At 34.3% G+C, this 114,997-nt stretch overlaps 2 protein-coding genes and 1 non-coding gene across 4 annotated transcripts; 2 read left to right on the top strand and 1 right to left on the bottom strand.

The window, feature by feature from the left end:
• Positions 1-1,549: 1,549 nt before the first annotated feature.
• Positions 1,550-34,343, top strand: LOC149080672 (protein unc-1-like). Of its 2 annotated transcripts, XM_089239865.1 has the most exons (10): positions 1,550-1,921; positions 7,232-7,448; positions 10,170-10,282; positions 15,481-15,547; positions 18,952-19,034; positions 20,180-20,383; positions 20,529-20,584; positions 24,306-24,457; positions 27,031-27,225; positions 33,630-34,343. In XM_089239865.1, the coding sequence occupies exons 1-10, from the start codon at positions 1,919-1,921 to the stop codon at positions 33,779-33,781; spliced, it is 1,242 nt and encodes a 413-aa protein (XP_089095991.1). In that variant the 5' UTR covers positions 1,550-1,918; the 3' UTR covers positions 33,782-34,343. The 2 variants fall into 2 exon arrangements, with proteins under 2 accessions (XP_089095991.1, XP_089095992.1); XM_089239866.1 differs by lacking the exon at positions 7,232-7,448 and having other exon boundaries at positions 1,716-1,921.
• A 1,522-nt stretch (positions 34,344-35,865) lies between these two features.
• Positions 35,866-103,606, bottom strand: LOC149080671 (stress-activated protein kinase JNK-like). The gene is made up of 12 exons (XM_089239864.1): positions 103,286-103,606; positions 84,203-84,508; positions 61,436-61,565; positions 60,105-60,163; positions 55,629-55,767; positions 54,207-54,372; positions 52,667-52,738; positions 49,515-49,700; positions 46,619-46,743; positions 40,682-40,745; positions 38,895-38,984; positions 35,866-36,528 (listed from the first exon to the last, which is right to left on the bottom strand). The coding sequence occupies exons 2-12, from the start codon at positions 84,373-84,375 to the stop codon at positions 36,446-36,448; spliced, it is 1,287 nt and encodes a 428-aa protein (XP_089095990.1). The 5' UTR covers positions 84,376-84,508; positions 103,286-103,606; the 3' UTR covers positions 35,866-36,445.
• A 6,588-nt stretch (positions 103,607-110,194) lies between these two features.
• TRNAM-CAU (transfer RNA methionine (anticodon CAU)) lies at positions 110,195-110,284 on the top strand. The gene is given in 2 exon segments: positions 110,195-110,231; positions 110,249-110,284. It is a non-coding gene; the product is annotated as a tRNA-Met (tRNA).
• The last annotated feature ends 4,713 nt before the right edge of the window (positions 110,285-114,997 follow it).

The raw sequence follows: 114,997 nt of genomic DNA, 5'->3' as shown, positions 1-114,997 counted from the left end.
ATGAAAGCCCAAATATATCGGTACATCATTCTGGAACAACATGTACGTTTGTTTAGGGGTGCCATGGGCGCAGAATTTGGATGACAACGCCCGTCCTCACCGAGCAAACAGCGTAAACGAATGCCTTGAATCTGAAGATATAACCCGTATGGAATGGCCAGCATTCTCACCTGACTTGAATCCGATACAGCATGTGTGGGACTTGCTTGGCCGACGAGTTGCAGCCCGTCAACCACCTCCTACATGTGTACCGGAACTTCGGAGAGCATTGCTTGCTGAGTGGAGTGATCTTCCCCAAGATCACATCGATAATTTGATACTCAGCATGCCTAGGCGTTGTACGGACTGTATTTCATCGCATGGGAGACATACAATGTATTAACCATCATACCAACCATGTAATAGTAAGTTTTTGTAAAGGAGATATTTTTTACAATTGCTCCAGGGAGCAAAAATCGTAGTTTTTATGAATGGTATCATACATACACCATCGTTTTTGTTCTTTATCTTTTGTTTAATAAATAGGCTTAATGAATAAGTAACGTTTGTTTTGTTTCTGAACCTTTATTTGCCGGAGCTGGCATTATCCTTAATTTATGGACATGAGTGTAAACATCCGAATCATGTCAAATATAGAATTCATTTAAATCTACTGTGATTTTCAATGAGGCTTTTTGGATCACGTGATATTTCCCTTTTTTTAGGGACATACAAGGTAACCAATATGGTGACTTCCTGTGCGACTCATGAAAGAAACAAATCTAAATTAAAGAAACATAGAAATGAATCATTTTTTTTCTTTTTAATGGGAGCTAGATATTTCGAAATTTTTTTTTAACTTCAAGTTATCGATCTGCCTGTTTTTCCTTCAAAAAATGCTTGATTAAAGCTGCGGAATTTCTTCAATGTAATTTATATGGGCACATAATTAACTTCAAAACATCCTAAACTATATGGATTGATGCAATTAGATAATATAAGACAATACGGAGACATTAATTCTCATTTTCCCGCTTGAGAAGATATAAATAAAAATTTGAAATCAATGTTATTGCATGAATATCCACCTCAAAAGTGGGTCTGGCTCATTATTTTATATTTAATTTTCTAGGCTTCGTATCTCTAAGCGAGCTCAAAAAATTTCGAAAACAAAAGATTCAATTCAGTTTTTAAAATTATTGATATGGCAGAAAACCCCACCAAATTTCCGCATTTCTACGGTAAAATCGGCAATTTTAACATTGATCTCCTCCATAGAGATCAGTGTATGTCCCTCAGGAGTGATGCATGCTGATGATGATTATGATTTCTATTCGAAAAGCCTCATAGTGCTTCATTTCACGAAATTGGTATTTTTCTTTTTTGTTTTTTTCAGCAATTTTAGTAATGATAGGCAAATTTGTTTGTCTTTAGCATCATTTTTGATGACATCACTGAGCTAGTGGGAGATATAGCCGCTAGATATAGCTTATTCCAGTCACCTAGTGGGAGACAATTTGTGTTCCGTATTTTCTGAAAAAAAATATGGTCAGTTCATTGCAAATTTTTTGAATCAAAACTTCGGAAATTTCTGACTTTATACTGAAGTACAAAAATAGAGATTGATTTCGAAAAAAAAACGTCTCTATTCAATTATCACATAAATGTTATGCGAAAATAATATATATATATATGTATATATGTTACAGCATTTGTTTTGCGATTATTGACAAATTACTCAGAAAAGAGTTGAAGCCGTATATGATACTGATGAACCGTTATGTTTCGTTATCCTAGTACGTATATAAACTATATTGAAAAATTGAGTAGTTACGTTCGATGTGGATGAAAGTAAAGGAAAATGCCTTCGAAAACAAAATGCTCTTTTTGATGCGACTTCTTCGATAATCTCTCATTACTTTAAATCATTTTGTTAGGGATGGTAAGTTTCCATTTTTTTTAATGCTTCATCAATTAAAACATTGATATCAAAGTATTTCCTATGATTCACGTTTGACTAAAAAGGTTAGTTCCTTTCACATTTTCATACTAAATTGCTGTTTAATTTATATCTATTTAATACTTTTTGTGTCGATCCCGCATCCGGCGTTAGAAATCTTTATGTACAGTGTGTTACTATTTTTTGCTCCACCATCAATTTTTTTTAATTCAATATATATATATATTTCAAAGAAAAACCCTTTTAGCTCCAATACATGTAACTGCCATTCGAATTTGTTCCATTCAGCACCTTTTCCTTTTCACCCTCTTATCCTTTTTTCCCACTTGGCCTGCTTGCTACTACTGACAAGATATTGAATCCATCCCTGGTCCCAGAGTCAACCACTCCCCAACACGCTCTCAGAATAGATCAAATCTTTCGTCTGAAACTCCCACTCCTTCGGATAATTCATCCATTCTCCGTAATATTCAAGACACCCAAGTAGCCATTCTTGACAAACTTACCCTCCTCACCCGAAAACAAGCCTCATTCAGTCATCAGCTAAGTGATCTATCCTAGCGTCTTAATGCAGTTGAGGAGAAACTTTTTCCCGTAGAGGAACTTCAAAACCAAATCTATGACCTCTCCTCAAATCTCTCTGAAATCCAATCTTTCCTTACCAATAAAGGATAAATACAAAATTATCGATTTAGAGGACCATTCCCGCTGGGACAACTTGATTTTCCGAAACATCCCTGAAGAATCTGACTGAGTCCCCCTCTACCCTCATATCTAAAATCATTCAATGCAGTTCCGATCACCTAGACCAGGGGTCGGCAAACCACGGCTCGCGAGCCACATGCAGCTCTTTGGCCCCTTGAGTGTGGCTCTTCCACAAAATACCACACGCAAAAAAATTCCAGATTTTTGCAAAATCATGTTTAGACACACACATTTTGGCCATTTTGTTCTCTCTCCCTTCCCCTCCCCTCCCAAGTGAGTCATCTTTTTCACGGGTTTTTGCCGAAAAAAGAGTGAAAGCCTGACGGTTTTGTCACTTCTTGGTCTTCCGCTACCAATCATGTGGGTCAAAACTGGGAAGTTCGAAAAAAAGTTGTCGAAAACTAGGCTTTTTTCCTAAGGTACTTGGGGTAGATAAACGCAAAAGACGAGTCTCCTCTCAGAACGGGGGAGGGGGGGGGGGCATGCAATGTTTTCCATACTAAATAATGTCAACCTCTACCCAGCCAGATCATAGAAGACGATGCTCCTGGGCCACCACCCTCTCATGACGGCTCTCCCGAGGCCTCCTCTCTCCATCTAACATTGGTCAACACTGCTAGAAGCGATCCACCAGGGGCCACACATCTGAAGACGATGCTTCTGGACCACCACCTTACCACCTCTCATGACGACTCTCCCGTGGCCACCCAACACCACCTATAGAACAATCTCTATATAGCTATCTCTCTCCATCTGCATCCAACATCGATCATCGCTGCTGAAATAATCCACCAGGGGCGACCATCCGAAGACGATGCTCCTGGGGTCTCTGCCCCACAAGACGGCCCGCCTTGGGTTTTCATCGATGACTTCTTCCGGCTAACATCTTGTCGGACAAGCTTAGAGTGAACCCGTCTTCCGCATATTTCCCAGAGAAGGGAGCCAGATATCCGTTAGTTAATTTTAGGGAACGTTGTGGAGTGAAAGAAGATGTAGTGTCGAGGATTGAGAAAGGTATGTTGAGATAGTTTGGATAGATAGAGAGGATGAACGAAAGGAGATAGGCAAAACAAGTATACAAAACGAGTGTAGATGGGAGAGTTGGAAGGGGTTGACGTCAGCGAATGCCCCTTAATCAGATCGAGGACGTTTTTGGCAAAGGCCAGCTTAGGAGTACCTTAATTAAGTTAATACAAAGCCCCAACAGGCAAAATACCCAACGAGGTGGCTGAGAAAAAGATGCCCATAACAAATATGGATGTCATATATTTCAAAAATACAGCAACCCAATTAAAAACACAATCAAAAAATTATAAACAATATATGCACATGATACACACATGAACACAAAGTTCATAATAACAATTTACCTACCTATATAGTTTAAGTTTGAAAAATTTGGCTCTCAAAAGAAATTTCAATCTTTGTACTGTTGACATTTGGCTCTGTTGACTAATGAGTTTGCCGACCACTGACCTAGACATAAATATTTTATCTAGCGAGATTGACCGCTGTCATAGAATAGGTTCCAAAAGGACCCACGGATGCAGACTTCCAATAATAAAATTCAATAAATTTAAACTCAAAAGTGAGATTCTAAAAAATGCCTCCAAATTCAAAAACAGCAACATATCTATCTCAGAAGATTTCTCTTTTAATACACGCAAACTTCGTGGTCAAATTTAAAGGACCAGTCAAAAATTCCATGACAAAGGCATTAAAGTAAAACTTATTCACAATTTTGCACTCATCAATAATACTAAATATGTCTGGGATCCCAGTATGGGTGGAGATACGGGGGGGGGGGGGGGCAGCACCAAAGGTTAAGTCGACTGATCTAATGCATATATGTATAGATGAATTGACATCATCATCATCGTGCTCCCCCCACCCAGCAATAATGACCATGCCCCCCAGACTTCTAAGTCTATCTTCACCTGGGAACTATAAACACTCGTAGCCCAAACAATAAAACACATTTTCTTGAATCATTCCTACTCATCCATAATCTTCATTTTCTGGGAGTTACTCATGGCTAAATAATACAATCTCTAATTCTGAAATTTTACCACCTGAATACAATGCTTTTCAAAAAACAGAAACTCTCGGGGGCGGGGGTCTTACTTATTACCAAAAATTCTATCCCTTTAACTGAAATTCTATTAGATTCCGACCTCAAAATTTTTCGAGCCGAATGGCTTCAACCCAATTATTCCCCACTTGCCATCTTTTCTGTCTATTTCCCTCCCTCTCCAGACTTCCACCTTTTTGAACAACTGAAAATTAATCTTCAAAAGTTTTCCAATACACATTCTATTATTATCTCTGGAGACTGTAATCTTCCTGGTATTGACTGGAAAAATATGGAATCCCTGTCCGGGAATCACAGAATTAATAACAAAGTCTTAGATATTTTCCTTAAATTTAACTTGGTCCAATCCATCTTAGAACCCGCAAGAACCTTTTACTCCAGCTCTACCTTAGACCTTATCGCTACCTCCAATCGAATTTCAATCCTTTCTACTTCCATCTTCGAGGGTTGGTCCGACCATAAAATACCAGTCATTAACTTTTCCCACCTCCATTCCATCTATCCCATTTTACAAACTCACCCTTAAACGTAATTTTAACAAGGCAAATTATCCACTTATGCAAAATATTCTTTGCTCTTCCTTCAATGATTTCTTATCCATATCCTCTTCTAACAATATTCACACCCTCTAGACCTCTTTCAAATGTATTATTGATAAATGCTTAGCTACAGTTCCAATTAAAAAAAGTTTCTTCTAAGTATTTTTTAATCCGTGGATCGCCAGAGACATTATTCATCTAAAGAGGAAAATCTGCCATATCATTCTCAAATATAAATCCAACAAATCCAATTCACTCAAATCCGTAATTTCAGCCTCCACCTGAGACCTCATAAACCTCATTTCTGCCCAAAAGACCAAATACCTCTCTCGTTCTCTACCCCATTACTTAAAAACTAATCCAACAAAATTCTGGAGTTACCTAAGACATAAATCTGTTGGTCCCACTTCCCTCAGAAATTCAAATAAGCATACATCTTCTCCTCCAGAGATAGCTGCCAAATTCAATTTATCATTCTGCTTGGTTTTCTCTCAATTGACCTCTCCCCTCCCCAATACTCTTTTTTCTATTCTATCCACAACTCACTCCCAATATCTTTCTCCAAACAGGGTATCCTAAAACTATTGAAAAAACTGAAACAGTATTCTGTTGGCCCCAATGACATACCAAATTCCATTCTTAAATTCTGTGCTGATGACGTCTCCGACTATCTTTTAATCCTGTTCAATGTTTCTCGAAATATTGCTATCCTCCCCAATGACTGGAAAATCAATAAAATTATTCCTTTCCACAAATCGAATCCACTTTCCGATCCCCTTAACTTTAGGCCAATAGCAATCACCTCCTCCTGCTGTAAAATCTTCGAACATATTGTAGTAAAAGAAATCTGTATCCACTTAGTCTCCATCAACTTTTTTTCCCCAACCAACACGGCTTTAGACAATCAATATCTCAAAAACGGTTCACATGAAAGTTACTCATAAATTACTTCTTCTTGAATATTCGTACTCCATCAATAATTTAACGTTATCCTAAGTTTCTCAAATCAAATACCTCAGTGTCATAATCTCAGTCGACCTACGTTGGAACAAACATGTTGACTACATTTACCAGAAGTGTGTTAACAAAGTTTTCTTCCTCCACCGCAACCTTAAGCACTCCACTCTGGATATCAGACTACTCTGTTACTAAATTTATATCTTCCCCGTTCTTTCCTACGCTGCTGAAATCTGAGACCCTCACCTCCAATAATATAGACAAACTCAAATCGATCCAAAATAAATCCACCCGCTTTGCTCACGACTGCTGGTTATCTTTCGTTTCTGTATCCGAACTTAAAAACGAACTTCATCTCCTCCCTCTCAATACTCTTAGTCTCATTTCTTGATTAACATTGTTTTATAAAATTTTTCATGGTCAATTCAACATAGATACCTCTGGTATCTTAGCCAAACCATCCTACATCTCTAGATGACTCGACCATTCCCTTAAAATAAAACCTATTTTTGCTTCCACTGACTGCTTTAAATACAGCTTCTTTCCTCATACCATTGGTGAATGGAACAAACTCCCAAGCTCTATTGTCGAATCCCCCACTATCACTAGTTTCTTGTCCAATATTAAAGAATATCTTTGTCATTTTCAATCACATCCTCTTGTATAGGTCCCAGGGCCAACAATATTGTATAAATAAATAAACAAAATGCTAGGTGATTCTCTACTTGTTTTAACTTGTTTCTCATTCATTTTTTAAGGAATTTTGTATGTACAAAAAATATTGTTTGATATGTGTGAATATATTATTATTAATAGGCCTATAGTTTAATAAACCTAATCAGGTACTTGTAATTTATTTTATTTATCTTTTATCCAATGCAAATTGATTCATTATGATAAACCCTTTGTCTGTGTAGCAGGATTTTATACACCAGTGTTTGGCTGTGCCATTTACAGAACATGGAGTCTTATTTGTTTCATTCCTTTAATTTACTCTAGGCAGCAATAGGAGATAATGGCTTATCAATTTCTGGATCATCAGTGTGCGAGACACAATTTTTGTTTCCTTCAAACCAAGAGCTGAAGGATTACAAGAGTTCATTCAAGTCATTTTTCTCTTATTCAAATGACACTGTGCCTTACTCGTCGTTCAAGTCAGCATTTACCTATTCAAAATCGAATTTTTCAATTTCATTTCCAGAAGATTCTGAAATTGGTAATTCTTAGATTCCTTCTTGCTTTTTGTTTGTTGTTCAGTGTATTATTTACTTCCTTTCAGAAATTTCTTTAAACTTTTATGGCAAGTTTAATCTATGGCTGGACATATCCCAGGCCCCAGATCACCATGGTGACTAAAAAATTGGTATTGGTATCTTAAAATTTTCTTTGTATAGTTATTATATTACAGGCTGAAAGCAGAATAAAATTTTTGGAATTTATAGCAGCATATCTGAAAACATGAAAGAGTATCATGAAAAGTCAAAAGAAGCATTATTTTGGACCTTTTTCTTTGGGTAAAAAAATTTTTGGTGCCTAAAAAATTGTTCTAGCACCTAGATTTTTTTTACAATTTGTCCAGCCCTGGTTTAATCCTTAAATGGGGGTAGTAGATTTCCGTTATTGTACATAGACAAATACAGTAGTTGTGTAATGTTGTACTCTCAATGATGTATCATAGTGACTACCACTTTTGCTATCCATCCGAAGCTTTCAAATTCTGCATGTCTCCCTATGCTTCATTTCTATCAAAGTAGATGTTGAGAGTAAAACTTTTTAAATTCTGAATCTCTCAGAACTTATCCTATAGAACTTTGGTAGAGGATTTGATCAGATTGATCTTGTTTATTTAAGTGTTTCATGTATAGTGCAGGAATGCTTCTGAATTAAAGAATTCAAAAGTGTTTTCCTATTAGGTGATAATTTCTTTCAATAATTTGCCTGCTTATGTAGTTGAACACAAAGCATAAGTGGCATTCATAGACTTATTTCTTGAGTAATTGAATTATGTAGAAATATACAGTAAAATATATACTACTGGGAAAGTATGAAATGGTAATGGTAAAACAAAGTACAGTTGTGTGAACTCTGATTTACTTAATCAGAAGAAACATACAATTTTATTCATTAAATTGGGGTCAAATTGATCAAGATCATAAACACATACTCGAAACGGAAAATTTTAAAAGCTACTCACTTTGGGATTGCTTCTCCAATTTATTTCTGACAAAAATTAAAGAAAAATATGTTAACTTAAGAATAAAGTCAGGATGCATGAATAAATTGCTTGATAGAAATTTATTTGGTGTGTCCAACATTTTTATCAAATTCTGTCAAAATTGTCATTTTTGTGGCTAACCGAAAAACACTTTCACTTCAGATGAACCACCATTCTTTGCTTGTGAAGACAGAGCATAAACTTGAATTTAATTTCTTTATTGAAATCTAAACATGCTGACAACACAGCACAATGTTTTATGGTATTGTGTACACTAATTGGCTACCAAAACCTTCCCACGCACACTGTAAATGGATTTATTGCCTCATGTATTTGAAAAGAAACAGATTACTGCTCTCCATTTTTTGTTTGTCTCTAAAGAAAAGCTGAAGGTCAAATCCTGGGAAGTCAAATCTTTTAATTTTGTTTTTGGGTGACAAGAAATAAAAAAAATTAAGGATAGTTCTTGAAAAAAAATAGTTAAAATAAGAGTTTTTTTATTTGTTAGAGGTTTGACCTTTATTTTTGCCAGAATTTAAAAAAATTCATTAAATTGAGTTCATTGAATCAGTTCGTTATATCGGAGTCCAACTGCATACCTTAAGTATGGAATACAAGCTTTTGTGATTAGATAAAACAGAATGCAGTAAAAGTCTGTTATAACGAGTATATCACTATAATGAATGATTTATGAGTGATTGTGAAATAGCTAATGTTGAAGATATAAAAATTATTCACATATAGCAAGTTAAAAATTATGAAGCTTTTGCTATAATGTCAAAAAATTTCTCCAAAATGGTCGGTTTTTCTTTTCCCCCTTTGAAGAATTGAACTAAAAGCATATATTGCTATCATTTATCATTGCACATGCTCCTTGTAAACATTATTTCAGGTACTTATAACAAAGAATGGACTCAGAAAAGTAACATTTCCCCCATATTTTTAAGTTTTTCTGCTGTGCACACACAGGATATGTAACAATTCTCTATTTGACTTTTATCTCCCCCAGTGACTTATAGACCAAGGTCACTGTCAAAGCTTATTTGACTGAAAATTGCAGTTTGAACATGTTTCTGACCTACCGAACAAATCATCTAAATAATACATCCTGGTCCATTACACTAAACTGTTAATGAGTCCATAAAGCCATTGACTTGAGCAGTGAGAATTTTAATTGTTAAGTCAGTCCACTAAATCATTTTCAAAATACGAAATTCTGTTCAGAAAGGCCTGAGAGAATCAACTTCTGTGAGACTAAAAATCAATATAAAATCAATCTTTTTATGACTGGAGTTTTGTTCATATTCTTATATTTGAACAAAATGAGCTAAAAGACGATTATAATGTAGATTTCTAAACTAATTTTTTAAGTTTATAACCTTACAGAGCAAAAAATTGAAATCTGCTTATAACAAGAAGGATGTTATAATGACAATTTTCCCCGAGATTGTGAGCTCTCATTATAATGAACTTTTACTGTATATGATTTGCATATTATAATTGATACACATATCAACATATGAATATTAATATATATTGATATAATTAGTACAATAGATTATCTATATTTTTTGTATATTACATCTATAATAACAATGGAAACCAGTATTTTGAACTTTTCCTAAAACTCTGGCATTACATAAGATGCCAAAGGATTTCATACTTCACCTGTTATATTGCCATAACAATATTGATAAAGCATATGACTATTGATATTTCCAGGTAACCGTAAAGGAGAGTCTATAGGTGCAAAAACAATAAGATTTTTTACGACATATTTCAGTTACTTCGTTATGATTGTGTTCTTCCCAATATCTTTATTGGTTTGTGTGAAGGTATGGATAAATTTTTTTTAATTATTATATTATTATATTATATTTATATTATTAATTTTATTAATAAAAAAGTAATAAAGCATTGTTCTTTTGATTGAATGAAAATTGCAGAGGAGAAACCAAGGTCCCATACTGGTTGTTACAATGAAATAACATTTAATACATTTAATAACAGCAATAAAATTTGCCATACAATGTAAAATATAATTATTTCCAGTTTTAGAGAGCGAGAAAAAAATCAAAGAGTAACTTTTTTGTAAGAGTAACAGTAACCTCCTTTTTGAGTATTTATCCTCCTCACCAGGGCCACTCCTAGAAATTCTGCCGCCTGAGGTGAATAATATTTTGCCACCCTTAAGATATGACTATCTGAAAACAGTTTTCTTGTTTCACCTCTATTACCCAGATACAGTTGGTTCCCAAAGTGTTGGTCACGACCCCCTTGTGGGGGGAGGGGTAACATTAATGATTTAAGATGTTGCGAGAAATGACATGATGAGGGTAAATTAAAATATCCTGATGAGAGTTAATTTTTCAAATCTATATAATAGCTTTTCTTTGGGGGTCCCATAGCGTGGGCTCACCTGTTTACATTTTTTTCTACGAGTTTTGGAAAAATGTCTGCCTTTCAAAGGGTTAACTGAGCTATTTAGCACGTATACATACCATATAATTATATTAGAATTCTACATAAAATTTACAAAAAATTATTTGAAGAAAAATATTATTCAATCAAATATCCCAAATGCACTTTTATGAGAAAACATGAAAATTAATAAATGAATATTCTGAATTCAAAGATAAAATATATTTATTGAAAATCCAAGAATCGCTCTTCTCATTTTCTATTTTTTTTAATTAAATTGTGATTTTCCGCATTATATTTCCTGCACATGCATAAAGAAAAGTTTATATAGCATAAAATATATAGCATAAAGAAAAGTTTTTCCTACCCTTTTATTGATACGTTGCTTCAAAATTTTCTAGCGAAATAATAGGCCTGAGTTTATTCATTTGTGACCAGAGGCATGGTATGCAGGAGAGAACATAGGGGGCAGTGATCACCCCACAAGACAATAGAAAATTAAAAATATTTTCAGATTGTCGTTTTTTTTTAGAAAAAAATTAAAATATCAAAGAAAATTCCTTTATACTGTATGTTATCTTTATCCATTTCTGTTAATTTAAAATGCTTTTTGAAGGTTAGTTGTTCAAAATTTCTGTGGGAGAGATTCCTTGTTCTCCACAAACCAATGTGCCGTCCCAATGGCAGTTCTCCCAAACCCTCCCTCTAAAGGTGGATCGTGCGTACACCAATGTTCGTGACCAGGGTGCAGGGTATTGTAATGTGGTAGGCCTTCTCATGGTGCAACTTGAGTAACACAAATTCTACCACAAGTCATTATATTGCTTGGTCATTTTTTGTCGCATTGGTCCTTGCACCAATAAGTGCAACCGTCCATTATTTTCTGTGACTATAATTAAAAATATATATAACATTGCTTACCATGCACTTACCACACTTATACTAACATTTTTTTACCACACACAAATATAGACTGTTAAAATTTCAAGGAAAACTTGATAATTCAACTAATGGTATTGCTTTTAAAATATCAACTGATATCATATCAGATGTGGTAGTGCAGGTCGATAAAATACTCGTCTAAAGTACAAAAGGATGTTTAGAGGTGTCGCGAGTTTGATACCCAGTTCGTCCTTGTCCAAAAGTTTCCTGACATAAGGGTACAACAGAAAAAGTAACATGACCAGACCACCGAAAAAGATTGCTGCTGCAGGGAGTCCCACACAGAGGGGTTAGCGCACCAGCCTGTCTGTGCATCGCCTGAGTGGCGTGGTGGTAAGATACTCGTCTATCACCGTGAAGGTTGCTGTCACGGTCCCAGGTTCAAACCCGAGGGAGGATATAGATAAGATATTTTCCCTAACGAGCTTGAGTTTACCGTTAGACAGCGCCTTCATTTCCAACCCATCTCATTAATTGTAGTAAATTGCAATGTAGCGATATGGCCATAGTTGGTGTTTAGTGAAGAAGCCTCTTGGTGAATGTAAAAACAAAGGCTGCCATTCAGAATCGAAATAAATTGTAGGTCCTAGTCTACAATTAGCTCTCATGTGCTGAAAATGACCGTGGTGCAACAAAAATTGTCACTTTTTCATGCAGCACATTAATCAAAAACCAGTTGCTAATTCCAATCACAGGAATTGTAACAGTTTTATTTGATAGGTGGTGGAAGGAGTTCTACTTCATTGATGTTTCTCACATGCAATAAAATATTATACTGTATAATTGTTTTCAATATTTTCTAGAAGACATATTTTTTGTGACAAAATTTTATTCCTACTCATGAATGGTTATGGACAAAAGTAATTTAGAAAGGCACCATTTTTCTATGGTGAGTTATTTTACAAAATATGGACTAAAAAAGGTATTCTGAGAATGACTGGGAATCAGGGTCATCTTAAGAGCATTGTGGGCCCCCGGACCAAATGATTTTTCTCAGGCCCTACATGGTGAATTCTCGGAAATTTCAACCACATTTCATTTTTGTGAGGCCCCTTTTCTCTTGAGGCCCCCGGGCCATGCCCAGGTGGGACCATGCGTTAAGATGGCACTGCTGAGAATGCTTCCATGTACACAGAGTTTTTTGCTGCTCAGAAAAAATTCCCTATATTGTATAAGGTAGTGTTATTTTGTCATTCTGCACAGATATCGAAAGTCTGTGCGCAGAGGAAACAGGTCAGTGGAGCTGAAATAAAAGGCAATATGCCCCATCTCTGGGAAAAAAATTAGAGGGCACATTTCATGTTAGAACAAAAAATTTTCTTTCCTCGTGAGCATCTGGGTGCTCATCATACCCAACCCCTCCTGAAGCTTGGCCCTCCTAAAGCTGAGATCTTTGGAGGGGGGCCTCCTCTGTAGTGAATTTATAGTGTAAAAAACAATGAGATTTGTCCCCCCCCCCCCTGCTAAAGCTCTGCCAGCCCTACCCATATGGGGGTCATGGCACTCACTTAAACCATCCAGGATGAATGCTTGATTTTGTATTCGGGAGAAATTCACCAAAAACTTTGATGAACACTCACTCTATGATTCAATGATTGGCATCATGATCATTTTAGTTAAAACATACGGCAGAGTTCTTGTACGGGGGCTTTTCTCTTCTGGTGATGGTTATAATCAAAGCTCTTGATTTTTGAATATGCCTCCCAATAGGATGAAAGAGCTCCGACCTCGAGAGTCCCAATCATGAGTTCAACTTGGCACAGCATGGCTCCACATGGCGCAGTAGGGCCTTTAAGCTGAGATCTTTTGTAGGCCCCCAGGTCAGACTCTTCATGGGGCCCCTTTATTATGAATTTGTAGTGTGAGAAATAAAAAGAGAATCACGCATCTGAGATGAGAATCATCTCGGGATTCCGAACCGGAGCCCTACCAGACTCATTCTCTTGTGGAGAGCCATATTGGGCCTCAATTGAATAGAAACTTCCATGATAAGATCTCACACAATGATTAATAATAATAAATATGTAAGTTAAGAGATGGTGTGTAAGCCCTCTTTCATTTTGTCTTAGGGCTATGATATTGTTGAGACAGCAGTAGAGACTCACGTTTTTCTTTGGATAAATGTTCAAAAATTTATTTGAGTTCCGTGTTAAACAGCCTCATTATCATCAAGGGTTCCACGATATTCCTTACATTGTGTACCCTTGATATAGAGAACAGATATAGGTATACAGAAATGGGCAGTCAGAACATTCTAGAGCCAAAACAGCACTGCACTAGAGATACTTCTAGTATGGCCTTGGATGAAAGAGGCATTTGTCTGAAGATGAACAAGGAATTTAAATTTGTGCTGGGGGATTCGACTGAAGAAAGGGAAGGCAGTAATGGAAAAATGTTGGTAAAAAGTGTTTTTCACAAACCAACTTCTAAAGAGATAGGTGGCACTTTTTGGAAATTTAAGAAAGGAGATGTGTTGAGATGAATTATGCATTGTGTTGAGATGAATTATCAAAGCGTTGTCACGAGCACAAAGTTTCAATACTCTCCTGAAAATCACTAGATGCGCTTAACCAAAAACAGGCTTACAAGATTGTTCCTATCTCTACACATGTATTTCAAAGAGTCACAAGAGATGAAAGAAGCTACTTGACACACTCTGCTGAAATGTTTTCTCCCTCAATCCCTTTGGAAAGCCTGGAAAATTTTAAAGTGCATTGTAGGGTGTATGTGTCACAAAGTTGTACTCACTTTCACAAAGTTGTACTCACTTTCACAAAGTTGCCCCAGTTTATGCTATTGAAGAAATAACAGTTATTTGAGCTATTTGCGGGATTAAAGTACAACTCTCCATGATTCTGTCTTGAGATTTTGTGTCTTGCTTTTGTGAGAGGTGAATTTCTAAAATAACATGAAAAGGAATGTTGAAAATCATCGTGCTGTTTTCAACAACTTTCTTCTTTAAGAGATTTTCATTGCGACTGCAAATGAAAACAAAATACAGAAATTGACCTGGTGTGTAAGTCAATCTTCAACTAAATTTGACTGATATTGGAAAAATCTTCATTAACTCTGCAAGAACTGACAAACTCAACCATCCTTTTTATAGTAAATAATAATATAGTGTGCATTTGTTCAATAATCATCAAAAGCCAATTTTAGTCAATGTTATTTCATTTTTAATGCAGTATAACCTCTTAGTAACAGAAACCATATGGGACAAAAAGTTTTTCTCCATTGATAGGAAGCATCTGTTAATATATAGCGAAATGTACTAAGGCTCTGTTTCACACACTTTAAAAGTGTCTATTAATGGTAGGTGTTCACAGGTATCCACTAACAAGAAGTTCTGTTATGGAGATTCCTCTATAGTTTAACCAATTGTTTACTTCCAATTCAATTAGCTATATTTCCATAGGTATACAAAACATGCTCGAAGAAATATTAGATTATGAATGCAACTGAATGTCCCAAACCAAACTTATACCTGCATAAGTTGGGTCTAACTACAAAATTAGGCATAACTAAATGATCCTTGGAATTGTTTGAGACATTTTTAGGGCTCATGGGTTTAAAAATGTTGAGAAATGCTATTCTAGACAGGAAATAAAATAGTGCAGTATTTATGATTTTATTTAATACTATTAATACTGAATTTTTTTTATCTTAACAGCATGTTCATGCACTTGAGAGGTTGGTTGTTTTACGCCTTGGGAAGCTCCAACCACTGCGGGGACCAGGTCAGTAGATATTTTTCAATTCTTTATTTGACGTGTGAATGGCTTTTGGAACACCAGTTCCTAAACTGAAAAATTCTCATTAATATTTAAAAATTTCATGTGAATAAATTGCACTGTACCATTCATATTGTGATTGAATGTCAGTTTGTGAAGAAAAATTTTCTGAAGTGACATATTATTTTTAAAGTAAGGAATTTGTATCAAAGAATATTTTTATATTCAAGCTGAACAACGTAAATGTATTCCACTTTAAATTAGACCAATTATTATTCATTCAATCGGCCCCAGAAAATTCTAATCCTTCCCATATCCACCTTTTGCATGAATACATAAAGATATAGATGTCTTAAAATAAAGGATATTTACTTGCTGGCAGTCAACAAAATCATATGTTGAATACACAAGTGTTCATTCTCAGTCTTACTAGTAGAGTGATCAGCATCACAGGAATATAATACTAAAGTGGAACTTTGATAACTTGACACCCTAAAAGTATCCATGAACATGTCAACTTAAGTGGATATCAAATTAGAGAGGTTTCATTTGATCTCACCCACCAAATTTTTAAACATCATATATGTGTCATATACATGTACTTATATATGTAAATATGTAGTTGCACAATTCCATTCCATCATCTATAAATTAACAAAAAAAAATTATTTGTAACTTTCTAAGAAAAGTTTGCGAATAATCTCAAATTATGGTGAAAAAAGCATACGGGCATAGAAATATCTGTTATTTGCGAATAAGCATTGCAATTTGCCAAAGTTTGGAAAACTTTCATTTTTTCAACTTAAAAATTTTGATCTAAAAAAACCCTTTATTTTTATAGCTTATTCAACCATCTCTCACTCAAAAATTTCAGATATCACCCGTGTATATCTGTAACTTTTGTACTCCACAAGTCAAGTTTCCAGGCTCCAAAAATTGGAAACTACCCCTGAAGTGCGAGGAAGTATTTTCAGCCAACAAATGATGACAAAAAAAAAATTAAATGAAGAATTGTTGTAATATACGATAGAAATATCATGAAAATTTATTAACTGGCCAATCCATGGGCAATTTAAAAAAATTAGTTGTGATAACAATTAATTTTTTTCCATTGGATTTAGTATTATGCCAACCATGAGAATAATAAATGTCAAGTTATCTCTGGGTAGTCAAGTTATCTGCACTTTGAGTTGTCAAGGTTCTACTGTATTAATTCTGCATACCTGGTACATGTCCCCCCACATGGGGCTATGGATCTGCCAGGGCTCCATCCTGAGAGCCATAAAAGGTCTCACTACAGATTGCAACAGGCCATGGGCAGAGATAGATTTTGAAGTCTGGGGGAGGGGCACGATGATGTTGATGTTGATTTATATATACACATATACATTAGATCAATCGACTCCACCTTTGAAGCTGGGAGGGGGGTGGCCCCCCCCTATCTCTGCCCATGCAACAGGCAGACAACAGTACAAATATTCTATCATTACACTTGACTCATAATTCAAATATAGATGTAAACACTAAAATTTCCCATACAGCATTGCATATGTACACATGCACACATCTGGCACAATTCACTTATCTTTGAAAAGGAGTAAAACCAGAGTTGGGATTGGTTTAGAAAAGAATGGTCCAGGGAAGAAAGTAGGAACTATGGGTACAACATATTTTTCTATGGGTTGGCTTAAGTGGAAGTAGGGGGCAATGAGAACCCAAAAGCCTTTAAAGAAGGGGTCACGGTAGAACAAAAAAAGTTGGGAAACTTAAGAAGAAGCCTGGGGCCTGTGACAGTTGGTTTTTTTTTGTTTTTTTCATGTTAGAAATTTACCATAGAAAGGCCTATGAAAAATCGTGGTCTGGGAGCTCACCAAACATCCCAGCCTAGGAGCTGTGGTACTATCCTTTCTCTTTCTCAAAATTATGAACTGTGGTACCCTCGGTTAGTCACAAGTTTATTTCTTTCCTGAAAGTTACTTCTATTAAAAATAATTGAGATCTTTAATTAGTATTACATTCCTCTAACTCTATTACTTGTATAAAAATCAACTTGCAGGGTTATTTTGTGCAGCGCCATGGTTCATAATAATGAAACCTGGTTACAATTTTCTAGAATAAGTATATAAATTGGCAGGCAGGTATTTCTAGCCGGGTAGGGGGACTTCAGAAAAATCCCTTTACCTGGAGACCTATGATGTCCTTGAGACAGAGCCATCTAAAGAGTACATGGTCCCCTTGGGCTAAGTTATTTTTCTGAGGCCCTACCTGGAAAATTTTTGAAAAATTCAATTACTTCTCATTTTTCTGAGGCCCCCGAGCCCATGCATTAAGATGGCACTGCCTTGAGATGACCCTGATCCTGGGTAGAATAAAAATAGTTTTCCTTGCTCTACAAATACAGTATCTGTAGTGTAGCAATTGCTTCAGCTTCAACTTATTCAAGTGGTCAAAAAAGCAAATAGAATGCTCAAGAGTTTCATTCTTCGTGTCCTCCTAAAGTCATTCTTCCGCCTTTCTAAAGCTTAGTTCGTCCTGGATTGGAGTATGCCGCAAGGTTTTGGGGACCATATCTACAGAGAGACATAGACTTGGTTGAGGGGGTGCCGAAAAAAGCTAGGCATGCTCGAATTGGCACACAAGCCTTGAGTTATGAAGGAAGACTTGATTTCTTGAATGTGTTTACATTGGAAAGTGCTTGTGTCAGGGGATATGATGGAAGTGTTTAAGATATTCAATGGGATGGATAGGAGAGACCATGAGTTATTAATATATCATCAATTAACTTCTTCAACAAGGGGAGGGGGGCATCAATAAGGGACAATTCCAGGTTGTGGTGTTGCAAGGAGTTTTTCTCTAATAGGGTTGCCAATAAATGGAATAGCTTAGCTGAGAGTCATGAATTCTAACACAATTGGCATGTTTAAAAAGAGGTGCGATAAACATAATGGGATAAATTAAGAAGCTATCCATACTTAGATAAGACAACCATAATCTTTTATGGGTCGTGCGTTATATAGTATTGATTATTCGTTTTTTCTTTCATCATATATTCTTTTATATTGAGTTACTGTATTTTGGTTATATTTTATGGGTATCTTTTTTTCAGTCACCTCGTTTGGCAATTTGCCTGTTGTGGCCCTTGTGTTCGTATTTGTATATGAATTTTGTTGATTCAAATCGTATATGCATATATATAGGAGTGATTTTATTACCTGTAAGAGATGTTGATAAATTGGGGAAATAGTCTTCAATCAATAAAGTACTGTATTTTTCATTGCACTGGAGATTTGTATGAACTTGGTATATTCTTTCTGAAGAGAATTTATATATTCCTTGAGAATAATGAATTCCTTTAAATGTCGAAATATTTTTGATGTAAGCATCACTACAATTGATCATTTTGATTTTAGGTTATTGTATAGTGATACCCTGTATAGATAAATGGTCTCGTATTGATTTACAACCAAAGATTTATAATATCACTAATGAACAGGTAACATTTATAACTTTTCAAATTTTTCACATTTCGTCCAGCTGTTCTTTCATGCAAAGTAGAAATGACTGGATACCAAGTTGTTTATTTTTCTGTTCTTTTCTTTTTTATTATTATTCAGGAAAACTTTTGATATATATGTAAAATATTTAAACATTTTGTACATTATTTGGAGTCAAAAGTGAAATTTACCCACAGTTATGCTGTTATTCACTAATTTATGTTTTCTTATGGTCACTGTAAAAGTATCCTCACTATAATCAAATTTTGAATTTCATTATATAACTTTTTAAAAGATGTTGGTAATAGAGGATTTTTTAAATAAAACTTAGGGAGATTTTCTCTAATAATGTCGTTAACATAAACCATGTCTAGTTAAGAAAACTGTTTCGATGAACAAACCTTGTAAAATAAAAACAGCCTGTATGTTTATTTTTTTCATCATGGGGATTTTCAAAAAAGATTGGTTTTGTTAATAATGAAATCAGTGATCAAAAACAAAAGTTTTCTGCAAAATCCCAATACACATCTGTTAGAAACATATCTTGTTTATTGTATTTCCAGAGAATCAATTAAATAATATAAACCTTTTGCTTTTGCAATTCAAAATTTTCAAGAAACTAATTCTATTTTCATTGTCCCTTTCCTGCAAAGAAATTAAGTAAAAGGTTAAATACACAGAATGGTGTACATTCTCAACGTTACAAAAAATCAGTGAAGAAAGGATAATCAATGATGGAAAAAAAGGCTGCCATTCATTTTTTTAAATTATTTAGTTTGAAATGTTTAATATTTATGAGCGTTAGTTATTAGTACCATGTGTTCTAATTTCCACTGTGAAATGACATTCACTGACATTCAGAATTAGTAGTGCAGTAGTGTTTTAAATAGTATGTAGTCAGTACAGTCTTTTAAACAGTATGTAGTCAGTACAGTGTTTTACACAGTAGTGTGAATTTAGTCCTTAATTTCTGGTCCTGAACATGAAACTATTATTGTTCTGAAATGCTGAATGTACACATTCATTCATCAGCCAGTTTTTTTTCCAAAAAATGGCTGGTTATAAAATCTGATAGTTGTTGTTGAAAATTAAAAAAGTATTTGCCACATGACATTTTACTATTACACATTTTTACTATTTTCAGATATTGACTGCTGATCGTGCTATAATAGAAATATCTGTCTGTATAAAATATAGCATTGGTAAGGCTGTACAGTATGTCACACATCTGAGCAATGAAGATAAGCCTTTTGAAAATTTTATAAAACATTGTATTCTAAATATTTTATCAGAGTATGATCAATCAAGCTTGGAGAATGAAAGAGAAAGCATTTCTGTTTCTATAGAGGTATTTTTGCTTAATATTTTAAAAATGTGGTGAAAGCTTGACAATTTTGGAAGTCTTTTTTAATATTGTTTGAAAAATATTGACTTCAATTTTTTTAAATATGTGTATTGCTTTCCATCTTTTCTTAGTGGTATTGATTTTTCAGACTAAATTGAACAAGATTGCTGTTCAGTGGGGATTAGAGATAATAAGCGTGGAAATGTAAGTAACTTTATCATTTCTCATGAACCTACATCATTTTATCATTTTCAATATGTTTGGAAATGTGAATTGTGTATATATATCTCTAATTTATATTAGTATACAGGGTGAATCTGACTTATTCTGCCAAACAAAAGAGCGATAGACTAGCCCAAGTGAATCATAAAACAACCTATCAACCCTGTCCTATATTGAACCATTTTCGAGTTATAGTGGATAATCAATTATGAAAAAACAAGTATGAAAAACCCGGATTTATGAAGTTTGTGAGAGACCTACAGACAGGACCGCTGATTGCCCAGAGAGACCATCTTGGGATGGTTTGCGCTCTTTCCCAAAGAGATGGATGGTCTCGGAGAGGAGATAACTACACACTAGGAGGAGACCTACACACAAACTAAGCACATATCTGGAAAGCACAGAAAAATCCTATAAGGTGACATTGAACATTGAAGGACTGGACACACCCTGCTTCCCATCTCAAGAAGATATCGAAGCATTCCCGAAAGATGGATGCATTCAGAATTTTAACTATAAGGTGACACACCAATTTCATTGAAATATCTGAATTTAATGGTGAGCTGCAGGCGCTTAAAGATTGGCAAAATTCAAAATTGAATCGTGTCACCAAAATTTTAAGTTGCCAATTCTGCAAACACACTTTTTGCTACAATCGGCCAAATTTGCCAAAAACTTGACCATTCCACTAGCTTTCAAAAGAGCTTAGAATAAACCAAATTGGCCATCTAGTTCAGGAGAAATTTAGTCGTTTATAGATAGATAGATTTATTTGCACAACAACACAGATGAATACAAAAAGAAAAAAAACCAGGAATTAATATCCAGCATTCATTTTATACATGCAATATCGACAAAATCATTAATTAATTAGGCAAAAACAAAAAGTCAGATTCTTGGAGGCTGTATTCATTGTTTGAATACATCACTGAAATCTGTGTTCGTTGAAATAATTTTAGTAGGTTTTGGTGACAATTCGATTTTTCACTTCATCGATCTCTCAGTGCTTGTATCTGAGATCTCACCATTAGATACGGATATCCTTTAGATAGAGGTAATGTCATCTTATAGGATTTTTTGTGCAAAATCAAATTGACCCCAAAATCTGTAACTGCCAATTCTGAATTTTCGTAGAATATCTACTTCGACAAATGCTGATTTCAGTGATGTATTGCAAATATTTATTTGAGTAGAATAGATAGAAACTTAAAGAAAAAACATATACTTACTTTTCAAAATATTTTAATTCTGCATAAATTTAGTGACACATTTTATAAGTACAAAAAAAATAATAATAATAGCGACATTTCTTTTAGTCTACATTGGTTTGATATAATCACAAATTTCCTGTTTCTCAGATACTGAAAGAACAACTTCTTTTGACATAATTTGAATGGAACGAATCGTGGGAGGTGATACCACTCAAAATTTAATGTTCAGCGAGTAAAAGCATGCACTGTTGAAAATTTTTTCTTGGCAACCTTGAACAAACTGGTGCAGTATGCTCATTTTACACTTATCAATAAATCTGTTTCTTTGAATACGTTGGTTGTTTTGGTCCCTACACAGATTCAGATATTCAATGTGCTTTCTAAGATCCCCCTGGCCACACCATTCTTTATTCTTAAAGACATTTGCCCTATAAAGTATTGTTATGCTGACCAATAATAACAGTGAAATGAAAAGGATAAATCCTCAACTTCTTTTGAAAAAGAAAAAGCATGGGAGAAGAAATGTGAAATTCTCGGAAAATCATACATTGTTTACATCCAAGCTATAGTTGGTGTTATGTCAAGTTGACTCCAAAACGTAGTTTTTACATATAATCCCTGCATGGAAGATTTGCTCACTAAAAATTTGTGCCGCTATAACGTATTCATTATAGTTCAACTGTACGCAATTTAAATGTAATAAAATTTGTAATTATAAATTTATAACCATTATCCAACCAACTTTTGTGAATCAGTTAAACATGAGTAGTTCTAGATGTTAGTAATGTAGAGACGTGAAAATGGTTATCAGAATGGGAAAAAAATATTTTTTTATTATTTTTTATGGTAATTGTGAAACATTTTTTAATTTTTAACACTTTCATTTTTTTTCTCAAATGTATAAAAAAATTCATTATGAAAACTTTTCCCCCACACAATGTCCTTTCAAACTTCATAGACAGACTTTTAAGTGTATTACTTATATTGTCATCTGCAACTTGTTACATTTTTAATGTGGTAATATTCCATAAACAGGGTGAACAATAATTGACAACATTTCCAAAATCTGCTTCTAATTACATGTGCCAGACTGAAGATTTATGATATGGACTCATGATATGGATGTTACTATTGAGACTAACCGTATTTGATTTAATATGGCATAACTTTTCAATACTATAACAATGGTAACAGCAAAAGCAGTAAATCACATAATCAGAAAAGAAAACAGGATTGTGAAGTTGTGAAACCAAAATGTCTCAAATTTATCTATTGTAGAATTTTAGAAATGTCATTTATTTTTCATCTGTGATTTTTGAAATGTTGCCTGGTGGCATTCACCGTGATTATGGAATATTTCCCTTTTTAACTTAAAAGTAATTAAATTATGTTTAACAATGAATTCAAAATATGAATCATTCTGACAAGGTTACTGCTTAAATTGAGTTTTCCATGATCATTTGTATTCTGAAGGAGTTATTTCTTTTTTTTATGAGATTCACATCATTTGTGTTAAATAAAAAATGAAAAAAAAAAAAACATGTTTGGGCATGATGTATTTTTCTAGAAAAAAAATATTATGGGTGACATGACATTTCATGGTAATTACAGTATCTACAGATTGACCATTATTATTGTTCTCTAATAGCTAATTCATAAACTGCTATTCTTTAGTAGAATTCAGTTCCAGTTACAAAACTTTTGTCAAATATTATCATACATCCTCCTAGAAGTATTTTAACTCAAAAAAATACATCTTACAAAGCTACATTTTTTTAGCACATGTTAGTGCATGAAGAATTTGTTACTATATAAGACCATATTGTCAGGTGAGTACTGCAATTAGATAACTCTGTGGTGTTTTGAGAAAAATACCTGTGAAAACTAAATGGAGTGTATATTTAGCATTATCTACAATTTATATTGAAGCACACAATAAGGCTTTGCTTAGATTTGTGTTACAGATTGTCTAGTTGCAGTATATTGAAGCTTTTTGTACTCACCTAAACATCACAAACTTTTTAGTTATCTAGCTATGGTACTCACCAGATGATTATAAAAAAATTAAATTTTGCAACTTTGCAGGAAGTTATTTTTTTAAGTTTGTTGGTTGATTTGTGACAATATCTGAAACATTTTTTTGTTATTGGAAGTTACTTCTAGACTAACTATTCAAGAATTAGGTATCAGGTAATGTAGACACCCTGTATATATCTGAGAATTAGCTATTCTTATATAATTTCAAACTTTCAAAACATATGTAAATATACATATAAGTGGTGGTAGGGATGTAATTTTTTTTCATCCTATTAATATATATCATTCTTTATGTTTGTCAAAACTAACGTCAATTTTTGAAAATTTGCTTGAAATCGCATTAACTTTCTTCAATTCCAAGTTTCTTAATCTGTTTATTAATAAATGTAATTTGATTGTAATTTCTTTGGCAAATACTTATTTCTCTCTATGTATAACTATTTATATTCTTTTAGACCATTAATGCATGTGTTACAAGAAGGTCAGCCACTTCATGGACCAAATGTATTAATCAATGCTCTGAAAGCAATTTCATCTGAGTGGAACCCTTTTGTGGTGAAGCCTTCAGCAGTTGGTGGTCACCATTTCTTGAATAAAAATGAGAGCAGTAAGAGTTAATACAATTAGAATTTTTCAAATTTTTTTCAAATCTGACCTACATTAACTGGAAGTTCTGTCTATAGAAGCTTAATATTGTTTTATGTGCACCTTTTACATAAGAAATATCTTTATTACTATACATATCACTAGTACAGCAGTCATCTTTATTTGTATGTATGTGTATTGGGTGAGCTTTATCATATCTATGGATTTTAAGAGGGACAACTCATACTATATATATAATTACAGATACTATCATGGCATTTTGTGTGTTTCTCATTTTTTTCTCTTGATCTGTGATCAATACTTACATACCTTCTATATATGTGATCTTCAGATTGTAAATGTTTTTGTACTCATTTTTTAGACCAGTAGTCACAAGCTGGAAAATATTCCATGGTATAATGTATCAATTTCATTTATATTGATTATTTAGAGGTGAAAGGATGTAAACAGAAGTTTACTGCACCAGAGCTTAGTAAAAAGTTGAGAACCACCACAGTTCTAAACTGAAAAAAATTTCATGTTTTAAAATTTTGGAAAAATTCTCCTAAAGCACCAACCCCATAAACTTCACAAATTCTGTATTTGTAAAGGTTTGAACTGCATAACTTTTACTTTTAACACTAGAAGGGCCAGACTATATGTTATACCTAAAAGGGCTGTTGACTGTCATTTTGACTGCTGCTTGTTGTAATTACAATATATTTAATCACACTAACTTTTACAATAAAAAATAACAAGCATTATCCCACATGGTTAATTTGTTAATTTTGAAGAAATTTACGTTTTCTTAAGCATACAAGGTGCCCATAAAATGATTTTCCAACTATAAATATGAAAAATTAGAGGGCAACTGTGGACAAGATTTATCGTGAAAAAAGATAGATAAACATTGCATTTGCATCGCATCGCACATTGCTTCATTTTGATGATGTACACATTTTTACATGTATATCATGGTCTTTTTTATTCACTTTATTTAGTTTGTGCATGCTATGAATAACATATACTATTGTGCCCTTGTAAATTTGCACTTTCAAGGAAAAACTAGGGGCACTATTAAAATTTCATACTACAAATTAAGTTATGAAGAATATACAATTAAAAAAATATACATCTTTGTCTTTCTTTTTCGTCAGTATTATCTGATTCAGACTAATCACCTCTGGAATCACTACTTTCTCTTTCGTGTAAATATAGAAAAAAATCATTATTTTCGTTGTCAGAGTTTGCATCGTAAGTCTCCTCAGCCTTAGATTTATTGTCCAAAATATCATTCAGCACTGATAAAATTAGACTATTTTGTTCTAATACATCCTTTTTCTAAAAGCCATTTCTGCACATTGTGAATGAATCTCTGTTTCTTAGGAAGCTTTCAAAGCAGATGGTGGCATGAAGAGTTATGAAATGTCAAACTAAAACAAAAAACTTAACTTGCCAGGTAAACGATCAGAAAAAAAATCCTCAACTTTGATAAAAGAGGGTATAGCTAAATAATATATAGTGTTTTGATTGTGGATACATACTGTCCTTGCGAATAGACATTTTAGATTTCCCAGTAACAGGATGCCAAACAAATAGCATTATTTCATTTATTTTCTCTTATTGATATGTTACTCCTGAATATATGTTGTGTTGTGTGTGCCATCACGAAATGATAAAGAATAAACCTAAAAGCAAAAGTATACATCTATGCCCACCACAAGGACAAAACTTATGCAATTTACACATAGCAGTCAAAATGACTGCTCTCCAGAAATGAAACCTTCAATGTCTTCAATTTTTTGTACACAGAGATAAGTACAAAAATAATGAAGTCACCAAAAATGGAGTGTTTACGTCAAATACTGCAGAGATTATGCCGTTTTCAAAATAAAAAAACCGTCAAAATGACTGCTCTGGCCGTTTTAGTGTTAAAAAAATAAATAAATAAAAGCATGTACCTGTAATGAAACTTTGGCTTATTCATATTGAATATGCTATTTATAGCTGAAAAAGTATCCTTTCATATTTCTATGTATCATAGTATGCTGACGCATACATTTCAAATATTTTACATATACATATATTTTATATATACATTTCAAATATTTTAAACAACGTCAGTTGCAACCATCTTAATTTTTATGAATTCAGTAGGTTTGCTTAACCCTTAAATGTTTGTTTGTTTCTTTCTTTTTCAAGCTGATAATTTTTTTATAGTTACTGACACTATGCCATAGACAGACACTGACACTAAAGCTATGTATTTAAGCTATGTATGCAAAAAGCTATGTATTTAAGAGTTAAATAACTTTTTTTTCATTTCATCAAACATTACATTCTGAAACTTTGGTATAACAATACTCTGGGGACCTAGAAAAAATAATGTTGCAGAGGGATTTATTATCATATCAAGAGAGACAGCAGTTTGACATTAGAGTATAGACATTTCCGAACATCACTTGAAAAATATCATTGTAGAGAGATTTATCATTATATTGAGTATTGTTGTAGCAAGGTTTCACTGTAATTTGATTAGCACAAGCTATGTAAACTTTTATATAAATTTTATGAGGGGTTTTTATTTTTATGTAGATAATAAGAATATTTCATCTAACTCAGTGGAAAATTACAAGAGCTCTGAGGATAATTGCTTTTTAGACAGTGTAAAAAATTGGTTGGAGCAGGAGGATTATCAGAAAGAAATAAGTCTTCTTCCAAAATCATTTGAACTAAAGATATACAGGAACCAAGATCTGCTTCATGTTATTTACGTGCTTTTACAGAATGGTAAGTTTCAGATGAGTGTAACTTTGTAATACACTCATTGCCATAAAAATTTGCGCACCCAGAAGAAGTCGTCAAAATGAAACGAAATTTTACACATGTAAGTACTACGTTGATATAAGTAAGTGATTAGAAAATCCAAGAAAAAGGATCATTTATTGCAGAAAAAAGTACAGATGAACAGAAGTTTTAGTACTCTGTTGGACCCCCTCTAGCGCGAATGCACGATGCGATACGAGCGGGCATTGAGGCATACAAGTTCCGTATGATGTCCTGAGACATCTCATTCCACAGTTGCTGTAAATGCACCTCTAGTTCGACCAACCTCGTAGGGTGTCCAACTTGCCGTCCCAAATGATCCCGGATATGCTCGATTGGTGACAAATCTGGGGATAGAGCAGGTCAGGAAAGGGTGGTAATGTGGCGGAGGCAGTCTTGTGACATCCTTGCTGTGTGTGGCCTAGCATTGTCTTGTTGAAAAATGACTCCTGGGAGCCCTGCCATGAGTGGCAACACATGTGGCAGAAGGATGTTATGGACGTACCGCTGGGCTGTCATTGTGCCATGGATCAATATTAGGGGTGACCGTGTATCGTAAGCAATGGCACCCCATACCATGACACCAGCTGTGGGAGTGGTGTGTCGCTGTGAAGCGAAGGCAGGATTGAAGCGTTCACCACGGGGCCTCCACACACGAACACGATTGTCATCACTGCTCAAGTTGAATCTCGATTCGTCGCTGAAGACGACCTGGTTCCATTCCGTTGCAGTCCAATCCCGTCGTGCTCGACACCACTCCAAACGGAGGCGTTGGTGGGTGGGTGTCATTGGCAGCACACGTAATGGGCGCCGCGATACCAGATGTCCTTCAGCCAGGCGCCTTGCGATGGTTCGGGAAGACACAGGGGCCCTTAGTGAAGCTGCTGCCTGTGTCTGGATAGCGGCCAATGAGGCAGTTGGCTCTACGCGTGCATTTCGGATGATGTGAGGGTCTTCTCGACGACTGGTCTGTCAAGGGCGTCCTGAACCTGGTCGCCGTGTAAATGACGTCTCTTCTGTCCACTGGTCCCAACACCTCCTCACAGTAAAAACAGAATGGCCTAGTTGACGACCTACTCGCCGAGCTGACCACCCAGCTTCCATCATCCCGATGTTCTTCCCCTATCGAACTCTGACAACTGCTCATATGGTCTTCGACGACGGCGTAACGGCATGTCTAGCTCAGCATTTCCTTTGCAAACGATTAAATACACTCCAGCAAGCTCTGCTTACCTGTTTTATACTCCAAGGAGAACGAAGTTCAACGCCCTCTAGTGGCATTACGCAATGCGCAATCACGCTGCATTTCTAATCATTTGCATATCTGCCCGACATGTACCTTCAGGCCAACTTTTGTTTCGATCCCACAATTATTGGTGCGCAAATTTTTATGGCAATGAGTGTATGTAAATTATTCTATATCTATTTTTTTTTGTAAGGTTGTTACTAGGAGTGAAAATCAAAATTTTTTACTGGTTAACCCTTTGTTGCTCAGTGTTCCACTGCATGGACCACCCAACTTGAGTAGCTTCTCAAACTGTTAAATTCAATTATAAATGGATAAAAATAGGTTTACCATTTACTTTGAACTTTCCTTTTCAATCATAGATGGCACCACTACACAAGGCAATCCATGATCTTCAGCTGTGACGTGTTATTTTAAATCTCTGTATTTATAAGAAATTTTGTAAATTTTTTGTGATACAAAAAAGATTGCTTGAAAAAAAAATTCTACGTTATATCGTTGGCTGCACTCTAAACTATTCATTCTGTATTATTTTTAATTTTTTATGCAGGAAACATAGGAAGAATCATTGAATAAAATAAGCTGTTCCATCAACTGGAACACTGCAGCACTAGCTCGTATCATATTACACAACCAAATGCAATGACGAGAGGAAACATCTGTTTATGTTTTCTGTTTTTCTCTGTTTGGGGGAAATGAAGTCAAGCTGTCAGATGCTGCGAGGGAGGGTTGGTTGTCTGTAAAAAAACAAAAAATATATATTCCATTTGTAGGAAATGTGATACTATGGAATTTTGCAGGGAGGTTTCAGGCAGGGATGATTTTATCAATAGCTCGAGTCATCTTTACTTAGAGCTGCACGAACTGTTTTGCTCTCGCTGTTGTACATTTTATATAATTGTGTAGATATTTTTTTTTTGTATATATATACATAGCTTATTTTTTCTGTATTGTAAATATAATTGTAGTTAATTTTTTTCACTAATTATTAATCGTTCTGTAAATGGCGCAGAGAGGTCTGCTGTCTTCCCAAAGAACTGAAATTGCTTGAGGAATTGCCTTCGGGTAGTGAAGGGTTTGTGCTTTCACCAAAAAGGTCTATAATGTGCTTTGAAAAATTTCATGAAGCCAAAAAATAGACTGATTGTAACTATTTTTTCACATAGGACTTGTATGTATATAGGAACTGTAAATAGTTATCTCATTATTTCATAAAAAATCATATAAGAATTTTTTTTTGGGGGGGGGGATGGGGTGTGAAGTAGCAGGTCTCCCCATGGTGCACCCATGGTGCAGAACCAAAATGGTAAGTGCAATCTTTATAAAATCATACCTGCATACTCCTTTAAGCCTAAGTAGAAAGCCTATAACTTTTTTGTTGAAATTCCAACTTTAAAGGGTAGTGTTCCGTATAGGGTTAAACAAAAAAATTTGATCAGTTGATCAACTGATTAATTCAATTTTTATTATAAGAAATTTAAAATAATTACATATTTTTAATATATATTGCTAGTTAATACATATTTCTAACCATGTAGTATTAATAAAGGCAGTAAAAAAATTCTTTAATTTCGTACACTCATTCGCAAAATGTGAACCAATACGAGAATGGATTGAAAAATTAAGACTGCCCGCTGGAAGCAATGAAATACGCTAAAATGTCTGTCATGTGTCCTGGAATTTCTTTACTTGAATCTTGTTTTTTTTGAAAATCTGTATAGTATGGTCACTATATTTTTAGTCACTGATTTTAAAACCAAGTACTTCCCTCATCCCACTGCTTGCTTTTTCCTTGGAAATTATAGAAAATATCTCAACAATGCTGAATCTAGACTTGTCCAACAGAAGTCGTGCTCAATATTGATGTACTCTGCACCATGCTGAATGCACTCACTACTCACTTGTATGAGGAAGGAAATAAGGTGCAAACAGCAGCTCTTTGAACAAAAAGCCATCTGTGTAGCCTTCTAAGAACAGTGATTCTTCAAACTATTATTCTAGTGGCAGCAGATTGCTGTGTACCTGTAGTAGTCGTCTAGTACCTGGCTGAACTTCATTGTTGTTGCTTTTACATAATCTTACCTAATCTTTCTGCATATAGATTCAGCCTCCTGAAACTGTCTCTACAAATTGCAGATGACATTTGGCATCAAGCTCTCTTGCAACCTGACCTAGGGATTGCCCTGCCTTCATCTGCCAAGAATTTTCTGCCTCTCTCCATCATCTAAAATTTGGTGGCGGCTCATTCTACTGCACTGCTTATAAAGTTCAACATAACTTTACAATACATGATGCTATGATTATTGCTGATGTGTACAAACAAAGTAACAGCCTTGCAATAAACCAAGGGTTGGTAAAAAAAAAGTTATTTTTTAAACCAAAAACCAGGTTTTTTTTTGGTTTAAACCGGTTTTTGGTTTTAATAGCATTTATATTAAAAACAATAAAATTTCTGAAAAATCATTCAAACTTCTAATAATTAATTAAAATAAAATGTTCATAAATGTAATTACAATAATTAACATAATTCCCATATTAATTAATCTGTAAAATATTTCTTAACATTTTAATAAAAACGAACTTTTACAATTTAATTATTTTATTGCTTAACTCAAGGAATTATTTTGTGTTTGAGAATGCTTACTAACCCTATAATAAAGATGTGTTTTCTCTAGTTACTTTCAATACGCTTAATTAGGACATTATTTCGCAAAAACTATGATAAAAACTAGGCAAATACAATGAATTTAATGCAGCATAATTAATGCAGATTAATTAGCAATTATTTACGATATACAGGGTGATTTTATATAATTGAAGTTCTGATTTCAAAACACTAAAATAAAAACCACTGGTCAAAATGATTTGAAAATTTGCATGAATGTTCCTGAGGCAATGGAATTATGTATGGTGAAGGGGAAAAAGTACTTAAAAAGTGTAAAATAGATGATTCTGTATTCATCCAGCACATAGTAAATTTGCTTGCAGAATGGATGTGATAGCCAGTCAAGGCAAAATGATAATGCAATTAGCAAGACATGATTTTGTAATTCATGGAAACATCACAAAAATGAAGTCATTTAAATAAACAACTACAACTTACACAAGAGATGTTAAATATGTTATCCACTGTGTTCTGGCTGTGAGGTGGAAGAACAAAAGTGCTTGTTCAACAACAGATCAAAGTAGGCCTATGTCATGGTAATGATGTGAATGTGCTTTCAATTCACCAAAGTTTGCAATCCGACCACTGCACATAACACTTTGGGGTAGCTCCAAAGCCAAAAGTTGCAAGGGTTCACCTGACAGGTGAATGTCAGGTGAACATGGCAGCCAGGTGTCGTCATGTTGTTATTGTCAAAATGGTTCATCAGCAGCTACTTTGCTGGTGTCGCAATGTGCATCTTGATAAAAGTTATGCTGTCCATTAGGGCTGGACAAATCGAAAAAAATTTTAGGTGCCAACCAAATTCATTAAGAACGAAGCATGTTTTTTCCCAAGAAAAGTAGTCCTGAGTTTTTTGCTTTTTTTTTACTTTTCTAGGACTTTGGCTCATTTTCATGTTGGAGGACACATTATTACGAAATCAAAAAAAAATTCTCATGCTTACACTTCATTTTAGCAATGATACATATAAAAGTTTATGTGCCAAAATTGATTTACTAGTCACCTCAGCATCTGGGATTTGTCCAGCCCTGCTATTCACACACTAATGCTGCTGAAGAGCCAAAATGATATGGTTGCGCAAAATACATTATACCGCTGGCCAAGTACAGCATCATCTACTTATACATTTTAAAGTTTTTTTTTCTTTCGCTAAAGAAAATTCCATTGCTTCATTCATTGGACCCATGCAAATTTTCAATTCATTCTAATCAGCAGTTCTTTTTCATGTTTTGGAATCAGAACTTTAATTATAATCACCCTGTATATAGCTGATTATTTTTCATGAATCACATACTACTGTACATCCTAACCAAATGGTGACCCAGTCCATATTCCAAGGAATTTCTAACTGAAAATTATTTGGACAGGGATCACTGGCCACTTTATGAACTGGCCAATTTTGGACTTTTACTACTGTACAGTAGAACCTTGATTAACTGTTGGTATTGTTTAAAATATGTAAAAATAATAATTCAATATTAAGCCTGGTGGCGATATATAGTATGAGATGTGCTGCTTCTTATGGAAAAAAAAATTAAAATGTCTGTGAGGTAATGTAAGTACTAGTACACTGGTCTTTCTGCATAAGGAGCAGCTGGTTTCTTTTTGGATTATAAGACCACCTGCCATTAGCATGCCAGTGAAGGCACTACTGTTGCTGCTTCTTCGTAAAGGAAAAAAAAAAGCCTGCGAGATAATACACCACCACCACATATGTGTGATGCAATCCTCATTCATGAATTTGCTTAAGATAGAGCATGAGAATGTAGCGCAAAGTTAGAAAATACAGTAAGAATGAGCAATTTTGATACTGTATATAATTTTCAGCAACTAAGATACTTAATATGAAAGAAAATTTACATTCAGACCACTTTTATGATATTTTTTTGAAAAAAAACATTTATATCATCTTACACCATTTAAAGATATACCATCAGAATGTACTCCAAGAATGGAAAATGTGGCAAGAATAAAACATTTTGGATAATAATGAACCAATATGATATTTTTCAGGGAAAAAATTATATTTAGGCCACTTTTATGTGATTTTTTGAAAAGAAAAAAACTTGGTTAAAATCAACGTGGTTGAAACCAAACAGCCCTGCAACAAACTACTTTTTATATCTACCCCTGTTGCTGGGCTACTATGTACAATCATGATTGTGTATTTGAAACCAGTGGTATATTGCATCATTATTTGTCCACATATTTCTACTTTGTTTTAGTATTTTTTGAGAAAATTTGAAGAACTACTTCTCTTTGCTCATTCTTTTGATTTTGAACACTATTGTACCAATATGAAACTAAAGCAATAAATATTTGGATCTTCACAAAAGACAAATTACTTGGAAATTTTCCAATTTCTCTCTGTAAGATTGTCACAGTTTTATCTTTGAAGATTTTAACATTTTTTTTTAATGATTTGTTTATGTATTTATTTTGTTTTATTTTAAGGAAAAGCTTCCATTTTTAAAGACCACCAATCATCATTTTATGCCTCATGCACCATTATTATGAAGGAAGAGGACATCAATGATCTCATTAGCAACAAAATTTCTATCCAGCAAGCTTATTTCGCAGGAAAAATTCAGCTAAATAATAATTAGTATCTACAGCAGGTTGTTATATGGGCTTGTACACATATGACATTAAATCACAAACAATATTTTTATTGTAACAATATCATATAAAATAATCGATCCTATTATTGTATTTATATGTTGCTCATTGAAACATTAAAATATATATACATTAGAGCATCGATTGCCAGAAAGAATTGGGGACTGGGGTTGTTCAGATAACTTATTTTTTGGATAACCGATCATTCACCAAAAAAAATTGTACCAATGTCATAGGAGCAATATGAAATAAAGATACAGTGATATTAAACACAAAACAGTATATATTTTGTATCACATGTCCTACAAATAACAGAGAACTGACTAGCCTAGTTGGGCAAGTTCAAAATGGTCATTAAAGTAGGACTACAGTTTAGGAACAGAAGTCCAAAATTTTCTTTTGCTTCACTAAAAGCACTAGCGGCTGCTAACAGAACTTCTAAATGGTGCACAAATTTGAATTTGCTGACTGCAACGCTTTCAGTTAACCGATGTTTCAGTTTATCAGTATTCAGATAATCTATGCTCCACTGTATATGGATGAAACATTTTTATGTGGATGTCTTTTTATAATCTTCTTTTAATAAAATATTTCCCAAAATCATATTTACGTTAAAAACAAGACAGACATGACAGCTGAAAGTATCTAGAGATAATATAATCAGTTTGAATTCACTAGTATCTAGAGATAATATAATCAGTTTGAATTCACTAGTATCTAGAGATAATATAATCAGTTTGAATTCACTAGTATCTAGAGATAATATAATCAGTTTGAATTCACTAGTATCTAGAGATAATATAATCAGTTTGAATTCACTAGTATCTAGAGATAATATAATCAGTTTGAATTCACTAGTATCTAGAGATAATATAATCAGTTTGAATTCACTAGTATCTAGAGATAATATAATCAGTTTGAATTCACTAGTATCTAGAGATAATATAATCAGTTTGAATTCACTAGTATCTAGAGATAATATAATCAGTTTGAATTCACTAGATATCTAGTGAATTAAAACGTCCAATGCAACCAAGCATATCTGCACAGATTGTTAAAAAGCAATAGAGACTTTTCTGTGTGGTCTGAACTAATCTCACATTTTGCACAGTTGAAAGAAGATTGCTCCAGCTTAATTTTTTAAACAAGATGGGACACTGGTCCCGTTAACAGAGGTTCATCATTTTCTCAACATGGAGCTACCCTGCATTTGGATTGGGTGCATTGAACTAGGTTTACTTGGTGTTACACAGCTGGCTGGTTTCCTAGGTCACCAGATATGACCCATGCAACTTCCTTCTTTCAGGGTGTGTAAAAAATCATTTGTTTGTGCCACCTTTGCTCAACAGCCTATACAAATTGGAGCAACATAATTCTACTGCTTTAGAAGCAGTTAACAATAATTTATTATCAGGTGTTTGGTGAGAATTTTTATATACTTTGACTATTGTTGTGTCATATTGATTGAATATTATTGTTATATAAGTTTTATTAGACATTTGTTAAACAAACTTAGGAATTTTCCTTTTATATTTAAGTATTACTATTCTGTGTTGTTAATTTTAAAAAATATATATAATTTTGAAATCAGGTGATTCCTTCTGAATTACCTTGCATAATTGCTAAGAAAAGTAATGGTTTGCCTGTATTTAAGATTAAATTGTCTTGAAACAGAAATGTTGATTTTTTTTCTTCTTATAACTATATTCTTATTCAAAGAATACTTTAAATTTTTATTCTCTGTATAAGTTATCTGAATTTCCCAAGTTACTATGAAGCAGGGGTGTAGCCAAAAATTTATTTTTGAGGAAGGTGGACAACTGGTGGTCTGTAGGGACCATAGAGATAGAACAAAAAATTCTAACTATAATAACCATGTTATTCCATATGGCCAGTCATTTTCTCTGGTTCCCCCTCTCACTACAGCCTTGTGCTATGAGGTATAACACTTTTTCTAATGTTTCAGTAATGGTCTTATATCCAGAATTACTTTCAAATCAACTTCTAAATACAATAGAGTAAATTTGTGACAGAAAAATAAGTTCACACAATAATTGAAAACTAATAGAAGTCATAAAATTAAAGGAACATTTATTGTGGCATTTACATTGGATTTCTTTTTCACAAATTATAAAAACCTAAACATTGTTTTTTCATACAGTGTTAAAGAAATGTATTCTCCGAAGACCATACTAGTGGCTTTCATGATGTTATCTTGTTTTTAAACCATATTAACTTAAAAGTGCACTTTTTTATACAAGTCACCTCTATCCTACAGTTACACTTAGTTTTTCTTCTTTTTCTAGTCAATGGAAACCAAAATGATGATCTAAGTACCAATCTGGGAGCTAACTATAATCCCAATTTTCTATAATGAAAAAGAAGAAAAAACTAAATGCAAGCATTAAAGGATTTCTACCAGTCATGTCTTTCCCATACCTGTACAATGCAAATGCTGACTTACATTTGGACATTCTTGTGTAGCATGGCTGACTGTTTTAACCAAGGTATTATTTGTCCTACAAAGTAGATGTAAATAAATTTTTGTGAAGAAATCATTTGCCATGCTCTCCCAGTACCCCACATGGACAAATAGTAGAGTTGTATTTGTGCAGTTTCTGCTTCTCTCTTTGGAGATAGTATGATCTTGTTTACCTGCGGCAGTTGAATGGGTTGTTAGGACCATTGCTTGTCTCAACTAAGCCATCTTCACTATCCATTTCAATGACACCATCTGTAAAATAAATGTGATAAATAATTTGAATATTTTACATTACTTATTTGAGGAAAAAAACACACAATATAGTAAAACCTGTCTTCAGTGGAATCGCAAGGGACCAAGATTTTCCATTGAACACAGGTTTCTGCATAATAAAGGTTCAGTTGATATAATGTGTAAAATTATGTAACGATCCATGTGTGATTGAAATAAAATAAAAATAAATTAATTGCACACACACACACACAGGTAAAATAAACAATTTAAAAATAAAATGCATAAATAATTAGTCTATAATTTGAAAACAGATAAAATAAATAATCAGTCAATATATATATAATTACTAAATGCTGTATTTAGGTTTTGATAGTATCTGTATAAAATTCTGACTTGCACTGTTTATCTTCTAAAATAATGACATTTACGTTCTTTTTAAAGGAACTGCTTTACTACATATGACTTATCAAAACCACAGTATCAAGTACAGAAACAATTTTCACTAATCTAAGGATGGATGATGTAGAACTCACATTTATTAGCATAGATTGCATAAAAAATTTCAGTGGAACACTTTAACAGTTTGTATGGTCTATTGATCGCAGTGTTTGTGTGAAATTTTCCTTTAAAGGACACAATTTTCCTTTCCGTTTTCGTGTTAGACAGGTTCTGTTTAATCCAGGTTTTTTAATGTGTATTTTGGCATTGAAATCATGGGATAACAAATTTTTTAATCGACGACAGGTTTCCGCTTAGTGCAGGTTCCATTAAAGACAGGTTTTACTGTATATACAGCATGTCCAAAAAGTTTTTTTCCAGGTTGTTCTCTTTTCAATTATTGGTTGTGGACAAAAATGCTTCAAATGAAGTAAATGTTTATGTTATATGGTAAGTTTATATATAAATATATTCTTTTAAAATTGATAAAATCTGACTTATATAGGTTCCCCCCAGTCCCTATAGCCATATTTGAAAGAAGTTTGTCCTTGCAATAATAAGAAAATGAATAAATGCCAGAACTTTGCCACCAAACTTATCCCATTGCCAAGATCTCTTGATAATATGACAAAAAAAAAACAAGATTCATTCATTTATTCAATTAATTTATTACAGATATTCAAGATTTTATGGAGTAGTCTTCAACTGAAGCTCTCTAATTATTTTATTTTCTCTTCTGACTACTTCAAAAAAAAAATTATTCAATCTCTCAATTTTAATAATTTTCGTTCTAGGATTGATGTCAAACCTCATTAGGATGAAGTTGAAAAAGACATGAAAATATTTTATACCAACTTAATTTTATATTGACTAACAAAACTGCAATTTGATTATGACTTACAACAGACAATTAAAAATTTCAAATATAAGAAAAGGTCTAATTTTTATCTGACAAGTTTTACATTTCCAAGCAAGAGATTAAGCATCAATCGTTGTGCTGTTTTGTGTAAACACAGATGCTCTGCATCACATACCGCTCGTGAGTCAGAAATGTTAAGATTAATGCAGTATATACATGCACATCTTATTGAAATTCAACCTATGTTGAAAGCTGTTTTTTATTTTATATATAATAAACACTTTTTATAATAGCTGACTACTATACTTTCATTGACGTAAACCCTGTTGCATTACACCCCAATAAGAATTATTTGATATAAACTGAACTATCATTAAAACTGACAATCTTTAGCTCCAATTAGTGTTTTAATGAGGTCTACTGTAGTTCATAATTAAAAAAAAACCAGTTTTTATTTTGAGTTGATGGTTATGGAGCTAAATGCTTAACATTGCTCGGATTCTAATGCACTTGATAGCAACATAGTGAGACTCCTGTATAATGATAATCACATATATGCTCTCTACTGACCATTGGCGTACACAAATGGGGGTTTTGGGGTTCTAACCCCCTCCCCTTGAGCCAAGATTATAGTGTTATTTTGGAGGAAAAAAAGTAAACCCCCCCAGAAGGAAAAAAATCTGAAAACCCTCCCCTCAAGAAAATTCTGCGTATGCCTATGCTACTGACACACTTCCCATAATGTTAATATATCTATAACACTTAATCCTGTTTAATGTTACTTTTTTCCATTCTCTTGAAGATCGTTATATAGAAATGTCACTGTACTTATATATAATGGTATGAACTGGCTAGTTTGTGATTTTTAACATTATCAGTGCAGATCATGGGGAAAATGTCAAAACTTTTTGATTTTGGTTATGAATTATCCAATCGACTAGTAAAAAATTAAAACAAGCTATTAATGAAAAAACACAATCTGTTAGATAAAAAAATGATAAAAAAGTGTGGAATCAGTTTGATGACCTGCCATATCTTGGTTTGAATTTCACAATTATACTGTTATTTAATAAATTAATATAATTACCAGATTGGGAATTGAGATGAGATCCTAATGGTCTGATTCCTAGTGTATTGTGAGTTTGCTCATATTCCAATACTTCTCTGTAAATGAGCTCTAGAAAATAATTAATATATTGTAAGACATAGAGCATACGTTTGAACTTTCTGCTGATTACTATTACTAATAAACAAATGTAAAACAATAAAATCTGTCAAAGTAATATACATAGCTTATTATAGATTCATTAAAAAAATTTATTCAACATAAATTGCAAGGGGTGTTCAATAGATAACTATCAAAGTTCTGAAATAGTTAAATTAAAAAAAAATGTTTTAAAAGTTACATAAAATCATTTTGGTGTCCAAGTCACAGAAATGTTTAATGAATAGGCATACGTAAATTTTGCAAAAAAAAAAAAATTTCAAAATCAGAAATTTTGCATTTATTCACGAAAAAGAAAATTCAAATAAAAAATTTTGCATTGTTTCACGAAAAAGAAAATTCAAATAAAAAATTTTGCATTTATTCACGAAAAAGAAAATTCAAATAAAAAATTTTGCATAAAATATTTTCACACACCAATTTTCAAATCAAAAATTTCTCATTTGTTCACAAAAAAACAAAAAAAAAATAAAACATATTTCTAATTTAAAATTTCACATTTGTTCAGCAAATTGTATGTTTCTGCAAAGTATCCCTCTTCAGTCCTTCTAAACAAATATCACAAAAGTTGCACGTAACAATGTTTTTGTATTGTTTAAATGCAGTCCCTCATGGTCAAACACTTTCACTCTGTCAATTAAGTTCTTCTCAGGGCAGATCATGTTGACATGTCTATTATCATCAGCAAACATTGAATACATTACTATAAGTACTAGTGAAATGAACCATCGATGGCAAAAATAAATATGTGTTTTTAAGCTGTGCTGACTGGACTGACTCAGTAGCCCAGTTTACATGGGAAATGAAACAGCCAGGGTTTTTTTCATTTGGCAATAACGAAAAATGGCAAAGGATTATGGATATAAGGGGTATGAAACTGCAAAAATCTACCAAAGAAGAGGGGCCCATAACTAAGCTGGGACAATCGGGGCACTGCCCCATGCCCTGAGCCAATGGGGGCCAAATGCCCTTACAAAAAATATACGCTTGTTTTTCATAATAATAACCCTTTCAAGGGACCCAAGAAAAAGTCTGTCCCGAGAAGACATGTTACATCACTGATGTAAATTTTTCCTCTCCTTTCTTTCCCTACAAGGGAAAAAAATTTGCGTAACACAGATTCTATGCACCAAATCACCTCCATTGAAACCCCCAATCTTGCACATGCAAACAGGGCTAGTAAGAGGAGAAAGAAGTGATGCCTGTGGTTTCCTTTTCAAGCACGCTCACAAGTGCTGAGCAAAATTAAGACTTTTTTGCAATAAGTGTAAACAATTGAGATTTCGCAGAAAAGTAGTAAAAAATCCATTTTTCACATTTATTCATCAAAATTGGTAAATACTCACATTTATTTTATAAATTTTGCATTCGTTTTGTAAATACAAAATTTACATATCCCGACTAATGAGCCATAATTTCTTTCTTTCATGGAAAACTATTCCACCAATGAACTGAACTACCACAGATTTCAAACAAGTGCTTCATGTTTTTTCTTTCATTTTTTTTCATAGCTCACTTTTTAGTCTGTTTTCATATTGGTTTCAATATTGTGTTCTTTATGTGAAATGTTAAACAGTTTTAAATTTCAATGTGTTTTTTACATATTGATTATATTGTTTTGTTGAAGAATTTAGAATTATATGTTTTACCTTTCCACTGTTGAACTGTATGTTCCCTCTCATCCACTGAATGATCATATGGAGCTGGAGCAGGCTAATCAAAATAAAGGTCTAAATTAGTCATTGCAGTTTCTCTGTATATTAACTAGATTATTTGGCTACTGTATTTGAAACGTTACAAATTCTGTAATGAAAGACATTATCTGTTGTTATATATGCAACCAAAAAATGAAAAGTTATATTTAATAGGTAATTTTGATGCAATCCTGTATAAGGATCATATTCACATCTCATATTATAAACTTTTATTTTGTTTACATTATTTTTCGTATTTCATTTAAAAAAAAAACTGAATACATATTGACTGAAGCACCACAAAAACTAGTATGGCAAAATTCTACATATTTCTCTGTGATGCCTAATACACATCAGTACAGTACATCATCATACGTACAGTCAGATCTCTGTATAACGTCACCCATGGAGACGAATAAAAACGACTTCATAAGTAGGATGACTTAATAACGAGTAATCCCAATTTCCAATGCTGGCAGGAACCAATACAAAGTGAGGTTACAGATCAGATGATGTTAAAAGTGATGACATCCTATCAAGGTCTTACTCTATATCCTTTTCTATGTCCCCTATTTTCTACATCAGCATTTTCAACCTTTCTGAACCCAAGGACTACTAAAATTTCTGAAACAATTCAACTGACTTCTAATTTACAGAATGTACGCTTAATTTATTATTCAAACTTATGTGAATACTGTTACAATTGAATAAATTTTATTTAATAACAATTGAATTTTCAAGTCTGCCGGCAGAACACCTGAGTCATCCTCATGGATCACCTTTGCTCCGGGGACCATAGGTTGAGATATGCTGGTCTACGTGATATTATAGGGGGAAGTGAGTAGTAAAGTATGCAGTCAGGTGAGACCATGCATGTAGTTTGTTTGCTGTTGGCAGCAGGGCAAGTAGAAAAAAATATAACTGACACCTGTGTGTTTTGAAGTGTCTCAAGAAACTGCCATTACTGATAACATCCTTGTTGTCTTCAATTTATTGGGTGAAATATGTTATGTGTTATCACATGTTAGTATGTGTAGTTTTTCAGCAAAGAAATCTTAATTTTTCTATATAGATAATAAAAAAAAAACTTCCACATCTCTATCGAAAATCGATTTTCTTAACTAGTTCGACCATGCAATGAGAAGTCTATTTGCACAGCCTGTGAACAAATCTACGATGAAGATCATACTCAGTGTGAAATATGTAGAGTTGGCATGCAGAATGCTCCAGTTACAAAGGCATTCACTTTTAACAATTATTAAGTCTTTGGGTGCATGCTCTTTTCCGTCTGCTCTGCATACTCTTTCCCAACAAGGTGGGAAAAGTACGCAGTTTTCTTTTTTTGGAATACTTTTAACTCATTTATACAAAAATTGCCACATTTGTTGAACTCATTTGTTTCTAGAGTTACCACCTTCATTTCCTGTGCAGTCAAGTGCTCATATTTGGGACAGCAGCCCTGACAGTTGTTATAGATTACATTTGAAGCAGGCCATCACATTTGTTTTGTTAATATTTGATGATAGTTTCAGTAGTGCCGAATGTGTTTCAGTGGAGAAAAAGTTTCCATGTATTTTCTTGAAAGTATTTTAATGAACTACTAAGGGTTTTTTTTGCACCACAGTTACATTTAGATATGGGGGGGAGGTTCACTGGTTTAGGGCAATGTTAGGTAAAGTCTCGCCTATAAAATGTTGGTCAAACATTTTTTTATCATCGTTATTGTTAGAGCCCAGCTTGAGTAGAAAAAAGGCACGTTTGTCTGAAATTGGTACACTGTCCCATGTTAGGCGCATTGCACACATGAACTTTTTCTACTTCCTAAGTTCATTTGTTCTTTTTTGAATGTGTACTGTGAGATGTGTGATATTTTTTTACCAGATAACTCACTCTGTGATTTTTTCATAAAAGTTGCGATGTTATTTTTTATGAATAAAATGATTTCTGAACTGTTTTTAGTCTGGTATCGTCGTAGGACTTCTTTCTAAAAATATTTAACTGGTATCAGTCAAAACTAAGGCACTTAAAACTAAGTGCCTTAGTTTTAACATGAGACAACACACAAAAACTATACTGTCCCAAGTTAGGGTGAGCCTAAATTAAGACAAATGACATTTCATTTTTTAGGTACCAAATGTAACCTAAATTATTATAATCATCAGTACAAAAGGCCTAGAAGCCCTTTAGAGAATGTGAGTTTTTTTATTTTAACGTTTCATTGAGAGGTTGATTTTTCAGTGCAAGTTCAAAATTGTCCCAAGTAAAGACTGTACCTTAATTTCTAATTTGATAAACTATGGTTGGTGAAATTTTTGGGACTTCATTTCTTCAAGTTTCATTTTTATAATAAAAAATCTGCTAGGTGCATACTCTTACCTACCTTTCCCCTATATATCTGGAGAAACTTGTGAAGTGGTAGATTTTAATCTCAGCAACTTTCAATTGGGTTTAATAGCTGAGGTTTTTGAGACCGTATTTTCAAAATGGAAAAACTTGTACTTTTACTACAATTATTTCAAGGATGATGATCACGGGTGTAAAATTCTGACAAAGTAATTACAACAGCTAGTCAAAAGATAATTAAATAACGGTGACCAGCATCAAGTTACAGGGCCTGAGTGGCGCCATGGTAAGAGGCTCATCTTCTATCAAGGTCCATGGGTTCGAATCCGGGCATAGAACGTTAAAAGCAAGTTCTTTACCTATTGAGCCTGGGGCGACCACCAATGGATGGAGCCTTCATTTCCCACCTAACTCCTCTGGTTGGAAATTGCAGTATAGCGATACATGACCAGAGTTGGTGTGCGGTAAAGTAAAGTAGCATCAAGTTACAAGAATAATTTCTCACTCACTTTTCAAACAAAACTGTACCAAATACAGCACAACTTTGGTTAACAAGCATAATTTGTTCCATGAACATGCTCATTATCTGAATTACTCGTATATTGAATCAATCCATAAGAAATGGTGTAAACTCAGACGATTCGTTTCACAATTATATATTCTCATAATAAATGACTACTAAACACAACATTTAACCAATAATACAGCACAATAATAATATAATAAAGTACAGTAGACTTTGGACTATCTGGCCTAATGTGGCAGAAGGGCAGGCCGGGGATAAGAAGAAAGTCAGATAAGCCAAAGTTCTGTAAAAACTTCCTATCCCCCCCATACCATCAAAAGCACCCTTTACCAAAACCATTATTCATATTTTCTAACCTCTAAGTACAGGCAGGTATTAATGTTTGTTATGTACTGTACAATAGCATAATCAGCACTTTCTTGGGGGTGGTTCATGGTTTTTTAATTGTTTTCTAGTGTTTACATTTTTTATTTAAAAAATACACCATAATCTTGGCTCTAACCCCCCCCCCCCCCCCCACTGTTTCCTGGCATTTGCCTATGATATTGTACATTATAAAAATTCATTGTAGGAAAAGGAAGTCGAAGAATAAAAATATTGTACACATTTTGAGACAAATTTGATAATGTCTAACTTCATTTGCAGGGAATATAAACAAATATCAATGTAGACTTAATTCTTACAAAAACTATTAAAATTTATTTCACTGTTCATTGATAAATGATTACACAAATTGATAACACTTGGAATGCCTTGGCAAAGTAAACGATTCCTCATTTTATCATGGAGAATTATAATTATTTAACTAGACCAGAGAGTTGAGTTGTCCGTACTGTACAAAATTATAATGAATAATATAATAATGCCATAAAAACTAAATATACAATACACAATGTTGCTTACAAATTAACGTACTCTGAAGACAACAGAGAGGAGGGCTATTGTTTAGGATGTCTTATGTACTCACTGTTTTCTGTAAACTGAAACTTTTTGTGTGACTTTGTAAAAGAACCTATCCAATGACACTTGCTTTTGGCTTCCTTTTTATGATTTCTCTGAAATAAAAAATTGCATTTTGTTGGCCAGATTTATTGCTTGCACTGCTACAGCTTTGCTTTGGTGGCTCTTTCTTAAATAAAATTTTGCACAGGTTCCCACATTCTATACATCTCTTTAACCTCATTTGGAGTGAGGGATTTTTCATTTCTCTCTTCCTCCTCCTTAAACACAGGGCTGGTTCTAGACATTTTTCAAGTGTAAGTGAATAATATTTTGGTGATAAAAATTGCCCCTCTCCTTCAGTTGGCTCAATCATTTTGATCATTTTTGTCGCACCACGGTCATTTTCTGCACACGAGGGCTAATTAGACCGGGACCTACAATTTATTGCCGATTCCGAACGGCAGGCTTGTTTTTCATACTCATCGAGAGGTTGGTGCGCTAACCCCTCGATGGGGGACTCCCTGCGGTAGCAATTTTTGCTGCGGTCAAGTCGCCGTTTTTTGTTGTACCCCTGTGTCAGGAAAGTTTTTCTGACAAGGACGAACTGGGTATCGAACTCGCGACACCTCTAAACATCCTTTGGTACTTTAGGCGAGCATCTTATCGACCGGGCTACCGCGCCCTCCTTCAGTTGGCGCCCTTAAAAATTCAAATCGGCCCTCTTCTGCAGCCGCGTAGTTTTCAAAATTTGGCCTTGCTTAGACAAGATACCATGCATAAGCTCTTGCTGTTTCATGCAATGGAGATCTGTCAATTCATCTGTGGTCAACTCCTGGCATGTTCCTTCACTAGTACTTGAATGCCATTCTCATTCACCTCCAATCCCAAATCCCATTTTCTTTCCCATGGACACAATCTCTTCAACAACTGATGGCTCCTGTTCATGAGCTAGCCCCTGAAATAACCATTTTAAGCCACTCGCTGCTCACCTGAAATCCTTCTTCATTTTCTGTTGTCATACCTGGCAGTTTGCTCATGAGATCAGCATGCAAGGTTTTTGCCTCCTCACCAGGCCCCATCATTTCAACTTTTTCTGGGGGGCAAAGAATATATACTCAATGTATGTATGTATATATATAACATTTCTAGTATATTTTCAAAGCTGGAGGCGGGGCAACCCCCTTCTCCCAAATGACGGGCCTGCTTCTCACATATAATGTTCTCAGTTCACTGTATCACCAGTTAGTATCTTTTCATTCATCCACAAGAGCAGAAACTTTTCTACATTCTCCATCTCCAGCACAGGTCACATGTGCTGGAGAAAGTAAATTCATAATTTAATACAAAATTATTTTTGTAACTTCTTTTGATGTATTTTTAATCTGCTTATTTTGTCTTTTTTCCTTTAATATTATGCAAATCATGTAGATGTAGATTTTTTATAGAATCTTGCGATGTCTGCAATTTCCATACTCTTGCTTGTACTCCTCAATGATTTTCTTTTTAAAAGTTCCAGATTAATCATCTTCCTACAATTTTTTTTCTCAACCTTCTTTATCATGGAGGCAATTGTTGCTGCACAGGCACTAAAATAATAGTCACTACACTTGGTTGCAGAATAAAAAAAGGCTTTAAGTGCACATATGTGTGGTTACAATGCTACATCTAGTTTCATATCATAAACAGTCATGCTCATACATGCGTTTGTTTTGCGAGTAAGGCACGCTGACCGGAGACTGCAGTGGAGAATATTATCTGCAATATACAGTATGGGTGTGGGCAAAAAGGGAAAAACATGGGCTCAGTTGTAATCATGTGGAACTTGATAAACAAAGTGAAAATTTTTTGCTCGTAATGCGAATCATTGGTTATTAATAGAATCCAAATTTGTTCAAAAGTTTTGCTCGTTAACGAAAGTTCCACTTTAACTTCAACTTTCATCAGTATGAGAACAGCGCAATGTTCCTGTCATGATATAGGTTTTAGTCATGCATTCGAAGAATAAAAACATTTTGAAGTTTTAGAAGCGTCTCTCTCTCTATTTTAAATTTTAATTCATTAGTAACTGCAAAAGAACTTACTGCATTTACTTCTGCTTCATCATACCACACATTGATATATGGATGGAGTAAAGCATTTTCAACTGATATCCTCTTCTCTGGATCTATAACTAGCATTTTACAGAGCAAATCCCTGGCTTGACTTGCTTGAAATTCAAAATGTGTAAAATTTTTATTACCATCCATATTGAGCATTTTAGATACACAATCAGGCATTCAATATTCTTCAAATTTTAAAACAAGTGACTCTTTAGAGAACAGTATAAGGCAGGGCCATCTTAAGAGCATCATGGGACCCAGGCCAATTCATTTTTCTAAGGCCCTATGTGGCAAATTTCTATGTTTACTCCTGAAAATTTCAACCCGGGTCTAACTTTTGTGACCCCCCCCCCCCTTCTCGAGGCATGCCCAGATGGGCCCATGTCTTAAGATGACACTGCCCTAAGGTTCATATGAGCAATACTCTGTTTATCCCAAAAAAAAAAAAAAAAAAAAAAAAATCTTGATTAAATCTTTGGTAGAGGAAGGGCTCAAAGATACCTTATTGCCATCACTGGACCCTCCACACTGTGCACCCCAAAGAAAATTAAGCCCATAATATTCCACCAGCATGACCAAAGACATATTTTTTCACCAGTTTGATTGATTGTTCTTTCTAGAGGTGCCGACATGAAGAAAACATTGAGCGGCGGAAAATCGCCATTCACCCCATGCATACAAAATTCAAGCCCCTTACACAGGAGACAGAATGGTGTGTTCCATAGTATATTTATGTTTTAGAGGGAGGCTCAGCCCCTTATAAAATTTATTGGGGGCTCAAATGGCCTCAGCCCCAGGTTCCGGCACCCATGTTTCTTTTCCTACGAAACTTTACATGTTAATTGCTCAAATTTACAGCAAATCGAGATTCATCTCTGAAAAGTTGTACATTTGACAATTCTGCTCTTCATCAAGTTGCATGCTACAGATGTCAGATGTCACTCCTCTGGACTTGACGCTTAAAGAGAAGAGTACTCATGGCCCCCACATTCATCAGCAGGGTCTCTAAGCTGGGATATTTGGCGGGCTCCCAAGCCAAGCTCTTCACAGTCCCCTTCATATGTAGTGAATTTGTAGTGTGAAAAAACACAAAATGGTGAGAATCGTCCCAAGCCCCTGGTGTGGGCAGAGATATGGGGGGTGTTCCCTAGCGTCAATGGTGAAGGCAACTGATCTGATGTATATGCATATGTATGAATTCTTGCATCATCATCATGGGCCCCCCCAGCCTTTTATTTCTGCCTATGCCCCTCCCTGGAGCCCTGTTACCCCACCCTTGTGGGGGCCATGAGAATACTCATTATTCAAGCAACCCCAGTTATTGACTTAAGCCTTATGAAAAGTAGGGGACATCTGGTGGGAAACATGGAAATATGAATGAATTAAATATAAGAATTAGTTAAATGAGGAAAGTTTAATTATATGTAAAGGTATCCTAAGTAAAAAAAAATTAAACATGACTATCAGCTTATAATTATTTTTATTGCTCCAAGTAAGTCATTCGAAAATTGAATATTTTTTAAATGCCATAATACAGTACATAAAAAAAGTTTAGATGCATTTTAAAATTTATGAAAATTTTCAAATAAAAAATCATTGATCAATACCAGTAAATACCAAGGTATATCATTTTTCATGAATTGATCATTGTGCCATTGCTGTATTGTTGTAGTTTCAAGCATGTGAGTACTAAAGATAATTTCTTATAAAGTTGGTGCAATTTTTTTTTATATACTGAGGTGTCTGATTTTAGTTTTGGTATTAAAAATCATACTACACTCAACACCGCTTATTGGAATCACAAATAATGTTATTATTTGGCTATCGTTATCACTTTCTTAAGGAATGGAATGGACCAATGCCATAACATGTGGGAAAAAATTTGTTTATTTTTATTTCGAGTTTGGATAATGCTATCAAATTTTTTTCTGTGGAATTATTATTATTTTTTGTGCATTCTGAAGCTAAAGTTTAACTGAGCTTAATTTTTTCCTGTAAGTTATCATTATTAGGCTGCAAGACAATGTAGGAGGCTAGAAGGTGTTTTCTTCCCCGTCTTGTTGACATTTCTGTACTTAATGTTGTAATCAGTCCATAGTATTTGCTGTGATCCATATAGGCTACGTGTAGAGATGCTTTTGTGCAATGGCCTTCCTAAAGTGAAGGCAAATGTATGACAAAAAAAAAACCCTTTCCTTCAGTTCTTAATCAGTTTTTTTCAGTTGACCAGATTCAAATTTCTTTTCCCAAAAGGTTTTCTTAAGGAATCTATGTAATGTATGGTGCACATTAAAAAAAATATTGCATTCAGTGATATACATTAGACATTTTCATTCTATTGCCTCACATAGCTGATTAACAAAAACGCAAAATTTTAGCTTAAAAGGGAAAAAAGTCCTGTTTTAGAATAGAATTTTTTTTAAAAATGGAACGATTGAACATTTTACAACCAATCATGTGGGAAAGAATAATGGTTGTCCCATTTTACCAATACATCCGTTTACCATACATTCCATTCATCCAAACAAGATATATGGGCACCATACTTGTGAACAAGACTTTTTTGGACATACAGTCAAATCCTGTTTTAACGAATACCATTATAGCAAAAATCTCGTTTTAACAAACAATTATCTAATCCCCCAGATAAGGTTACATAGGAACAATGCAAAAACCTGGAATGCATTTATAAAAAAATTTTGTTATAACGAAGTGATTTGTCCGGTCTCTTGGAGTTCTTTATAACAGTATTTGACTGTAGCTATCATTTGGTTATTGTTATCAGAATCCCAGATTCCCGATGTGATCACATTAAGCAGCATGGACTGAATTTCCAATAAGTTTTATCTGTTTTAATTGGTATTTTAAGGCCACTTACCTTTCAGTGTAGTATGCTCAGAGCTGTCAGCTGGAAACAGGAGGTCTGGGAAGAGCTTTTCAAATGGATAGCCAGTGTACTTTGGCCGATTCTCTACATAATTTCTTACAGTGGGCTGTAGTCGCTTCATAAACTCTTGGGACGGTGTACCAAGTTGTTCAATTATTTTGTTCCATTGGTCAATATCTATGCTCACAGTTAAAGCAATATCATAGTGATATTTATTTTGACTATACTCAAAAGAATTTTAAATATTTTTATTTCTATTAAGGTGCAGCAGGGTAAGTGAAACCAAGGGCGTAGCGAGGGGGGGGGACTTGGGGGTCTGGCCCCCCCCCCGAAATGTGAGAAAATGACCGAAAAAAGGGAAAAAGATGGCCAAATCCATTGTTCTGTCACTTTGGTCCCCCCCCCAAATGAAAGTGGTCCCCCCCCCGAACGAAATTTCTGGCTACGCCTCTGAGTGAAACCGCTAAATTCATTAGTGCAAATTCAATCTAGCACCTGTGTTCCAGGCCCTGGTTCAACCTAGCACCTTTGAACCAGGCTCTTCTCTTTTTAGGGCTACTGTTTTAAACTTATTGTCTTTAGTGTCATCTTTTCAAGATTAATTTTATTTTCAGTTTCATATCGGCTGTCTTGCCTCAATGAATAGGGCAAGTGAAACCTATATGGCTGAATTGTGCTCTAAAATTATCCATAAAACGATGATCATAAATAATAATCACGAAGGAAAGTGTAAATAAAAGGGAAAAAAATAATTTGTAACATAAAAAGCCTAAACTTTTTATTATTCTTAAAATGCAAAGCTAATTAACAACCCTAGTATGCAGAAAACTATCAATATAAGAATCCCCCCTCAAACATTAACCAACATTATATGAGGCAAATAAGAAGGGAATATGAATTTTTGTAGTCTGTCAAACTTGGAGTTGATAAAAGTGCCAGAACTTCAACAACTGTAATAGTCTTTTAGTCGGATGAGTTATCTTCTGTTATTTGCCTAACAGAAGGACTAAACAAAAATATCTTAACCCATTCAATGTTTTTGATGTAATATTACTTTGGAAGTTCTACAGAAGAAATACAAAACGCCATTCTTTCACTTGCCATGTGTGTGGGCTGATTTAATATAGGAAAGTAACCTCAGGAATTTTCTTGATGTGAGTAGATATAAACATGTTTTTCACTTGAAATTCCCTGCTCGTCTTTGCTTGAGGGGCTTTATAATAGAATAATTTTGGGAAGAGAGGATAAGAAACTGACTTGCGTGCTATCAAATTAGAAATAATATAATTTATTTCATAGAAGAGCCTTTCAAGTGGTGAAGTTATTTTTTTAGTTTCACAATGAAATTTTTTTTAATGTAAATGATTATGTTAATAAAGTAATTAACATAAATTAACATAAAAAACATATTACCATAATAACAATGAAAAATAATGACTTAAAAAAACTCATGATCCTACTTGATTCACAGCATTCATCTCTGATGTCATACATGCACAGGAAATTAACAGAATTTCATAATTTCACTGCTTGGTAAGTAATTTGTTATCATACTACTCTAGCTTCAAATGTTGAGTTCCTAGTTCTAGTTATAATTTTTCTGCACATTTAACACTTTTTCCATGCAAGTACAACTTTGTAAGCTTCCATATTTCAAACGCATGTGAGTGATTCTGAATAAAAAGTGAACCATTAACTAAACAGTCATTAAAAGTGACAATGTTATGAAAATGAATGAAATATGCAGGATGTCTCAGAACTTCACCACCAAATGAGAGGGCCCCCCCCCCCCATCCTATTTTGCAATGGAATCAAGGTCGAACAACTTATTCAAGGAATATATACATCTCATGAACAGACAAAAAGTATATTGTTCCTTTTCACTCTCTAATGGGGAAGGGGGGGGGGGAAGAGGTATTTTTTCTCTTTCACTCTTAGGGTTGCATAAAAGGCTTTACATAGGGTCTTCATTAAAAAATCTCTGTGATACATAGACAGTGAAACTTCTTGATAGTGCATTCCGGGCATGGCTCCCACATCCTGGAGCAGAGCCCCTAGGGTGGGATATTTGTTGTGCCCCCAGACGAAACTTTTCACAGACCCTTCAACAGTGAATTTATAGCATGAAAGAACAAAAAATTATGAGAATTGTCCCAGGGCTGGAGCCCTGTCAACCCCTCCCTTGTGGGAGCCATGATTCTGGGACTCAACAAAAACAGATTTGAAAATATGTGGCTTCAATTTAAGGGTAAAATTTAATTATCATCACATCAAGAAGAACTTGTGTGGTAATAATATAATAGGCAGTTGGATTCTTTAACACTAGAAAGACAGACGGGGGTCTTTATGACCCTGCACGCTGTTTAAGCTTACATATCTCTGCTAAGAATAAACTGAACCACCTGAAATTTCTCAACTTTTCCTGAATTAGCATGTTCTTATTGTATGCCAAAGCTTTTTTTTTTTTTTTTTTTAACAATGCATATTGCAGTGTGCATAACATATTGCAGTTATGTGAAGAACTCTGTTCTGAGTATTTCAATTTGAAAACTACAATTCAAAATGCGATAATATGCAAAACATCTATTGATGGAGACAAAAAACGACAGAAATGCCAAGTGAGAAGGAACTGCATACTCAATAAAACACTTCAATCTTGTATGCAATGCAAAAAACCAGTGTGCGGCAAATGTGCATCAAGAGAGGTGAATTGTACAGAATGCTTTGAGTGCTAGATAAAAACAAAATATATTAACAGGCCAGTGGTTTCACCCTTTGTTTTTTGTGTTATAACTCTATTTATGTTTTAAAAATGATATACCATGATTTGAAACATTAAGGTATCCGAAAATTGCAAAAAAACTATGGGGGGTCATTTTGACCCAATCCCATTTTTCTAGGTATACTCTCACGATCTGTCTTTCTAGTGTTAATATATATTGATCTTTTTGAGTGTCCTTGTGGTTTGCCCTTATGTCTAATAATTATATAATCTGTTTTTCTCTTAGAAAACATATTTTTAATAACTTTATTCACATGATAGCAGCAAATAAAATGTATCTGTTATGGACTGAAAAAAAAAACAGCATTATATGTAATTAAATTACTTATGATGGTATTTTTAATAAAACATAGAAGGATACGGTCTGTGCCTGGGAATAACACACCTCCTCTGATCATTTCTCCCATAATGCATCCAACTGACCAAATATCCACTGCAAATACATATAGAGAGATCAATATTGAGTTACTGTAATTTTCAGTTGCTTTGAGCTGATGTAAGCTAGTGTTTTATCCAAAAAAGAATCTATATCTTTATGTATTGCAGGCCTGTAACTAGGCTGGGACAACCAAGACGTTGAGCCAAATGGAGGTCTTTCATGGGCTGGGGAAAAAACTTTTCACTTATTTTGCATAGTAATAACACCTCTAAGGGCCGTATTCACCGACATGGTTTAAACTGTAGTCACAATTTTTGGATAAGAGATCAACATAGATCGGTTAAAAACCTGAATTGAACCAATCCGTGTCAATCTCTTATCAAAAAATTGTGACTATAGTTTAAACCATGTCTGTGAATACCCCCCTAAGGGGATCATAAGAAAGTTTGTCCAGGGACCCAAAGCACACTATGGTCCTGATGTATTGGGCTGTAGCCAGTATTTTTTTTACGGGGGAGGGGTACTAAACTAGCTTTTCAGGGAGGAGCTGATGGGATTCCCATATATAGGCCTACATCAATGATTTTCAGACATTTTTCAAGGTAACTGGATTCTTGGATCCCTTCTTCCTCTGGCTATTGGTATACATTATTATGCTATGCATTTTATGTCATTATGCTATGCATTTTATGTCATTATGCTATGCATTTTATGTCATTATGCTATGCATTTTATGTCATTATGCTATGCATTTTATTCTGACTCATTAAACATAAAAAAAATTGCTTCTTCATGGATCTTAATTTATTTAAATCTTTCATAAACATATAATTATTGAAAGAATCTTGCATGATTTTTTTTCGACTTCTACAATTAAATATCTTAAAATTAACCATATGCAACGCAGGAGATGTCCGAAATGTATTTCACATTCAAACTGGTTTTCAACTATAGGTTCCAGTTTGCTTGGCCCACTTGTGTGTACATGACCACAGAGCAACTAAACAAATTTTAATTGAGAAATTATTTTATTATATTGCCTTCACAAATGTGTGGGGGGGGGGGAAGCAATGCTGTCAATTATTCACACATCGTAAAAAAATTTCATTCCTGAAAAAAAGTTTCACAATAAATTGTAAAATTATATTAGAAAAATATATTGGCTTGTTTTTGAAGTAACATTTAAAAGGTTAAAACAGTTTAAAAGATTAACATTCAGGATAAGTTTAACGAACTGAACAATTTTTTTTTCAAGTTCACGTGGCTGATTCCTTTCAGTATAGGCTTACTCTTCAATTTGTTAATCGAGCTCAGATTTCTTGCTTGTAAACAAGAATTTAATAGCGTGTCATTATTTAATTAACCTCTGCAGATAGTCAGAGACATACAGTGTAGTTCAATAGTCCGACTGAACTCACAATCAGTATAAAGTATGAACTGAAGTATAAAGATGACAAGATTGACTCCTATCAGAGTTTACTTCATTTTGTTTGCTTTGTTAAAAATATGCAACAATAGTTACCATTGTCTTTGTATCCCATTCCAAGGATGACCTCGGGTGCTCGGTAATACCTGGTAACTACATATGGCGTCATCATAAATGTTGTTCCGGCTGTTCTTGCTAAACCAAAGTCTAATATTTTCAAGGTACAATCTGATTTAACAACGATATTGCTTGGCTTCAGGTCCTGAAAATAATGCCATTGAATTTCATGGATAAAATAAATGTGGCATTATATTGCAATAAAATTTATTACAAGGGTGTGAGGAATATTTAGGAGATTTCTAGATGAGAATGTGTGTGTGTGAATCATACCTTTAAGCAACCTATGATATTAACACGCATATTAAATTTATACCATTGTATAGTTATTACAAATAGCGGATGAGATTATTACAAATAAAATTGCTGAAATGTGGTAAAGGGATATTCTCTGAATCAGAGCCGTAACTAGGCTGGGGCAACCGAGGCACTGCCCCAGGGTCTTGAGCCGAGAATAGGAGGGGGGGGCTCAAAAATATTTATACTTATTTTACATAACAATAACCCTTACAAGAAGGCCCCAGAGGAAAAGTCTGCCCCGGGGCCCCGAAAAGGCAAACTACTGCCCTGTTCTGAATGTCCTTACCAAGTTCATCGTTTTCAAGTTTTCATAGGCAGTACCTTGCAAAATCCATATATATCCTGGTGCGGGCCTGAACATTTCTATATCCCGGGAGGGACAGAGCCTGGGTTGTGTCTGGTCTGTCGGCCTGAACATTTCGGCCCCACATAACAGAGATTTCGGCGTTCTTTTCTTATTCTAGTGATTTTTAGTAAATTCATAGAACAAGGCTTTTCGACTTTTTTTATGTAGCCCGTGCAACTACTAGATATTTGATCTGCTAAGGCGAGGCTTATTTTGACACCCCGTGTAATATTGAAGGAGCAGTTAAACGGTGAATTCGGTTCCCAGGATACCAGATACGTCTGCTACCCTCTATTTGCAACACTGGCAGTGTCGTAGGAGCCGGGGGCACGGTAATTTGTAGCATGAATCCGAGCACCTTCAGAATTGATTTAGAAAAATTGAAATTTCTTGTATGAAACTAAAGACGAGCACCCACAGTTTCGAAACATTTCCAACGCCCTTAAACCCTGGTTGTAGCGGCTTTCCTGAGCTTCACAAATCTGCACGCACCTTCCCCGAACATTCAAAAAACCTGCTTGCCCCTCTCCTTGCCCTATTTCTATCAAGAGGTAAAGCTTTAAAAAGGTTCTCACACACACATTAGTTTAAAAATTCGGAAGCTCTCGTGTCACAGTTTTTAAATCCCAGTTATAAATTAAAAATCAATAACTATAAGGCTCATTTCCTCCCTTTTTTTTGGGTCCATGACCGCAATAAAATTATCCAAATCCGATGATTGCAAATAAAATTATGAGAAAATAATTCATAGTCACCCTATGTATGATTCCAGCGGAATGCAGGTGCTTAATACCGCACAACATTTGATATAGTAAATAAGAAATTCTTTCATGATCTAAATCCATCTGGATGACTTGACATAGGTTTGCGTCCATCAACTCCATCACTAAGTAACTGCAGTAAAAATAGAAATGCAAACATGCAATCAGAAATTTATCTGCAATGAAATTGTATTTGCAAATCTCAAAATATATATAAATGGAGAATGCACACTGTCATACACTGACACCTCTCTACAACGATACTCAATATCATGGCCCCTACATCCTGGAGCAGGGCTCCCAGGCTGGGATCTTTAGCGGGCCCTCAAACGAGACTTTTCACGGACCCTTTTGTAGTGACTTTACAGCATGAAAAATCAAAAATGATGGTAATTGTCCCGGGTCCCAGGGCTGGAGCCCTGTCAGCCCCACCGTTAGGGGGCCCTGCTCGATATAATGATTAATCCCTCTGCAACGATATTTTTTCAAATCTTGTTTGGAACTGTCTAGATTCTATTGTTAAACTCCTCTCGATACAACGATATCCTTATCTACGATAACTCCTCTAAAACGATATTTGTTGACGATATTTCAAAACCACTACAACGATATTATTTACATTTCACTCAAAATCATCTTCGATACATTTTTAAATTCCTCACCAGTGTTTGCTCTCCGAGGGTGTTTAATAATATCGGTATTTTGCACTATCTATCGTCCGAAAGTGTAAATCCAGTTGCCGTGAAGCTACTTTTTCTGTGTAGTACACAAAAGTGCTGTGCGATAAACCACTTTACAACTAATTGAATTTTATTAATCAATTCTAACTTTTTGTTGCGAATATAAAATGCTTACAAATGCATTTTATAGTGGTACCAACAACGCGAATTCAGAAGAGGTGCCAACAACAGTATAAATTTGGCGACTGATGATAATACCTCTCGATAAAACGATAATTTCTCTAACCACGATATACAGTGGAACCTCTCTAACAACAATGTACAGTGGAATCTCGATAACTCGCCACCCTAAAAGTATCCATGAACATGCCGACTTAAAGCGGAAACCAAGTCAGCGAAGTTTATTTGATCTCACCCTACCAATTTTTAAACATCATTTGCGTCATGTAGATGTACTTATACACATAGTTAAACAATTCCATTCCATCACCTATAAATTAACAAAAAAAAAATTATCTGTAATTTTTTACGAAAAGTTTCTGAAAAATTTCGGATTATGGCGAAAAAAGCATAAGTGTATCGAAATATCTGTTATTTTGTGAACTAGCAGTGCGATTGCCGAAAGTAAGGAAAACTTTTATTTTTTAACTTAAAAATTTCGATCTAAAATAAACCTTTATTTTTTCAGCTTATTCAACCATATCTCGCTCAAAAATTTCAGACATCATCCGCTATTATCTGTGACTTCCGTAGTTCACAGGTCAAGTTTTCAGGCTCCAAAAAGTGGAAAATGACCCTACCCCTATGGTATGGGAAGTATTTTCAATCAACAAATGACAAAAAAAAAAAAAACACGAAGAATTGTTGAAATATGCAAGGGAAATTTTGGGAAAATTTATTAACTGGCAAATCCATGGGCAATTTCGAAAAATTAGTCATGGTAACACAATGCGAATCTTAAGCGGGTCTAAGCTATCTCGTGTCGAATTAAAGAGGTTGCTCCCTATTGAATTTAGTATTATGCTAACCATGATAATAATAAATGTCGAATTATGCGTGTAGTCAAGTTTATCCAGAATAGTCCAGGTCTGATCACTTGCTTGTATCTCTTCGTTGAGATAGAGCGGCTGGCCATGTTCTGGTTAGGAGGAGGAGAATAGTCGAGCTATATCAAGGTTCTACTGTATTTTCTTGGTTAGCAGAGTATCATTAATAATAATAATAGTGTATTGGAAAAAAAAGAGAAAATAAAAAAATACAATATATATTCATACAATATTCTACTCAAGGGATAGCTTGATCCGTCCAGAGTACATAAATTTTTTCGTGGTGACAAACACTTTGATATAATAACAATTACTAAACAAAATATACAAATAGACACAAATATTACAGAGGCCTTGGTGTGACAACATTGTATAATTGGGGTCGAGAAGTACCTTCTTATTGTAATAAAAGATTAATATAATTAATAATTAGTTTTTTGAAAGCTCTTAATTGATTTTGATATTTTATTTCATTTGGCAGGTTATTAAAATATAATGGAACCAAATATATATAAATTGCTTTTGGGTTAATGTTTTTTTAGGTTGTGTAATATTATACTGGAAACCATAACGGAGACGTGCGTTTGTTGGGCATTGCCTGATTTTAAACCAAGTAGGATTTTTATAAATAAAGATTAGATTTCGGTATATATATTTTTTTCATATTAAATCTAATAGTCTGATTTACAATTATAGGCAGAGGTCGTAGGGTTACGAGAGGAAATAATATTTATAGTTTTTTTTCAGAACACTTATTAAAACATTCAAGTTGGACTCATAATCACCTCCCCAAGCACATATAGCATACTGAATAAGTGCGTAGAACCAAGCAAAATAAAGTGTACGAAATAAATTGAAGAGGTATAATATTTTTCAAGCAATGCAAACGAACATTCATGTATTTCATTTTGCTACTAAGTACAGTTGCATGAGCATTCCATTTCAAATTTTTGTTTATAGTGACTTCAAGGCTGTAGCGAGAGGGGGAGACTTGGGGGTTCTGGTCCCCCTCCCGCCCGAAATGTGAGAAAATGACTTGAAAAAGGGGAAAAGATGGCGAAATCTATTGTTTGACCATTTTGGTCCCCACTCCTGAAATGCAAATGGTCCCCCTCCGAACGATATTTCTGGAACGGGCCTCATTATGGGCCTAATGAGTGACTCCTAAATATTTAAACTCCCCAGTTTCTGAGAAAATCAGGCAGAAACATTGGTCACCAGAACATCCCAACTCATTTCATCGAATTATAAGTGTTTCAATATTTCTATTATGCAATTGAAAATTTATATGTTTAGTTTTGTTGAGATTCAAGGTTAACTTATTATGCCTCAACCCATGGCTCCCACAGCCTCAAACAGGGCCCTTGCGTTGGGACCAATTTTTCACGGGCCTCTCCATAGTTAATATATAGCGTGAAAAAGCAAAAAATAATGAGAATCATTCCGGCCTAGTCATCCCCACCCATGTCGGGGGGGGGGGGGGCATGCCTCAAACAAGTGTTAATTTTTGTTAAATCTCCCTCAGTATCAGATTTCAGCATGGTATATATTTCTTCTGGCAAAACGATAATTGTGTCATCGGCATAGCTAATCAAATCACCATATAGATCCAGATTATTGATGTCATTAACAAAGATTAGAAATAAAATTGGTCCAAGAACTGAACCCTGTGGGACACCATTTTTTATAATCATATATGTACTTATTGTATCATTTATTTTAACTGCTTGCACACACATTCTATTTGACAGATAACTTTTAAACCAGTGAGAGACAAGTGTTGCTTTTTAGGCCTGAACAACGTAACTTATGCATAAGAATTGGATGATCGACACTATCAAAAGCTTTTTTGAAGTCTAAAAATATAGCAAAGGTTCTATTGCTGTCATTAATACGTTCATATACTTTTTCTGAAAATTTCAAAATTGCCACCTGGGTATTCTTATTTTCGAGAAAACCAAACTGATTTCTCGAAAAAAATGAAATTGATTTAGAAAATTTATAATTTTTTTGTTTCAATATTTTTTCGAAAATTTTCGAAAAAACATTCAAAATAGAAATCGGATGATAATTTTTTAAATCGTTGACATCACCTGATTTATGAATGGGTATGACTAGAGTATATTTTAATTTATCAATAAAAACTCCACTGAGAATTGAAGAGGTTATAATTATATCAAGGTTTTATTGTACATAAAATCTCGGCTAAATACAGGCGAAGGAAATCTGTAAACTTTTTCAACAGATCTTAAGCTAGGAATACACTATAAAAGTTTAATGAAGATCTTTTATAAAATTTGAAAACAACCAATAAACCTTGCTTACATTCTCCTCAAATGTAAACAATATGCTTATTGGTTTTATTTTCAAGTTTTATGAAGGAACGTTTCTAAAACTTTTATAGTGTAATGCCGGCCTTACACTATAAAAGTTTCATAAAAGTTAATTTATAAAACTTGAAAAATGCAACCACAATAAAGTTATTGGTTACATACAAGCAAATGCAACCGATAACCGTATTGACTGCATTTTTCAAGTTGTATAAATAAACTTTTATGATAAAAAAGTTCGTTTATGAAACTTGAAAAATGCAACCAATAAGCGTACCAGTTACATTCGAGGGAATTTAACGAATAGGCTTATTGTTTTTCAAGTTTCATAAATTAACTTCTATGAAACTTTTATAGTGTAATTTTTGCCTAAAATACTGTATATTGTCTTATAAATAAGTTCAATATGCTTACACATCTTGGAAGTCTTCTAACGTTTTCTGAGGTGTGAACGCATTCAGTAGACCTATTATCTGTAAATAAAAGAATTCGTTTAGACTTGATGCCAAAAACTACACTGGTACAACCAATTGAGGGATATGCTGATTTTATTATGAATAACGTATATACTCATGCATAAGCCGAATTTTTTTTGTTTCGTTCTTATACGGGGTGGGGGGTCGACTCAGAGCCGCAACTAGAAGTTTGGTTAGCAGGGGCAAGCATGCATTTTGGTGCCCCCTTATAACGTTAAAAGGGAGGTAAAAGTGTGAAATTTACGCCGTTTCTGGTCCAGGGCCCGGGGCAGTAGACCCGCTGCTCCCAACTAGTTGCGGCCCTGGGTCGACTTATTCACGAGTATGTACTGTATATGCAATGGAAGTACGGTGAAGCAGTTGAAATTAAAATTTTGGGTATGATGCCTGGGTAACGGAGTTTTTATTTTGTGACGTCAAAAATGTTTTTCTATCATCGAATAAAAATGTGGGACAAATTGTGCGATCAAGGGTTAAAAAACTGTCCTGATTCAGACATGTTTTATTGGTGAATGAGGGGTCTGAACCTTAGAGAAGGTCAAAGGGTTTATGTTTTATACCTCTATTTTATCTCTCTCAACGTTCAGACTCATGTTGTTTAAGTCTGAACAACATGACTTAGTCTAATTACATGTATTGGAACGCTATTGGTCGTTTTAACGCTCTTGCAACAACCCCTAGGTATAGCATAAACAGCTTACAACAATCGATATTTATATTGGTCTATATTTATATTTATCCCCAATGGTGAGGGGAAACAGTGATTAACATTTGTTTTAGCAATATGAACTCCGCATGACTATAAACACGAATGGTTCAACTGAAACTTAACATAAGTCAACATTTTTACGTTAACTTATTTGGTCACTGTTTCCTAGCAGGGATGTAACTAGGATTTTTGTCGGGGGGGGGGGGGATATGATTTTGACGTCCTCCCACTGTAAAATTCGATGATTTTATAATGTTTTTTGTTCCTACTTAAAATTTGTCACCCCCCCTAAATTTTACCGCACTGGTCAGAAGCCCCCTTTGCTCCCCTATAGTTCCGGCTTCTCTTGTGTGTTTTTATTTGACACATAAAAACACAGTAACTCATTTTGCGTTGATTCGTGCATTCATGTTCCGTAGGAATATGATATTTAGATTTTTAGTACCCTATACTTATGTACCGCGACAAGGCTATTAGAAATGAGACACAATTAGTGGTAATCAATGTAACACCATAGTGTATCGCGGGAAAAAACAAACAAACAAACAAACACTACCTACGTTTTTGTGGTTGACTAGTTTCATCAGTTTGAATTCCCTGTATGCTCGTTTGGCGTGGGTAACATTTTGGAAAGGTCGACTCAGTTTCTTGATAGCTACGTTTTGACGCGTAACCGTGTCATACGCTGCACTGTTGAGAACAAAAACTTGAAATCAATTTAATGAATTTTTTTTTTCTAATTCACGTCACTAAAATAAATGCATATTACATACCAGCATATACTCTATAGAAATAGACTACAGTATGATTTTATTAAGTACATATAAAAGAGAAATACTCTATAAAATCAATAAACAATTTATTGCCTACATTTAGAGAACAGATAGAGCACACGCGTAGTTTTTTAAAGAAACTGTATATATAACTCGTGTTTAAAGTTTATATTTTACCAAAAATACATGCAGGGTGCATAGGTAACAGGGCACATGGCATTTTACTAGCGAACCATTGATCCTAGAGACATACTTCTAGTCAGAAAAAGTGTCCAAATAACATGTAGCACTAAGATATGTCATTCGTGTTGTAAGGTGTTGTATAGTTATTAAAATAAAGAAAATTAACTTTTTATACGGACACCCTGTACTCAAAACCCCATAAAACCCATGCGAGTAAAACGGTTTTTTACCTGCGTTTAATGCCGTTTTTTTCCAACTTTCCTCCGTTTTAAAATTCTCAGTGAATATTGCCCTTAGAAACGTGGGTTGTTTTGGTTGGCATCATTAAAGACAAGGCAACAACTTTTTAATTAGGTTTTTAAACACAGGGTGTCCGTATGGTATGAAAAGTTATTTTTTAATTTTAATAAGTATACAACCCCTTGTGTGTGTGCAACATGAGTGACTTAGCTGAGTACTACACGTTATTTAGATATTTTTTTAATTGGAAGTATGTTTCTAAGATCAACGGTTCGCCAGTAAAATGCCATGCGCCCCGCTACCTATGCACCCTGTATATCAGGTACTGAATAGTACAGATTGTTACTTCACCTTAATATTCATGTCGTATTTTATTTGAAAATGAAGATTTCATACTTATCGTATTTTATCTAGGAATCTTAGCTAAGTTCCAGTTTTTAAAAAAACAAAAATATAAATAAAAAATCTGAAATTTCATTAAAAATTACGTCAATTCGCAAAGTTGTGATTTATACTCGAAATAAAGGGATAGAAAATAAATTTGAAGTAAAATGCTCATAGCTTCGTACTTTTTTTCCCGCAAGGTGAATAACTTAGTTTAACGAAGAAATATTTTGTTTTGAACCAAATATTTTGCTTAAAAGCATATGAGTTTAATCCATAATTCACTATGCATAACAGCAGCGAGCAATATTTTCATTGGAAACGCACCCGAAGGTTAAAGTATTCCCTACGACGCAAAAAAATAATAATCATCTTAATATACTTTTTTTTTCTATCTCTAAGCTTGAAAGTATAGGCTATTCTTATGCGGAAAATAGGTAAAAAAATAACTTCCCTGCGAAGAAAGCAAGTAAATATAATGTAGTGAGAATCTATAATTTTTAGCTTTTATTCTTTGAAGAATATTGTTATTTGTTTTCCTCCAACTTCTCTCTAAACATTTTCTTGCTCGTTGGAATAGTGCCAAACATATCTGAATTTAGGTTAAAGTAAAAAAATGTTTTTGTTTTTATTATCGAACGTTTTTTACTTTATTTTTTGAAAGACATTCTCATTTCTCTCTCTCTCAGTAATCAAATTTACAGATACGGATATAGCTATAAAATGTTTTACCTCCACAGTACTCAGATTTAAATTCAAATTATTTGTAACCCCAAGAGAAAAATAGAGAAAGAATGGAACAGTGATGAACTGAATAAAGTCATAAAATTCATAGGAAACGTTTTCGAGCAAAAAAAACTATCATCGTTTGTTCGATAAAAGAAGTATCCATTCAATGATATTTTTTCACCTTCGCATTACCACGTAATATCATTTTGCCGCACTATGGCCATTTTGCGCTCACGAGGGCCAAATACGATAGGAAGATCGAAACTAATTGTTCGAAATCTGATAATTTAAATCATACATGCTCAACCCATGGCCCGTGACCTCAACCTATTTTTGTAAGAATGAAGTAAGCGGCACATTCCCAGATCATTAAAGTGACCGCGGTACATTTACAGATCACTTAAGGAGCCCAGGGCGCTGTTGCAGATCACTTTAGCTCCCAGCGGCACACATTTCCCTTTCAATGAAAAGGTCCGTGGAACAGTTCTAGATCACGTGACTCGCGGTACATTTACAGATTATTTAAGTGACCAGCGGGGGACACATTCAAAGATAAACTAAGTGGTCCGGCACCCTGTTCCAGATCACTTAAGTGACTCGCGGTACATTTTTAGATCACTTCAGTGACCTGCAGCACATTCACAAATTCACTTAAGCAGCCCGCAACACTTAAGTGACCGGCTGCACATTTAAAGATTACCTAAATGACCTTTCGCGCTGTTCTAGATCACTTCGGTGATCCGCGGCATATTTTCAGATCACCCAAGTGGCCCGCTACACATTTTCAAACCAATGAAGTGGCTCGCACTCTCCAAAAGGTTGAGCACCCTTGATCCAAATAGTTCCAATTCCGGAATCCTATGCTTTCTTTCCTCTTACCAGGATTTAAATACGGACACATCTCAAAATGGAGGTTGGTGCTCTAACCACTTGAGGGTAAGTTAAGTTTCTCTAACGTAGTTATAATATCGTTAAAGAATTCGTCTCTTGAACTCTAATAAAGAATGGATAATTTATATACTATCTCACATACACATATTCAACACACGGTATATATAAACATTTTCAAGATACTTTTTGATAAGAGAAAACCATATTTCTTGGATTCTCATGAATACTGTTTAATAAAAACAAAGATGAATTTTTTTTTATTTTACGTCCTTAACCCTTTGTGGCCCAAGGGTTTTTTCTGCACTTCGTTGGCACACAGTTCTTACTTTAAAACACCCTTCCCCTCCCTTCAATGAGGAAGGTCCCTGGATGGTTGTTTCTTTGCGGTTTTAGTATAGCTTATCGCCATCGTATAATAAAAAACTCGTTCATTAATTTTTTCGAAAATGACTTTTTGACATTGAGAACATCATATCTTACCTATTACAGCTTTCGAAAAAAAAAAAAATCAGCAACAATATGCTCTCTACAGAAAAAAATGAACCCCCTTTTGTGTGTTAAAAATTCAATGGGACGTCCCATCCTTTCTTGCTCTTCCTATAAAGTTGGGAATTTTTGATGTACGAGGTTTTCATTATAAGGTGACGTTATGAGTTCTGCTAAGAAGCCGAATTCACAGGGGCTTCCCTATTATCCTAAGGGGTCCGTTGTAATAATGAAGTACCGTTGTTTCCTGATGCGGTCGCATGTCAAGTCCACCTCGACATAAGACCGTAAAAGTTAAGCACGTTCTTTGAAATGGAAACGAATCTTCTGTTACCTGTCTCTCTCAACCTTGTTCTTAAAAAACCACATCCCGGATGAGTTCTGGCCAGATCTAACTGAAATATATACTTTACCATACAAACTAATCAGAGTATTCTAGCAATTGATTGGCATTTTCCCCAAGAAATGCTCCTGCATTCTCGTAAAAACAGATGTGGAGATGAGTTGATTACTAATAGCTGTTGCTGTGTTAGTTTTTGCTAGTAAAAGTACATGGAATGCTTTTGAAATAATTTGGATAGATATGGCATTATTTGCCACACCAATTTTCCTTTGGAATCTTGTAATTGTAATTTCTTGTAAGAGTTACATTTTATCGGAAAATAAAATAACCATCAAGATCTAAGCTGAAGTATCAATAAAATGACAGTACATTTGTACAGAAATTTTTCATTGAATGGTAACAATCGACTGTTGTGCATTTTCACAATGAATAACCATTCTTTCAAAATAGTGCGAATACTTTTCAAGTCAGGTACGAAGCTACATTTTACATTCACTAAAGTTTATCGATGTTGAAAAAAACAAAAACCCTACACGTCTTGTTTAACCATATCAGAAATGAAAATTAAAATTCTTATTTCTTACGACGTGGAATCGAGTTCAAATTTCCAAAGCAAATTTCGAAGCAACATCTTAAGTAAACACGATACCAAATCGGCGCATGCACAAAATGTTATGCAGAACACGTTTTCTGGATCGAGAACTTTCAGACACGTTTCGGGCTTGCATCGGGGAGCATGTTACTCTGATTTCATTAGTGGGTGTGTAACCATTTCACTCTCTCTCTCCCCTCTGCCAAAGCTTTGCACGTCACGTGACCAAGCGTTCTTCCAATCGATTCCGGAAGAAATGGTATATCGTCTCTATGGGAACGAGATGGTGGCCACCAAAAGAATGAAAAGAAATAAAGACGGGGATAGAGAAGCCCGATTTTGATCTCCGACAGGGTGGAAAAGCCCACATTCCATTCTTTTCACATCTGTTCCCACAAAAATCTGAGCGTGAATATCTATTATTGCGTACTGGTATTGTGTGAAAAATGAATTAAAAACTTTACTTTTTCAAATGCATACCTTCAAAGACAATAAATGTCAGCATCGTGCGAATCACGCATCAAGACATTATGTGAAGAGCTTATTTTCAAAAGGGAACACTTCAACTTTTGATAAATTTACAGTAGAAGCAAAAAAAAATTTTTTTCCCGGAATGAACTGCTTTACAGTAAAAAATACCCTAACAGGTACCATAAAGGACTGATATAAGAATGTTTAAATACCATGTTTCTTGATCAACATTCAAGGGAGTTATCTACATTAAAATTTTGGAAATGTTCCGTTTGAAAGAAAATTAGTGAAAATGTTACCTTTGGATGAAAATTGGAGCTGGTTAAGTCTGAAAAGTTTTACGCCACCCATTGATTCCAGAAGGTTTTACTTAGCCAAGTAAGATACCCTTACTTCTCTCTTGTGAATAACGTATCATTCTACAGTGAAACCTCCCATAACGGACACTCCCGTTAGCAGATACCTCTACCAGCGGACGCTTTTTTGAATTACGTCGACGCGACTCAATGCATTTTACTATTCATTAACGGACACTCCTCGTTAGCGTACAGAATTTTCGGTTCCATGGGTGTCCATTATCGATAGGTTCTACTATAGAATGCGACTTCGAAAGCGCTTCTGAAAATGTGCCGTTTAAAAAAAATTCCTTAACGCCAATAGGACAACTGCCTTGTTATGTTCCCTTTTGAATGAAAAATACCGAAGTGTGAATGAACAAGATGTTCCCTTTTGGTAGAAACAACCCGCTTTACATTATAACGACAAAATTATAATTCGTTGGGTAATTCGACAGTGCTTATCCTAAAGATTCAGAAACCTTTGAAAAGTGCATTTCGTGGAAATGTTCCCTTTTGAAAATAAGCTCAGTTATATTCGTTCTTGATCTGAATAAACAACCCTCGTTTTTTTTTTTTCATACATCCTGTGATAAACAGTATTAAATAAATAAATATAAAATATTGTCTTTATAATTTTGTAACAGTGTGTTTCGATAACGTTATTGTTGTCTCCGAAACAATTATTATAAGTGCTTCGAAATATATCTTCATTTCTAGAGAGTGCCAGAATCATCTCACTCTTTAAACAAGTGCTGCCACCTCTAATAAAAGAGATACCCCCTTCGAACAGAATGACGATGAATGAATGTTGTCAGCTTTTACTCAAAATTTGTTTCGTAAGAGAATAAAATCGAGACGTGCCAAGAATAATACCTGTCAAGACGATGGATGGGTGAGTGGAACCTATGATACTTATCAGTATAAGAGAATCTTAGATATTTATGTTTATCATACTTGGGAAATTCCATTTATATCAATATTTTTCAATTGAAGCAATCCAACTCAAAGAGAAACCAGTAATAAAAGAGAAATAATTTTATTGTATTATTTCTTAACGTTTTTCGAAAAAAAATTCATAAACATTGCTTAATATTTAATAATATTACCTGTTGGTGTTTATACGTAACTAAGTAAATATTTATTGGATTTTTCAGTAAATTTTAAAATTTATACTTGAAATATAGTCGAAAAATCTTTTTTGTTAATCACATCAAAAGCTTGGGTTGACAATTATTTACGGGAAATTAGGAAATTTAAAAAATCTAAATAATGCGACAAAATTTGTATGTCAAAAAAGGAATCAGAATCGGAAATAAGTTTTTTTTGCGCTTATATTCATTTAAAATTGTCTCTCAAAGTGATATATCGTGTGTGTATATATATATATATACACACACACGATACATGTATATATATAAATATAATCCAGAAAACCCCTGCACTTTTTGCAATGACTCTTCGAATTCACATGATCACCTATCCATTTCAGACCCTGGTGCCACAAATGTGTGGGTTGCTTTTTCTAACTGGAGAATTTTTTCTTTTGTGAAGTTAAGCCAGGGCATATTAAGGATTGTGTAAGTTTTGAATTAGAAATATGATGAATATGAACTTTGAGGAGCTTTCATCAGAAGGCAGCACTTAAAGATGAACTTTCAGAGGGTTTTTAAGATGGCTTCAAAGAAAAACTGCCTCCGAGAAAAAGAGTGATTTATTACATAAAATTTAGTAATAAAATTCTGGAAAAGAATTTTATGTGAAGATGAATATACCATGTATCATCTTAACTGAAAAACATTTGACAAAATGAATTATTTCTACACAAAAAAAATGAAAATTTGACAGCAAAAAAAAATTATAAAGATGTGTTGACATTTATATTTTTAATGCACATTTTTTGAGTATATATATACGTCGAAGTGTGTTCATTCATAGCAATTTATTCCCACCTAATTATGCATTTTTTTCTAATGCATTCAGCATTATTAATTGCATTTCAAAATTTGTGGAGGACGTGTTTATTGTTATTCATCTTGTCACACTGAAATAGTAGTAATATTATAGTAATTTGTTTTTCCAAAATCTTATGTTCCCAGAATGTATGTTATGTAGATTGATTTGCGTTTTAATTAACTTGTTTTTCTCTCTCTATAATGAGTATAATATATTGTTTGTTTTATATTACCAGTGTATTATTTAAAATTTGCCACCCTGATTAGCACAAAAGTGCTTATCAATAAACTTATATTTCTGATATCAAAACACAAATTCCATTTGGAAAGATCAGCAACGAAAGATCCTTTGAAGCAAAAGTTTAAAGGGTCTCATCCCTTATAACATGAAAACACATGGCCTACTGCATGTGTAAATATAAAGGAAACTGTTAAAAAATATAAAGGAAACTGTTCAGTGCACAAAATGAAGCAAAAGTTTGAGATTTCATTGAACCAATCTTATTTAAAATTAAATTGTAAATATTTAAAATTTAAATGAGATTGAGTGAATGTGAAATCTCAACCTTTTGCTTCATTTTAAAAACTGAACAGTTTCCTTTATATTTTGAAACAAATTTTATTCAATTACATTGATGTAATAGTATTTTATCATGCGTGCAAGCTGTTTCTAATGCATTTTTTTTTTAATTTACAAAAAATAAAGTATCCAAGATATGTAAAACATTATACCAGCATAGCATAGCACATAAAATCAAGAACATCTGTAAAACATTTGAAATAAATCAATGGTCAAATAGTATTTTTAATGGTATTTCTGTTAGAGCGTAGTTTTTCGCCATGTTAAAAGGTATGAGACCCCCTTAAAATATGAGATGTGTTCGAAGACCGATTTCATAATCCTATGTTTATTTTTACTTGCAGTAGGCCATGTGTTTTCAATAATTATAGCATATATATTTCGTTCTGGGCGTTAGATATTTCTGCGTAAAAATATCTGGCAGCAAGCCTAGTAGATGCGGCTACGAATTACAAACAAAAAGGAAGCGAAACATTCGATTGTAATTTTTGGAGAAGATGAGAAAAGAAGAGACAACAGAGTGTAGGCAGGCGAACGCACTCTAGTTGCGGTTGCTCTACACTGCAATGTGTTGTTCACTTACAAATGGCGTCGAGATGATACCGATGATGGGGGATGGAGCCGATGAATACAAAAAAGAAAGATATGTCGAGTAAAGTCACGTACGTTCACGTCTACTGCCTACACATCATCATGAGCCCTTCGTTTTTTCTTTTCGATTTTTATTTTTTTACTTCCAGGGCTTATGGGTTAATCCTTGGAGCAAAGAACCTTTCGTAAAGAATGAAGTGAAGTTGTTGGACGTGGTGTGTAAGGCTTTCGGGAGGAGATGAACATCAAAGAGATCATCATCGATTCGTTCAAGAAAGTAATATGTCTCTGAAACAAATAAAAAGCAATATTTTCCTTGAAACACCGACATTGCAGATTTATTTTTCCTTGTCTATCTAAAAAAAAATAAAAAATTACTGGTATTTCTTCTGTTTTTCAACATTTTACCTGAAATTTATGATTTAAAGCAGAGATTCTCACGCGGCGTGATACATGGTGCCCTTGACGTCATGGGATATTCTGAGGGGGACACGGGTGAAAATCAAGTGAAACGGAAATCATGGATGGTGATTAAGAGAGCCATAGAGACCTGCGAAAGAAATAGGTGTAAAGCATTTAAGTGTGGAGAAAAGTGTGACTATTTTTAGCATCATGTAGAAACCCTGCCGGGAAAGGTTGCTGTATAGCCCCCCATATCCTGCTGCAGGGCCCTTAGGGTGGAATTTTTTCTGAGGCCCTCCATACTTAATTTATAGCTTGAAAAGTTAAGAAAAATATATATAAACATCTCGGGCCCCCGGGCTGGAGCCGTAGGAATCCGGAGATCTATCCTTACTTATAAAATTTTTAAACATTTTAAATTCCCTCAGAAATCAGTTTACTGTATTTTATTTTTGCACAATCCGTGGATTTACACCTTGAAAAAAAACACAGAAATTTGTTAGGGCGGATTATATGTCACTGCATCTTTCTTCTCTGCAACTTCTTTTTCCCCTAAGAATGTGAAATAGTAATAATTATTTTCAAAATTAATTTGTAAAAAATGTTTGTCAAAGATTTAACGAAGGCGTCTAGTTGTCAATAGAAAAATCGCAATATTTTTCAACAAAACGTGACAAACAAGCCATGAATTCATTCCAGCCATGAATTCCAACCCATTCTTGAATTCATTATTGATGAATAAAATTTCAATATGCGGGTTATACAATGATATTTTTTCTCCAAGCAGTGAAATTCGCATCTGCGGATTGTACGCCTTCAAGGATTATGCGCAAGAAATTACGGTAATTGGTAGGAAGGGTCTCTCTCTTGGACGTAGGGGCCTTGGTCAAGACAGGGGGCCAGAAGAGAAAAAATGTAGTCCACAGGGTCCATGGGCGAAGAAAAGTCAAGAAACGCGGATTTAAAGAGTTCCATTTATAGTTATGTAGTGTGTGTAGGGGGGGGGGGCATTAGTTATAATTACTGCATTGTTTTGAGTGCTATAACAGGGTAATAAGGCAAGTCCCTAAGCTACATTTTACTGGCGAACCGTTGATCATAAAGGCATACTTCTATTTAACGATAACGTGTCCAAATAACGTGTTGACCTCCTCCTTTTTCCAATATAATCAACAGTTTCTACCAAATGGAACGAATTCTTATTACTAACAATGCCATCGTCATTTTTTTAGCAGTGAATTACTAAAAGACACTAATCCAACTATCGTTGAATATTTAACGACATTTTTTTTTTCCTGCAAAATAATGTTGTGCTTAGCGTCATAATTATGGTTTAATTATTGAAGGGAAAATGATATACTGCTTTATCTTGTTATAGATATGCGTGTTGAGGTGAAGTGTGTGAGTAGAAGCAACTCTCATCGAGCCTCGGAATTCCACCACACCCACAACAAGCAGCTGAGTACTGATTTAGTATTAAGTGTTGAATTAATGAGGGACACCAGCCTGTATATAATTAAGCTAATTCAGAAGTGTTACCGGAGTCTTCTCTATAATACAGCATGTGTGTGTATGAAGCGTGCATTAAATTAAATGTTCGTCCTTTCGCGTAAAATCTTCTCGCTACCCAGAACAACGCCTTAGCCTTTGTTTTTTCCGCATGGCAGATACAGCGACACAAAAGACACACGTACAGGGTTGTCTGTAATGAGACTCGCGATTTCATTCAAATTATATCACTTAAACCGGACACTTACAAACGATTAATTAAGTCGGCTGGTTGCAAAACTCGTTAAGCGCCATCCAGATTTTTTTACGCAGTGAAAAAAAACCAACTTTTGTAGAGTGTATTTTTCAAGCTGACTACTTGAAATTTAATATTTTAACGGAAATATTCGTTTGAATTCGATTTCATAAATACTTTTCCTAAATTTTATATAGTTTTTGCGTTATTTAGCAATTTTTTGGATTTACAGAGTTTTGCTACTGTAAGAAGGATTTATTAAGTTTTGCTGAAGTATGGTTATGGTTCCTATTTTTCTTTAAAAAAAAGTGACAAAGAAATTTTATAAAATAAAATCTAATAAAATAGTTTTATTATAAAACACAAAAGTAAAAACGTCACTTTTTTATTACTTGCAGGATTTTTTTTAGCAATATTGATGATGCTCATTAATTGCCAATCATTGTCGTTATTTTCTTATAGCATGACATGGGCCAGCTAGGTGAATAAACTGGCCATCAGTTAAAATTTGGTCCTCAGAAGAGACATGAAATATTGTAAAATTACTTGAAAAAATAACTAAAAGGATGATAAAAAAATCGCTATGAATATGACTACATGAAAGAACACGTAGTTTCAGAAGTTGACTGAAAAAGGGATAACTCTCGCGAGAAACAATTTTTCCGCTCTCTTGCAGCGTTACTAACACAAAAATACGTGAAAAATATTGACATGAAGCCTGGTAATATCAAAAAGAACGGAAGGGGGGGGGGAAGAGCCATGTTTTAATGAATTTTGCAGTCAAACCAAGTGCACCAAGTATGTACAGGTGAGGATATAACGAGTTTTGACGCAGATGGAATCGAATGGATTAATGTGGCAGTAGGCAAGAGGGATTTACAGAGTTTGGCAGCAGTATCGGATTTTCGAAGGTTTAGACTGTTCAAGTCTCTTTGCGGCTGTTCAAGCCACGAAGCTCACAGAGGTTGGCTAAACGAACGAAATGGCGCGAAAATCTCCATTATCGACTTTTTAGATTTAATGAGTTTTGCAATGGGACGACTCAATCCTAAATTCGTAAGTTCCTTGGTATATTCAGAATATTTCATAATGTCATATGCATACTGCATAATATAACGCTTTTGTTGATTATAAAACACTATCTATACCTCTTTATATTTCTATTACTGTCTATTTCTTAGCAAAAGATGTGAGGTAACGGATATTTATCTAACTGGTCTACACTCTGTCTAGTCAGTTTAGGCAATAAAGAACGGAAATGCGCATCACTAAACAAATTAACCGAAAATTAATATCTAGTCTAGAGTACTAGTTGAATGATAAAGGAGATAAAATGCCACAAATATACATATTTGTCAACGAAATAATAGACGTTCAAGGATATATAGGACAATCCGGAGAACCTATTCGGGGTCTCTTATACTTATTTATTAGTTATTTTCCTCTCCGAGAAGGCCATCTGCCATTGATCAGAAAACAGACATCTGTGACAAACATCATGCATTCTTAAATGACTCATGCCGTAATGATCGTCAAAATTATCCATCCTCATTCGTTCCTAAATGTTTTCGTATATCAAGAAGCGCTTTACCTACGGATCACGATATCACAACCCGAACTTAGTATTATATCACGTGAATTAGTAAAGCAATACTGCAGATTCTGTATTTGTTTAATAAGGAAATAGACTCATGTAACAACAAAGAGAGATACTGATCAATTAATTAATGTAACAGTAATCGTGCGTGAATTATATTAATGAAAATGTTACAGTGATCAATACGTCTTATATTTTACCATCATTTTATTGTGTTTCATGACCGTATATAGGCGGATACACAGGGGGGGAGGGGGGATGAGGACAATGCTGAAACCGGTTCAATAAACAATTTGTATTATCGTCATAGGCGACAAAACGGAGGAGAACATTCACCCTCCTTTCACTATACACACCCTTGGTCATACGATTAATACGATTAATTAACCCTTGGTCATTCGCTCACCCCCACCCCCGTTCGAGGAGCCTGTATCCGCTTATGTAATCGTATTGATATTTTTCACACATCAAGGATTTTAAAAAAGAGCGTCGATGAATACAGTAGGCCTACTGTCAAGTGCTTTAGTATCGCTTCTCTAAACCACTTTAATCAAGAATTTCTGCTTCCAAACTATACGGCAGAGTCACTGGCTCACTTCCTGGAGCCAGTGACATAAGCTGGGATCTTTGGTGGATCTCCGGGCAGGAACTTTTCACGGGTCCCTTTACTTTATAATGTTCATTCCGGGCTGGAGCTCTGCCAGCCTTCTCTATGAAAGCCATTCAGCATTGCGTAGGCTAGAATAAACTTGGCCGCGAATAAAGTGAAATCTTTTATTGTTATATTTAAATGCTGGACATTCAGCATTTAACGATTTTGTCATTTATTTATATTATTAATATATTATTATATTATTTATATTATTAGCCTTCCAAGTGTATTTGAATAATCACTCTTCTAAAGATCGAAGAGACTTATAATTTGAATAAACTTTTAACAATTATAAAATCTTGCATTCTATTGTTTTTGTTAACAACTCAGCAACAATGATCTGAAAATCTGAGCGAAAAACACAGGCCTATATGAAAAGTATGTGGAAACTGAAGAATAAACTATGAAGTTTTGAGTGTGATTTATTGTTAGTTTTAACAAAATATATATACACATATATATAATAGATGATAGAAAATGATAGAAAATTAAATTATGATAGAAAACTTCTAAATAAATTGCATCAAGTCAGAAAAATCGAAATATTAGGTTTCTAATGCTCTTACTTTGTTGAAATTACAGCGGTACCTGGAGACACAAGTATAATTCATTCCTGAAAGTTATTCATATCGTGAAGTAGGCTACACTTTTACATTTTAAAAGATAGAAATCTCTTTAACCATTTAACTACTTACGGTACTTCAAAGTACCAGATTAAATAATTTTTTGTTTACTAACCAAGTGTTTGAAAACAGTTTTTTTGTCATTAATAAGAACTAATGACCTACAAAGTATTTTACATAGCAATTATCAATTTTAACCATCATTATATTTCTATTGATATTCATTATTATTTTCTTCTTATTCTACTTTTCATAATGTGGTAGATAAAGGGTTAATTCGTTTCGCATTCACAGATGATTGATACTTGTGTGAACCAATTAGTATTTTACGATACAATGTATTTCATACAGACTAAAAGCAGTTCTGCTTACAAGATAAATATAGTATACTTCAGGGGTGCAGGCAAGATCGACTTTTGGACAGGGCACAAAAAAGCTTGGGGGTCACAAAAATTTTCTTTCCGAGAAATTTTGAGTTACCACCCTTCAAAAAACGTTTCACTTAACAGAAATTGGTTAATATAGCATATAAAGGGTATGTTCTTTCGATATTTCAATTTTTTCACCAAAATATATATTTTCTTGAATTTTTGGTCGGCTTCGGAGGGGCACAGGCCGAGAACTCCTCTGCGGATAGGCGTACGCAGAATTTTCTCAGGGAGTTTCAATTTTTTGTTCTTCTCAAGAGGGGTTACTTTTTTTCCTGTTTAAATAACACTATACTCTCGGCTTGAGGGAAGCCGAGCCTCACCTTACGCCAATGCCTTCGCGTACGCCTCTTATATACTGTAGGCTTCTACATTTGTCGACAATAAGTACGGCTATCGCGCAGTTCGCTTCGAGTTGTTTGGAGCACTACGAGCTTTCCTGAGTCGAATGAAATTTTTCTTAACGTTCGAATCTCGTAAGTCGAATATTTTCTCACAACTTAAAATATTTTTAACGAATAAGTTTTCCTCACATAACTTGGATCACGTGTTATAGATAGTGTAACGTAACTCGAGGTACAGTTGTGTACTCTAAATTCTATTTATTACTACGTTCAAGATAAAGTTAGCAAATTTAATAGACTCAACATATAGCGATATTCTGATGCAAACATGCCAAAACGAAAACTATTTTCCAGTTCACCTTATTGAATAAAAAAATTCAAAAAGGAATTTCTGTATTTGTTTTTTAACGCCTAACGAGATAAACAGAACGTACGCGTATTTCGTACAAGAATTCCTGTTAAAAATCAACGTAAGCGATTTCCATTGGACATAAGCGATAACGAATAGACTATAACTCAACCTATCACACAGTATTGAGATTTTTAAACAGTACAGAGGCGGCAAAAGATGGAGATGGTAGATCGGCGATTGGGTGAATACTTGCGTGACGTTTAGATCATCACGCGATCTTTTACTCAAAAAAAAAAAAAGGATAGAAAGTATTTTCTTAGCCTCCGAATAAGAATTTGCTCTCATTGGCTGTAAGGAGGTGGAGCTAAAGCGCATTCTTCGATCCAGACTATGACGTCAAACCGATGCCCGTCATTTTCACGAGTCGGAAACGAGGGGTCGAGGCAATGCGAAGTTCGCCTTTAAGCGCTTTCCTGAAACATTGATGCCAAGAAAAAAAAAAAGACAAAACTAAGACACTTTCCGTATAACGAAAAGCACAAAATAGAATTCGCTAGAGCTTAAAGAAATGAACTACTTATACGTTCATTATTTAGCGATAATCCAATAAAGTACAAGAAAAGTCGATTACAATAAGCGAGAAGACACGATTAAAAACGATTTTTAAATAATGTTCTTAAAAGTGAAAATGAACTGCCCATTACTGATATGGTGGCAATTTAATGTAAAACTTAAGAAACCTTTCTTTGCTAATTATTGTGGAAAATGTTTTAATATAATTTGAAGCCTATCTGCATTGCAAGGAAGCGAACCGTTCTTCGATTATGTAATTTTGAAAAACGTTTTTAGAAGGAAAGGATATTTCTAGAAGTTACCGATCATGAGCAATTATAATGACAATTTTAAATTCGTTTTATGAAAGGAGAAAATTTTTCTTTTGTTTTGTATCTTCAGTGGATAAAAGCTTAAGTCTTATTCTAAATAATAACTGGATTGGATAATAATTGGATTCTTCTTATTCCGCATAACTTCAGGCGATCCCGCTTATAACGTTTTTGAAAATATCGTCGTGAAAAAACGTCGTAAGCGGGAAAATTCTTTTAACGGGAAATCTCGATGAGTACTAGTAAGAGTTGGGAGTGCGAAGATGAGTCGCATTAAACGGGTAAACATTCTAAGTGGGAACGTTATAAGCGGGATCTACTTGTTTTCCTATTGTCTAACACAGTGTTTCGCAAAGTGTGCGTCGTGGCTCCCAGGGGCGTCGTGACGAGCTGGAAATATTGACGTGTGTGCACCTATTTATGTTTTGAAGTAGTTCTTTTATGAATGCACAATATCTACTAAACTGTGCAGGGGAGCCGCGAGTGACAAAAGTTTGAGAGCCACTGTTCTAACAGTTAACGGCTCAGGAGTAGCGAGGAAAAAATATACAGTTTTCTGCATTTAAAATTAAAATATTTATCATTTATAAATATTGTATGGCTCAAAATTATTGCGGTTAAATACCATTTTAATCACCTAACATAGGAACTGTGGTGAAAAACAATAAATAAATAAAATATAGAAAAAGATGAAGAAGACCCTTCACTTTCTTTTTTTATGATAAATTCTCACCTCTCAGAAATTGAAACTCTCTATTCGTATTCAAATCGAGTGCTCAATGATCCCAGAAAATAAAATAAAAACCTATCTCATCACACGTTCCCTAAAGGAAATTGACTGATTTGCATGTCAGACAATCGAACCGATAGCATTTTTTTAGACTTTCTTCGATTTAGTATTTTTTAAAGGTTTTAATAGCAGCATATAATAACGCTTTTCTTTAATGTATTTGTATTCGGCAGCTGGCACAAAGTAAGAAAATAAAGGAGAGAGATATCACACATAAGTCCGACTTTTCTAGTCCAATTTCTTCTAATTTCAATTCAAAGTATGTCTTAAATTTTAATACTTTTGATAAAAACTTTTTTTTGTATATATCGAGCAAAATAAGGGGAAAAAACTATTATGTTCAACTTCTGGATTTAAGCAAATTTAAATATCACAATCGTCACATATTTTCCACTTTCGTCGAAAAAGAGATGAAAATCAGTTTTTTTATTGAATCTACAACACCATTTAGATTTTTTTGCCTAATTATAAATGAAGGAATATTTCACATTCGATTTGAAGCTTCAATCACGTTTTATTTTTGTTATATTATAAAACCTCCCTATACAGTCAAACTCGGATATAACGACCTCAGTTGTATCCACTACTAAGTTTTAATTTTAATAATTGGTTCTCTCGGCTGATTCCCATAGAGAACAATGCTAATGAACCTTGATTGTAATGTCGATAAAAACGCAACGATTTCGGATATAACGACACATTGTTCGATTTTTTTGCTTCCGTTTTTATGGCATTTTCCCAAGAAATTCCTAGAATAGATATTTATTACATTTTTGACGCTTTTTTTCCCTCTCACCTTGCTTATTAGTATGGCTCGTAAACGGGACATTCCCGTATTTTCCGTAATTCTGTCCTTCTCAACTTTTTTTTATAGAATAGCCTTATATTTTCATAGCTAATCTTGATTTATAATCGAAACTAAAATTCGGGACGACAATAATTTGCATAATTTAGAAATTAAATTACAATGCATATAAATGTTCATAAATACAAATTTGAATCACATATATGCGTCATGCCCAACTTAATTTTTCATGAATACATTTTTATTAACTGCAGACTTTATTTTTATGGCGTTTTATTTAATTAAAGTAAGATTCGTTGAAAAACGGAACATTTTTATAAGAAGAAGTCGGGAATGTTTTATATATTGGTGATGCAAATGAGCAAGTTGGAGCATCAAACATGCAATAAATCTTAAATAAAACAGACAAACATTCCCTGAATGCGATTAACTCTAATCTTAGAAATTTCTCGGCAAAATGTCATCGATACGGATACAAAAGCAACGGAAAAATATGTCGTTATCTCCGAAATGGTTGTTTGTCATTGATGTCATACGCAACGTTCATTAACATTGTTCCCCACAGGAATAAGCCCAGACCCCTAATTTTCGTTATAACCGAATTTGACAGTATTTCGGTTCAATAAATATTTTTAAGCGTTATAATATAATCACTCACACCACGAATCATAATTTATGTTAGTTATACAACGAGTTAATTGTGTTATGCATTAGACGATGGTCAAAGTGAAATATAGTCAAACTCGGAAGTAACGACATCGAAGATTTCTCGAAATTTTATCGTTATAACCAAATTGTCGTTACAACCGAGGTTGACATTTCTAAGACCTTCTTTAACGAGAAATATAATCGAGGTGTCGTTACAACAGAGGTCGTTATAACCGAGTTTGACTGTATAAGTTGAAGTGCGTGTAACAGAAAAATGATAGGCGTTATTGTAGTTGAAAGAGGTCTGATTTGTAATAAGCAGTAATGGGCCGGCGAGGTTTTAATGTGGAAGGAGAGAAGTTTTTCGAAGGAGGGTAAATGATTAGGAAGAGATTTTTATGCTACTCACTCTCAGATCGATGGCCAGTCCGTGTGGGCACGTTGCCATGATGTCGAAAAGAAACATTCGGTTGCTGCCCACGCATTTGAGGTTGAAGCCAAGAGAAACTGGGCAATTGTCCAGTGTTCAACTTGCGCTGCTTATACCTGTCTGCTCTAGTAAAGAGGAGAATGTCGTGCCTCTAAAATTTATTTACTTATTTATTTATTCTTTCCGGGTTGTGAAAATTAATTTTTTTAACAGCTGCTATTTTCAATTACTCTATGATACTAGAGAGCGAGTTGTACGAACATTAATACTTTTTGTTTATACATGATGTGATTATTGGTCAATTTATCTCTGTATCTTCAGAATTTTAGAGCTTATCATGCTGCCAACCAATTTTTGTTCACTGGGTGAGCTGCAAACAAATCCTATTTGTAATAAAAAAAACTGTTCTAAAAACAAAATGGATGCATTAAAGCAGTTGGTCATGCCGTTTCTTGCATTAAAAAAAAAAATGAAAGAGGCATGGGCGTACGCAGGGTTTTCGCAAGGGGAAGAGGGCGTTTCATAATTTTTTCCTTCTGGGGGGGGGAGGTTACGTTTTTTCCCTACAAAATAACACCATAATCTTGGCTCAGAGGAGGGGGGTTTGAGCGTACGTCAAAGAAAAGACGAAAATAAGAAAAAGAAGCGAAGTATAGAAAATGTGCCAATTTTCACTGCAAAAAATAAAGAAGAGAAATTCACGGCCCAAAAAATACAGAAATATTGGTGCACAAACGAGTGTATACATTTCATTTAGGCCAGATTATACTATAAAAGTTTTATAAAGTTCTTTTATGAAACTTGAAACAACCAATAAGTCTGTTAGTTACATTAGCTCGAATCAAACTTTTATAGTGTAATATAGTAACACACACACACACACACACACACACACAATTCTCAAATAGCTACTATACATCGTTATCTTTCACATTAAAAGAGCCTCATATTTCCCTTATGGTTTAACCCTTTGACTACCAGATTATGAAAAGTAGAATGAGAAGGAAATGGTAATAAATATAAATAAAAGTATAAATACAATGATAATAATAAATATTTATTACGTAAAATATTTATTTGGTAGGTCATTTTAGCTCAAATGAAAAAAATATATAGATATACTGTTTTTCAAACAATTATAGTTAGTACATTATTATGAATATATATAGGAATATATGTTTACATCTTTTATGAAAGGATGTTTAAAATATATGTGAAGGATAAATATCCATGTGTATTGTAATTTTAAAACGATAATGAAAAAAGTTAAATGATCAAAAATAAAAAAATGATTACAACTTTGGCAACTTTGGTTCTTTTAAATTTTTAACTTGGATAGAAGAGAAATTTTATGCACAGTATTACTGTATATTCAAACTTAATTTATATTATCACTTGTGCATATACAAGTTGTATAAACATAGTGCATGATTGAGAAATTCTTAAATTGTAATCAACTACAGTTTTTATCCAATAAATATACCAGTGCTTTAATAATTAAAAATAATGATAAATAAATTTTTATATGAGCTTCACTTTTTTTGAGATAGATTGTTTTGAGATGATTGCTCCCAAAACTGCCTACACATAGTTGCCAATAACATTTTTTTCGAAAAAACAAAGTAAAGGCGCCGTCATTGTTTACAAAGTATCTAACAAGTGAAGACATCCAGCACCATAAACAATAGCATAACAACGAACTCCAAGTGAGAGGTTCTCACTGTTTTTGTTTAAACTGGTTGGTTGCCAGAACATAGCATCTGCAAATGACTCTTGTTTAAAAAACACGCTACATCTATTCCAAAATCTTTTCTTTGCCTTCAAGTCAAGATGCGTAAATAAAACAACGAGTTCGTTAACATATGCTCAAAGCAACAGTGTTTCACTCATTCGGATGAGTGACAAACTGATGATGGATATCACTGGCAAAATTTTTATCCTTGTTCATCCGATACGTCAACACAATGGAACTATAGAAGAAAATAAATTCCTAAAAAATAACAAACTTCCTTCATCAAATTTCGTATTCACCTTCCAAAATTTTATTATTTAGCAGATTGCAAGGAAAAACGGGACACTTTAACTAAACCAAGAATTGAAAATATCTGACTCATTTATCAAAAAAGAGTCACAATTGCCTTTCATGTGAGTGTTTATGTAGTTGTTTTGAGAGGGGATGTACTCTCAAAGTAAAAAAAAAACAAATAAAAACATCAGTTTCATACTAGGTAGCTCCATACAGATGAACAAAAAAAAAAGCAGAAATTACGAGGAGGCATGCGATTTAAGTTTGCGGAAGAATTCTGTAAGAAATTTGCGACAAGCATCCTTTACATAATGGACACATAACTATTACAAATACAAATACAACGCCACACAGGCAAAATGCCCAACGAGGTGGCTGATAAAAAGATTCTCATAAAAATATGGATGTCATATATTTCAAAAATACAAATATTGAGTGGAACAATTCTTATCAGTCATGACTGGTCATGTCATTTTAAGGATTTTGTATTGATTTTGATTATGAGAATACGGTAGTTTTTTTCCGAACTGTTTGCACTCAATAGCGCAATTATGAAGTATTCATAGGCGAACATCCATACCTATGTTTCATATACTCATCTCTCATACTTTACCTATGTTTCCATTTTCAGAAATACTTGATTCATCTCACAAAATATTAAGCTGTATTAAAAGTCACTTGAATTGCATTTATCTGACATTTTCATGTTGATCAGAGGTCTCACAAGCTTTAAGAGATTTCTATCGCTTTATATATACAGTGAAAACTCGATATACCAATACTCGGCGGACCAAAAAAAAATCTTTGTAGAGAGGTTATCGTTGTATCGAGAGGTTATCGTTGTATCGAGAGGTTATCGTTGTATCGAGAGGTGCGGCATTATCATTAGTCGCCGCCAATTTGATGCTGTTGTTGTCAACTTGGCAGCACTGAAAAATCCCTGGACGGATCATGCTGATCCCTTGGGAATACGTGAGGATTACATTGTATTCATAAGAAAAAAAAATCTAGATACGCACACAGACTGTTAAGTACACACACTTTGTTCCATTCTCTGCCACGAAGCTGGGCTGGAAGAGATCTCGAAAACGCGGGAAAAGTCCGGTGGCAAGTTCCTCTAAAGAGTCCTTGCGTTTATTCATTCATATTGTCGCCATCTCCATTGAATTGGAGTTGTTAGTACTACGATAAAATGCATTTATGAGTGTTTATTCGCAGCGAAAAAATTGTAATCGATTACTTCATGAATAAAATTCAGGCAGTTTGACCCTGTAAAGTAGTTTTCCGCATAACAATTGTTTATAAAACACAGAAATTAGCTTCACGGCAACTTGATTAACACTTTTAGAGGGTAGATAATGCAAAATTCCGATGTTGTTGAGCACTCTTTAAAGAATAAAAACTTATGAGGAGTTTGAAAATATATTGAAGGTAATTTTGAGTGAAATATAAAAAATATTATTGTGTAGCAGTTTCGAAATCTCCTAAAAACATCGTTATAGAGGCATTTATCGTTGTAAAGGATATCGTTGTATCGACAGAGGAACATTAGGCTATAGGCAATTCCAAACACGATATGAAAAAATATCGTCGTAGAGGGATTTATCGTTATATCGAGTATCGTTGTAGCGAGTTTTAACAGCAATAGATATTAGCGAATTCAACCAATGACGTGCGTGGTTGACATTGCAATGAAATTTTCGTGGGATTGTCAGTGACAGTTTTTCTGACTGCAAAACTGACTGTTTGGTATTAAAAGCTGATAGGAATCTCAATTTAATCAACCCGAAAGTTCACCATCTATAACCGATAATAAGTTGTATTATTATCAGTTATTTGTATGGTGACATGTCTATTGTGGTAGATAAAGCTTTTGATGATACTATCCAACCATTATGTTGGCAAATATATACAAGTTGGTCCATTATTTGATTTAAAAGATAAGTAAATAATGTTTTTTGTATTTATTCATCGGCTTATCTTTCTTAAAGCATCCATCAAAAGCTTTGGCATCCCCAGAAAAGTCGATGGTACCTAACATGAGAAAAAATTCATTTCCTTTTGGAAACAAAAAATTATTAGAAAAATGTACGTGCATTCATCGATTTTATGAAATAAAAGAGTCGTTACTGTCATCATAGACAAAAGCCAACAAATGATTCAATTATATCACTAAACTATTTTTCATCCGTTCAGTGAATACTTATTGACAATAATTTTGATTGAAGCCATTTATCATTCGTACTAAACTTGAAACTACTTATATTAATCACCATTTAAATTTTAATAGTTCACCGAATAACCGAATAACTCGAAAAAAAAAATCCTTATGACATTAAAGAATGGAAAGATGATACGGTCTTCAATTAAATACTTTTTCTACCACATTAATGTTCACTAAAAGCGCGATTTTTCATTACGTAACGTACCATTCTTAAATATTGCGCTAATGTCTAAGGTCATGGTAGTAATAATCTGAGATTGTTTTTCATTGTAAAGATGGTCATGCCTATTTTTGTAAAGATTCTTTGGATAAAGTAAGGGTGGTGAGAGTGAGAGTCGAAGTAAAATTGCATACACATGGATTGTGATTACGAAATTAATTAATGATCTCACGCACAAAAACGACTGTCTGACTTCACGACTATGGAAAGAAAAAGAGAGAAATAATCACATATATTGCAATATTCACATATATTGCAGCCACTCACGTGATCCCAGACGTTCACATTTTTGTTTAAATCGGCGAAGTTGGAAAAGTTAAAACTGTGGATTAACTAGTTTAACATGAGAAAAGATAAGTTTGTTGCTTTATACCCCGAAACAATATGATCGAGCCATACTACTGATTTTTCATGTCAAACTAGTCTATTTCTTCAAAATATTACAGACATTTCTAGTCCATGCATAAATTATTGACAAACGCGAAATTTTCTATTGTTATGTAAAGAACTGAATTTTGTTTATTCTTTAATGGCGATGTAGAATTGTTGGAAAACAATATAAAATATGAAAAGAATCTAGAATAGACTAAGGAAACAAAACTTACCATACGATTCCTTGAGCACCTGAACCAATAGGTTTCAGGTTCTGATATCGTTTTAGAATAGTGAATTTCGTGTCGTTGATTTCAACGGTGTAGAAGAGGGCCGGAATTTTACTCATATTGGCAATTTTTGGGCTGTTTGGAGGAAGTTGGCTTTTTTCAGGATGCACTGGCATCAGTGACCGAACTCTAGTCGGTCGGCCAGTGGCCTAGTCGAACCTCTTCCTTGTAACCCGATTTGAACACTAGGAAGCTATTGAAAGAGTATCAAGGTTTGTGCAATGCTGTTCCAGTGGTACCATGGCAGTCCTGTAAAAAGATGTCGTGCTATGTTATATATCTCAATGTTAGAAATTACATAAAATAAAACATTGACGCGCGCGTCATCCATCAGCAAAATAAATACACACACAAAAATAATTAAAACCAACCCAGGAAATATTGCTGATAAACAAAATGAATCAAATTTTACTTTCGTAAATTCCAGTAATTAATCCTATGAAATGAGATCATTATTTTTTAATAAAAACCAATATTCAACTTGATTAAAATAATTTCCAGTGATAAAAATGAAAAATCTGGAGTGTTTTTAAATTTGTGGTAATGCTGTATTATTTAGAATTTCTTTTTTATACAAATTGCTAGTTTAGGAAACTTTTGAGAGGGTATGTAATGTTTGATATATTGATACTTGCATAATAGTATTGACAAATCATGTTGTCAACACTTAAAAAATGTTTCAGTAGAGTATGTGCCTATAAAAAATACAATCGATGAGATTTTCTTCGGTTCATAAGCAAAAACGTACACATATTCATATGCCCCGTTATCCAGAATTCAGACATTTTTTCACTACCAACAAACCAGATTCCATCGAAAGTTATTTGCCTTACTAAATATTTTATTAAAACTTATAATAGGGTGCATTTCCAGTGCCATTAAATTATCCTAAATGCACGCAGCTTGTTTTTCTCAAATCAGTAAGCACGCCGAGCGCACCACGTGTTTTGTTTCTACTAAATTTCTTGTGTTCGTGTGTTAAAAGTGTTATTGGGTTTCCATTATTATGATGCGTCTCTCTCTGGGTTATCTCGACGACTACATCATAAATTCAAGTCTGGCAGAGTCTCCGTACATCGGAGAAGTACTATATTGGCAAGACTTCAAACTTTCCCAATGGACGAGAAAAAAATAATATTCGCAGTTGCTAATTGCTGGGAACATGACAAAATGCCAACAACTTTGAGTTTATGACACTGTTTGTAACTGTTGGATATACAAAGTCTAATAAAGCTGTTTTTTTAAAACATTGCTTCAACAAGAAGAAAAACAAAACGAGAAGGGATCGTTAACTCTTGTGGAACACATAAATTTTCCAAATCCAGGAACGTCAGCAATTCCACCATCCTCTTGATGGTCCGTTGCTAAGGAGAACTTATTGATTAGAATCTTGGTGAGTGGCATGAATGGATTGAGAATGCACCTACTATATGCAATGACATACTCACAGTCAATATAACACATCTTCCCTCACAATACATAGCTGAAGTTAACAGCGATTTCCTATTGAATGAAATTTGCATATTTAGAAGCAAATCACAATGATAGCGATTCTATTTGATCTTTGTAACTTCATAAACACCCGAGGTTATGTGCTTATGTTTTGAGTCGAAGTCCATTGATGAAGGATCAATGAGAACGTGAGAGAAACACTATTTCACAATATACACATAATTGAGACTAGATATGAACACAAATAAAGAAAATATATGCACTAGTTAGCCCAAGGGTGCTCAACTTTTTGGTGAGTTTGGGCCTCTTCACTGGTTTGAAACATGTTGAGGATCACTTAAGTGATCTGTAAATGTGCAGTGGGTTACTGAGGTGATTTATAAATGCGCTGCGGGTTACTGTAGATCTCCTATCCAAAAATTGTGACTAGTTTAAACCATGCCGGTGAATACCACCCGTAGTGATCTGGAACTGCGCCGCGGGCTGCTTAAGTGATATGGAAATGTGTCACGGACCATTTAATTGATGTGAGAATGTGCCCCAGGTCACTTAAGTGATTTGGAAATGTTTAGTTCATTTTTACAAAATAATGTTTGAGATCTTGGGCCAAATCAGACGACCCCGGGAATCCGGGAGCCACATTTTGTTCGCGTGCCATGGGTTTGCCATGTAAAATTTAGCCTCAGGGAACATCAAAAATTTTCAAAAAACATGTGATTCGTATCCACGTTTTTCTTTTGCCGTCATTATTTTTTAAAGTGCATAAAAATATATATAGCAGAATTGATTCATTGATTAACACATCATTGTAATATCATTTGGTATCATAATATTTGATGCTTATCAAAAAGAACATATCCTGGCAAGAACACTGTGGTATCGAAGTGGTGGACTCATCGAAGGTGTAAAAAAGTTTTTAGTCTCATTAAAAGAAATTTATTCACCAACATACATCAGACACTCAATCATCTGGGTCAATTCATTTAATGAACACGGGTAGAATGCAAATAATTTAATTTCACGTAATGGTATTTATCGGTTTTTGATGTGAAAAATCTTTGAGAAAAAAAATTTAAATATGTATTATTATTTGCATTCAGTAGAAAATTATTTTAAGTCAGAGAAAGAATTCGAAATGCTTGAAACGTGATGCGAGTAGTCATCGATCAGACCAGACAATACTCAGCAAAATAACAGTACATAATTTAGTTCCAATCGGCAAGACACGCAACTTGTTCTTTGTGTCTGCATTCCTTCCATTCGCATGTTCTAAATACTAGATATGGGAGGGCTGGTAGACACACTCAGATATCGAGAAGATTCCTGCGGTCAAGCTGGAAGGAACGCGATTTGGAAATCATCCAACAAATTCAGGCAACGTGATTTTGTTTTCAAGTTTTCATGCTATCAACCAGTTTTTGTCCCGTTTTAAGCTGCAGACAAATCCTATCTATAATAAAACTGCTCCAAGAACAAAATGGATGAGTTGAGGCAGTTGGCCATGTGTCGTTTCTGATATAAAAAGATATCAAATGAAATAAACCAGAAAAAGTATCTATGTATCGATAAAAATGTTATTACATCGAAAAAAATGAGAGAAATGTATGTCCCAGCCCACAAAATACAGAAATATTGGTGCACAATTGGTAAGTGTATAAAGTTCATTCAGAAGCCCATCATTTGTTTTTATTTCTGAAAGTACAGTAATACCCCGGAGTTAAGCGATAGGAGGGACCGACACTAAGCGTGTAAGTCGAATTTGCGTAAGTCAGGGTACACACAATTTTGCATACGAATACATTAAATAGTGATTAATTGGAACATATATTTTTGAAAAACTGATCTTTGTCGAAAACCAGTCTTTTCGACAAAAATTACAATCAAAATTCAGTTTTTCCTACATGTAATTAAAATATTCTCATTAATATTTTTAAATTGCTCTTGATCATTTTTGTCGCACCACGGTCATTTTCTGCATACGAGGGCTAATTTTTTAGACCGGGACCTACAATTTGTTGCCGATTCCGAACGGCAGGCTTGTTTTCTTTTATACTCATCGAGAGGTTGGCGCGCTAATCCTTCGATGGGGGACTCCCTGCGGTCATGTCTCCGTTTCTGTTGTACCCCTGTCTCAGGAAAGTTTACTGACAAGAACGAGCCGGGTATCGAACTCGCGACAGCTCTAAACATCCTTCGGTACTTTGGGTGAGTATCTTGTCGACCTGGGCTACCGCGCCCTTTAAATTTCTCTAAAATATGAATAAACGAAAGTCACGTATAGTGCAATGTTTGGGGGTTTTTTTGGTTTAATGAAAGAAATGATCTTCTTGTGTGAAAGGAAAGTAATTTTGCTATTAATTTTTTTCTTTGTAAAAATTGAAGTAAGTGACGGAATTAGAGTGACAAGTGAGTGTGATCGAATGTATTGTCAATGAATTATAAATAGCATCATTTTGAAGTCAACGTATTACATGGTGACCAAACCATTCCTCAAAAATGGAAGTTATGTTTCCGAATGGTTCTAAGGCACAAATTGATTTTCAAAATCTCTGGGAGAGTTTAGATGTAAGCTGCTTCCCCATTTTATACTTTTAGTGCCTCAAAAACCTGCTTAGCTTAGCTACATGCGGTGTTTTGATTAAGTAGATAATATATTTTTAATTAATTATAACATCATAATTATAAAATATCATTTCCATCTCAGCTAAAATCCCATAACGCTTACGAAATGTGCTGAATTAAAGAACCAGGAAATTTTCACAGAAAATCACGTAAATCAGGGTAGCGTAAGTCGGGGTATTACTGTATACTGTTTTACTATAATATTGACATTACTCACGTACCTGCTATATACGATTATCTCTCGTTTTAAAATAAGCTGAATATTTTTCTTAATGTTATTATGGTTTAACCCCTTGAAAGTGTAATTTATTTCAGAAAAACGCCCCAAAAATGGGAAATTTTTCCCTTTATTTGTTGTTGTGCATTATATCAAGATGAACGAACTAAATTCGGGTTCCATGGAAAAGAAAATATATTTTTTTTTTGTAAAATATTGTTTGAAATATAATCATCAAATCAGGTTAAGAAGGTTTCATAGTTTGTTAAAAAAATAAAATAAAATAAAAAATAAGTTATGCTTTATTTTTGTGCTTCTGTTTCTTTATTTAGTTTAGCATGAATAAATAGATAGGAAATAGATATATTTTTTCAAGCGATAAAAAGATGGCGTCTTGGGGATTTTTCTGCTATAAATGTCTAAGAAAAAGAATAAGAAAGTGGAGAAGAGGTTAGTATTCAATCGATATAAATTCTTTGACGTCACTAGTCATGGATCGCATACCCCAAAAGAAACTAACCACACACACACACAGTAAGGTATTCTCTGATAGAATTCTTTTAAAACGAAAGACATTGATGGATAATGTAAGTCGATAGGTTAGTAAAGCTTTAAAAAAATCGCAACAGCAGACACTTCGGGTTTCAAAGGCAAAATCGTAACGAAAATATACGGGTTTTTAAGAAGGTGCGAAGTCTTATTCTGACTTACGATACCTAATAAAAATTCGTAGCTCTGGTGTATTCTGAAGTAAACCCTAACATAGTACTGTACTTTCAAAGAAAAATTTTCTTTTCAGGCTTCACTTACTATTTAGGTGAAATAATTTGCTTATAACCATTCAGAACTTATACTTGTAATATTTTTTGTATATATATCTGAATATTCATTTATTCCAAGACTTGATTAATTAAGGGAGAATTGTGTATAAAATCGAAACGAATCCAACGTGTTATACATTCAGTTTTAGAATGAAACATTTCCAAGTTTCTTAACCGAGTCTTTAACAAAAGCCTCCTAGTAGTATCTAGGAGGCTTTGTGTGTAGTTATACTTTGATGCTAATAAGAGGTGGTAGGTTTTATGTGGGTAGAATTTCTGTATCAACGTTGCATTAATAGTAGTGCACGACAGAATGCTTAATGATACGACGTAATGTGTAAGTTTCTTTGTTATATCCTTAATGTCACTTTTGTCTTATTTGAAAAAGATAACGTAATTTATTTTCCGTTAAAAGTGAAAGAAACGAGATAATTTTTAATAGCGTAAATAAATACTCTTTAACACACTATGTAGAAGTTTGATACTGAAACTCTTCGTTAGTGAAAATATCCAATGGAAACTGAATATGAAGAGCATGGACAAAGAAAAACTATGGCCAATTTTCCTTTCATGATACATTATCTTCAATGATTTAAAAAAAAACAATGTATAGAGACAGTAGTGATACCTTCGAAAATTTGTGTTTAAATGGAGATGAAGTAAGCCACTGTCCGAAATAAGCCGATAAAAATTTTTTGGCTTTAAATTCTGTTTAAAATTTGCCCAAAAAAATGCTTGATTTCTGTATTAGCCTCAATAAAAACGTTAATTAAAAATCTAAATATAAATATTCCTATTGTTTTTCTGTTTTTTTTGTTGTTGTTTTTTTTGAATAGGGGACATACAAAAAAATGAGAACAGATAATCTTTGCTATTGGCTTTTTGAAGCTGAATTTGTTTCTGTTTGCTCTCTTACGGTCAGAGAATTTGGATTCTTTCATTTTTTTTATTTCAGTTGAAAAGTGTATAATCTTTTATTATTAGTCAGAAATTTACTTCCTTAGTGCGTAAATTAAAAAGGTTTTTTTTTATACAGGGTGATTCTAAATTCAAGGGACAAACTTCAAGAGGTGATATAAGACTTCTAAACAAACATTTTTGGTCGAAAATATGTGTGGTCGAATCGCAATAGCAAAGGCGGTAGAGGGTGTTTTTAAAGAGAGCACAACAGCACTTAACCAAAAGCAAATATATTTTTCTGATGAATTTGCTGCAATAGTGGAATCAACCATTAGAGAATGTAGGGTATTAAGATGTGGTAGGCTTTCTCATAGTGCAACCTGGGTAACGCAAATTCTACCACAAGTAGATATTATTCTGCTTGATGATAAAATATTATACTGCTTGTTGATAAAATATTATACTGCTTGTTGATAAAATATTATACTGCTTGTTGATAAAATATTATACTGCTTGTTGATAAAATATTATACTGCTTGTTGATAAAATATTATACTGCTTGTTGATAAAATATTATACTGCTGGATGATTGTTTGGCGCAGCATAACCTGGATGTTCGTTGCACCAATAAAAAACAAACTCCAATCTAATTCCAAGATGCATATGCATCCTCGAATGGTTAATAGCAGATATCTCTACAAATTCGTTGGGAAAATATGATATTTGTTTTTGGTGAAGTGCTGTTCAGCACTCTCTGAAAACACCATCTACCACCTTTTCCATTACGATTCGGCAGCACATTCTGTGATCAAAAATGCTTGTTTAGGTGTCTTATACCACCTCTTAAAGTTTATCTCATGAATTTAGAATCACCCTTAACATATAGCACATTAAGGTGATATAGGATAGTCGACAAGTATGGAATATACCAGGTTTTCTCTGGCTTCAGGTATGGCCTCCGAGTGGAACAGTGATACACAACTTCCAAATGCCCCCATGATGATGGTCAGTGTCGCTCGGTTGTCACCATCATCATGGCTGCTATAGGTAAGTATTTGTTTTTCTACTTCCAGAAATATACTCAGACAAGTTTTTAATGGTGCTTATTAATTATTGGAAACGTGCCCCAATAATTTGAAACTAAGCACAAATGTGCATCGCAAGTGTTGTATTTAATTTTGCTGTTCTCATTTTTAGCTAGCGATTCTCTCCAGTTAAATGGAACGCGATTTTTTCCCAAATAGTGTGTCGGGTAATATGGAATACCATAAGTATTATCTGATTTGGGTTAGAATATCACTTCAAGATGGAAAGTATAGTAAGATAGAAGAGGAAAGATCTAGAAAAAATGTGTCCTGTTCTCGGTGGGAACACCTTGACTGTTTTGGGGCAGAATAAGAGAATTGCATTTGTAACTCTTGTAAATAGAATATGACACCACACCGCATCATCAACTACAAAAAACGAAAGATAGAATTTCCATTTTTCGTTGTCATAGACTCACTAAATCTTGTTTTTGATCAATTCGAATTAGTGTTCTTCTCTCATTTGGAGCCCCTTATTCGACATTACCCCATGAAAATGATTTTTTCAAATGCTTTTTTTCTTAGTTATAATATTTATTCGTGAATACGATCATCGGCGTATTCAAAGGGGGGGAAGTTTGGGGGTTGTAACCCCCCCCTCAAGCCGAGATGATAGTGTTATTTTGCCTGAAAAAACGTAACCACCCCCCCCCCCCACATGAGAAGAAAAAAAATCCCCCTTGAGAAAACTCTGCGTACGCCGATGAATACGATACACTTACCAATGCAAAGACAACAAACCAAATTTTATAAAAATACAGGTTTCAGGTTTCTATCATGTTCAAATTAGAATAATCGAAAAAATAAAAGTTATATTCCGTATTACTCGAAAATGTACTATATACATTTATTTATATATTATTTATTCCAAACTGGAGAGATTATATTGCTTTAGCTACAAAGCTTTTCCGGAAACTCACTTTCGGAAATTTAGTTTTCTTCTCCATTCATAAAAAGCTTTTAAATTACGTTATAGCCACTAGATCTTGCAGGGAGAAAAAAAAAAATGAAACAACTAGAGGAAGCTGTTGGAGAAACAATAAAGCGAGTCATCGCTTATCCGTTTACAGACAATTTCCGAACAGCATCAGCCTCCGTGTGAAGCCTTTCACCTCAATTAAATCAGCCGCTGTTTCACAAGGTAGCAATTCCACTAACAGCGCCTGATGCCCAACAAAATTGAGTCACCCGAAATTGAACGTCCAAACAAAAGTTCAAAGTCGACGTACAAGCACATACACGTAAGTGAACACGATATTGTAGGAAGGGGAAAAAATGAATGGTAAAAAGAATCGAGGAAGAGAGGGTAGTAATCACCTAATCGATATTCGGCAGAAAACGAAAGCTCAAGTAGCGATCTGTGTGCACTGGTAATTTCGTCGTGACTGGTAAATGCCCTTCTGGCAATGCACAAGCTTCGTCGATGATGGGAACAAACGCTATTTATAGATACGTAATGGAATGCCATAATACTCTAGATAACACCCGGTTAGATCGTTCACTTAAAGGACGTTCTGTGGAATAGCTCGATGTTTCGATTGGGCCCTTTTCTGTACGATTACACTCGAGAGAAATCATTTTATGACGTTTTCTCTCTCTTGAACGAGACACATAAACTAACTAGTTACCTTCTTATTAAACAAACTTCGTCGCACCTTTTTTCAAAGATTCTATGAACCCGATATTGATGACATAAGTCCTTGGAGATGTTGAAAATTTCAATTTAACAATATTCGGGAAAAGGTGTGTGCGATATTGTGTGACATTTTTCAAAAAACTGACTGAAATTTAAATGAAACTTTTGAAAAAATTCACATGATCGGAGAAATTTTCAATACATATTTTATACGTAACTTCATGCTTATTTTAGAACTAAAATTGCTGTGTGGTGATTGTCCGATCACAATGTTAAATTATTGAGTTATTTCTTTTCGCAATAGGTTGACTATTTAAGCATTAATTCTTTTTTTTTTTCGAGAAAACTTCTATTTATACACTATTGATTTTAAAACTATATAATTCTAATTAAGTTCGTTCTATATAAACTAAAATGATTCTTTACATATGATTGATAACTAAAGCGATTACAGTCAATTTCAATTCATATTAACGGCCAACATCATCTTTTATGAGTTATGATAACTCCACAGATTGATTGACTTTGACACTTTGGTCAACTTAGAATTTGTCGGTTTCAATTCCAAGTTACGTAACAGATTTCTTTGTATTAATCTTTTTAGTGATTGATTGCTTTCGCTATCTGGGACATCCGAGTTCTCCTCATCACTTTTCCATAATCTGTTTCAATCTCGTCTATATATACATCTGCATACTACTCACATTTACTCGTTTGTCTTGATTGTTTTGTTCCTTCACAACATTCTTTTGATTACTTTTTCCTCCTGTGGAATTTATTGAACTCCATTGACTTTTCCCATTCTCTGGAAATGCTTTGTTTATAATTAGATGCTACAGTGAGTGAATCGGCACGAATGCTTTCGATTTTGAACGGTAGCTTTTCGAGTTTTTAGCCCAACTTCACTCAAGATCATATTTTACTATTCGTATAATTAATCCGAAGCATTTGAACAGCTTTTAGCACTAAATATAAATTTTTCCTAATAAAAATGTTTTATAAGTTTATTTATATAAAAGATGAAATTTTTTGATATTTTGATAAAAAATTCACTTTTAGGTGAATGGAAAAGTTGATGAAAGTGAGAAACTGAATTCGCAAATATAATATAAATTTCAGGGGCTACGTTAAGCAAATGAGGTACCATGAATGCTATTACATGACAAAAGAAAAATTGTCTTCAATATTTAAAAAAATATGGGATGTTTCACTTCACTGTATTTATGTGATATACATAGATTTGAATAGTATAAAAATGTAATTTATTGTTTGCCAACTTAATTTTCCATCATTGTTGAAGAATGCACAGCAATATTACTCCACACATGGTATTTCCCTCCAAAATGCAAGAATCAAAAATCGTTCTTGATCTGCTTGTCAAGAAATAGGAGACGTGCACATTTGAGCTATTCTGCTGGTAATTATAGAAAAATTTCATGAACAGCTCACAAGTAAAAATCGAATGTTTAGGAGTTGCTTAGAACCATCAATGTCGAAACGAGCTCAAAATATGCAATGACTTTACATGAAAAATATAAAAATATGATGTTGCTTGAGAGCAACACTGACAAATAAAGGGTTAAACAAACTATTCTTATTTTTTATTTACATATCATTTACTGTTATTGATCATAATCAGCTTTTGCTTTTTTTTCCTGCACGCAGATGCGGGAAAAACTGAATTATCAGATGATTTCCGAAGAATTGAGTTGTTACTTCGATTCCCGTCTATAATATGAAAAAGCGTTTTTCCCTGGTTGAAAACTACGTGTACTGCCCTTCCAAACATAAGCTATATATTAAACTAAAAGCCGACCCACCATCCTATTGTTGCCGACGTTTGAGCATCGGTTTCAATCACTTCTTTTATGTAGCTTAATGCATTTTCATTCACTTTATAACATGCTTTTTTTCGCTTATCCTTAAATTTTTCTTTTGAGTGCATTTAGCGGTCCATTTCTTTTGAAATGATTCTCTTTAGTATAGGTAGGGATCTCTTAGTTGTATTATTATCTGCACATTAGTCAGAACCACGGCAAGAGAATGGTTGTGAAAGGAATTGGATTATTACAGTATAAGGCAGTAAGTAACTCGGAAGAGGAGGAAGAAACCAAGCGAAGAATATTAAGTTTTTATTTTTCATTATGTACACTATTTTCATATCCAAAGAGTTCTGGAATAAATGGATTGTTCTTTAAGATACCGAATATCCAGTTATCTCGAGAAGTAGAATATGTTTGCGTAGCACTCAATGGGATATATCTCGTGGAAGCGAAATATATATCGAGAAAGAAAGTTGCCTATCGCAACATGAAAGAGAATTGAAAAGTCTCATACGCGAGAGAAAGTAATTCGATTGTGAGATCTGAATTCCCTTGGCTTCGAAAGACAACAGAGGTATGAAATTTTATAAGATACGTGAAAACCTATCTCCCAACGACATAAATTTGATTTGAAATATACCAGTGCTCTTAAAAATTGCCATTTAGTAGAATAATTTTGAATTTCATATGAAAAAAGACATTCAAGTGAGCAACATCGCTGTCAAGAAATGGGAAGATCCTTTCATCTATTTTGTTCATATTCGAAATATACTATGAAAAATAGACGTGAAGTACCTCATTCTTCTGCGCATTATGTGTTAAAATATCCGTGGATTAAACGTTAAAAATCATCAGGATTTCTTAGTGTGGATTCTATACCACTGCGTCTTATCTGCACCTTTTTTGTGAGACGTTGGACTAGAAATAAATATTTTCAAAAATAGTTTGTAAATAATAATTTTTCAAATACAGGGTGGTCCAGAACTCCTGACCTGTTTCGAAAAAAAAAGCTGTTGAAGATAGAGACAAGCGGCTCACACAATTTGAAATAGGAGGTTTAAAAGTTCTTTTTTTCATTACAATAAAATTTCTACATGCGCACACACCTTCAGTGACGCGGAGAATTTGAAGCCTATATAGCATTTCTTGCTACTTGCCATGTTATTTGTAACATGGGTGTTATAAAAAATGGAAGTAAAGATGGTAGTAAAAAAAGCTTTGAAACATTTTTCTCTTTCAAATGCTTTAAGCAATTTGTCCCTATCTTTAACAGGTTTTTTTAATTTTTTTCAAAACATGTTCAGACTTCTAGACCACCCAGAATTTAATGCAACTAGAGATATGAAAAGCAAACACAAATTCAGTTTAAAATTTTAGTGATACTTTATAAGTATTTAGTAATTATATTTATATATAGTAAACTTTATAATTAAAATTTTTTATAATTTTTAATTATAAAAATTTATTTTTTTAGTCTTTCTTTTTTCCTTCCATCCTTACTTCCATTTTTTGTAACACCCATATTACAAATAACAAGGCAAAAAATATTATATAGGCTTGACAACCTCTGCGTCACCAAAGGTGCGCATATAGAAATTTTGTGAGTAAGAAAAAACTTTGAAACCTTTGCTTTCAAATTCTCTAAGTCATTTGTCTCTATCTGCAACAGCTGCTTTAAATATTCTTTTTTTTCAGAACAGATCAGGACTTTTGGACCACCCTGTATTTATAAACGATGCACAGGTATGAGTAGAAACATCGATATTTTTAATGCAAAAAACGTGACAAACAATCCTTGCTATTTCTAAAAACTTCATTACTGATGAATGAAATTTTCACAAGTGGATTATATGCCTTTTCGGACTATACGATATTTTTTTCTCAAAACAGCAAAATTTGCTTTTGTAGATTACATTAGCAAAATTTGCTACTGTGGAAATTACGGTAAATACCATGAATTTAAAGATCATGTTTGGTACGTGCATGATCAGACACAGTGTTATTTTATTACGTTAAAAAAATTGGCATATAATTAACTATTATTATGAAATAAAACATTCGGAATTATTAAACATTCGATAATTATTAAAAAAATAAAATGAAATATTCTGGGATGTATAGGCCTACTGTCATTAATTTTTGTCAGTTGAAAAAAAAAAGTTTTTCTCATTATAAGAAATTTTTTGTCATTTTCTAGTCCAAAAACAAAGTTCCTGTGGTTCTTTCCTCGAGTCATTTTTTTTTCTGCTTAGACGTGTGTGTCAATTATACTGATCACTATTTGAACAAGAAAAGCGTAACTTTCCTTATTAAAGTACGCTCAATAACTGCCACTTAATGATATAAAAATCAGTGGTTGTTAGAAGATGAGTAACTTTGGTGTTTATTGTCGTTCTCCCATGCGCCGGAAATTACAAACGCTGATTTATTATGCATAAACGAAAAAAAAAAAAGAAGCATGAACTAAGATAAAAAGCATAAACAGCGCACCGAGGTTTTTCCGCTATTCCAATTAATCTGATGGCGGGAATTTTATGCAACGAAAGAGTAGAAATTGCAAAGCTCGGTGGTCGACTAATGAGAAAGATGGTCTCTGGGATAGAAGTCGCTTCTTTGCACAAATCACCTCATTCTTTCCCCTTCTAGGACTTGCTCGTTATATACGTAGCATATACCCGCTTTCATCGCTACATTACTTGCAAGAAGCAAATTCATTCAAGAAACTACTCGAGCAGCTAATTCATTGAATCGATCTGAGCTGTGTCAGCTGATCCCATTCTTGATTGAATCAAGGTCGGTTCGCTAGCCATTTCTTACTATGGGAATTGGTATGAATGAAATTTTATACAACCAATGATTGGTAACTGAAAAGAAATATCTTTCTCTCTTTTCGTTAACATTCGTTGTTCTTCATGCGTTGTTATTGAAAACAAGTAGCGAAATCAAAAGTATACGAATCTGAGTATTATTCGTTTTAGTTATTTTTTGTGGAAAACTAGAATATATTTTTTTTTTGTGCTTCAAATTCCAGCTTTATTTCCTTATGTCGTGATTAATAACCCATATACATAAAATATTAGTACTTACGCTTTTTTTAGCTTATGAGTAGATTTTATTCAAAACGCATTAACGCAATCATTTTATTCTGATTTTTGATTTGCTGATCATCAAAATGCTTCAATTCATTCTTATAAGTAGAAGTATTGTTCAGCTATAATAAAAGTGACCATCTGTAATAAAATTTTACCGTTACTGTAATTATATTTTAAAAAAATGTATAATTGAACGTTTTTTTCAAAAATAAATAAATTTAATTTTTATCATTTATAGCGGAACTTTTGGGTGAACGAATTTTCATCAAATGAGTATTCAATTTTCATCACTTTCGTTCACTAATTTGTTCCACATCCCCACAGTATTGATACACTTATAAGACTCAATTAGAACGGCCAATACAGAATTAGATATTCTAAGCAGAATAAATTAGTCTTGCTTATGAGTCAAATACAGTACGCAGTACAGTACGGCAATCACGATCAGCTCTTCGACTTGTTGAAATCACCTGAAATTTCGTGCGTCTAATGAGATGCTTTTCGAACGTTGCAAACTCGTAGGTACAAGTAATTTTTACGAATGTTTCGTCCTAACTTAGATTATTCAAAAATCGCAATACGCATAACATGAGGTAGCACCGTATATCTTTCTCAAATAATAAAAAAAGTTAATTTTTTTTATTAGAATTAGTTTAAATGAAGCTAGTTTTTCATTGAAAGGAAATTCAATATTTTGGTCTTCTTTAACTCACGCTTTTACTCACTAAAAAATCTTTATAACCGTATATTTCCCCTGATCTGTTTTCAATTAAAATAATTGCATTTGATGAATTAAAGTGCAGTTATAGCAATAAAGATATATGTTTGATATGGAGGTGTGAAAAATGAGCACGTTTACAGCTGGAAATTTCCAACAAACTATTAACATCTAACATAAAATATTTATTTATGGTCGTGACACACAGCTTAATTTTATTTTAATACCTAAAAATTATAGAGCATTAAAACAAGACTGATAGAGATAGTTTCACTGAATTCGCTTGAATTGCCACGTATCGGGTGAATTTCAAAGCCCATTGGAGACCGATAACTGCAGGCTAATAATTTCAGAACAAAAATGGCGAAGCATACAGAAAAATTCGAAATGCCGGCTCTAGTTTTCCTCGCTATTCCTTTCGACATATATACTATACATATCAATTTTAGCTGTCTCAGAATCTTTCCTAAAAATCGATTTTACCTCAAATAGGGCCACCACCGACGCACATTGATTTTCAAACAACTATCATTTATGCTTCCGTGTCAGTAATAAATGGGAAATGGATTCCTCGTGTAAGGAGGAAGTTTGGGAAAATGGTTCCCACCATCATCATCTCCATCACCACTAGTCTGTGTATTGAAGAAAAACAGTTCCATTTTACTTCATTTAGGAAACGGCGATTTTACAGTTTATCATCATATGTATTGCGAGAGGGAATAGAAATGCTTCTATAGGTCTTGTTTTTTTTTTCTTTAGCCATTTTCGAGTAGAGATATTTAACAAGTGAATTTTACATCAAGAACCATGCAAATAGATACTCAGAAAACTATTTTTGTTGTTGTTTGAATGAGTTTTGAAAATATTCATATTTCTTTGATGTATTTCAAATGATGATTCACACACATGGCATTTTTTTACCAGTTTTCGAAATAATATTCATTTTCAAATAAAATAGTTTAAAAAAAAAAGTTTTTCTAAAACAAACCTGAAAGCGGAACCAATAAAAATTCTTTTTGTAATTAGTGACAAGTCCTTTTATTATTGATATGATATTGAAATATAGTGGAACCTCGATATAACGATACTCTGCGGGTTAAGAAAAATATCGTTGTAGAGGGATTATCGTCATATCGAAAGTCGGGAGGCAACAATTTAACATTAGAATATAGGCATTTCCAAATAAGATTTGAAAAAATATCGTTTTAGAGGAATTCATCGTTATATCGAATATCGTTGTAGCGAGGTTTCACTGTATTACAATTTTCAGGACTTCACATTTCATTTTTATGTATAAATTTGATATAAAGTATTTCTATTTTAATACTTTATATAAACCTTACTAGTTAGATTGTATTTGGTTAGATTAGAACTTGATTGTATTAGAGGCCTATTTGAAAATTTTAAATACAGAATTAAATGATAAAAAACACGGCGTGAGGGCGAAAAAAATGTACAAAAGAATACTGACGGCATAAGTAAATATTCTACGACAGTGTTTCTGTACCTCTGGTCCTCGAAGATGAGACGAGAAATAGTCCTCAGGTACATTCAGTTACTGGATTCTCGTTGAATTGAAATTATTCGATCAAATTATCAACCAATAAAATTTTATATTAATAACCACATAGGTTAAAATAAATGAGTGTGCCCTTGTAGGTCAGTGTTCCATCGAATCTCATTTCAGGCATTTTACTAAAAGAGCTGAGAAACGTTGTTTTAAGAAATAGAATTTCTCTATCGCAAAATATATTAAATTGCAACCTAAAGTAGGTATAAAATACTAATAAAAGATCCATTACACTTAAGAAAAATACTTGAAAAGTGAACAAAGGTATAACAAAGCAAGACTTCCCTCGTGGTTTACCTACATCGGGAAGGAGGGCCAGCCCACCCATGCATAATAGAGCAAACACACACGCAGGGGGTTAAAGTAAGAATGAATTCAAGGTCTATAGGTGTTTTCATTTCTTTTCCCAAGCAAGTTTTGACATGCCCATACTTGAATAACGGCCACTGTACCGAGAAGGTATCGCCAGATATCAGTTTCACCCCCTGGGATGAGAACAAGTTGGGGCTAGCCACTCTAATAATCCTTCGAGCTTCACAATTCACTTAATTAACTTGCAAGATTTTCTTCAGTTCTTCTGATATAAGTTAATACAAGAATATGACTTTATATTATATATGTGCGTGCTTTATATGCTAATGTGCGTAAATCGTGATAATAACAAAGCACAAAAAATTTTCGGGATTTTTTTTTTTTTTTTTCTAAAGTAAATAATTTAGGAAGTTACATGAAAATATTTTATCAAGAATTCTTCATGTGATATGCCATAAGCAGGGACGTTTCTAGAGCATCTTGGGCTGTGATTTTTCTGAGGCCTCCTATACGGCGAGACATATTTCTTCCGCAAAAAAAAAATTTTAATCACATCTCTTCTTCACGAGGCTCCCCTCTGCAATTAATGCCCTCCGGGCAGTGTCCGGGTGGGCCCATACGTTAAGATGGCACTGGAAATGAGTTGCGTATGGTAAAACGGTATTCTCGCATTTAATGCTGTGTTTTCCCAACTTTCCTCCGTTTTTCGAATTCAAAAATATCTAAATGAATATTGCACTTAGAAACGTGGAATTTTCTTAGTTGGCATCAGGAGTGACGAGGCAACAACTTTCTAATTGGGTTTCTTCGACACACAGGGACGGTATAAAAAAAAGAAGTTATTATTTTTATTTTAATAAGTATACAAGCTATTGCAACATGAATGCCATAATCTGAGTAGCCTACTACACGTTATTTGAAAACTTTTTCTAATTGAAAGTATGGCTCTACGATCAACGGCTCTCTAGTAAAATGCCATACGCCCTATTAACCTTCACCCTGTATGTTTATATTAACTTTATTTGAGTTTTACTATTTCAGTATACTAATATGTATGTATCTTGCGTATAAAATATGAGTTCTGAAAATTTAATTTTTTTTTTTTAAATTGTTCCCTAAAGAATTATTGAGAGAGAATTTTTTTATTATTATATATATCATATGACTATTTTTAAATTTAAGAATAATATAGATTTCGACTTAATAATCTGATTGAAACCAGAAACTGAGACAAAAATTGTCATTTTTATTTATTTTTTCCAATAAAAAGACTAATTACGCGAAATTTAAAAATTCACAGAGATAAATTTTTCGGGTGATCCTATAACATCTACAAAATACGACTGACTTTTCATTTTAACCCTGTATGGTCCAGTGTATATTTGAATACACATAGTAAATTACATGATCAAAAACCCGTTATACTAATTATTTTTCTTAATTTTTTTCTTAGTACTTTAGAAAGTACATCTTTTAGTGTCATTTCAGTGACAAGTGAAAAATACGGCTACATAAGTACAATACCTTTTTCATCCAGAAAGAGTTGATTGCTTGTCGGTGTCACTTTTTGAGAGCAGCTGAATTTTACGTATTCGGAGTTTTGTAAAATCGCCCAATATCGGGAGAATTTGAATTAAAGTTCAAGGTAAAATCTATTCTTGCCGAGCAATATTTTATCTGTTCGTAGATAGCACAGTAAAGAAAAACTACATGATACCCTTATATATATAATTAACAATTCTAGTTAATAAAAATAATCCACTTTTATTAATTAAAATGTTGTGGTGATGCATTATTTCAATTAAAAAATTTGCTAATAGCATCCATTTACATCCGAATTAGTAAAGAAAATCTCAATACGCTTTTATGGGGGTGAACCACAGAGGGTTAAATATCCTCACTACCAATAGATAAACATAATATAAGTGCGACATGTAAGTGACTTATGTTAAGATATCCGACTACCTTTCTTGTCACTTTTTTCTATAAAATATTACTGGAGCGATAATTATATATTTTTGATAGAAAGTGTCTCAAAATGGTGAAAACAATAATAAATTTTGAACGACCTATGCCATTTTCTATGAGAAAGTCATTTTAATGTCAAATTTCAAGCAAAACCCATGTTACACTCGAAACCAGATTTCAACAAATTTTACGAATTAAAATTTTTTTCACAGTAGTTTTAGCTAGTAATGATGCAGGTTTGGTACCAAAATTTAAAAAAATTGTAATCTTATAAGTTACACCCAAATTTGTTGATGTACGTATGAATTTCTTGAAATTTCAGTTTACGTATCGCGTGTATAAAAAAACACTGTTATTAGACAAATACATGTGATAGTCCTTAGATTTTGGTTCATAATCTTAATAACATATGGCAAAATATCATATTAAAATTTTGTAAGAATACATTGAATAGATCTTTAGAAATCATGTTTCAAACTCAAGTAAAATTTCAAAAATAGCATTCTTCCTTAAACGCGTTGAAAGTTTTTATTCACAGAGATATTACTTCCTATGTAAAAACGAAACTCTTAAAGTGGGCATAACTTCGGTTCTAAACATCATATAAACAAAACAAAGCCTGTTTTGGAATCACGATTATTCAACTCACAATATCATTTTCATAAAAAATGAAAATAAAAGAAATTGATTTTTTTTCCCAATATGACGTTTTAAACGTAGTCCGATAACTCAAAATAAGCTTTATCTACATCGCTAGTAATATTAATCAGTCATACATTATTATAATTAAAAAAGTGTGATTTTACTCACCTTTTTCTGTACCCTTGAAGAGAAATTATATATACATATATCTATGCAATATGTATATGTATGTCTATATGTATTGATAGAGAGAGTGAGAGAAGACTCGGTACTTAGTGGCCTACCAAGTGAGAGGAAAGCGAACCAGCACGATATTAGTTATAGTTCAGCAGCATGCATTGCGGTCTTTTGTCGAGAAATGTATTGTTGTTATAAAGGAAGACTTGTTAGTGAAAGGGCGCTCGTGCGATATTCGGCTTTTGGGATGCCGAGAAGAGAAGACGAACCGACCTTCTCGACCGCCATTCTTCTTGATCTCTCCTCTAATACAGACTCCTCTCCGTTCTCTTCCCTTTTACGATTACACCTGTTTTCTCCACGCTCTCCCACGTAGTATTTTGGGAATGCGGAGTCCATCTTGCGCGCCATCTATACGCCGAAACAGTAAAAATAGTAAAACCAAGATATATACCGAGTTTGGTTTGTTATTGTTACATAATAACGCATATACAGTGATACCTCGGCTAACGAATGTCTCGGCTTACGAATTTTTCGGCTAACGAAGAGTTTTTTTCCCCGACATATTTCTGCCTCGACTAATGAATACGTATTCGACGACTAACGAACATTTTCGTTTACACGGATGCATGCGCTAAGGGCAATTCTAGGCCATTTTATAAGAAATTCAAACTGGTGGGCCACTTTTAAGAAAGGGCATCCATAGGGACAGGCTTAAGTATTTTGCTGCCCGGTGCAAAAAACAGATTTGCGTCACTCTAAAATGAAGCTTTCCAATCCCCCAGTAATCACGAACACCCTGGTGTACGTCAGGTTTACATGGGCACCAGCAGGGGCGTAGCCAGAAATTTCGTTCGGGGGTGACCACTTTCATTTTGGGGGGGGGGGACCAAACTGACAGAACAATGGATTTGTCCATCTTTTCCCCTTTTTTCGGTCATTTTCTCACATTTCGGGGGGGGACCAGACCCCCAAGTCCCCCCCCCCTCGCTACGCCCTTGGGCACCAGTGAATCGTGCCCGTAGTCAGAAATTTCGTTCGGTGGGGGGGGGGGACCAGACCCTCGAGTCCCCCCTCGCTACGGCCTTGCAGTGAATGATCATCAAACTACTATTTCATGGTCATAAAAAAAACTATTCCACAATAAATGTGGACAACAATGCCCGCTGCCCAGCAAAAAATTCAAGTGAGCACCCAGGCACTTAAACGTTGGGGGAGGGGCTAGAGAACCTACTAGCAAAGCTTCCAAAATGTTCGAATGGTGCTCTAATGTCAAAAGGTTATGCAATTTTTGTAAAATTTCACCAGTTTTTTCCCGATTCCCTTTTAGGTTGGCAAAAATTGCTGAAACTCTTCAACAAAATCATGATCCAAAGCAGTATTATAATGTTGCTGGAACACTTGGGCTTTGTGAAAGACTTCATCTGTTTTGCAACTTAAGAAAGAAAATTTTTCAAAATACTTTCCTAAGCAACTTTTCTGAATGTCTCAGTTGCAATATCAATGCATTATATAATGCAAAATGGCATGCTATTCTAAAATTGTCCCTAGGAGAAAGATCTACAGAAGCAGTATTTCCATTACCACACAAAGAAGCTGCTTCTAAGTGCTTTTTTTGTGGTATCATACATTGCATTAGGATTGAGTGACCCCGCTACTTCCTAAAACACATCAAAATGTTCTTTGACGGTATTCTACGAAAAATGGAGGTAAATTACTAAAATTCAAAAGACAGAAATTTCTGGGGTCCGTGAAAATTAGTGGGCCCTAAGTGCCCCGTTTGCCCATGCGATAAACAGGCCCTTATCTGCATGTGTGTGTGGCAGATAAATGAGCTACCTATATCACATACCACCTCGTGCTCTTTTTTTCCACTATGGCTTACGAACTCGATTTCATGGCCATGGCCGCGACTAGGGGGAGCAAGTGGGTGCGGGCAGCACCTGCTAGTGGAGTGGTGCGTAAACTTTTTGAAGCGCGACCCTCTTCTGACCAAAAAAATTTATCGGTGACCCTATATACGCTGAACCTATGTCCCGCGATCCCGCATTGGCTGACCATATGACCCGGTTTTCCGGGACATTTCAATTTTTTTGCCAGTAAACGTCCTGTCCCGAAAGATCTTTTCAGAACGCTTGTCACGAGTTAATTTACGACTTCCAAAGATATTCAGTTTTTTTAAAAATAATATCATATAAATATTTATTTTGTTTTTTGATGTACTTAGTATCCCTTATGCAAGATGGAAGTGTAACGAGGTGTATGGTCCTTGATTTTCGTATACAGGGTGATTAAGAAAGAATCATCCGATTTTAAAATGATTCTACACTTAATCGACTTAATCGACCACACTGAAATCGACCATTAAAAAAATTGTTCATAAAACGTGGACACATTCTGCCCCGTATATTCACATATTACTTATCATTCTATTCTGTGTTTTTAATTTTTAAGGAATATACAATTTTGAAATCGGGTGACGCTCCCACATTCTTTATTTTGCAAGAACATTGCACATTCGTGATTCTGGCATGACGGAGCCGATATATTGTGATTATTGTTCAAGTAGAATTCGTTAAAATCATACTGTATATACATGGGAATTAGCTCAGCTGAATAAAAGCATTCTTTAGTTCAGACATTTTTAAACAAAAATGAATTTATTATTTGGAAGTTTTTATTTTGGAGAATCTCTCGTGACCCCCCTAGCTCATTGACGCCACCCACTGTTTGAGCACCACTGTTCTATCTATCACTAGGAAGATGCTAGTCTGGTGCCCGTACGTTGGACCAGAGGGGGTCAGTCACCTTTAACTTTTCCATCAACATTACAAGGGGGTTCCAAAATGCGTGCTTGCCCCCGCTGACGAAGCAGCTATTTGCGGCCTTGTGCATAACATACGTAGTGTAAAATATATGTTCATTTTTTCATCTCCCTTTAAAATACAAATAAATACAATGGCCACGGCAGGCAAATTGCCCAACGAGGTGTCTGAAAAATTATGCCCATAAAAAATATAGATGTCAAATATCACCAAAATACTAAATATAAAAACATATATCACCAAAAAAAATTATAATTTATAATGCACAGCCTATAAAAAAGATTATGGTTTTTTTTAAATCTAAGTATGGATAGTTTCTCGATTTATTCCACTACGTCTATCGTACTTCTTTTTAAGCGTGTCAATTGTGTTAGAATTCACGACCCCTAGAGGTAAGTTATTCCATTTATTAACAACCCTATTAGTGAAACACTCCACGACACCACAACCTGGGATTGTCCCTTACTAAACGATACTAGTGTCCCCTTGTCGAAGCAGATGATAGACGGTGTATCAATAACTCATGGTGTATTAATAACTAAGAATAATTGAAAGAAATAATTTCAGAATTGAAGAAACTTCAGAAGAAGTGAAAGAAATAACTAAAGAATCGATGAAAGCCTTCAATAATTTGGTGGCCCCTGCTTGTTTCGGGCTCTGGGATCTTTCAGCCACGAACTAGAAACAAAAAATGCATTTAGTCAACGGGGCAAAAACTTATAATTTTCGATCAATCTATTATGTTTGATGAAAAAAGGACTAATTTGGCGATTTTTAATATACTCTCACTTCTATTACCGTGAGTGCGGGGCCCGGTGTGACCGCACATGTCGCCCAAATAGCGTGTCCATTTTATACATGTCATTTCTGCATCTTCGTTTATCCTCCAGCTGATCAGGTTGGGTTTCAGGTCATACATTCCTACGTGATTCTGTTTTGTTGTTGTGTTTTCTACCTCCCCTGAAAGTTTGTACGTTGAGTTTTGAATCAAGCTGTATATTGTACTTTCGCTCATTTTCAGTGATTTTTTAATACAAATATCTCGACTAATAGTAGTCGATATATTAATAGTAGTATTTGTTATGGGCATCTTTTTCTCAGCCACCTCTTTGGGTATTTTGCCTGTTTTGACCTTGTATTTGTATTTATATTAGAGGCCGTACATGTAATGAGGTACAAAATGTAATTTTTCTTATACGGTCGGTCCCCCTTGTTCTCTAACTTTCAATTAAAAAGGTGTTGCCCTGTCTCTTCTGAGTAAAACAAAAAAAATTAATGTTCCTAAGTGTATTCTAATGTCTAATAATAATTCTATAAGTGTATATTAATTTCATGTTTCTATTAGCCGATATATTTAATTTAAAAATCATTAAAAATAAGGAAAGAAGAACATTTATTAAATAGATGGTACAAAAAATGGCAAGATGGTAAACAAAAAATTCTTTTTCAGGTGCAATTTATTAAAACTTTTCCAGATTCTGAGATACCCAGTTAACCTTCAATCAGTGAATATTGCACTCAGGGTGGCATTAGACTATAAAAGTTTTAGAAAAGTTATTTTATAAAACTTGAAAAATGCAACTAATAAGTGCATCGGATATATTAGTGCGAATGCAACCAATAGGCTTATTAATTGTTTTTTTACGCTCTGTAAAAGATCTTTTATCAAACATTTATATTGTAATCCCGGCATTAGAAACATGGAATATTTTCATTTTGCGTTCAAAAGAGAAAAGGGAACAACTTTGTAATTGGAAGTAAGAGCAGAAGGACCGTATAAAAAATTAAATTTTGTATCTTAGTACATATACGACCCCTAGTGGGAAAAATGTCAACTCTAAAATGGACACGTTAGTTTTGGATGTTTTTTCTCATTGAAAGTATGTTTCTATGACCAAGGCTCAAAAGATGAAGGGTGTATATAAGGATATAAATTTACACCGTCTATGTACTACACGTTTACTCTATTACCGGTACCGGTTTTTTTTCTCGTAGTATTGCCACATAAATGATTCACCAGGTGAAATACTTATGAATAATCTTCGAGAGTGTCTTTGCTCCCCGTTTATTGTTGCTGTTGTCCTTAATTCTTTGACATGCATGGTTTTTGGTAAATACAGTAATAATAAAAAATATTAAAAAAATAATAATTTAATTCCCTTTTTTTATTGTATAGGCAGCTGGAGTTTTAATAATAGATGGCAAGAAATTGTATGAGACCAATAATTAGAGCCCGGAAGTTCAGGCAAAATGCTGTAAAAGTTTTTGAATTTTTCCTGCCATAAATGCTTATTTAATGCATTGTTTCACACAAGTTCATGCTTAAATTTCTTTATAACTTCGATATTTTGAGCATTGAGAACAAAAAGAATTGCTCTTTTGAAAGTGTACATCTCTTAGTATTAATTATCATCAGAAAGGAGCCTGAAAGATAGGAAACCCCTTGTTGCCATGCATTAACTTTGCTTAGACCGGATGCATGGGCGGAGATATGGGGGGGGGGGGCATTGCCCCCCCAGCATCAAAGGTGGAGTCGACTGATCTAATGTATATATGTATATACAAACTGACATCATCATCATCGTGCCCCCCCAGCAATAATGACCTTGCCCCCCCCCAGACTTCCAAGTCAGTCTTCGCCTATGACCGGATGGTGTTAGAGATTAAAGTTTTTGTTTCAGACGAACGTAGCCCGTGTTTGAAAAAAATGATAAGTTTGTTTCTCCACATGCTTCACATAACATGTCTTGTTCACACATTGGACTGCAATAGCTGACCGATGACTGTCCTGAGAGGTCATCAGTTGACGTCATGGCTCACACAAAGTGGGGTAGAAATAGACAGGGCTCTGACTCTGGGGGAACATGTTTGTTTGAGTTTGTTTTTTTACACCATAAATATACTTCAAACAACAATGGTAAGCTATTTTTTTGCGTACATATTTAGAATTCGATCATATTGAAAAGAGCCGCTCTCTCTCAGTTGTGTGTGACAGGAGTGGCCACACAGGGCCCCGCTCTTAAAGGAGTGGTAATATAATAATAAAAAAGTGTTGAATTTTTTACAACAACAAAGCAAGGTATCTGTGTTTCAGCTATTAAAATGAAAATGATTATTCCAAATAATACAACAAATATACAAGAATTATTCATAACTCGAAGGAACCCCACAGATCATTTTCGCGTCTGGGGATTTTGATCCTGGAATTGACTTCATTTTGAGGAACCATTAATATTTTATTTTTGGCATGAAATCCATTTAACTGGGATAATAATGCAGTTAATTAATGCCCCGACAAACTTTATGAGGTTGTCCACGGTGCCGTCTTAATAGTATTATGAGCCTCCAAGATGAATTTTCTGCCCCCCCTACCTGGCAAGAAATTCTGTCAAACAATTATATTTAACAATTATACTTAACGTTATCTGTTTTAAGCCAATGTCAGGGTGTATTCCCCCCCCCCACCCCCGATGAGAGCCTTAGACATTGGACTCGACTAATTTCATTTTTGGATTATTCAGTTTTCATATACTGCTTTCAATTTTCATGTAATGCTTTCAAATTCCATTTCTTCTCATCATCAATTTTGTTTTCAATTTTTCATATATAAAGAAATATAATAATTCCTAAGCTAAGACCTTTGGTGGGCTCCCAGGCCAGACTTTTAACGGACCCCCTTGAAAATTAATTTATAGCATGAAAAACAAAGAATGATAATTATTGTATCAAGCCCCAGGGCTGGATTCATAGGCGGAGATAGACTTGGAAGTGTGGGGGGGGCACGGTCATTATTCTGGGGGGCACGATGATGATGATGTCAATTCATATATACATATATATATTAGATCAGTCGACTCCACCTTTAATGCTGGGGGGGGGGCGCTCCTCCCCACCCCCCATAGCTGGTTTCCTGTTAGCCCCACCCTTGAGAAGATGCTACACCATGGAGGAAAGAGAGAGAGAATACACATATTTATTCTTTATGAGAAATATTTATTTTTTCCTCTATGCTACACAAATTTTAAAAGCTTATTTAGTTGTTTCATTTGAATTTATATTAGAAGCTACTTGGCATGCCTCAGTAGCGCAGTAGGCAGCGCGTCAGTCTCATAATCAGCTCGTATGAGCAATCTGAAGGTCGTGAGTTCGATCCTCACCTGGGGCAGGAAAAGTTTTTTCAATCACAGTCCGTGTATTACATTCGGCAATGAATAACATTTTACTGAAAATAGAAATCCAAATGTGTGAGAAAAAAAGGCTGATTTTTTCCAACAGCCAAATTTGTGTTTTGTGTGCGATATATCGAACGTTAATTTAATTTCTCCTGAAGTGATTGACAAGTCTTGACTATGACTTGATCCTTTTTGTAATCGGATCAGATTTCCGAATCACTGTGATAAGAACTCTTACAATGTCAGTATTCTCAAACTTGAGCCGCGGCAGTTTAGGTTGCTCGTGACCCCGACATCCTGGAGCAGGACCCCCAGCCGGACTTCGCACTGGCCCTTCGATAGTGAATTATAGCATAAAAAACAAAAGATGATGGTAATTTTGTTCCGTGCCCTAGTGCCGGAGCCCTGTCAGCCACACCCTGGTGGTTGCCACGAGGTTACTACTTGGAGACGTTTCGGATGTAAAATTATATAAAGTATTCATTAGTATGTTGAAATTTTATTTCCTTTTTTCTAATGGAGTAAATATTTATTTAAGATTAATTTTTTTTGGCATCATGTTTCTGATACATAACCTGATTTTATATTGGAAACACGCACAATTCATAAATAAATAAATAAAATTCTTTTTTTTAAGGTTCCCCCTTAAAAGAGAGAACTAACCAAATATCTTTGACCTTAGTCGAGTGGGGCCCCGTGATGCCTGCTATCTTTAACGCATCTTTCAAGTCAGTTGGGCCCTACACAGTGAGCGACTCTTGCGGTTTTCTCTTGACGATAAATAGAAAGAATTTATCCAAAAAGAAGTGGGATGCATAAAATTATTTTCATATGAATTTCCTTCTCCAGAAAGTTAGATATCTGTACCTATTAGATATCTATATATTTTAGAAACCTTGAGCTGTACTGTCAACGATAGTGCTGCCATCTAGGATGTATTTTCGATTTTTTTTTTGTTACTTTGAAGTCACGTTGTTTTGCTCGTGTTTCGGAACTTACACGTTCTCAACATGTTCATACACTCACACATACAACAGCAGCTTTTATATTTTTGAATGAAATTTCATTATGTTGTAAAGTATAGGTTTAAGGGATTTTAACAATTATGAATAAATTTTTATGACTTGACAAGCCTGAAATCAGGGGCATAGCCAGAAATTTCGTTCGTGGGGGGGGGAGGGGCACTTTCATTTCGGGGGGACCAAAGCGATAGAACAATAGATTTGGCCATCTTTTTCCCTTTTTTCGGTCATTTTCTCACATTCCGGCGGGGCAGACCCTCCCCCCCTCGCTACGCCCTTGCCTGAAATAGAAAAGGTGAGACTTTAGACTTAGACTTGTACCCAGGGTAGCACGCAGGGATCGACCTTTGAAGGGCGTTGGGGAAGGGGGCACAAGGAAAATTTTCCACAGAAATTTTGACTTACTATCCTTCAAAAAGGATTTTAAATGAAAACAAAAATTGATTGTGTGAAATAAAAATTTAAAGGTATTTCATCTCTCGATATTTCAATTTTCCTTTTTAATAAAATTTCTTTCAAATATTTTTATTTTTTTATAGTCTTGAAGACAAAGCTGTTTTAAGTGCATCATGGACCTCCGGGTAAAAAAAAATTCTTTGCCTTTCCCCCCCCCCTCCCCCCCACCTGCCCAGAAATACCTGCTTACAAATTTACATGCTTACTCTCGAAAATCTTAACCAGATCTCATTATCGTGAGCCCCCCCTCCCATCCTTCAGGTCCCCTGGCCGTGCCCGGGTGGGCCCATACGTTAAGACGGCACTGCTTGTAAGTGGGAATGTCCCTCCCATGTCTACCCATGTACGCCTGAGTTTGTACCTGCCTTAAATTCTCATCCAGGGTGTCTAAATCTTCAAAAGAAATAATTATTATAATAATCAATTAGAATTCGGAAACTTGGAAAAATAAGACTGGAATTATTAAACGCGAGATATATAGGCAATTTTGATCTATATCTCTGACTTACTCCAACTTCTGTAATGAATACGATCAAAATAAATACTTTCTTTATGTAATGACAAATATTTCTACTGATATTAAGGTAATGATCTCAGTTAAACATATGAAGATGAGTATGACATTCTTTTAAGATATTTTAGTAAATTTCGAGGGTACTATGTTCAGGTTCCTAGAATCGCGCAGCGTCAGTTTACTCGAGTGTTTAATTGGAAATTGTGCTTATTTTAGTCATCGCACCCATTGACTAAGATCGGATTACTGTGGTTTCTTAACTATGCGACACAAATGTTTATGTGCACATGTGTGTGCAAGCTCCCGTTTTCTTCGAGGAAAAGCCACAGCAAGCGAACATGGGTGGAGATACGGGGGAGAAGGGGGGCATGGCACGAAGGCGAAGCCGACTAATCTAATGTATATGTGTATATATGAATTGACATCATCATCATCGTGCCCCCCCCCCCCTAGCAATTATGACCGTGCTCCCCCGCCCAGACTTTCAAGTCTATCTCCACCTATGCAAGCGCGATATATGTCCCTCCTAACTTGAGACGTGGCCTTTAAAAGGGAGGAATCGGCTTCATATAATTTAAAAAGTTTTTAAACTAGAAATTAACTGTAAAATCAATGTACCCGGCTCCGCTTAACAGCATGATACCACATTATTGAATAAACGAAATCTTCTTACTTATATAACGATAAGCAATTATAATTATTTCTATCGCATTTGCCCCACTGAAATGAGCTTGAAATAACTTTCACTTAAAAGAAAGTGACTGACGAGGGTTCTTGAATAGTTAGTAACGGTTAATTAGTCAATAGGCATATCATTTTATTCCAATTACTGTTAATCGGTGCGGACGAGTTACTTACGGGGGTAATACATCTCACCAGTTAGTAATATTATCAGGAAAAAATACATTAATCACGTATATGTATGTATATATCATTTGTAGTGGGAAGTTCCAGGTCCATTCGGACGTCAGTCACTAATTGGAGTTTTTAGTTACAATTTTTATGGAAATGTTTCGGCTTCGTTGATTACTTATTAGTTAAACTCTAAGCAATTCCACTCGAATCCGTTATATGCGGTTGTATGATTATTTTATATTTTTATGAAAAACCAGCTCTGCTTTCCGTGAATCTATGAAACGCTCGTGCATTTTACGATATTCTGCGAGGATAAAAAAAATATCGCATCAAACGTTACATGTACATATTTTTTATATGTATATACTTTCCCTTAAATTTACGTTTAGAATAAACTTCGTACGATATACATCTATTTTTTTAATCACTCTCACAGAATTTAAAAAAGAAATCTTTATGGAAAAATAAATATCCGAACTCTCTTCTTTTCCGGACGGTATCTAAATGAAATGCTGAAAAGATGACAGAGAGAGAGAGGGAGGGAGAAAAAAAAAAGGGCCGTGGCTGCAAAACATAAAAGAGCCGTAAACGAAACAATCGTCGCTAACGCAACAGCACAAAAATACAAAATAAGTAGCAAAATAAAGGCATGTGAAAAAACACACTTTATACAAAAACATCTCATTTCGTCTCATACTTGGCACGACCAGTTACGGCTCATATATTGCCGGACGGTCATTTTTCTTTCGTTTACTTGCTCTTATCCTGCTGAAAAATGATGACATACAAAACAAATTGCCGATTTGATCCATTAACGAAAAAAAAAATGAATTATGCGGAATATATTACATTTTAGAAGAAATAATTATATACTGTTATTACTGTTCTATTAGTTTGTTTTTCTTCGCTTAGAACAGCGTTTCTCAAGCTATGGTATGCGGACCTCAGGTGGTCCGCAGGCAGACTCGATAACTTAATTCTCAATGAATGGAATGGAAAAACTATTCAACCGTTGTAATATTGATGTTAGTAATATCCATATGGGTTCAATTAAAATCACTACTATTACCAAATCACACCAGCTCGTCCACATTCCTCTGCGGAACTTCTAAAGAAATGGTAATGTAAGCCCAACGTAAAGTTTGTTTCTGTGTAATGCTCATCGGGTTTAGTGTGCTGTCACCTACCGTGATTTTTTTAACTATCAACGAAGTGTAATGATTGAAGATTTTTCCGTTGTAGGCCTGCAGAGTGCTCTCTGTGGTGAAACTTTTTATCGGGGAGATTGGCAACACCATCTATAGCAGAAAGCCCTCCACGCGAAGCTTGTGACGTCACTGAATAAGTCCATTTCACGTATAGTCATTGGATATACTGCAAGAAAAGGTAAAGATATCGCACGTGTCGGCCTGCTATGTTCAGTGGCTACAGGTGAAATGGACTTCTTCAGTGACGTCAAAGCTTCGTGTGGAGGTCTTCTGCTATAGATTGTGGTAAATCGGTTCGCATTCGCTCTCGAAGTTTGGAACCACAGAAAACCAACTTCAACCAACCACCATTGTGTCGTCCGTGGGGTTCGAATTCGGTTCTTCACCATGCGAGTCCGTCACTATGAACACTCGACCACCACAGCGACGAGTATACGTCACTATACATCATCGAGAAGACTACGGGAAATTGCGATCTTAAATGCGGGACGTGATATCACTAAATTTTGACAAAAAATTCAATTTATTGCCTTAAATGTAATTTTCTAATTACTTCTAAAATCGCTGAAGGGTGGGAAAACAATGAACTGCTACAAATCACAGTGAACATAATGTATTTCACGAAAAAAAAAAATCAAATGATTAAATGAC

The sequence above is a fragment of the Pholcus phalangioides genome, unplaced genomic scaffold (assembly GCF_987345545.1).
Source record: "Pholcus phalangioides strain wild (caught in Gottingen) unplaced genomic scaffold, Ppha-v1.0 ptg000011l_1, whole genome shotgun sequence".
Classification (NCBI taxonomy): Eukaryota; Metazoa; Arthropoda; class Arachnida; order Araneae; family Pholcidae; genus Pholcus; species Pholcus phalangioides.
The sequence above is the reverse complement of the archived record's forward strand: the minus strand, read 5'-3'. Positions and strand labels throughout refer to the sequence as shown.

Coding starts and splice junctions, on each gene's coding strand:
- LOC149080672 (XM_089239865.1), top strand. Junction 10,283..15,480: donor CTTTATTGGTTTGTGTGAAG/GTATGGATAAAT, acceptor TTATCTTAACAG/CATGTTCATGCACTTGAGAG. Junction 20,585..24,305: donor GAGATAATAAGCGTGGAAAT/GTAAGTAACTTT, acceptor ATATTCTTTTAG/ACCATTAATGCATGTGTTAC.
- LOC149080671 (XM_089239864.1), bottom strand. CDS start 84,375: ATGCCAGTGCATCCTGAAAAAAGCCAACTTCCTCCAAACAGCCCAAAA. Junction 60,164..61,435: donor AACTAGTCAACCACAAAAAC/GTAGGTAGTGTT, acceptor TTTTATTTACAG/ATAATAGGTCTACTGAATGC. Junction 52,739..54,206: donor AATGGGATACAAAGACAATG/GTAACTATTGTT, acceptor ATGTATTTGCAG/TGGATATTTGGTCAGTTGGA.